Genomic DNA, 124663 nt, shown 5'->3' on the forward strand with positions numbered 1-124663 from the left:
CCCCACACCCCCTCCAGTTCTTCACCCCCTCTCCAGGCCTCTGTCTTCCACAGCCAGACGGATCCTCGCTTCCCAAACCGCCCTCATCCCCTGGGGGGGGGCTGTGCAAGGGCACCCTGGTGCCCCCCAACACACTATCCTGCTGTCCCTGTCCCCCTGGGGAGTGCCAACCCCCCCTCCCCCAGGAAAGGGTCTGGCTGTGCTCCCCCCCTCATTTGGGGGGGGGATGTGATCAAATACAAGTATCACATGTGAACCCAACCCCGGGCACCCCAGCAGCCCCCTGGGACCCGCTCTCAGCCCTTTGCTGCAACACTCGGGGGGCGGGGGGTGTAAAAAAATTAAAATAATAAAAAGACGGGCTGGTGCTGGCGGCAAAGAGCGCTCCCATGGCTGCTCATCCCACGACCCGCTTGGCTTAGGGCTGGATCCGCTTTGTGAAACGCAGCTGGGGGGGCGAGGGGGGCACCGGGGCTGGTTGGGAAGTGGCCGGGCCTGTCCGAGGGGCGGCAGGCGCGGATTAGCCATGGCAGCCGTGCTTCCCGCCGCTCTTCTGGAGGATTCGCCCGGGCCCGGAATGCCGAGGGGCGCCCGTCACCCCCGATCCACCGATGCCGATTTATGACCGAACTGGAACCTACCAGTTTGGCAAACGCTGGGATGTGGAGAAGAGCTGGCGGAGCATCACGGAAAAAAACGCTCTCGCAAGGCAACGGGGAGGGGGGCGGGGGGGGGGGGGGAGTCGCATTATTTAAAAATTGTTGATTTATCATACATCGAGCCTGGCGTTCCTGGTGAAGTTACTGTTGCAAATGGCTCTCGCAGCGCCTGCCTGCTCTCGCAAGCTGCGTTTCCTGTGCTTTAATCTGGGTTTTTTTCGGTAAAAGAGCCGCTCCAGTTTCAGCTCCTGCTCCGTGAGTCACATTTTCAGCACGACCAGCAGCAGGATTTTGTAAAATAAATAAATAAAGAGCGTTTTGTGTGTGTGTTGTGGTTTGTTTTTTTGGGGTTTTTTTGTGTTGTTTTTTTTTTTTTAAATAATAAAAAGGAAAAAAAATCTAGAGTAAATATTCCATCAGCTGGTAAACTAATCATAGCCATTTAGGGGAGCGCTAATTAGTACCATTTGCAGTTAACATTGTTCAGGGAGGTATAAATTTCATTTGTGTGTTTGTTTGATTTTGGGTGGAGGGAGGAGAGGATCTGGAGCCGTTACACCCAACGAAGGGACCGACTTCCCGTACCCTTCGGCTCTGCCGGACCCCCGCCACTGCCCCTCGGGATGCCGCCGACTGGAAGGGGAGCAGTTCCCCCTCTCAGAGCGCTGGCCAGGGGTTGGGCACCAGTAACACCACACCTACGGCAAACCAGGCACCAGTAACACCTATGGTGCTGCCCCCCACCTTTGTGTTTTCGGGGTGATGGGGGTTGCTTTGATCTAATTTTTCCCGTGCTTTTTGGAGCGACCCTGGCGAGGCTCTTCCTGCTCTCCCCCGCACTGCTGGGCATGGCATTGCCGGGGATCGCGTCAGCAGGGATCGCATCGCCATCAATCTTCTCGTGTAGGCTACCAGACAAGCCCGCGGGGCTACCATTTCCCAATGGTGGTTTGCTCGCTATCGTTTCCACCGAAGTCGGACAGATCCGCCACCCTGCCCTCCTTCCCTCTGGCAGCACCGGGAGCCAGTGGCCTCCTGGAGGACTTACCGCAGACAGGAATGTCGCCCAACAGACATCCCGCGACACACTGGCAAGCCATGGGCTTGACGGAGGACCCGCGGTTGCGGCCCTGGGTCAGGCTGGAGCAGGGTGGTGACTTCCAACAAGGCAGCCAATGCCCTGAGGTGGCACCATCCTCTCCTTGTGCCGTGCCCCTCTCCCTGCCCCATGTTCCCTGCCTTCCGCAAAACAGCTGGGCTTTCTCTTCTCAGGGTGGTTTCGGGGATGGAGCACGTCCCCTGCGGGCATGCACCCCGCAGCGCATTTTGGGGCAGCTCTGGTGGCTTGCTGCCTGAGGGCCCCACGGGCTCAGCTCTGCTCCCGGATTATCAGCAAGCTGCAAGTGCTCCCAAACCCCTTCCTCCTAGCCTTGGCGAGTCGCATCCGTCCCTACCACTCTGCTGCAGACCCAGCGGCCGTCCCTTCTGCCTTCATCCTCCAAAGAGCGGCTCAGAGCAATGCTTTCAGCTGCAGTTTCCTTCCCAAGATGCCAAAATAGCAGCTCAGACAGGACACGGCAGCTCATCTTTCTGCGGCACGGGGTGGGGGAAGGAATCAACAAGTTGCAGCTGTATTTCTGGCCATAAGCAGAAATTTTGGAGTAGCCTTTAAGGGTAGCACATGCTGTCAGCGGAGTGCCAGATAGCTACAAAGGGATTTTAGACAAGTTTGTCAGGGAGCCCGGGTAGGAAGCAAGTTACTGGACCGATTTCCCAGCTCAGATGAGCCTGTAAGTCAGCGACCTCAGAGTTTTTTCCTCCTACACTCCACCAGGACGCTGCTTTGAGCAGGGATGCGCCATCCATCCCAGCCTGGTACAGTGCTTCTTACTGTGCTGTGCCAGTGCACCCGAGACCAGGCTCCCGAACAGCCGTGGTGTCTAAGGTAAAAATCTATTTATCCGTGATCAGACATAGTACACTTGGACGTTTTTTCATGGCATTGTCTCCCGTGGGAGCTGATCCCACAGGTTGGGCTCAGCAGAGAAGTGGTGGACTGTTGTTTGTTTTGTTTTTCTTAAAAAAAAAATTCTGTTTTCTAAATAAGAAAAGTCCACTTACTGGAATGTGCTTCTGGCAAGAAAAGGTGAGTTTGTGTTTCTGTTTTTGCAGGGAAAGGTTTCCTAATTCAAAGTGGCTGGAATATGTAAATATTTAATCATTTTGTATCGGAAAATTCTGGATTCAATTAAAAATTCTAATGTCAACTTTTCAGATACTACCTCTCTCTAAGCCTGTAAAGCATCAAAACCTAAACCATGCTTAAGGTTAGGAAACCAAAATTCTGTTGATCTCAACTTGATTTTCCCCATAGTATTTCAGTTTGTGAACGGTTCCAGCATGTTCGACTTTCTGGCCCAGCAAGAGAAGCGAGTGTTTGGATCTCCAGGAATCCTGGTGCAGGTAAACTTCTCCTTCCAACCCACACTTGAGTGCGGACACAGGAAAACTGTCCTGCTTTCCTCCTTTTGCATTAACTTCCTAAGAGTTCCCGAGCTCTCGTGCTTTTGGAGGAGCTGGTTTGAGAGCTGGCGACGAGGTGGCTATGAGCAATGCGCTACGTACATGGCTGACCAAAAATTATCTCATTCATGGGGGTAAGCCAACCCTCCTACACCATCGTCGTGCCAGGTTCCTCCCGTACAGCATCCTGCTCTCCAGGTCTGCCATCAGCCAGTGTTAATGCTTCCTATTACATCCCCCGTGGCAGCTCTCATCTCCTTGCATCGGTCTCCTTGGATGTCAGCAGTATCCTTGGCATGCTGCGCTTCTATCATGTTTTGAAGAACTACTCGGCTGCTGCAGCCATTTTCTTTGTCACAAATTCGATTTGAGCAGCTCCGGCAGCTCCCCTCCAGCTAGCACGGCGTGAGTAGCAAAAGAAGGGCAAACCCCTGCCTTCGCATCACGGCTTCACTGCTAACACATGTCCGATTTGACTAAAATTTGCTAAGATCTTATAGATATTTTAACATAGCGTGTAACAAGTTCCTTCTGTCTTGAATTCTGAGAAGATAAAATACCAGAAGACAAGCTCCTGATCTTTTTGATGTGATTTTGGTGACTTTCCTTTGCCTCTGCTTTCCAGGCTTGTGAAATACTCTAACCATTTTTTTCCTGGAGTTTCTGTGCTGCCATGAGGTCTAGAAATGCACTGACATAACGTAACACATACACTAAAGAGAGCAGAGATTCCTCTGTCGTGGCAGGATACTGGGGGCTTGGGACTGGACTAAAGCACCAAAGTAAGAGCTGGCATCAGTGATCTCAAACCCAAACATTTTACAGCCACCGTGGGGGAAAAAAAAACCCAACAACAAAAACAAACCCAAAAAACCCTCCAGAGCAAGAGTTCAGCACTCAACAGGTTTCTTAAGGTTTTAGCACTGAGGGGTGACCTCATCTCTCGCCATCACATCCAGAAGAGGCAGCCCCTGTCTGCAGAGCAGCTTCTGTCACACCTAAGTCATGAGTTGCAAGATCTTTCTAGACTTGGGGCATTCAAAACATTTGCCCTTGTGTGGATTCCCCAGCATCTGGTAAGGGCAGGGCTCCAGGCACAGCCCTTCCCTCACCAGGAACATTAAAAGGGTCTCTCCTTATTTTCATTAGACGGGGAGAAAGCTGGTATCTCAGCTACCCAAAGACAACATGCCATCACCTGATTCCTTCCCGAGGCCATTCCGAGAGCCTCCACCCTCCCACACAATGGAGTTTATCTCCGAGGTTGTTCCTGCCCCTCCCTCTGTCTACACCTTCAGGTATCCCATTAGGGAGGCTTTGATACCCAAACCCAGTAGGAAAGCATCCAGGTCCCTCAGCCTCCAGGAGGCCAGCGCAGCCTCAGCACAGTGCCCTGCTCCCCGCAGCACGTGTCCTGCCTGCCACCACACGGGTACCTGCACCCCTGCGGCCACCACTGCCCCGCCGAGGGGAACCAAACCTCGCAGGCAGGAAAGGAACACCTCTGCCATCGCGCCCGCTCTGCCCAAAGCACATGGTACCAGCAAGACCCACTGGTTTTCCTTCTGCATGCACCTCAAAGATGCGATTCTCCTTTATGTGCCAGCAAGTCCTTCCCTGTCCTCACTACCAGCTTCCCAGAATACCAGAAGGTATAATTCTCGGCAGGATTTGCCCCCTGCTTCTCTTCCTCCTGCATGAAACGGGCATAATAACATCCCACCTTACAGGGCTTTTGAAAGCCTCAATTAAATAAACTGCTCTGAGATTTGTGTAAGAGGAAAATTAAATCAGCATCCCATTGTAAAGCTAGAGTTACTGCATGCCTCTCTGTGCAAGTATGTTCAACCCCTGTGTGAACGTCTGTAAATACATACCAACCTTCACAACAAGGCTCGCCTCAGTAGGGAAGAAGTCACCTGAAGTGGAGGAAAAGCCAGCTTTAGTTTTCCACACGACCTTGATCGACCTCTTTACATCCACCCTTGGCAGTCAATGTGGAAAAAACAATGTGCAGCTGTGCAATTACAAGCAGTAGCACAGTGTATCTGCCTAGGTGGTGCTCCCCAGAGGAGGGGGACCACAGAGGAGGGAGCAGAGAGGGATATCTGCCCCTTTTCTTTCTAAACGCGGAAAGCCACATCCCGTGCCCCTGGAGCAGGGGGGCAGGGTACCTCTCCCCTTACGGCCATAGAGCAGATCCCGCAGCGTTCCCCACGTGCACTACAGCGGTGTGAGCCTGGCCTCTGCCACCTGGGACTGGAAACAGCAGCATCCCACTTCACAGGAGCTGAAAGAAAGTTTCAGAGGTCAAAGGACTGGCTGTGAGCCCCCAGAACTCCCCACTCCCCAAATAACACAAGAAGGCAAGAGCTGCAAGGGTCCTTTGGACTACAGAACATTAAACCAACCTGAATACAGCAGTCGTGCTCACACTCCAAATTCAAGCTGCTGTTCACACACTGTGCTGGTGCTTACAGTGAAGACTCTTCGGGGTTCTGTGGTACCAGGGAGCACGGTTTAGAGCAGCAGGGTCCCAGCCCCATCAGGATGTTCCTCCTTCCTGGAAACAGCCATGGACCAACAGCCTGGGAGCTCCAGGCAGGTGCTGACACAACAGACTTGCTAGTGGTCTTTGCATCGATGCTTTCTGGCCCCAGCCAGCTCCTGTTCATCCAGTTGTGGGTCAAAGACCATATTTTCAAGAGTAAAACCCTTCACTGGCACAACATCTCCTGTTGCACCGTACAGCCTGTGGGCAGGAGGTGAAAGCAGAGGCACACGTGGCTCAGCTGCTCTTGCTTCTCCCTGTACGCATTCCAGCCGAGGCACCAGGTCTGGCTTGTGCTCTCCCTGACAAAAGCAGCCGCATCCCACCTACTGCATCCCACCTAGCGCAGCCCACCTACTGCATCTCACCTACTGCATCTCACCTACTGCATCCCACCTACTGCATCTCACCTACTGCATCCCACCTACTGCATCCCACCTACTGCATCCCATCTAGCGCATCCCATCTAGTGCATCCCATCTAGCGCATCCCACCTATCGCAGCCCACCTACTGCATCTCACCTACTGCATCCCACCTAGCACATCCCACCTGCTGCATCCCGCCAAGCACATCCCACCTGCTGCATCCCACCAAGCACATCCCACCTGCTGCATCCCACCAAGCGCATCCCACCTGCTGCATCCCACCAAGCGCATCCCACCTAGCACATCCCACTGAGCTCCGATCAGCACCCACTGCTGCCCACACAGGGCATCTCCTCCCCGTGTCCCACCTTCTTGGCAGTACAAGCTCCCGTTAAGCGAGGCACTCGTGCACAGGAATGTAAAGCACAGAGCTGCCAATTCCTTTCCGTCTAAACCCCCTTGCTTCACAGGAGAGTCCTCCAAAAACCTCCTCCCTCCTCCTCGCTTTTCTAGTGATTTCTGTCTTGCCCTGAAAACATAGATGACAACACTGTCACCATCAGAATCCCACAGACGCTGTACAAACAGACGTTTGCCTGGGACAGGCCCATGTCAAGGCAGATGAACAGCTACAACAGCAAACATCATCCTGATCATCCATCTTCTCTTCTGGACTGATTCTCCCCAACATGGCACCAAACCAGAAGCGGCGGCGCTGCTCCGATTGAGAAATCTGATCCAGTTGACTGATCAGAAGAGCAAAGAAGATTGCATGACTCGGTTTCCCTCCATCTGTCTTTACAGAAGTGGAAGGATAAACCCCAAATCCCTTAAGAACTTGATCCCTGCAGCCTCATCCTCACTCCATGGTGCTGAAACCTGCGCATCTTCCATTGCTCCAAGGGGAAATCACATCCGACCAACCTAATATTCACCAAGGGGAACCCATGCCTGACTCAGCTGCTACTCACTGAGGGGAAATCACGCCTGCTCAACCCTCAGCCTTCTCCGATGGAGTGCCTAGCCGGGTAGGTGAGGGTGGTGGATGTTGTCTGCCTTGACCTCAGCAAGGCTTTTGACACCGTTTCCCGTAACATCCTCGCAGGCGAGCTCAGGAACCGTGGGTTAGAGGAGCGGACAGCGAGGTGGGTCGGGAACCAGCTGAACGGCAGCGCTCAGGGCGCTGGGATCAGTGGCACAAGGTCTGGCTGGAGGGCTATGGCTCACAGTGACCCCCAGGGTCAGTGCTGCGCCCCGTCCCACTCCACCGATCCATCGGTGACCTGACCGAAGGGGCAGAGGCACCCTCAGCACGCCCGCCAACGGTACAGGACTGAGAGGAGCGTTCAGCCAGACCTGGGCAGGCTGGAGAGTGGGGGAGAGGGACCCCATGGAGTTCAGCCAAGGCAAGTGTAGAGGAGGGACGGCCCCACACACTGGTAGGGGCTGGGGCTGACCTGCTGGGAGGCAGCTCTGCGGGGAAGGCACTGGGAGTGCTGGTGGCCAGCAGGTTGCCCATGGGCCAGCAGTGTGGCCAAGGGGCCAGTGGGACCCCGGGGGGTGTGAGGAGCGTGGCCAGCAGGTCCAGGGAGGGGATCGTCCCCCTCTGCTCTGCCCTGGTGAGGCCACGTCTGCAGTGCTGTGTCCAGTGCTGGGCTCCCCAGTTCCAGAGAGACTGGGAGCTACTGGAGAGGGTCCAGCAGGGTCTGTGAGGATGATGAGGGGGCTGGAGCATCTTCCTTAGAGGAAGGGCTGAGAGAGCTGGGGCTGTTCAGCCTGGAGCAGGCGGAGGGGGGATCTTACGATGCCTACAGATATCTGGAGGGTGGGTGTCAGGAGGACGGGGCCAGGCTCTTCTCAGCGGTGCCCGGCGCCAGGACAAGGGGCCACGGGCACCAGCTGCAGCGCGGGAAGTTCCACCTGAACATGAGGGAGACCTTGTCTGCCCTGAGGGTGAGGGGGCGCTGGGACAGGCTGCCCAGAGCGGCTGCGGGGTCCCCGTCTCTGGGGACACCCAGACCCGCCGGGCGGCTCCGTGCAGCCTGCTGGAGGAGAGCCTGCTCTAGCAGGGGCTGGGCCGGGCGACCCCCGGAGCTCCCCTCCCAGCCCCACCAGTCTGCGATGCTGGGACTCATTTGTGCTCAGGAAAAACAGTTCAGTTCAGTCTGGGTCTGTGATTCCTGTGGGGAATCCAACTGGGGACCAGCCAGGGCTCATCCCAACGCAGCGACACAAGGAAGCGCTTCCAGCTTTAGTTACAATGCAATGCCAAAAGCCACTGGCATGCATACATGGAGGTTCCTTCTCCTCATACCTCTGTTTTACTGGAAATAACCAGGTCTCATTTATCCTGGAGCTCTGCAGCTAAGTACAGAATTAGAGCTGGTGGTGACATACCCTGAGAAGGTGAAGCTGAAGTATTTGGGGGAGAAGACAATTGTGTCTGGTCTCACATGCTTCTGGCCAGAAGCATTTGATGGTTACTGTTGTAACAGTAAAAACCACTACGGATGACTTCTGTTTCCCACTTTTCTGTGCTGTCAGAAAGATCCTGTGAAAGCTCCAACTTTAAGGGGAATTTACAATTTATTTATTTTTGAAGTGACGGTATCAGAAATATCCCCCAGCCTTTTGTTCTGTTTACCTCCCGTTCCCTTCCTGCCTCCCAGTTTCTAGCTGATCTGTGGAATCAGAATGCCACCAGAGGAACAAGGTACTGGGGAGGCGAAGGGTTCTTTGCCGTTCACTGGAGACCTCAGCATCACGGCTGGACCAAAAGCTTTTCTGCTGGACTAGTTCTGGCTCAGCCCAAGTCACAGGCTTGACGCATAATCCCTACATAAAAGGGTTATGCAAAGGGTCAGAACAGGTGACAATAAAGTTCCCTTCCTGCCAAAACAATCTACGAACCCCCACAGAAATCCACCATCCTCTGGCAAGAGCCAGGACCAGACTTTCCAAAGCATAAAGATGCCCAGCTCCAGCAGGGCAGGGGCAGCGCTCTGAAGAGCTACGAAACCATCTCTTCTGCTTGGGAGGTTCAACAGGCGACGCTGGCATTGCCTGTAAGGCACAGACCACAAGGCTGGAAATGCTGGGAACAAAACCAGAGCAGATACGTCCAGGATGGCTTTAAAGCTAATTTTACATTGCTAGAAAGGGAGAGGGGAAAAGAAAATAATAAAGGCACTTAACCTGGCTTTTCAATATAGTAAAAGTCAATTTGGAGATCTCCTTTGAACACGCTAGAAAGGCATTGTGCAACCCAGCCTGCTCAGCAGGCCCCAGGTGGGAATGGCAGGAGCTGCTGCAAGTCAGGACCGAGGTACCTGAGCGGAGCCGTGTGGGAGGTGAGACCTGGAGTCGCAGGAGAGCAGCAGTTTCAGAGAGGATGGGAGCTGGCGGAGAGTAATGAAGGAAGTATCTGTCTGTAGGAGGCCTGGCTCGATTCAAGGCCATTAACTTGTGGCTTTCTGAACACCACCAACAGGACTGGAAACAAAAGCATGGCTGCCTAGCATGGTTTGTGTTGAGTGATTGCTTGAATATTCCGGCAGAACGAAGAGCATTAAGAAAGGCAAAGAGCCACTTCAATGGCTGCAGGCTCACAGGGCTGCAAGTTTTTGCATGAAGCCCGAGTCAAAACCAGGCAGGCAAGTGGGATGTAGCCTTGAAAGTAGAAACAAATAAATTACTAGCCTTCATTTTCTCTCATTCAGGAGCTTAAGTTTAAAAGGGAGTCCATCAACTTTAAATAAATCATGTTTATAATTAAAAACATATTTTCCTGCGCTGCATACAAGCCTTTGGATGATTAATAAGGCATTTTTCAAATTACTTTAATTCACACTAATTATGCTGCTTGTTTACCCCAGTCAATAATTTTTGTTCCACGGAGATAAAGCTATCCCAGGAGGAGGTCTCCCTCTGGGGAGCAAGAGGGAAAGGACCCCAGGGAGCTGCCTGCGGCACCAGGAACACATGGGAGGTCTTTCACTGAAAGCTACAGAGCTGGTTACATGAGCCACGTCACATCGAACGCTCACAGGACTCCTTTTGCTATGCCCGGCTCCTTGCCTGGGTAAGACGAGGAGACACGAGCTTGCTCAGCTCCCAGAGGCCTTGAGCTGTGTTTTGCCTAGACCTTGCCCGAGGTACCAACCTTGACAGGGAACCAGACTTTGTAGGTTTAGCACAAAAACACAGCAGCGACTGCACAGCTTCTGGGCTGGGTCAGGCTTGTGCCTGGCAGAAGCCACATGTGCTTAGAAAGAGAGAAGCCTCATCTCTATTTCATCCCTATTTCATTCGCAGACACTGGAAAGTCTCAGCCCTTTTGAAAATACAGCACAACAAACTGGACCAGAATTCTCTTCCCAGTTATTTGATTCCCTTTCAACATTACTTAGAAGAATTAGATATATATATATAAAGCAATGGTGCATTTCCATTCCTGCCCCAGCACCGCAGCTTGCGCCTTTGTGCTGCGAATGGATTTGCTGGGTCACCTTTCCACAGGAAGGGCAGAAATGTCCTGAGCCAGAAGCCTTTGGCTAGCAGACACACTAGTACCTGCAGGGTGACACAGTGACGTGCAAGTTACGAACGGCTCGTGCTGCCACATGCCCAGCAGAAAGTACTGCTACAGCCCCTGCCGGTGCTTCACAAGTCAGGGTGCTCTTGGTGTGGCTGTCCAGGACTCCTGCAGCCTCTCCAAAGACAGCAATGCCATTTCCTCATCTTACCCTTTCTCCTGTTCCAAGGCAGCAGTTATTTCATAACCTAAGTGGCCCTACAGCTGACAGTTATTCTTAGGCAACTGTAAGCTACAAATAAGAGCGTGTAGCTAACAAAACAGACATGTTTTGTGTAGCATGAACTGCTCTTCAGCCAGTGGTGCACACACAGTAGACCTTGTTGCATCATGAACTAAAACAAGGTAGGAGGTATCATCCAAGGTTTTCCCTTCTTGAGAGAAGAGAGCAGGCACTAGCGAGACTCACAACAGAAGAGGAAAAAACCCCTGTAGTTACCTAACGGTGGCCCAAATCCTTCAGCTCAGGCATGCAGAAACATGTGAGTTTCTGTGGCAGCCCAATTTATATTAATCAAACCAGCACTGAAAAGCATTACCACAAAATTTATTCTAATACCTGTTGTACCACACCCTAAAAATAACAAAAGAAAACAAGCTGAGATAAAAGGTATTTGCTGTCAAAGGTGGGGAAATACCTTCAGAAAGCCACAAGGTTGGCTTCCTCTAAGAAATTAAACAAGAGTGGTAGACATGCTTCAGATTTCTTACCGAAGACAGGTGTCTTGTCTACTTGAGTTTAGCACGCCACCGTGACAGGGCAGCGCAGTTCGTGACCCGCGGGCTGCAGCCAGCAAGCACAGTTTCTCACTGTTCAAGCAGAAAAAGCAGGTAATTCTGTGTAAACCCTGGTCCCAGGAGCTGCTTTTGGTACTCCGCAGTCTGGAGGTGCCCCAAAACTGGCATCAGCCCCAAATCTTTGAAAACCTGAACTCTGCCTAATATGAATGTATAGCACCCGAGCTATAGTGTGCTAGCTCCCTAGATGAACTTCCTTGTGGACAGTGAGGGCAAGGCAGCATGATCCGCTTTCTCCACCGAACATCTGCTCACCATGAGGCATCCATAGGGATGCTGGCAGAGAGAAACTAGCGTGCTCTCAGCTCCTGCCCTTGATCGATGTATTTGAACTTGTGGATTTGCACAAACCTGAACGACTAGAAAAGAGCTGCATGAGATAAGCTGGCTAAAGGACTCATGTTAGACCTAGTGACCAGTTGCAGAGAAGATGTATGATTTTTGTTCCCAAACAAGAGTACACAACACAGAGGTAAGGTCAAAGCTCTCCTTCAGTTTCATGTGGAAGTCCAGAGTAAAAGTGACTCGCTACTCAACTTGCTCAGCTGCTGTACGACAGCTTAACCATTTCTTAAGTTGTTAAAACCACAAATAATTTAAAAAACTCAGACCAGTAGCAAGACATCTAAAATACTGCTTAGTCTCCTCTTAGAGCATTCATCCTTAGCAAAACTCCCTTGAAGTGATGCTAGGCACTGTAAAAGGCACTGACATCCTGCGTGCGCTGAACTCCATAAAACCACATCTCACCAGGAGGAGACACTCATGGCCATGGAGAGGCTCCAACCTAAAAGCATGCCATTTCCTCAGAGCTGAGGGGTGGCAGGCTTGCGGTATTTGCACTGGATCCATACTCGATACATCGTCATTTGTTTCCCACGGTTCACTTGCAATCGCCGATCAACCAGATTCTGGATTTTCTCCAGCCCAGCTGCCGTGAAGAGATCGTCTAATTCACCTGGAAGCAGAGAGAAGGAGATGAGGATGCCGTAGCTTTCATTTAGACGGTACCTGCTCACGCTGAGGAGTAAACTGTGTTGCAAGATGGGCCAGAGGAAACTCACAGTCTCACTCTGGCAGGGAAACTTAAAGATCAGACAGGACTTAACTACTGTACTACGGGGTGTTAAGATCACCGTTCTAGTTTCCCTTGAGTTTAACTTCTACCAAGGAAGGAAAGAATTACTTGGAGGGCAACTAGAATTACAGAGACTTGACAAAGAGAAAGCACCAGTAGTTTCAGACACGGGCATTGCCTCTAGTGACTGATTAAAGGAGCATCTTCTGGCGAGTAGGGACAGATCCGTTCCTTCCCCCTCCCCCCTTTCTGCAGAGGAATTTCAGAGTCTGCAAGAGCAAAGAATGGGCTCAGCCTTACGCGTTTAAATGGTGGCAATAAGATCTGTGCTGTATAGGCTGGAGGGAAAAAAAGACTCATCAAGGTTAAGTTTGGGGGAAAAAAATCCTTCAAAAACCACACCCTGCTGGGGCCCAATCAAAGCACCAAGAGCCCCGGAGGCTGCAACACTGGCAGGTATTCCTGACCGAGCAGTGAGTATCGCGGTGCCCCAGCACACTGGCCGTGGGCAAAGCCAGACCGAGTCCTGCTGAGCAGCAGGGAGCTTGTTCAGCTGCAGCCGGGGAGCACGTGATTCGTGCAGTTTCTGTAGAAAAGGGCTAACAGGTCCCAGCTTGCGCTCTTTTATCAGATGCTTGCCATCATGGAGCGTTTGCCAAACACGCATTAAACATTAATTTTGTTGTGACAAACAAGACGTGCAGTGGGGAAGGGAATAGTTCGTTGCAGTTGTGCCACTGCTCTAAAACTGACCATGCAGAGGGGCCCGTGGTGGAAGCGACTGAAGGTGCAGCTGGTGATCAGCGGGGAGAATGCGAACCCTGCTGAACACCAAGCAGCAGCAGAACTGGAGGGGCTGCCTCAGCTCGGTGCTGAACCGCACCCTTCTTACTTCCTCACAGAACAATAAAGTTAAGAGAAGTTCCTTCAAGTGGTGTCCATCTCACTCTGTCCTCCGCAGGTGACGAGACTCAAGGAGAGCTCCTCCAGTCCCACCCCTCCCAGTGTAGCAAACACACTAGTTTTCCTCTAAAGGGATTTTCCATTAAGGAATTTGCTACACTATATTCACACCAGCAAGTGACAAGCCCAGGTCCCTGTGAAATTTGGAGACATTTAGAATTTCACGCTGCTCCAAGAAAGACAGGCTGGGAAGAGCTGGTGGCAAAACCCGAGGGCACAGGGACAAAAAGGGGTGAGGAGAGTCACAGGGACGTTTTCTAGCCTCCTACCTTGTGTGAAGAAGTAGACTCTGGTGCCATCACCTCGCACATAGAAGTTATCAGACAGACATTGACCTAAGGGCAAGAGGGATTTAGACGTTTACCAGTTGTCATTTAAAAATCAGCAACTGCCATCCAACAAGAGGCACTTCTCCCAGCACACGCTATGCTTAAGGGGAATTAATGAGCTGCCTCCTGAACAGGGCAGACACTACTCCAGAGAAGCATCATGTATTAGTGATCTGGCAAGACTCCCCACAGGGAAAAGAGAATACCTTTCTTAAACCGAAGCTGGGCCAGATCATAACGGCCATAATCTCGTAACAAAATCATTCCTCCTGGTTTCAGAAGGCGACTCAGTCTGTTAACGATGCACTGCATCCTGAGGAAAGAACAAAACAGAAGTATTCAACGTTCTACAGAATGACACTTGTTTCCTCCTCCTACTTTCCAAAACAAAGTTATAAACTTTTACATATGTTTCAACTTCATATAAAGAGCTACCAAAAGCTAGAAGTTTTTGGAGCTCTCTCAGGCTTAGGTGGGCTGATTTTATTTGGCCACCTTATTTCTGACACTCCCTGATTCTGCTTTTTTTTCTATAATGATAACTTAGCCTGGCACAGGAAGGATTAACTGCTGTCTCTCATTAATTACAAAAGGATCGCCACTGGTTGCTGTAAAACAAGTAGTAAGCGAACATGAAGAAAAATGCTGTGAAATAAAACCAAAGAGAACAAAAATGAGAGACTAGTGCAGGCTGTAACACACTGTCACTTTTCTTAATGATTTTCTGAACCTGTCCTCTCCCTTCTTGCCACCTCCCATACAGGAAATTCCTCTAGCCTTTGAGCCTTACAATCTAGCAGCACACTTTCCACAAATAGGTGCTGAGTGCTCAGCGTGGCTGGGGTTCAGAACAGGTGAGCAACTATGACTGCAGCAAGATGCCACTTATAACCACTTAGCACTTCAAAACCACACCTACCCTGTGCCAAAATTTATTACAACAGAAAATCCTGCAAATTTCATTTTCAGAAGCTTAATGGTAAACTGGACCAGAGAAAGAACAAACTTTAACTTTCCTTGAGAGGAGGGGACCTATATTTTAAAGAACTCTAGTTCTACATGCATTATCTTCTGCAGCCAGAAGGAATTATTAAAACTTACTTCTCTGGGAGAATTGCTGAGAGGACAAAGATAAGAATAACAACGTCAAGACTCTCATTTGGCATTGGGAAAGGACTTTGGTCATTGCACAGGTCATGGACGAACGCAAAGCAGCGAGAAGAATCGTATTCTGCATTGTTCTGTATTTAAGGGGAGAGAAATTAGAGCATTAGCAACAAACTCTGAACTCGGTATTATCTGGACATGTGAGCATTTTAACTTTCACATAAAAAGGTGGTGTCTGCAGAAATCTGTTCCGGCCTCACTGGACCAAGGCAGCTGGGGTCAGACAGGTTCCTTGGTCAGACAAGGATCAGGGGTGAAATGTGAAAAATAAGTACGCATGGGAGATTTACAAAGAGCTTGGGACTTGTTACATTCAGACAATCAGCGCTGCCGAACCCCTAAAACTGGATTGAGGCATTATTGCAATTTTAAGGTCAGATTTTCCACTAATAGTGGTAAGGAGTGAGGGATTTTCACTGTTAAGCTGGAGATCCTTACAAAAGTGAGAGTGTCAGGGCCCCTCTCTGCATCACTGAAAGCAATATTCATTTCAACTACAAGCAGACTACTCCCTATACCCCAAAAATCAAATCTGGCTGCCTAAAGTTGCAATCTTAAAAATCACATTTAAACTTCTAAAAGAAGTGGTATATTTTTCTAAAGCTGCTGCTACTGATTGCAGTAGCCTCTATAAACAGTGCTTGTGTCACCTTAAGAGGATGAAATGGCATGCTGCCTCTGCTGCTGTGCTCCTCATCTTATCTCCTGAAGTGACTGATAACATTTGAGACTTTATATATTTTCAGTTCTGTTCTGACCTGAAATTTGTTAGCTGTATTTGTCCTTTGACTAAATTCCAGCCTCCTGCTCCACAGACAACAGTATCCCTCCTCAGCTGCCTGTGCAGAAGCAATCAGACCATGTTCCCAGAACTGCAGTGGCAGTAACGCACAGACAAACCAAAACCAGCTTCAGTTCCTGTTAAAAAATAGCCGGAATGTTTCCAAGGTTCAGCAGTTACTCAGCTAAAAGAGCACTGGGTTTCAACAAGTACTGCCAACCACAGGGGAAAGAAAATCTGGCTGACTTGTCTGCTGCTAATGTGACACTTTGAGAGTCCCAACTTCCCTCATTTCTGCACTTTGATGGCTTATTTTCCTGATTTACCAGTACAAGGGTCAACATCAGGGCTAGCTCAAACAAGAAAGCTGCCAACACAGCCAGACAGCCGGAGGCAGCTGTGATACACTTGTGTTAACGCGCAGTTGGCGCCATGTAATTCCCACCTTGGTAAGTCACCACTGTGTTTACCTGGACAAGATCCACAGCTGTTGTAGAAAAATCACAGCAATAAACAAAAAGGCCTGGGTCACTGAAATAAATAAAAGAAACTATCACCACTTATATAAAGGTGGTCCAGAGGAATTAAGAAGTGTCTCAAATGCACAGAGCACAGAATTGGGAGCTAGAAATCCTGGGCTTTACTCTCTCTCTGTCAAAGATGCCTGGTGCAAAATCTGGTGGATCACATTGCTCCTTTATGCCCCAGTTATTCTCAGGTAGAACTGACTGCTTACTTTTCCCTCTGGAACAGGAGAGGCACTAAGGCCTGTATGAAAATGCTTTCACAATGAGATGTGTAAACTTGCATCACATTTTGATGGTTGCCTTCCAAGACCAAACACTTCCAAGCTCAAAACACAACTGTTTGAAGTTGCAGATGGCAAAGGTAGCAAAGGTACCGTTTGCATCTGGCCTTTCTCAGAGATTATCTCAACTAAGAACACATGCAACATTTTTCCAAGCATTTTTCAGAGGCTGGTATATCATGCAGGTAAAAGCCTACTGAGGACTACTTACTTGTTGGTTTGTAAAATTGGGAAGACTGTATTTCCAGCACCACAGCCAACCTGCACAAACAAAGCAGATGTACACATAGTGAAAATAATTTCTTCAGCCTGTCCCATGCAGCTGATTTCAAATCATCTCTCTACAGCCATGGAACAAAGAGCAACTCATGAGTAACAGCTGAGCATAGCAGTGACTATCTGCAAATCTCACTGCAAGATCTGAGTACGTTCAGCTCTGAGGAGCAGACTTACTTATACGCGTTTGTGGGAAACCACTAAGCCGGTTCTCGTAGAAATCTTACTAACAAGCTATATAGTGTTACTCTTCTGAAAACTGTTATTGCTGGAATCGCAAGCATAACAACCAGTATGAGTCACTGAAGCACTGGCAAAGGCCATGGATTAGTTGCATTCACATCCACAGACAATCAGAGCAACAGAGAAAGAAGTTTTCTTTACTATAATTACATCCTGCTGTTTCAGAGCTTCCTTCACTAGACGGCTTGTCCTCAAGTTACAACTAGGTCTACAATGATTGCGCCTTTTTACTCTTTCTGCTTGTTCCCACTTGAAGAGAAGATGGCTCACCAAGTGAGTTTGGGGAATTTTCCTCTGAATGTTTAAGGAATCAGTAAAATTGAATTAGACTGAGGAGAAAACACCACTGATGGCTTGCCGTGACAGATATTACCAAGAGTACTCGGGTGAGACAGGAAGGCCACAATGGCCCAAGAACATCAGAGTATAAGGAAGTCTCAAAGCCTCAGATTAAATAAAAAAATTTAAAGGAGAGTTCATATTATTGACTTTCCCTGGAAGGGCAGAACTTCCACAGGACATGAAGCACTCAACAAAACTAGCGATATCTACAGTGAACAAACTAGAGATGGCAGAGCAAAAGGTCATTCCCAGCTGTGAGGAGTCTAATATTTACAAATCCAACTGACTTTTCTGGGACAAACCCTCTGCCAGTCTGAGATCCCCTGTTACTGCACGGGCCATAAGGAACAAACCAAATAGCATCTTTACATACTTGGTTTCACTGTTTTGTTTCACACCTCCCAAAGCAAACAAGAGTCAGCACAAAAATGCAAAACATAAACAACATGGGAAAGCTTTATACAGACGAGAACCAGCTTCTTCAAAAGATGACTTTCAAATGCTTGTTTCAACATCTGACAGGAATAGTTTGTCTTTTAAACTCAGAAACTTCTTATGGTCCTTGTGCTCTGCCAATTCACAGTCTGAACCAATGGATTTAATTCCGTTCTAAACTTTTTTGCATTTTACTGACTTAAGACAATCATCCCATTCACTTGCTGTTTGCCAATGATGCATAGTTTTATGTCTCAGTCACACTAACGCTGACACAAGGGACTGTGTGATGTGTGACACTGTTTCACGGCTATTACCTCTAATATACGGTAAGATGCAGATGATCCTGGGTAATCTCCATCACTTTGATTCAGCTCACTATACTTCTGTGTAGCCAACTCTTCTGTGCAGATCTTAGGTGTGCTTTTTATCAGGTTTAACTGATTCTCTGCCCTGGTTTCCAATGAACAATGTCCCTTTTCACAGCTTCCCAGCCCTTCGTTGTCGGATTCTTCTTTGTTACTAAATTCATGCACAGAATCCCCATTTTGATTTGGGTTCCTGCTAGGTGCCAGCTCAGGAAATTCAGTGAAGAGCCAGTGCCTGTCCTTGAAGAAGCCATTTTCATGGATTTTATAAAAGTCATCCCAGTACCTCTTAGCATTCACCTCATATTCCTCTGTGAATACAAACAAAAACGTCACCAGCAGCCAAATCAGAAGGTCTCAGAGTTTAATCAGTTTAGACAGCGAGGGATCACTGCAGACATCTATTCAGCAATCTGCTTTAATACGTAAGGTTACCGACTGAAAATCCCCTTTATTTCAACTGTGCCATCCCCCATAAACACTCAGCCTGCCTCCTCACAGTCACTTTTTTAGGACTGAAAAAGGGAGAAGATATAGAAGAGGCAACTGTCTCCTGGTAGGATTTAAGGGAAGCTAGCAACCGAAAAGGTGTCTTTGAAGGAGACTGGAATGAAAAAAATCCAGGTTTTACTTCCATCTCTAACATTAACTTCTTCAGTTCACTGGAACAATTCATTTGGAGCCTCATGACAGTAAGTCTCAAGCACTTGCAACTTCTAAGGAATTCTACAACAGCTGCCTGGACTGAAGAGCTCCTGTCTAACACGCTACCCCCTTTTTTCAGATGGAGAAACAGAAAAGTTAGTCAACATACAGCGCTGGCAGAAAGCTCAATTAGCATTTGCACAATACTCCAAGATTACGAGACAGAACGTTTTACACAAGTATCGCTAGAATCCAGTCTACAGCACTTTGTGCATGTTGGAGCATCACACATTTGTGGAATAAAAACAAGAGGGGAATCAACAGAAGTGAACACTGTCATTATACTGGAGAGCCAAGGAGGATAAAGATCGTAAGAATGAACTTTAGCAGCAAGCATTGCCATTTTCACACCAAGTGGATACACTCCAGTAGCAAAATGAACATTACAGAATGCTGGAAGAACACTTGCAAAGCCATGATCTAGTGAAATTTGAGTCACCCACAGAATTATTTCCACACATCTTCACAGATTTCAGATCAAGTACAGTTCGAGGGGAACTATTTTTGCCATGGGAAGTACGAATCCAACTGGCTTCCCAAATTCTCATCCGTGCGATGAGTTCTCTGTCCTGGGAAATAAGAGCTAATTATAGCATCCTATGCCTGTCATCACCCAGAGGCATTAACATCCACAGCCAGAGATCCCAGCTGCATTTCAATAACATGCAATTCCTTAGCCGTCTTTGCACAGCAACAAGTGCATTATTGAATGCAAATGATTCTCCCACAATTAAAGACAACGACTGCATGTGAGAATGGATAACCTCTCTCCAACATCTACTACTAAGAGTAGGGTTAAGAGAAAGAGCAGGCATCTTAAAATTGGAGATTAGCATTATTATCTGAGCTGCAGTTTATTTACTAGTCTTTCTGGAAAGTATACAAGTGTTTAGAAGATATCTGAAGGGAGACAGTAAAACGAACCAATAACACCTGGAAACATATGTAGCCTCAGCCAAATATAGACAAAAATTGCTTTAAGAATCAGAAGGCAGTCGTATGTGTATTTTTAGCAGGATCTATCCCTGAAGCACTAAGAGCTATACATAAAAAATAATCTCTTTACCTCAACTACCAGGATTTTTACCTTTTAAGAAGTTTTGTCCTTAAACCCCAAGCCAAAAGAAATGATATTGTCTGATATTAGACTAGAGCAGTAAGTTTGTGCCATGATCTCACTGCAGCTCGAAGGAAGCAGGGTCAAGTCAGTTTGCTGTTTGCATAGGAGACCTCAGTGGCTGCTAATGCCAGAGGAAGAACTGCTACTGAGTCGTGCCCCAGTGCACTCCTTCCTGAATTGTCACTTCTTCCAAGTACTACTAGGGATATGCACGGCTGCTGGGGCTGGAAATGCTCTTTCACCTAATAAAAGTATAAAGTTCTGATTCCTGCTGGTCCCAAACAATCCCATGACAGCCTGACGGTAATGGGATGCTTACCTGAGGTGCTGGGGTGAAATTCCAGCCTAGCCATTTTGGATTCCCTGTATTTTTGCCACAGTATACGCTGAACAAGACATTGCGCTCTTCCTGTGTTAAAATATTGTGAAATTCTCTTGGATGTACTCCAATCCATGTGTGCGGAAGCTTTGTTTAAAGCTCATTTACCTTATAGCCTAGTGTTTTCAAAGGACTGGAATAAAGGATCAGTAACAATATAAAAGCAAGAAATCAAGGGGCAGCCGACAAAGATCATGCAAGAAACAGATTTAAAGTAAAAAAATGACCGTATTAACTTTTCAGTCTGACTTCCTGCACAATTTATACCAGAAAAGTTCACATAAACCTTGCTTCAAGATCTTTTTTGTGGTGTTAGCTCATGGGGACATAGGTGTGCGAGCCAGATTCCTCCAGAGGCTTTCTTGATAAGGACTCCTGACTTTTCTGCTCGTTTTTGTAAGGACACCCCCAAAGCCAAGCCCATACTCACCCCTTCACACTGCAGAAGAAGGGCAAACAAAAGTAACTGTTCACAAAAGACAGGAAGAGAACCAGGGACCCCCTGAATTGCATGGGGGCTAATTATAGAGCCTCAAAAGGAAACCGAGAAACTCTTCCACTTCTTTCTTTGTTCCCGGCCAGGAGACACATCTTCAACATACCCCATAGAACTTCTCTGCTTCTTCAGAACAAATTCTGACAGCCCCAAAAAGTCCACAGAGTAATACAGCCATGATGACCAATAGTCTGCCTTTGTTCTCCTGCTTGGACATTACTGATTCTCAAAATACTAGACCCTTCAGGCACATTTGGCTGGGCTGGCTTCCCTACATTTCAGCCATCCCATTGTCTCCACACGCTTCCCACTGAATAGCAACCATCAACATTTGACTGGCCTCCATTGTTCAGTCTGGGAAATACATCATGAAGACCTGACAAACTGCTCTAACAGCAAATTGCTCCACAATTTCATAGTTGTATATAGGTTCTTAAAGCATGACAGACAGTATCCTTTAATGTTAACCAGATTTTAAGATGAAGTCAACACAATGGGCATCACAATAGAAACTGCTGGATACTTCTGGGAATCCAAGAAATTAGGAGGGTTGCTCTTTGGTGTAATTAAATTTGCTATTGTGAACACAACTGGAAGCTATATGGGAAGTGTCTCAATAGCTCCAGTAGTGTTCAGCATAGCCTTACAGATGACACAGTCAATTTAATTTGAACAAAAGAAGTAGATCTGTCCTAGCGCTCGGCAGGGTAGAACAAGATCATCATCAAACAAGACTCTTATCGTACCAAAGAACAGGAAGCCATTTCCCCATCAGTTAAGGGACTGGATGATACCTCTAACAGGCGTGGAGGAACATTATTACCAACTCGGAACAGCTTCAACTATATTAATTGACTATAGAACTCTGCACCTTTAGCTTGATTCAGATTCAGGTAAGCTTTACATTTTGGCTGTATAAATATCCTTTAAGCCAAGTTTGAGGAAATAAAAATTTTAGAATCCCTCTTCTGCCTCTTTGATGATAAGCACTTCAATCAGGATAAAATATTTTTTTAATTCGCTTCTGATTTAATCACTATCATGCTGTTTGTTAATTTGGTAGAGACAGATACGGACACTACTTTATTAGGCACTTAGGAGAAAAACTGAGCTTGAATTAGGGATAGCTCTGCAGCATGCAAAGAAAACATTGGCTGATAGAAGTTAAGTTTTAGAGAACAAAAGCAAGCAGAGGCAATAACGCTACAATGAAAGAAGTTTGTTGATAAGGAACACTAACAAGTATTTAAACATACACAACATGAACAAAGCAGCTCAACCAAAGATGACTCCTCCCAGCCAAGACCATTTCTGTTCAGGTAAGATGAGTCTCTGGAGAAGGTGGAAAAGTCACTGAAAGGTAAATTAGGACCAGAAAGGTTCCTCCTCCTCCTCCATTTTTTATCACCAACAACTAGGAATGATTCAGGAGAGAGGGGAAGGGAGGAATAAATGACGATGCATACGCAGCTCTGGCCAGACTGTTCCGCTCTTGTAGTGTAAGGCAAGATTTTACATTAGAAGATTATCCAAAAGTACCTTGTTTATCTTGTGGCAATAGCTGTGAGCTGTTCTCTTGAACTTTACTCCTGGCATTTGCTTCCTGCTCTTCCGACCATTCCACATTATCCCTGTTGTGAAAAAGAAGATGAACTACTCAGCTAAGAATAGTAGGGGAAAGACAGAAAGAAAAGAGAAAGGTCTAGACAGCCCTCCAAAGTGACAGCTGTGGAGCTCTTCCACGATCTCCAATTCTAGCTCAGCAGCCACACAAGAGCTATCAGCACATACCGTTCCCAGTTCTGAATGAACTGTGCTTGTAGCATTACAAAAGACGTAACTGGAAGGGATCCCAAGAGACACCAAGTCTGTCCCCTAAGATACTCAGCCAAGCTTGGAGGAAATAAATCCTTACTACAAAACCACGAGGGCACTCAGCACGAACTGGCCTCCTTGGAGAGGAACTGCCATTCTCACACAGTGAAAAACACTTGTTCCTACACAGACAATAAACAGGTAGACGCTTGTGTGCTTTCAGTCAAGCAGGTCATCAACACAGGCCACCTGATTTAGCTTAGAAAACTACAATTTCTTTCTCAAGTTTAAACAAAAAAGGCAGTAGGGTTATTTGGAAGGTAAAGTGCTATATTAACATTAAATCCAATTATGAGAAAAACACGCAGGAAGCTTTAAAGCATTAAGAAGTATTAATAACTTAAATGTGCATACGCTATTGTGTAGTCATTAAAGCGATTCACTTGACCTTTTCTCATTAAAAGAAGTGAACGAGAAGCAGAATACAAGGATCAAGAAGGACTATTCTGGCCTCAGGAGAAATTAGTCTTTTGATATTACTTCACAAAACAAAGACTTAAACGTCAAGTCTGTGAAAAACTAGATTACTAGCAGTTTCTGCAGGAAAGTAGCATTGAGGATATGCTTTTGTAATATACCTTTGGTATACTATAGTCCCAAAATGAGTGACAAGCTGATACATGTGCATATTACTTTATTACAAATTAAGCATACTCAATTCTTAACAGGGTATAGCAGCCAGAGACCAAAAGTGGACATGCAAAATACCTCCAGATTCCAGCAAATCTGAGAATTTGGGTGCTTAACATATCTTAACAGAACAGCTTTCTCCAGCCAAAGACCTCCTGTTCCAAGCTGACACCTGGCACTATCTCCCACTGCTACAGCATCGCATGGCAGCAGATGGGTGAAATGATCTTCGCTCCGTTCCTACATTAGTCACTAATGTCCGCGGATGGAGAAGTGTTATAGATTTCTGCGAGTGGCTAATTCAACTTTATTAACTATAGCAATGAAACAATTGCTACAAAGCAAAGCAGCACATTTTCCAGACAAATCAAGGGAGCCTGAAGAATCCCAACTGTTTCGGGAGGAGCTAAGGAAGGCTCAGGACCCCCCCGGGAATAGCACTCCCAAGTACCTGCCGAACCGGGCAGGGCCCTCCTGCTCCTCCAAATCCTCATGGCACTGCCTGCCATGCCAGCAGCGGCCCGGCCCAGGGATGCCAGGCCCCCGCCATAGGCTCCCCTCGCTGCCTGGCCGCCAGCCCCGCACCCACAGCCCCCCCACCTGCTCCGTGCCCCGGCGGGCGCTTCAGAGCCGAGCCCGGGTGCCGGGAGCAGGGTGCAAACAGCTCTGCGGCGGGGCCCCTGCGAGGCGGAGCGGGGCAGCTCGGGGCTCACCCACCCCGGCCACCGAGAGCCCCATTACACAGCGCCTCGCCCCAGACCACCAGCAGGCCCCCCACAACCGCCGCGGAGGCGCCACAGGCCTGCAGCGCCCCGGCCGGCTCCCCGGGCCTCTCCGGAGCGACCAGCAAAGCGCTGGGCACCCGGAGCAGGCACCGACAGGGCGAGAAGGCGGCGGCCGCCCTCACCAGGCGTTGTGCTGGAAGAGGCGGGCAGGATCGGTGAGGAAGCGCCTGCCGAAGGGCCGCCGCTCCGGCGCCTCCCTGGGCGCCGCCATGACGGCGCGAGCGGAACCGGAAGCGGAAGTACCGGCCTCCGCGTCCGACGCGAAAGGGGACTCGGCGGGCGGCGGTCACGTGAAGGGGGTGGGTCACGTGGGGGCGGCGGCCGCTGCCTGAGGGAAGCGGCGGGGCGGCCGCGGGGGGTGGCCGGGGAACGGCGGTTCCCGGCTGTCGCTTCACGTCTCGTACAGTGGGGTGGGGTGGGGTGAGGGAGGGCCCCGGGCCCAGCCCCTGCCGCCGCCCGGCGCTCAGCGGCCTTCGGTGGCGGCCAGGCCCGGCCTTGGGCTGCCGCCCGTGGCGGAGCGCGGCCTACGGGGCTCGGCGGCTGGGAGCAGCGCCTGCGGGGGGCCGGGGGGAGGCAGGGGGCTGTGACATGTCATCCTGGCTGGTTTAGCTTTGCGACTATATTCCTTACCTGCTCTGTTTGAGCTTGGCAACCGCATTGTTTGTTTCAGAGGAAGCGCCATCGATAGACCGCTGAGTGACCCCTGGTTGTAATTTTATCCTAAGAGGGAAACGGTCGTATAAAACTTACAATCACTGAGGAGACTCTGGTAGCTGGGGAGACCTTTGCATTGGTCACTGATGAAACAAACGGGCTCTGCTGCGGCTCTCCATATAAAGGAAATAAATTAAGGTTCAATGATCGGTCAGCTGTAACTATAGGGTCAACTATTTGAGACCCAGAGATACCCGTAAGGAGCATGTTCAACACTTAATTACCATAGTACCTCCTGTTGAACGAATATGCATGATTTTTCTGAGAAATGTAATGCATAATTGTAAGTGTGGACTATATAATTTTGTTTGAATGAAACGTACGGCATGCACGTTGGGTGGAATGATCCCATTGCATCTAGTGCTGCAATAAAGAAGGCCTGCTTCTTCATGCTGCACTGGCGTTAACGAGTTTTCTTATTCCTCCTTTCAGTGACAGGACCGCAGTGGGGAAATCCCACAGCTTTTCCCAGCTCAGAGCATGTGCATATGTACAAGACAAAAAGCACCTCGGTGGCACGTTAGGATGTGGTGCTGGCAGGCTATAACCAATTCATGCTGACAATTAATAAGTAAGTTATTATTATACCTCTGGTTTCGTTTTTCCTTGCACTCAGGACAAATTTGCTTATTAATACCTGCGTCTGGTTAAAGCATTCACCAGACGGTTAATGTATAGGTTACATGCGTGACCAGTCACACTTAGTTCTGCTCTAATTGCAGTGCCCGTAGGACAAAGTGTAACAGCTACCTTCTACATTTCACACTCTTGAATGTTTGACGCTGGTTTGTTTTGCTCGTGTCTTGCCCAGGCTGTCTGTTGTCAGGCAATGTGGTGTGTTCGGGTGCTCGGTGGTGATGCCAGGGGCATCTCTGAGAGCAGCCCCCTGGTTAAACCAAGCACGGGTTTGCAGGCTCGTCCCTGCACCTCAGCTCCGTCGGTAGTTACACAGCTGAAGCTCCACATGTCTCCCACCTCCTGCATCTGGTTTCTGTTGCGGAAGAAGCGGCGCTCACACCAAGTGGTTGACTCATTCCCCTGTGCCACCACCTCCTGCAAGCACTTTTTGGGCTTTGCCAGTGTTGTCGCATCTTGTTCAGAAATGAGTGGGAAGGTGGGTGCTTGGGCGTACGAGCTGCCTGAACAGGGCAAAAGGAAACAGCACCCAGAGTCGCTGACGGTGCAGCCAACAGCTAGCTGCCTCCTGCCTCTGCGTTTGCCTCCTCTCTCCGGGGAATGACTCTGTGAGTCCCAGATCCCTCACTCCTCTGACCCGTGGGCCACAGCAGCTGCCATCCGGCACGCCTGGCGCTGGCAGGCACAGATCCCAAAGGCACCAGTCCCCGGGCTGCAGCATTGAGTGCTCGATCTGCGGTGATCCATGGTGCAGGGGTGCGGGTAGGTCAGGGTAACCCAGAGATCACCTGTTAGATGCTTTGCAGCGGGTGGTTTGCAGCAGACACCTCTGGAGGGCGATTCCTTTGACTGTATGAGCCCCCGGAGCACAACCCACCACAACTGTTTGTTTGCTTCTTGCCCTGGGAAGGTTTTGAGCTGGGGGGACTCCCAAGGTCTGCTCGAGCTGCCTTTTTGGTGGTTTTGGGAAAGGTTTGCTAAGGCAGGGCTGACCCTGAGCCTTGCTGAACTCAATACCCGAAGCAGCAGCCCTGCACCTTGGGAGAAGGCCATGTGCCAGGAAGGGACAAAAGAAGCTGTGGCAAACTCGAGCTGTCACCCTCGTGGCTTCAGTGACTCCCCTTCTGGACACTGGGAGTGACAGTGTCCAAGCCTTACTTTTGACGTGCTTCACGGAAGCTGCTGCCTCCCTTTTGCTCATGGCTGAGACGCGGGCAGCACCGACAAAGGCGGGCATAAAGTAATCTCTCTTTTTCCCAATTTTGTGGGAATTCTTTCTGCGACACTTGAGGAAGTTACCATCCATCCAGACTTCTTGGCCGGTGCAGTCCCTAAGCTTCGGCTGGTAGTGACTATAAGACAAAAGAGGGCGTCATTGTCCTGTGAAAGAGCCCGAGGCCCCGCTCGGAGCTGGCTGCCTGCACCCACATATCTGGGAAGACCGAGTCCATGAGGATATTTAAACTGCAAAGGTGTGTGATGGACACATGGTGGCATTTACAACAGTGTCTTTGCAGAGCAGATGGCTGAGCTATGCCAGTGCTTTTGGATTCCAACTGGATATAAAACAGTTCTGGAAATCTAGTCTCGGCACCCCTGCATTCTGTATATTTTATTCCATGAGGCACAAATATCCCAGTAAAATGGGGACCTCCCTCCTCTAGCTCACGGAGCTAAGGCAGCTCACCCAATAATCCGAAACAGAGTTCTCTGGGGCAGAGCTGCCAACTCCACCAGCTTCAAGATGACTTTGAAGAGGAGGATTCCTCTGGTATCCACAGATTCAAAGCTGCCCGAGTCATTTTTCCCAGGGGCTGGCAAGGAGGAGAGCGGTCAGAGCAGAGCCGTGACTGGGCCTTGTCTTCCCTTCACAGAGCTCAAAGGGAGCAGAGATCCCAGCAGCCCCCAGGAAGATCTGGACAAGTTGTGCCATGGGGATCCATCCCCATTTTCTGCTGAGTGCAGGTTAGGTATCTAGCAGGGAGGACAATTCTTTGCAGCTTATCGTTTGCCAAAAGGAAGTAAGGTCTTCCACTCCTTCCATGTCCCATTTTGTAAGAGAAGAGTTTGGCCTTTGCTCTTGCAGCCAGGAAAACGTGGATCGAATGCTGGATTCCTGCTCCTGCCCCTGGGACTGGGAAGCACAGAGATGGCTGGCCATGGGGGCAGAGCTGACCCGAGCTGGCCTGCCGTGGCCCAGTGGGCTATTGCTGCCTTGTCTGAGTAGGGCAGCCCTCGTTTCTTTGGGTCTCAGATGCTGATTTCATGCTGGGTACCAATTAGTCTGAGAATCAGGTAAATTCAGGTACCTCTGGACAAGTGAGGCTTTTGCTGGAGTAGAATACCTCTTACTTGCATATTGTCTGGGTGAAACCCATGTTGTCATTAATGATATCCAGAAAGTCAGAGAAATCCACCATCCTGTCTCCTGCAGGCACGTGGCAGCAAGGCAGTTTTTTCCTGTAATGAAATGCTGGAGCAAGCGGCTCGGAGCTGGCAGTGCAGAAAGTACTAAAACCTAAGGGTAGGGAAAAAGCTGTTAAAGCTGTCACGTGTCGCTGGGCTGTGGATCCCGGCACTTCAGCATGCATAAAGAGGTCCAAAAAGTGCAACATGTATTCATGAAGGACAGTCCCTGATAAGTGCTAAAATGCTGCAGCCCGAGTACAGCCCCTGGCTCAAGAAACATTCCGGCCCAGTAATGCTTGGAAGGCGCATGGAGAGAGGATCACTCTGCACGCCCAGAAATCAGCTCCCGACAACCCCCAGGGGAGCAGTAACGTGTGGTCTGGTGCTCTCACTGTCAGTGTCTGCACGCACCAGCTCATCGTGCACCTCTTGACTGCTTAAGCTAATCCCCAGCTGCTTAGCGGTCACCTGCAGGCTGGGAAGTTTAATGTTTGGGAAGTTTAATGTTACTATGCAGGTCTTTGGGGAATAAGTTGAAAGCATCAGCAAATGCTGGAGGCAGGGAGGAGATGGTGGATGGAGCGGGTGGGAGGGAGGCACGACCTGTATTATGTTCGTTTGGAAACGATGAACTATAACCACCGGGGATGTGGGACTGGGATTGGGGTGGGTGGTTCCTTACTTCCAGCGGCAAAGCAGCTAACGGGAATGCAGGGGAGCTGGGGAATCTGGGCAGAGGAAGGGTGAGCCTGTCTTTAACATGAGGTGCTGGGTGAGGTGGCTGGTGTCATCCTAGCTCTGCTCATGAGCTTTGGTTATCACGCTGTCAAAAAGGGTATTGACCCTTCCTTCAATCACCGGGTCCCCAGATCCTTGGGATGGGGGGTTTGTCCCTTCCTTTGTGTACTCCCGGTTATTGTCTCAGGAGGATCATGCAATGCTGCAGGTCAAACTGCTCCTGGCCGTGCTGGCAACGTGCCTTCCAGGGAGGAAGCCCTTGGCAAGGTGACAGTAACTTTCTCTTGTTTCCTTGCCGCGCTCTTTGCTGCTTTGCCCTCAGTTCTCTGCTGAGGGATGCGCGCGAGGTCCCCGCCACACACACAGGTGTAAAGTGAGGTGGACAGACCGACAGCTCAGAGGCATGCACTGACAAGGGACCAACCGATAGGCAGCTGCTGCTGCTGGAGCCGGAGCAAGCAATGCAGGTGCCAGCCCTTCTCCCAGCCCTACGGGCCAGGCAGCGCTGGAGGGGCTGCCGGGGAGAGCTCACCACCCAGCTCCGTGCTGCCAGCGGTGGGAGCGAAACGGTGCGGCAGCTCCTGTTAACTGCTCAAGGCTGCGCAGAGCTGAGAACAGGATCTCTGCTGTCTTCCCCAGTTCAGGCCAGCTTTTGGTGTGTGCGGGGAAGCAGGAACATCAGCCAGGAGGTGACAGCCCTGGAAACCTCCCTCGGCCACACTGCGACATGGGATGGAGCGAGCTCTGTGACCCACAGCCCTTGTTGGGGCTGGTGCTCAGAGGGCCAGCCTGATCCACCAGCCGTGCCTCAGAGTGTCTCCTCTAGATCGATGATGCCAACACACAGAACACTGCAGGGATGAGTGTGAAGGCAGGTCCCCTGCATGTGATCACCTGACAGACCAGGGACAGCAGCATTTCCACACACCCGCTTTCCACCTCCATGCTCACCTGGTTGTCTCCCTTGGCAGGGGTTTTCTCACCCTCTTCTTTGGCAAAGGCTCTGGTGTCACGCTGGTTTTGGAAGCACAGCCAGGAGAAGGAGCAACTTTTTCTGCATGTGGAAAGACAAATAAGGGAAAGAGAAACTGAGGGATGTCAAGTAAATCTTTGCCAGTCTCAAGCAGGCCATCGTACACTGTGATTTCCCACCCTCGTGGCTCAGGAGTTACGACATGGAGCAAGGAGCATGCTGAGAGCAGCCTCGTGCTTTGATTTTTCCAGCAGCTCCAGCTTTGCTGTGTTTACCTCTGATGGCCCTGAGCAATATTAGGGTTGCTGGTGGGAAATGTGTTCAGTTGGAAAGTCGGGCTGGGGACAGCGTGTTTGAATCCTCGATGAGAAGTCGGGGTTTAACACGGTTTCTCTTGGCATGCCGTACTTGGGAGCTCAGCTGCACAACCCAGGTGCTGTGGCTAAGCTAGGAAGGCTGGTAAATATGGGAATCTGTTTTGCTGGTCTGGCTTCGGTGAGTCTGCACGTGGCTGTCCTGAGCCCTGCAGTGAAGTTTTGGAAACCTGCTGCAGCTGGCGTGCCTCTGGCTCTGCCTGCACAGCTTCGCTACCAGCATGTTCATTAAGGTCAGTGGCCGGGGAGTTTTCTTCTGAAGGACTAGTCGCATTTGCTGTCATCTGGCAGCAACGTGGGTTACAGAGATCTTGCTCACCTTCCCCCAGGGGTGGCTGCTGGACTGTCCTCACCACCTTCATGGATTCACGTGGATTCACCTTCCCGTCAGCTGTGGAGGGAGAGCAGAGCTCAGCGTCGGTGGAAATAACGGGCACCAGCGCGCAGAGGGGACAAGGTGCTGATGCTGGACCCAGTGGCAGCTACTGCATAAGCTTGGGGCTTTCCCAAAATGATGGTCAGAACTTCCTTCCTTCCAAGTCAAGGCAGGACGGAGCCCTTGGGCAGGGTCAGGCATTGGGAAAAGGGAAAGTTGAAAGCAAAAGTGCCGTGGCTTGCTCCTCGTTACACTGGTGGGAATCCAGACTGACTCCATTGGGCACAACATCCCCTCAGAGCATGTGGCAGGTGGGGGTACGAAAATAAAGTACGAGACCCCGCTGAGACAGGGGAGGTGGATTTTCCTGCCAGAGGAGCAATCCAGTCCCGCAGCACCAGACTTCCCTCGCTCACCCCACCTGAGCGGGAGCCACTGCATGACTTTAAGGGAACCCGTTGCCTTGTGTAGCTGCCGTGTTAACCTTGCACCCGCGTCCTCTGACAAGCACCAGTACAGGCATGCAGAAGGCTTTTAACTAATCTGGTGGTTTCCAGAGACTTCTAGGCTTCCCCCAAAAGAAAAAGACCGTAGATCCCTAGTCTTACCTTCCATGTGTCCTGAAGCTTCCAGCTTTTCCTTGCTGGTCAGGCGGACCGCGCTGGCCACGGCACCCAGGGTGAAGCTGAGGTCCTGGGTGTCACCTCGGTCCCTGGGGTATGGCCCGGGCAGTGTTCGGATGGAGCAGGGCGTCCCGCCAGCAACAGGAACCAACTCTCCAGGGAGATCTCAGACCTCGGCCATGGCAGCGAAAGGGCAGCCAGAGCGACACCGCCCGCAGCAGCCAGGCTGGGCACCTCCTGCGGCTCTGGGGTCAAGTGCATCTCCACCGTGGCCAGGTCGGAGCCCAGGTTATCCACAGCGGCTGCGTCCTCTGTAACAAGAAAGTGTTGGAAACCGCCTCTGCGTGCTGGCAGTCAGCGCAGAGAGACTTGGCAAAAAAAGGTTATTAATAATAATAATAGAGACTCCTTTGCCTTTCACCTACCCTTTCCATTTCAGGATCTAAAGGACTGTAGCCACAATAATGCAATGAAACTCCCTCCCCCCAGGCAGGGGGGGATGCTGAGGCCAAGAAGGATTAAATTCATTTTCCACGGCCATTCATCACCCATCACCTCCCTCCATGCTGCACCATATGTAACACACTCCAGACACAGCCCCCTTCTTCTTTGATATGCTGAGGGATGGCGTTTACGTCTTGCTGAGGCACACAGAGTTCACACTGTGCCCCCTGTGCCAAATTAATGCAAAGCAAAAATTCAACACAAGATTAAAAGGAAGGGAGAAACGGAGAGAATTTAACCTCTGCTGAGTGCACGGTGCCTCCCACGCCAGCCATGGGCCAAGCATGAGCTGCAGAGACCCAGCAGCCTCCCCACGCTCCTGCCGCTGGGTTGTTGGCTGGAGGGGCCATGTAGGAGCAGAGAGCAAGGAGGGAGATATCGGTCCCCCCTGTGGTGTGTCCTAGGGCTTCTTGCAGCTCCTTGCTGGTTCAGGGGACATCCGTGGTGCCCGTGATGGAATCTGCATCGTGGATGTCAACTGTGTCCCCTGGGGTATGGGGGAAGATGGAGCTTAGTCAATGGGAAAAGACGTTTGAGGAAGGGGAGCCCAAAATACAACTGCAGCTCTAAGTGTCCCACCGAAAGGGCAGTTACAACACTGAGAACTCATATCAATAAAAGATAGGGTGATTTTAAGGAATCTTACCCCAAAACTGCTTCCCAAACCGGGGCCTTTTTGGCCAGATGTAGTCTGGAGGTCCAAGCTCTCCCCAGAGCATGGCACTCTCATCCCAGGTTAGCTCCGGCTCCTTTACAGCCCTGGAGATCCTATAACAGATAAATCCCAGAGCAGCCCAGTCTGGTCTCACAGCTGACCTCGCTTTGAGTAAGAAGTTGGACTACAGACCTGCTGAGATCCCTTCCAACCTGAATTGTTCTGTGATTTAGGGCCCTGGGAAATGCCATCATTCTGGCTTTTTTTTATTTATTTCCGTTTTCCTCCTCTTCTTCCCTAAGTCTTAAGCTTTCTGCCCAGCAGATGCTCCAGATCATGGACAATCCTGAAGTGCCAGGGTACTCACCATCCACAGGCACGTCCCGGTGCCTCCTGGTGATTCCAGTCTGGTGAGCAGATTTCCACAGGGGGTAGGTGAGACTTCACCTCTCCAACATTGGCCTGCTCTCCTAGAATAATTGGAGAGATGTTTTTCATTTCAGAAAATTTCCTAGAGACCTGGAAATGACGGTCCTGGCTCGTGAATGGGAACTGAGAGCACCTTAAATCAGCTGCTAGCTGCATCAGGAAGCACTTTGCTCCTTCTTGGATTTATTAACTGACAACTGTTTACAAGAGGAGTTGGTGTATTAATGGCTTCCAAGAAGAGGGAGCACTTCAGCACTGCCAGAAATAAGAGCAGCATTACAGAGAAGCCCACCCCGAGGTGCTGCTGCAGGAGCTGTGTCTGTGGGATGGGTTGCAGGGTGTCCCCACTCTCCGAAACCTCCATGGGGGATCTCTACCTGCAGTGGGAGATGATCAGAAAGCAGTAAAGGAAGGTGGAAAGCAACTGACCGAGCACGTACAGACATCACCATCTAGTGGTCCCCAACACCAACAGCCTCAACGCAGCCCAAAATTTGCAGGTAGAGCAGGGCTGGGGCTATTGCTGCCTGCAGATGGCTTCTCCCAGGGAGCTGAGAGCAGCCACCACCTCCACCACCTGCCCCAGGAGGTCAGTCTGCTGCTCACACTCTACACCAGCCAGCACAGTGGCACAGTCCTGATTTTTGAGGGAAAACCAGTCCAGACTCCCAGCAGTTGGTCCTCATGGTCATGGGCCTGATCCTGCAAGCAGCCGTGCCCACTGGCGTCAAGGAGCAGTGAACTAAACGGGGGTCTTGTCACCACGGCTCAGTGGGAAAGGGACATCTTCTGCCTGAGTCGCCCACGTGGCATCTCTCCGGTTCCTCCAGACAGAGGATTTCAGAGGAGCACAATGGAGCAAACGCAGCGGAACTGGATGAGGGGCAGGGTTACCATCCAGCTCCAGCCCAGCCTCATCCTGCCCTTCGCCCTCCTTGTGCTACGGACTCGTGCACAGGCTGGACATGCTCTTCCTACCAAGGGAGCGGGCGGACATGTGCGAGGTGACCCTGCCCAGCACCCCTCCCTCGGCACTGGGGGCCCAGATCACCCCGGGGAGAGACCTGGGGGGGACTGGCTCAGCCCAGAGGGTCCCTGTGTTACCTGCCTGGGGTGTGACAGCCGCCTCGGTGGGGCTGGGGGCTCCGCGCTGCCGTGCCTGGGCGCAGCTCTCCGTGGCACTGCTGATCCGTGAGGCTCGCTGCTGCGGCTGATCTGGGCCATCACTCACATACTTATTTTTCTTCTTCATCTCACCCCGTGGCTGCCATTCCTTCTGTGACACCTCGAAGGAAGAGGGGGTCTGGGGCCAGAAGCAGCCAGACCACCAAACACTGTCTGAGCATGGTGGGAGCACAGGGAGGGGAATGGGAGGGACCTGGTAACCCCCATCTGGGCGGTTCTGGGGGCTCCAGTCCTCTGTCTCTGGAGGGTCCCCAGCCCCTGGGCAGGAGTCTAGCCCAAGCTGGGCCACAGCAGGGTGCTCAGCAGCAGCCAGAACCATCTCCAGGCCAAATCCTTGCCTGTGTTTCCCAGGTGGACACGCAGCCCCTGGGGATGAGGGTTGTGTGCATGGCTGATGGGCACGTAGTTTTGGGGTGTGGACATGCTTCCAAAAGAATTCGTGAGAATGTGTGTGGGGGCCAGTGCTGCCCACCCTCACCTGCGTTGCTTTATCTGCCTTGGGCACGTCCCTCCTGCACGCTGCCTGCCTGGGTGGGTACGACCTGGCCAACAGCACCACGCACCATGGGGCAGCCCCCCTGCACTGTTGGCACCATCCTCCATCACCCTCCCTGTCCTGTCCTGCAGCTTTTCCGCCTTAAGGACAAGTAGGGAACATGAGGAGGCCGAAATAATGGGCAAATGCGGGCTCCCTCCGCCCGAGGAGGCACCCCCTCACCCACTTGGAGGTCCTGCTGGGTGTGGGTTTCTTGCTGGACTTGGCATTCCTGCTAGGCGTCAAGGTCCTGCTGGCTGCGGCAGTCCTGCGGGATGAGACCACCCTCCTGGGCGCTGGTGGGGCTCCGGACCAGGCAGCTGTGTCCTGAATTTCTGCTGAGCCACACCGTGGTGGCTGCTGCTGAGCCCCGGTGGCTGCGGGGCCGCAGCGGCTCGCTGGGGTCCATCCTCTCCTTGTCCTGGCTCTGCTGCCAACAGGGGCACCCATGGGGCCCCACGGACACCTGGGGGTCTCACACCCAGCGGGGCCACGGCTGGGAAGGATGTGACCCAGAGCTCTGGGCCCATGGCAGGGCAGGAGGTGGCTTTGGTGCGGGGGGCTGCCTAGGAAGAGGGTGCTGCAGCCCCCTGCCCCGCTCCAGGGACCCTGTGGCTGATTCACCTCTGGGTGACTGCCCTGGTGGCCTTGGGCGCACCCCAGGCTCGCTGCCCGATGTCACCTCTCTGCCCCTGTTCTAACTGATGTCACAGAGCACTTGGTGGCATTCCCAGGCTCAGCTCCCTGCCACCAGAAAGCTGGGACAGGGTCCGAGGGGGTCCCATGGGGTGTCTAAGGCACAGAGATGGGGACAACATCCAGAGCCTGAGGACAGCTGCGCCTCCATCCCTCCAGCTGCTGCGTGCTGGCCCTGCGCCATGCCCGCAGCCCTGAGCAGGATCAGTCCCTGCACAGGCTGGGTGCATCCCGTGGGAAGGACCCTCGCTGGCCGGGCGCAGCAGCGGTGCAGGTTCCCAGGCTGGATGCCCCAGGGTGGGCGACTGCCCTGACCCCCGGGCTGGCACCGCACGCCCACAGCACCACGGGCTCTGCAGCATCACCGAGCGCTGCTTCAGGGTTAGATTTTTGTTCTTGCTCTGTGCTGGCAGGCGGGCAGCTTGCAGGCTCCAAGCGCGTGTTATATCGCCCTGCTCCTTACAACCGTGTCAGGGCTCTGGGGCTCCGCACTGAGACCTCACCACGGATCGGGCAGAGGCGTGTGCGAGTGTGTGTGTGTTTGCTGGCCGTATGGCTTTCTGCTTTCTCTAGCTGTGAGCCACCATCTTGTTCGAAAGCATAGAATCGTGGAATCGTAGAATCATTTAGATTAGAAAAGACCTTTAAGATCATCAAGTCCAACCGTTAACCTAGCACTGCCGAGTCCTCCATCAGTACCAACTTTTTTCCCTACAAAACTGATTTCTTTACCTCCACTTTTGTTATTATTTGTATTCCTGTAGCCTAGGGGCAGAGCCTTGGGGCAGAACACCGTGCAGGAAAGGATTATGCAAGTCTAAGACATAAAAATGTCCCAAAAGTATTTACAAACTAAATGTCAGACAGGTGGAAGCAAATGGTTTCATACAGGTGGAAGCAAAGGAAGCAACGACGGGCTGTTAGCCAGCGTGAGTAGCAGTGGTCTTGGCACAAAGTCAGTGCAAACGTCATTAATTCTTGTGAACATCATGGAAAAGAAGAGAGATCTGAAAGTGGACAACGAGGTAATAAGCGTAAATACTGACGCATAGTGATGGGCAGCTCCGAGGGAGGCAGGAAGATGCTACATTTTCAAGTGATGTTGTGGGCGGTGCGCTTTGGCCCTGTGGGAATGGTCACCGTCCCCGCGCACGGCCTTTTTGCAGAACACCAGCCTGTCCCTTCCGTGCTCTACTTGCTTACTTATCAAAATTGAGAATGTTTTCTTGTGTCAACTACAAGAGGGGGGTGTCTAATTTGACAGAACCTTGCTTTCATAAGCATAAGGGGTCAGCCGAACCCCCTGCACCCCAAACTTGCCCTTGGGCTCACTGCGCTGGGGCAGCCCCAGCCAGCTCGGGGGTCTCATCCTACTCCTTCATGCTGCAGCCAAGCTCTGCCTTGGGCACCCTTTTGCCTTCCCCTCAGCCCACCCTGATGCTGAAATGCTCCCCCCGAGGCCAAACCCAGCTGAGCCCAATTCAAACCAAGCCCAGAGCCCACTCGGGTTCTGGGAACCCCCGCCTCAAGCTCCTGCCTGGTGCAGCTGGGAGCACTGACTGCTGCTCCAGGTGCCTGAACACAGCGCTCAGCTGCAGCACCCTGTGGCCCAGGGGGTGCAGGGGGGTACGGGACAGTTGTTTTTCTGGCACCTTCTGTGGTCCCAAGGTGCTGCTTCGAAGGGTGTCCCTGCAGCCCTGTGCGACATGGTGCCAAGTGGGTGCGCGGGCTGGGTGCTGTGGGCACAGGCAGGACCCTGCTCCCAGGTTTAGCACCTTCGCCCTGAGCCCAAGCCCCAGCTGTCCCTGGGACAGTCCTGCGGTGGCCCCAGCCCAGGTCCCCTCTCCTGGGGGCTTCTCCCACAGCCCGGAGGGCTGCAGGGCCCCGTGGGGCAGGGCGGGGGGCTGCTGGGGTTCACCCCACTTGCAGTGAAGCAAGGTGGCTGCCCAAGTAGCAGTCTGCGGTGGGCTCTGGCTCGCCCTGTGCCCCTAGGTGTGTAATCCACCCCCAACAGGGCACAAGTAACAGAGCAGAGACAGCCCTGGGGTGGCCCCAGCCCTGCTTGCGCTGGCTCCGCTGTCCCTCAGCTCCCCCCGGCCCAGAGCAGCCCCCCGAGCCCTGCTGGGGAGCCAGGGGCTGCCCCCGGGGTGCGAAGCCTGGGCACAGATTGCTCGTGTGGACACTGACACCGTTACTAGTTTGAGGTTTTTTCATTTTATTTTTATTTTCGTGGTGTGAACCGCTGCTGTGCTGGTGCTGCCCACCCAACGCCCCCGCGCTGGGGCTCAGCCCCAGCTCCCCCCCAGCACCAGCCGCTGCTGCCTGCAGCCAGCCCCTGCCCCTACTGCTGGGGACAGGCCAGCCAGGGAATGGGGACACACGGCCACCGCCAGCTCAGCCAACACGCTGCTGGGGCCAGCCCCGTGCCGGGCACAAGGTCTCTGTTGCTTTTTGGTGGGATTGAGGGGAATAAAGCCACCACGATCTGGCCTGGGCAGGGATCAGGCAAGCAGCACCGTCACAGCCACATTCTGCTACCGGGACATTTCTTTGTTTCTCCCCCCAGGACAAACCATGGGTGATGCACAGCCCCAGGCAGCAGGACAGGGCTCGAACCCTGCCTGCTCTTCTGGAACCCTGAGCCACACAGAAAACCAAGCGTGGTGCAGTTACGCAGCCCAAAAAGCACAGAAAAGGGAGAGAGGTGGCCAGGCTCAAGGGATCACAGGCATCATGGCCCTCCCGAGGCTGCTGCCTGCACATCCACGTGCTCTGTGGTGTGGGGACAGCAGAGCGGGACACGGGGTGCTCAGCACCATCCCAGGGGCTGAGCCAGGCTGCAGCTGGGACCAGCACAGCTGACGCTACATAGAGTTGGCCGGTGGTGCAGAGTGCAGGTGGAGGGAACAAGGAAGGGCGCCGTGATGCTGGGGCACTGCTTTTCACCGTCCCGGGCCGCAGCAGCACCAGAAGCATTTGGCTGTAAGAAGCAAGAGGCTGCCGTGTCACTTGAGCGGTGTCCTCAACCCACCAAGCCATGCGATGGCTCCTGCCTGCTGGCAGCCAGCGTAGCTGCCCTGTCCCCGGGGAGATGGCTCCTGGGGGACCACAGCTGTCCAGGGCACGAGGGGACACGGGCCACGCACGGTTCGAGCAGCCGCTCCTGAAATCCACTTGGCCCAATGAGCACCTAACCCTTCACAGACTCGCCAGGCAGAGAAAGTCCCATTTCTCCGTGTTCAGTGTATGGAGGGGCCGCCAGCTCCTGCGGGGCGACCCGCTGAGGTAAGGAGAGGTTTGCTGCAGAAAGCACGTCCCTGCAGTTACAGTGGGGTGACGGACAACAGGGCTTCGGAGGCGGTCGAGGGATTGTTAAATTACACGCAGACACACTCACACATGCAGACGCACGCAAGCTCTTCTGTAAACTGGACTCCAGAAGGTCCTGTGGATCCTTGGCTGATCCCACAGCCAGCGCTGGATGTGGCATCCTTACATGTTCCCGCGGTACGTGATGTTGGTGAAGGTAGACGTAGCCTCCTTGTATAGAGGGTTGTGGCCCTGGAAGAAGAAGGAACAAGAACATCATCACTTTGCGCTTGGCATCAGCATTCGTTCTCCCTTACAGCTGGGGAAACTGAGGCACCATTTCAGCATCGAGTGGTGGATCCACGTCTCCACTCGAGGCTCTGGCCGTGCAGTTTAATGGCTCTCCATTAGGTTTCATGGGGGAGAGCAAGGAAAAGCTGCTGCGGAGGAGAGGCGAGGCAGCAGGAGCTCAGGAGGCTAGAGGCCTCCCGGTGGGGTGGGATGGAGTGGCTCTTTCCCTTCCCTCTGGAGAGGGGGGAGGGGGGGCGCAGGCACCGGTGCTGCCCCAGCCCCTTCCCTTGTGCTCGGGGTGCCTCAGCCCTTCCAGCACCCCGTGGCAGGAGGGACCTTCCGCCTCGCCCACGGGATGGAAAGGCTGGTGTGGGCAGTGAGTAAGAGGGTCACGCTGGTGACAAACGTTTGGGATGTGCTGGAGGTGAGAAAATCATCTGGAACATCTGCTGTCACCTATGCACAGCCCCTGGGACCGCAGCGGGCTCGGGGAAGGGGTGTCCAGGCTGGCAGTGTCACCCCGTGTCCTGCCTGTGACACTGTGCCATGCTCCAGGGAGGGATGGGGCAAGCAGGTCCCTGAGGACTACGCCCTGGGACCACAGACAGCAGCTGGGCTCTCCTGCTGGGAGCACCGGGATCTGGATCCACTCAGCCCACGGGATTCAGGGGCTCCTGCCCAGCACACCCAACCCGCTGCCCCTCACCGTGTCCCACTTGGCCCTGGCCTTCTCCTCCTCGAAACGGGCGAATTCCCGGCGGTCGTGGATGGTGATGAGGAGCTTCCAGATGAGCAGGGCGGTGAGGCCGATGAGCAGGATGGCACCCATCACGGAGAGCAGGACCACCAGGACGTCTGGCCCCTTTGGGCAGTCTGGAGGAGGGAGGAGGGCAGGGTTGGGAGGGCTCAGCACCCCTTGGACAATTAAAAGCAGCTCTGGGGCTGCCTGGCCGTGGGTACATGGAGCTCCTCTGGTCTCAGGAGGGCTTCATCCTGCCCTGTCAAGGAGCAGGAGCCTCCAGCCCTGAACACAGCAGGCTCTGTAACGGAGGGTCCCATCCGTGGGGTGCACGTGCAGGACTCCTGTCTGTAGGGTGAGGTCTGCACCCACGCCTGGAGCAGCCCAAGGGGTTGCTGGGGTGCCAAGCTGGGGCATCACCGCTCTCACCCATGGCAGAGGATGACATCAGTGACCAAGTCATCCCCAAGCCACCAGCCTGGCTGACACCCCGCATCGCCCCCGCTTCCTGGATGTGTGTCAACACCGCGCTGCCAAACCGGGGTGGCGAGATCTGGTGCAAACCCCAGCAGCTGCCCCGGCCCCTGCCTGCCTCCCCTCTGCCGGCACAGGGGCTGCGGAGGGTGAGCTGCAGCCCTGCCGAGGGCAGGCAGTTGTAAGGAGAGCTGGCAGCTGCCCTCCTGGCTCTGCTTTCCAAGGATCTGTAGCCACACAGCCCCTGGCTCAGCTGGAAATCAGACCTGGAGGTCGCCGGAGACCCCGGGGGCTGCTCTGCGTGGCAGGGGGCTGCTGTATCCCAGCCCTGGGATGCAGCCGCGGTGTGGCTAGCAGGAGCCAGCTCTTCCCTGCTTCTCGAGAAAAATCACACCCATGGAGTCAAAAATGGGATCAGGGTGGTGGGAAGGTTGAGCCCCCGTCCTTGGCCTCACTGTGGGGGTGAAATAAGTGAGCAAGGTGGTGGGGAAATGTGAGACAGAGGCAGGAAATCACAGCCCCGGTGGCACGGAGCAGGGAACAAAGCGGCTCTGTAACCCCTCTCAGCCCCCCACCGCAGCACCCCGTGAGCCTGGCTGGGGTGGGAGCTATGAAGGGCACTCAGAACCCTCCCATTCAGCGCAGAAAGGCAGCACGGCACGCTCTGCATCCCCCAGCCCGACCACAGCAGCTGGGTCTTACCAGGCTCCTCGATAACGTAGAGGATGGACTTGCCGCTGGCGTCCTCGTAGTACTGGAACCGCACCACGCAGTCGTCCTCGTCCTTGTAGGTGCAGTTCACGGCATCCTTGCCCCTGTCACCTGCCAGAGCGAGAGGCTCAGAGCCCCCCGTGCCAGGGGGATGCACATGCGGAGGGAAAGCTGAGGGCATACGCAGCCCCCTGGATTTCCACGCTTTCGGGCAGGGCGTTGGGTCTCCTCTCTTACCCAGCTGCTGCACCGTCTCGATCTCGTCGCGGCACATGCGGCTGCAGGACTGCTGCTGCGCCAGCGTTCCCCGCTCAAACTTCTTGCACTCCACGCAATCCCTGAGGAAGAGGAGGGAGGTACCGTGAGCTCCCCCGTGCTCTCCCCAGGGAAGCATCATACCTTTCGGTCTGAGGCTGCGTAAATCGCTGCAATCCCAACCAAGCTGGGCTGCAGCTGGTGAGAGCTCCTGCTGCCGGCTCCCTGGTGGTGTATGACCCATCCCAGCTCTCTGCCGGCTGCCCCATGGGGTATGACCTGTCCCAGCTCTCTGCTCGCTCTCACTTTTTGATGGTGCAGGCGTCCGGGCACGTGGGACACTTCTCGCAGGTGTCGCCATAGGATCCAGGCTGGGTGCAGTCACACTTGCCGCAGACGCAGGAGCCGTGGCCACTGCACACCAGCCCGTTGCTGGACATGCACGTGTCGGTGCGGGTGGTGCAGTTGCAGTAGTCACCGGTCCAGTCCGAGTCACACAGACAGTCACCGCAGCTGCACTGCCCGTGGCCTGGGGACAATGCAGAAGGCATCAGAACCCTCGTGTGTCCCCACAGATCCCGTTAGCAGTCACCCATCTGGGATACCTGTGCACCCAGAGTGGCAGCTCCACCTCCGTCAGCACGGCAAAGCGGACCGGCCGCCCAGGACAGCCCCTTTCCACCGCCCTGGGGTGGCGCGCACAAAACTCACATCAAACCTCAACCTTCACTGTGTCCCCAGCACTCCTCGTATTCCACCCAAACAAGAAAAAAACTGTCAGATTTCAGGCTGAGCTGCCCCAGCTCTGGCAGGTTGGCTGCAACAGCTGGAGATGCTCCATCAGATGCATCTCTGAGCAAACTTCGGCTTTTAACTTTAGATTGAGTCAGAACATCTGGTCAAACCCCCCAAATCCCACTCGTTTCCCAGTCCCAGACCAGGCAGGGGAAGCTGATTGCTGGGAAAAGCCCGACAAGCTCTGCACACTCGCCGAGACTGGTTTAATCAGACAGACAGACAGACAGACGTGCTCAAATCCTGCCAAAGCCTGGAGCTATTTGGGCTGATTCCTGCTCAAAGACAAGACACGGTAAACGGAGGCAACACCACGGAGCTGGCACGTGCCAACCCATCCCCATCCCCGACCGCACCGGGGTGCATCGGGAATGCTGCTCCTGGCGAGGCATCAGCTGGGCACCAACCCACCACGGCCTTGGAGGCACCAGCGTGAGAAATTAATGTGTAACCCCGTTAACGAGGAACTAGGGCTGAGTCACAGGAAAACGGTGCCGCACCGGGTGACGGGGCATGGAAACAGACGGGGAGGCTGGGGAGAAGTGGCTCAGTGGGACGGGATGGATGCCAACGGGGTCAGACAGGTCAGGTTAATTAACAGCTCGCCCAGGCTGGAGGCAGTGCTTCATCATCGCCCTTCATCCCTCCTGCCCAGGCCTTGTGCAAACAGGCAGCGGGAGCAGGGGGAGGTCCCGGCTCCCCAGGGGCATCGAGGACACGGACTGTTCGGAGCTGGGAAAAACCCCAGTTCCCGGCGCCGTTCTCAGCAGGCTGTTAAGACAAGGGATCAATCCCAGCGGCGCAGAGCAGCCCTGAGCCAGGAACTGGGCTGAGGGGCAGGTGGGGTCCCAAAAAACTCGATTTGGAGATGTTGGGAAGCAGGAACCTGGTCATCTGGCCAGCAGGTTTCATATCCCCAGCCCTGGGCTCCAGCAGAGTGGGATCAGCTTTGGGTACTGATGTTTTCTTGAGGATCTGGGGGCTTGCAGCAGGAAAGGGGTGGCTTTTCTGGCACTGTGTTAGCAGCTGCCTCACCTGGGCTCACGGAGGGAGGCTGGGGATAGGAAAGGGAGGGGGTACCCCTCTGTCATTCCCCCCTTGAATCACACTTGGGATGCTCTGCTCCTGGACGGGACATGCCACCGCTTCATGTCTCAGTCTCAGGCGCTGCCACCCCTCCCACATCCTCTCCCACATCCTCTAAAAAAGCCAGGAGATGGGGCAGAGCCCTGGGGTTCACTCAGGCCTTCGGTGCTTACTGGTGGGAGAAACCCTGGGTGGGGATTTCCTGATGGGGAAGAGACCCTGGCACATCAGGACGCAAGAAAATGCTTTGGGATGGGTGTTTTGCAGAGAGGGGCTCCTTCCCCAGCCCCTGGCATGGGAGAAATACTCAGGGACCCGCTCCTCTCCCCGGTGCTGAGAGCAGCAGCAGCCAGGGCGCCTGGCAGCAGGTGGAAGAGATGAATATTCAGGAGCGGACAGGCTTCAAGCCAGCGATGGGGGAGGATTTACTTCCCCAATGCTTTTTCCAACAGGGAGCCTTCAAGAACTGGGTGGAGGAGAAAAGTTGCCTCTCCCCAGCCTTCTCCCTCCATCCTGGGGTTTCCTCCTGCAGAGCAGTGCCTCTGACGTGCGGGGGGCTGCAATGTGAGCAGGGTCCCTGCCCTGTGCACCCCGGGGCTGCTTCCTTGGGTGCCCCCCAGCCCACTCAGGGACTCCCGAGCCCAAGTAGGGACAGAGGTCTGCTTTTTAACCCTCTGGCCCATCACCCCCCCAACAGCTATCGGGCACGGGAGGTGACACCAGCTGCCAAAAAGGGAGTCATTCCCCTGGCATCGCTCCAGACCCAGGGCTGCTCCAGCGAGGGAGCTGGAGGTGGGGACAACGCATGGGACAAGCCCCAGAGGAGCCGGTGTCGGTGTCGTCCTCCTCCGTGAGCTCGGGCAGCGCAAGCGCCCGGATCCCAGCACTCACCTGAGCACATTTGGCCCTTGAAGCGGACGCAGGAGAAGTCGTCGCATTCGCAGTACTTGCCCGTCACCTTCCCGAAATCGCTGCTGTGGCACACGCACTGCCCGCAGATGCACTCGCCGCGCTGGCTGCAGAGGGGCTGGCCTGGCCGGGGGCTGCAGTTGTCCTGCTGCGAGGGGTTGTACTCCTCCTCCGAGCACTCGCAGTGCGAGCCCAGGCGCCCGGGGTTGCAGCGGCACACGCCGCACTCCAGCGTGCCGTTGCCTCGGCTGCAGGACGAGCTGTTGGCTTCGGCTTGGCCCTCGCAGTAGCAGTTGCAGCTGAAGTTCACCATCACCGTCAGGCTGTCCTTGAAGCCCACGGGTTTGATGGTGAAGGATTTCTGCCGCTCCCGTGGGCAGCCCCGCACTTTGGCCTCGATACTGAAGCTCACCTGGAAGGCAAGAGGGTGCATCGGGGTGTCAGTACCACCAGCATGGTATTGGGGTACCTGCTCCACTCCGTCCCCCAGCTTTAGGAGCCCAGAAATGGGACCCACCATTTGGCTACAAAGGCAAATAGCCCTCTTGGGGCTTTTCGAAGCTGTCCCGGCATGGTCTGGACCAGGCACCTGCCTGCCACAGCTAAATCCCATGCACTGTGGCCAGCGGTGAGACTGAGCTAGAGGACCACAGAGTCTGCATCCATCAGGCTCAAAAAAGCATTTTCCCCCTTGCACCCACCCAGCTGGGCCCCTCTCTGCACTGCAGAGGTTACAGGGCTCGTGTCACCCAGTGGGTGCTGGAGGAAAGTGTCAGATGAGCTGGCAGCACTGCTACGTGGAGGGGGAGAAAAACCAATCCCACGAGCTGGATCCTCACCGTGTCCCCGATCTTGAGCCCCACGCAGGACTTGAGCCCAGGGATGACCTCGTCGTTGAGGCAGGTTGCGTTGAAGGCCAGGGACAGCTCTTCGGGGAGGTCACGCACCTCCAGCTCCACCTTGGAGCGGATTTTCTAGGGGAGGAGAGAGGAACAATGAAGATGACAGCACAGGCTGGGCAGGGCTCGGTCCTGGGAGGGGTCCCCCCGAGCACCCCAGCGATGTTCCCACGCAGAGGGGAAAGCAGCCAAGTGCCCCGAGTCTTTCTCAGGACTCAGCTACGTCATCCCCCACAGAGAAATGCCTTCGAGGATAGAAGGGGCAGCGAGCACAGTGATCGCCCTTCCCCAGGGTCCCCGCACGCGGGGGTGGAGGCAGATGCTCACAGCTGGTGCAGGGAGGATGCTCGGGGTTGGGGGAGCTGCCAGATCTGTCTGGGCTGTTTGCAGTGTGAAGCAGTGGTTATTTTGGGAGGGAGAAAGTGGCTGCGGGGCCATCACACTGCACACTCACCCCATAGGAGTCCACTATGAGCTGCAGGACATTGCTGGAGTCTCTGGACAAGGTGCCCACGGTTGTGCCTGGGATCAGCTCGCTGTAGTTCTGGAGAAATATCATAAGCGTGGGCTGCTCGTGATGGGTGAATGTGCCACTGCTGGGCCAAACCCTGTCCGGGCACACGGGAACTTCCCAGGGAGCTTTGATAGGGCAGGAGACCACCCAAGGCCAGCCGCAAAGGGTGCTCCTCAGGACCCACCAGCCCGCCAAGAAGGTGGCTTTGCATAGCAGCTCTTACCTGGTAGAGGCCAACAACTGTGTCTGTCACAGCAAAGATCAAGTTGATGTTCTTCTGTGAGAGTTTCTCAGTCATCAGACCCAGAGAGGGATAGTCCTGGGGAAGAGGAGAAGCTATACCCTAGGAACATGCACCCCCAACCACCCTGGTCCCCATCACGCTCTCCAACCGCAGCTGGACCACCTTTCCCATCCCACGGGGATCCTCAACAGGAGCTCTGGGCTCCACAACCCCACACAGGGGTCAGCATTTACCAGTGTGGTGGAGGCAGAGTAGAAATTATCCTTGTTGATGTGGCACTGGGCATCATTGGGCTGCACGATGCCGGCCAGCCTGCCATCCAGCGCGATGTGGGTCTTGGCATCCGTGGTGAAGACCAGTAGGTGGGAAGCATCGTTCCTCCAGCCGATTTTCTCCTGCAGCGAAAGGCAGCTCCCAGTTGTGCGGCAGCACGCACCGAGGGCAGCCCTACGTGCCAGCGCCCCACGACCATCTTTGCTGCCACCTCGGGTCACGGCTTGGCCGCAGGGACCAGCCTGACACTGCAGAGGGAAGCGAGGGCAGTCGCCCTCCCAGGGAAGTGCTGGGGTGGTGGGGTGGGCTGTGGAGCCTGGCAGGTGGGCATGGGCTGCTGGTACAGGTGAAAGACAGGTTTTAATTTGCTAGAGTGTTAATCAAGGTGGCTAATGACTGGGGGACGCGACCCCTCCCATTTCCAGCAAAACCAAGGTGCAGGCACAGGAGATGATGTCCCTTCTGGGCTGGTTACTGCAGGGCTGACGTGGGATCACCTGCTCCTTTCTCCCCCCAGGACCACCTATGGGCCCTGCTCTTCCCTTGCCTTGGCTATTGGTCTGGAAATGTCCTAGTTGAGATGTTCACGCTCTCCAGATCTGAGCCCCAGAGCAGCTCCACAGGGCTTATTATGGTCCTGGTGGGGTTGGGTGGTCTCTGCCAACCCATCAGGCCCAGCCTGATGACCCTCTCCTGGCCCCAGTCAGATCTTCTTGCCCCTTACGTCGCACACGGTGGCCTGGATGATGGCATCGAAGCCGCCCTCGGGTGCGTCACGGTTCCGTGAGACACTCTGCTTCTGCACCTCCTCATTGAAACGGGTCACCTCGTCCGTGAGCGACAGGACGTGTTTGTAGCCAAACATGGGCAGGCAGGTTTCCCCAATCCTGCAGGAGAAAAGCAGTCAGGGTGTGATGCTCACAGGGCTCTTCCAGCTCCCATCCCTGCCCTGCACCCATCTCGCATCCCGTGGTCCCATCCAGGATGCGTTGGAGGCACCCAACCACCCCAGGAGCCTGAGGACACAGCCAGAGGCTGGTGAAGGACCTTTTAAAAACCAGCCACATGTTCTAGAGATGCTGGGCCCAGGTCAGCTCCCAGCCTCTGTCCTGCTGGGGTTTTTAGGAGTCCCTTTTTTTGACCCTCTACATCTCTCCTGAAAAAATGGTGTCAACCCAATTGTTCCCTTAAAAGCTTTTCAGTGACAACGATACTTTTAGTTTAGACCTGCTGTTGCTCCCTGTGCCAGCAGAATGTGCATCACAACCAGGTTTAATTCTGCCCAAAAGAAGGCGCCCAGCTCCCTGCTGAAATCCATTGGTATGGATCTCCAGCCACGTTCCAGTGATGTCCCATTAACTTCTGGCCCTTAGAGGACTTCCTCAGCCTGGAACTTACTCATAGCAAGGGTTTGTGATGGCTTGTGGAGGAGAGATATACATGTAGGGGGAAATAGGCTTGTCCACAAAGGCCCCAAAGCCGATGCGGAGGTTGCTGGTAAGCTTGCGCATCTCGCTGGCCAGGTTTGTGCCCAGATTCTGGATGTTCCTCAGATCGTCCTTCATGGAGTTGGACAGGTCCATCAGGTAGTAGATGTCCACGGGGTAGTCTTCCACTTGACGCACTTGGACGCGAAAGGTCTGGGAGTCATCTGTAATGTGACAAGGCAGCGGGGTGAGAGATCCGCTCCCGGGAGGAGCCACGGGGGCTCACCACAGGGCTAGGGAGAAAGCCTGTGGGGTCAGCAGGAGCCAAGGAGGTGGCTTAAAGCTGCTGGAAGGAGAACACCACAGTTAAATAGACCCAGGGGTAAAGCCCTCAGGGCAGGGTGCTGGTGGGAGGTGTGCCATGCACCCCTTGGAGATGTGAATGTGGCGTTTGGGTCCTGTTCTCCAGACCTGTGGTGGCCAGGCTGTGAGCAGATCCTCCCTCTCCGAGCTGACCCCCAGGGTGCCCTGCACGAACAGTGTGACCAACACGGTTGGATAGAGAGGGTGAAACACCCGGCAGGTGGGCAGCAGGTCTGCAGGGATTGCCAGGGGCTGCCTGGCTGCTTCAGACTTCTCCGAGCTCCCAAGGGACTCCAGGCACCTCCCAGGGCCTCCCCCATCCCTGTTCCTTCCCTTTCCTCTTGGCTCCTCCCAGCTTCTTCTGGGAAATTGTTAGTGAAACATTTTCCAATGAAACAAAAACCTCCTTAGACAAAACCTTCTGGGGAACAGGCCAGTTTTGATGACTTTTGCACTTAAAAAACCCAAAAAAGCTAAAAATGCTTTGGGTTGATGTTTTCATTCTGCCTTTTAAAAAACACAAAGGTTCTTTCTTGCTGCTCTTTGAAACAGCTTCTTTGAAATGTAAACTGGGGCACAGCTGCAGCTTTCTCAGAACACCTCAAATGTTGAGGAAAAAAGCTTTAATTGGGCTTAAATTGTTAATGTTTTCATATTCCCTTCTAAACTGGTGTGTCGCCTTCTGACTTTCAGGATGGAGAAAGTCGAGAGCCTCCGTCCCCTTCCAGGAGCACCACCACACAGGCAGGGGTCCCAGCTTTGTGCTCACACAGCAGCTTTCCTCCTTGTTGAGCTAAAACCACAAGGACTCCAAGTTTGTGGAACGTGGGCTGTGACTTGTCCTGCTTATATCCTCCAGCGTTTGGTCTTGATTCATGAGTCAAGGCAGATGACTTATGCTAAGCCTTGGCTGGGCAGAGATGGTATCAGGCTGGGGGTGGGTGGGGTGTCTTCTTCTGCATCCAAGGAACAGAGACTCAGGGCATTGCACCCTGCCTCTGTTCCTCTCCAGAGCAGCACACCTCCTGCCTCCTGCCACAGCTTTAGACCTGAACAGAGCAAGGGCCACTGAGCAGCCACACGTCCCCATGGCATCGGATGTCCCCATTGCATTGGGACACTTCAGACTGCCGTCAGTCAGGTGGGACAGGACTCTTGGCCAGGCCCAGGGACGAACACAGCATGCCACGTGCTATCGGCCACCAGTACCTGGCCCCAGGGCTTGACTGAGCACAAGGAACCAAAATTGTTCCTGCTGAGCCTGGAGGAGCCATCGGTGAGTGGAAGGCTGGGGGTGGGCTACTCGCAGGGCAGAGCAGGGCGATGGTATCACTCACTCCGTGTTCCCCAAACCAGTTTTGTAACCTTGGGCAAGTGGCGTTTGTTAGTTTTGCCTCCTGCCTGGCACGGTTTGAAACTCCTCAGCGCTGGCAAACAACCATAACAGTCAGTTGGCTCCAGTTTGCCTGGCTGAAATGAGCCTGGGAAATTACAGCGACCTGTTGGTATTCCAACCCTGCCAGCTGCTCCACGGCTTATAAGAGACGAGCTGACCTCCACCGAGGCGTTCAGAGCGCAGCAGCAGCAGCTGACATCTAAAGGGCTTTATAAAAGAAGCTTCTTGTTGAAGTTGCATCCTGCCCTGCCCCTCAGGATACACAGGATTGATCCAAGAGACTGAACAGCAGAGAACAGCTTGCAGCCAGCCTAGCTGCCCACCAGGGATGCGCCTGGAGGGTCGGTGCAGCCCCCAGCTTGGCCTTGCCCTTGATGGACACAAGACAGCTATAGCCATGGCCATAGCGATGGCTCATCCGTTGCTTGAGCCTTTGGGTTATTTCCCACTACATCTCCTGCTCCCACAGCAGCTGGGGGGTCTTACCCGGCCGCAGGTTCAGCTGTATTTTCTGGGGGCTCATCTGGGTGGTGGTGGAGCCCCCCGAGCCCTTGTTGCTGAGGGGTCGGTCCTCCAGGATGGTTACGCTGCTGGTGGGGAACTCGATGTAGCCCTGCCCGCAGCCGTTTCGCAGGAGGTTGGCACGCAGGTCACAGCGAGGGGACGACTGCAACATGACCTGCAGGAGAGGGACACGGTCAGGACCCAGGTCCCCCCAGGGTTAAGGAGAGACCCCCAGCTTTATCACACCTAACGCAAGAGCAGGATAAGAGGCTTTTGGGGGCCCATGGTCTCTCCTCAAAGGAGGTTGCAGGCAGAGGGGATCCAGGACCAACAAGTCCTGCTGGGGTTCAGAGAAGGTTCTGGTCTGTTGTGCTCTGCGGCAGAGCTCAGCACCTCCGCCAAGGAGCGATGGATAACATATTCCTGCCAAACCCCATCCTGACTCCCGGCAGCTGGAACCTCAGCTTTGGGTTTTGGCAAAGCTAAAAGGAAAGCGCCTCTATGTGGGATGGTTGAATTGGGTGAGGCGGGATGTGAAGATGGCAGGCTGGGGGTGAGGGGCAGAGCCCGGGACTTTTTTTTGTTGTTTTCTAAACTTTGGCAAAAGGCAAGGCACCTTTCCCCTCCATTTTCTCATCACGTTCCCTTAGAAGTCCTGCTGCGAGCAGGGAAAAGCCCGCTGCGGGTGAGCCCATCGCAGGGAATGGCGCTCAGTTCCTGCCCGAGAACGGGTCAGGCTTATCTGCAGCTCTCCAGCTTCCTGCCGGGTGAGCTGGCTGGGGGAGAGGAGAACCAAAAAAGGAGCAAAAAGGCAACGGGGCTGCAGGAGCAGCCGTCAAGTGCCCATCAGGGGCAGGAAGCCCAAAGCGTGGAGTCACGGTGGGGCTCCGGCCCCGTCCTTCCTTTCCTAGAAAGCTCCCGGCTTCTCGCCCTTATCACGGCACGTCAGAAGGGCTCCCGTCCTTTTGGTTTCTCATGAAGACAAATATGGGAAGAATTTCTTTCCCAGCCCAACACTGCCAGGATCTGCTGCTGTACATTCCCGGCCAGGCAGCAGCCACCCTCCCCTCCAAAAGGTTTCTCCATTTCCCTCCCACAGCCTAAAACTTTCTACATTCACAGCCCCGCAGCAGATGACCAGCACAGCCTTTCCCTGCAGCAAAGGGGGGTGGCACAGGTCCTGCTGGGGCTGGTTCAGCTCCCTCCAGGCTCCTGGGAAGCTGGATCCCGATGCCGCAGCCCCCCAGCACCGGAGCGGCTCCCCATCCAGGCCATCATCTCCCCCAGCTCCCGGCTGGCTGAACCCCGGAGCAAATGCGTGTGTTTGACAGAAACAAGTAGAAAAATGCAAACAGTGTCAGAGGCCCTGGTTGGCCTACAGCCCTCTGGAAGTGGTGGCCAAGTGATAGCCAGAAAATACATCAGCAGGCGTGTTCTCCCCCGCGGCCCCCTGCTCCCACCCTCTCCGCCTGGACAGCATGCCGTGGGCGAAGAGGACAAGTCATCCCTCCAAATTAGCTCCATTGCATGCGCCCACCCCGCGGGGCTCCCTGCTGCGGGAAGAGGTGCCTGATTTACTCCAGATCCCATCAATCATCACCTACATTCCTGTCCCAGGCAGGGAAATCACTGGGAAAACATGCGGGTGAAAAAGAGGGCTGGGCAGACACGTTTTTAACTGTGGTGCTGGGCTCTTGGGCAATACCTGGAGATCCTGGGGAACTTCCAGGACCCAAAAGGGCACGCAGCACCTTCTGGGATCAGCATCATCATTCCTGCTGTGGGATTCCCATGGGGAAGCTATTTAACCCCAGGGCTGCATCCTTCTCCTTTCCCTGGAGCCCTAAATATTACAATTGACTCGGGAGTCACAGGAGCAGCCCCAGCCACAAAACTACTGCAAAAGACAAAGGAAAAAGTTATTGTGGCATCAAAGGGGCATTTGGCCACGAGGCCCTCGCAGCCCCCAGCCTGTATTTTACCCCAGTCTCCGCAGCCGTGCTGACTCAGCAACTGGGACACAGCCCCAGGTAGGACAACCCAGAGGCAGCCCAGGCTTGCTGGTGACAAACTCTGAGCGCAGGGACTTCGTCCACTGCCACACATGCAACAAACCCCACTTCCCTGCCAGCACAGCCCCGCCAGCACCAGCTCCCCACCGCAGAGATGCTGCGGGGGGGTGGATATCCCCACCCCGCTGTCAAAAGCCACCCCACAGCCCTTTGCAGGGATACTCCCCAGCTCCAGGATGGGAAAGCTGATGATTTTATCCCCTGGTGGCTGCCTCCAGACCCCGTGAGCGAGGGCAGGGTCAGGCAGGGGGCTGGCAGAGCCAGCTCCATCCCCCAGCTCCCTTGCTGCTGGGCAGGGAGGCTGCGGGAACTCATGCATCCCCACGGCTTCTCTGTTTTCAACCACACGCAGCATCAGCTTCTCTGCAGGAGAGCTCCTGGGAGCACCCAAAGAGAGACGTCTCTGCAGATGAAGCTAAAACCTTCCAGCAGCTTCTCTAAAATCAAAGCCTGGTCCAGCCTTGCCTCCACCTTTCCTCCAAGGGAACCACAGCGGGTGACATTTCAGTTGGGTGAGACCCTAGAAGACGTCATGATAGTCTCCAAAGGGATTTTAGAGCCACGTCTCAGTGTTAAGGTTCAGCTGACTTTTTCCAAAAGGAAAAGCGAGTGGATGGGCACATCTATTTGTGGGTAAGAGTGGTCAAAGTTTCTGAGAAATAAGTAAAATGCAATTCTCCTCTGCATCAGCACTCGGTGGGGTCAGTGATCGCAAGAAGCCACAACGAAATCCGTCCATCCAAACCCAGGACGGAGCAGGAGTGGCTGATAACCCCCGGTCCTCGGGAAGGCCGCGCTGCTCAGCAAGGGCTGCAGTGGGAGCAGAAGCACAAATAAAGGCACTGTCCCTTTAAAAAAAAAGGGGGGGGGGGGGCACAGTATCAGAGACCTCCCCCACTCCAGGGAAATTAAACAAGCCCACAGAAAAAGCCCTCATTTGCTAAATTAAGACAATGTGGTCCAGATGTTGGAGGCAGAGTTGCTGAGCAGAGCTTGCACAGCCTGGCTCTCTGGGGGCCGCTTGCTGGCAGCGGGACGGCTCCCTCGCTGCTTGTCACGTCTGCCCATGAGCACAGCTCTGAGCAGCACTGGAAATATTTCCTTTTTTGGAAACCTTTGCTGATCTGAAGGAAAAAAAAAAAGCTCATCACAGCCCCCACTGCAGTGTCAAGACACCAGCCCAGCCCAGGAGCAGAGGCTGGGAAGGACGAGCCCAGCCCAGCCAGCCATTCCCCTCCGGAGAGGGGAGCAGGGTCCTTATCACCCTTCAGCCACTCCCCGCCGGAGATAAGATGGGGCACACAAGCATCTTTATCCACACCGAGATCCCGGCTATCCGCTGGGCACAGCAAGCGGAGGCACCCCCCCCAGATACACGCTGACCCCAAAGCATCAGGCCACGGGGGCATGATCCAGCAGCATTTTCCAGCTTGGATCGCTTTCCCCCATTCTTTCCCTAGTCCAAGTGGGCACCACGGGCACAGCTGGAGGAAGCAGAGCTTCAGGGATGGAGAAGCAGAAAACAAGGAAAGCCTTGCCAGAGGGGGAACGGGCTCTGGCCGCAAAGCCCAGGAGGAGGTTTCATCACCTCTCCCCATCCCAGCCTCACCTCCCCAGTCGCTGCCCTGGGGCTGCTCTCCCACTGCTGGGAAACTCCCTCCTTTTACCTCCCTGACGGACTAACCCCCAGGGCTGCATTTTTGGAGGGGAGCGTGGCAGATGTCCCCAGGCTCCCACCTACCCAGACAGGGTGATTTCAGAACCACAACTCAGTTCTCACATCCTCTTTAGCTCAGTAACTAAGACTAGACACCTTGTCTTCCGTTCCCTCTCTTTACAATGAAAAAAAAAAAAAAAAAAAAGGGTTTTGAACCCAAACCCTAACTTCTAATCAGTATTTTTCTTCCTCCCTCTAGGCTTCCTTCCCTTTCCGGTCCTTCTAACATTTAAGCTCCTTTAGCCAGAGCTTCATGATGGGTTTTCAAAAAGGAAACCAAAAATAAAGTAAGTTTTCAAATGTACATTTTTTGAAAGACAAAGTGAATTCCCAGTTGAAACATCAGCATTTCCCAGCCACCTTGACGTGGCTCCCACCACCTCCCAGGTGAGGGGCAGATTTTCAGAGCAAGGCAGGAGCAGGCAGCACGAGCCCTGTGATGTATGCACGTCTCGAGCTGTGGTCTGAGCCACATGCCACCGAGGAATGTTTTAGACACAGCGGGAACAGATGGAGACCGAGGTTGTGGCTGTAACGCAGGGATCAGCGCCCATCACACAACCCAGAGGCTCATCCCTTCCTACACACCCCCAGTCCGGCTCGGGGACCCGCTTCAGCCCTTTCTCAGCCGCCCCCCAGCTCTTACCTCTGCAGAGCACCAGGCGCAGAGGGGGCTCACGGCCAGGCACTGCTTGCAGGAGTTCACCCCGCGGGTGGTGCAGATGTTACCCCCTGAAACAGCAAAACAGAGAGCGGTTACAGCCTGCAGAACCCGGGGCTCACATGCCCTGAAGTCCCACTGCTCAGCCGACACCTTCAGGAGCAGACACAGCCCCTCTACTCTGACCCCTTTCCCAGCCCCAGGTGCTGCCTCTTGGCCCCTTTTATAAACACCTCCCCAGCCTGCTACCAGCTGGGCTTCATCCTGCTCAGGACTGAGCACCAGTTCCTATCTGCCAGCTCCTTACTGGTCCCTCCATCCCTGCAATGGTGCGTGTGTTGGAGTGAAGCCCCCACCGCTGGCAGGGAGGGCGCAGGCGTCTCCCCTTGTGCCTCCCAGCAAACAGCCTGGGGCAGCAGGGAGGGGGCCGTTCCCAGGGGTGCAGCGTGTACCCGCAGCCCCCCAAGCGGGTGGGGTACCGCCACGGCTTCCCACCGCCCCTGACCCGGGGGGGTCAGTGCCACCTGGTGCAGATGGTAAACTCAGTGGGTGATCTCGGCTCGGGTTCAAACCCAGGGAAGGGAGGGGAGGGAGAGGGCATGAGTCCGGAGACGCGCTGGTGGCATTTTGTGCCGATGCGCTGGGCAAAGGCTGGGCTCTGTCCGGGGCAGCGGCCAAGGGGACTTTGGAAGACACGTGTTGGCACCAGTCGTGAAGGCCAGCGGCTCCGTGGTGGGGATTAAAGGGCCCCAAAATGCCCACAGGGGCCCTGGGGCAGCACCAGCGTTGGCCCGAGCAGAAGGAGCTCCTCCGGCAGAGCCAGGGCTGTGCCGCTCTGCGGTTCCTGCTGCGGCGAGCGGCGGGGGGCACGGCCGCAGTGGTGTCACCCTCAGCTCTTCCTCCCTCCTGGGGCACAAGCGTCTTGGCAGAGGTTTAGGATTCCCTGGGTAGAGCAGACCGCAGCCATGTGCCTGCTTGGCTGGGGGAACGCTGCAGCCTGGGGACCCTGGGGGATGCTGGCGTGGAGCAGCGGGTGCTGGGGACTCCCCTTTGTCCCGTGTCCCCCCGTCCCCGCCCAGGGCTCTCCTGGGCAGCTGCAAGCAGAAAGCGCAGTGTTTTCTGCGGCGCAGGAAATGCAACACAAAGCAGAAAGGAAACAGTGGGACAATGTCGTCAGGTTTCTGGTCTGGGCAGAACCACAGCGATGGCATCACGTGCTCATGCCCACCAGTATGCAGCCTGGGAGTGTGAGCGTGCATGCGTGTCTGCGCGTGCGTGTGTGCATGGCAGCTGTGTGTGCAGCGTGTCACAGGTGTGTGTGTCTGTACAAGGCTGGTGTCACAGGCTGAGCTGGACACGCTGTGGCTGCCCTGAAGGGACGTGCTTGGGGACATGCCCCTGGGGCCAGTGGCCCCATCAGACCTCTGCCACCCACGCTCCTTGCTTGTCTCATGCAGGGGGACTAAATTAAATGCCCAGCTGCTGGCTCAGCACCACCTTTGGGGTGGATCTGCTCCCATATCTCTCTTTCTACACCAAAATACCCGGCTGTAGCATGCGAGGATGGGAAAGATTTGAAATTTAGCATTGTCCAAAAGAGCAACAGGTTGATCTCTGGTGCTTTCTGCACCAGGACACTGAGCGACGTGTTAGCAGCAGCAGCGCATCCTTGGGTGGACAGGTCTGGATGGCCAGGGCTTGGCAGTGGGAAGGCAAAGGGCTCAGACAGCAGCAGCGGCACCAACAGCACCAGCTCCTGCTTCCCACGCCTGCTCCCGCTGCGTCCGTGTGAAATCCCTCCTGCCTTGCCAAGTGCCGGTGGCTGCAGCCCAGCACCGGGGCGCGTGCCTTGGATTTGCACCGTGCCGTGCAGCTGGGAGCCAGTTCCGCATGGCTGGCAGCAGCTCAGCCCTCCAGGGACAGCAGGGGAGGCATTACCCTGCCAGCCCTTGGGGACGGGGAAGGCCCTGGCAGCTCCAGATGCTTAGGATTAAACTCTTAGAGCTGCCAACCCTGGGGCCACATGCCCGAGCATGGGAACAGCCCCCAAAGCTGCAGGTCGCTGGGGAGCCCTGATGCTTGGATACCTGGACCAGCACCGTGTGCCACTGGTCAGGGATGGGGGGAGAGGTGCCAGGTAGCCACCAGCCCTGTTCCAGGATTTTCATTGCTTTCCACTCTCACGTCCCTCCCAGCAGCAGCCGTGTCCAGCTGCTGACTCACGGCCGCCGTGGCTAGGGGCAGGGTTATAGCACCTGGTACCACCAGCAATGCTCCTGGCCCAGTTTAATGCCAGGTTTGCTGAGGTTTGTTCCCTCTGCAGTGGGTTTAACTTGCCGTAGGAGGGTTTGGTCACCTGGCTCTGCCCCAGCACCCAGCTTGCTGGCAAAGTGCGGCGCTGACAAGGGTCCCTGGCACCCATGGGTGCTCCAGCCATGCTCCCAGAAAAGGGACAGGACCCAGGGCTCACACCAGCATCCGGGATGTGAGACGCACTGTGACTTCAGCCAAGTCACTCAGCCGCTGTCTGCCTCAGTTTCCCTTGTGCAGTACTAACCCTGCTGTCAGCAAGATCTGGCTGCACTGAAACATGATGTGGAGGATTTCCAAGCTCATATCTGCCAGCCAAACCCTTGGCTGCCTCCTTTTTGCCTCTTCGTGCCGCGAAACCTGAGCTCTGGGGCTAATGAGCCCCAGGACTGTCCCTTTGGGCTGGAGAGCTCATCTGCTCTCCAGCATCTGGTACAAATTACCTCCTGCCTGTGCACAGCCTCTGGACCCCGGTGGTTTCCTTTCCTGCCCTCCTACTACGACCCCACAGCTCATGGGTCCTCGATCTGATGTCCCCCCTCCATGCTGGAGATGTAAATCCAATTTTCTGGTTGATTTTGGAACGAGGGCCACAAGCTGGGCTGTCCTGCCTGGGCAGAGCAGCGGCCGCATGGCTGGGGAGAAGCACATGGGGTTAACAGGGCTGCAGCATGGGGGTCCACAAGAGGGATGCTGCCATGTCCAAGGCCGCCCTGGGGTCTGCCCTTACCTCTGGCTTTGCCTGGGGGGTCCCTACAGGTCGGCACCTGCCCCAGACTCACGCAGCCCTGTGGTCCCCTTGGTCTCCATCTCTCCATAACCAAGACACATGCCTGGGGGTAGAGGACCCTTCCCCAACCTCCAGCACCATCCAGAGCCATTCTTGGCTGCGCTACACTGGGGGTCGGGTGGAGCATGGCCATCCCTTCCCCCTGGGAAGGGGCCGAAATCCCCCGGGCGCCAGTGGTAATTAACACAGGGCAGTTATCACCATCCAAACATGTGGCTGGTCCTGCCTCGAGCAGGCAGCTTCACCCCCTCCCTCACTGCGGGGAAATCTCTCTGTTCTGGCATTTCCAGCACTTGCTTGCCTGGCCCGGGGCAGGGCTGTGGTGTCGCGAGGGAGGTGGGCAGCGGGACCCCGGGGTGATGCAGGGCAAAAGCACAGGTGGAGGATGGGCAGCTTAAGTCCCCTCAGGTTTTGGCCCTGAGAGTGCCCAGCACCACTTCCCAGACTCAGGGCACTGCCTGGCTGTGAGCACGTTAACAAGATCCCAGCACAGCCTAAACTAATAAATTCTGTGTTTTTTCTTTACTTTCCCCCCCCTCATTTTCTGGGGCTTGTTTTTCCAGCCGTAAAAACTAATAAACCCCAGTACAAAAGCTGCATTTTTTTTACCATGAAAGCAGCTGGTCTCATATAATGATCTGATCCTAAAAACTCAGGCTTTTAAAAAAAAATTCAATAACCCTAGCACACGAAATACAGGGAAACGGGAGGTAAACTGGGCAGCATGGGACCCACCCGCCTGGGGCTGGGCGGCATTGTGGCCCCAAGTGAGGTGAAATGATGCACTTAAATTACCCCAGACGCCTGTGGCTGAGCATTACCCTTCCCTGGCTGGAGAAAATTACTCAGTCCCCAATCTGCACTCTAAGTAACCCCTCTGCATACTGGAGGAGCCACCCATACACTTTGTTTTTTCCCCCTCTGCCAACTTGAGCAAGAATGTGCACGCAGAAAACTTGAGAAAGAGATTTCAGAAAACTCGATGAACACACAAACCATACTTACATCCTCTCTGGCCTTTCTGCTTGGCTCAGGGGTAAGGATTTGGGCTTTTCTGGCTGGTCTGCCCACACCATCCTGGGGCTCTTTTCTCTGAACCTCTCCCTGTCTGCCAACATCTTCCCGGAGATGGGATGCCCCAAGCTGAGCTCAGCTGATGACAGGCACCAGAGAAATCACTTGCACAGCCCCAAACTGCCGCTTTATAAACTCAGGCTCTTCCAGGGGTTATCCTATGTCCTGTACTGATGACAGCTCGCTCTGGCAGCAGATTGGAGCCTCAGGCTGTTCCTGGGAATTCACCGAAGTCTGGAATTCTTTAGACAGAACAACGTTGCCCCAACCCCCTTCGAGTCTGGCCTTGAAAACAATGGGACTGATTTATAAATCAGGACCTGAAAACCCCACACCAGTTTGCAGTTGCAGGATTTACTTTAAGCCCCACACCTGGGGAGGAGGCAGCACTCTTCTAGCCTGCTTCTCCACACTACAGATACTGGAAAATCTTTTTTTAAATAAAAACTATATTTGTCCTGAAGTCACCTGATGTCAGAAACCAGAGTTTTTAACGAAAAGCACTGGAACAGCATGAGAAAAAAATAACACAAGACAGCAACGCTGACATAAATACACCCCCTGCCCTTAAAATGACACGGACACAGTGGCTACTGCCCTGCAAACTCTCCCAGCCTATTTTCTGTTGATGAAGGACGGAGCACAAGTCACACCCCAGTCGTTCCATTACAAACCGGTACCCGGAGCCAAACACAACGTAGGTAGAGAAGAGAATATGAACTTGCCACACCCAGCGTGCAAATAACGCACCAAACCGTGTCTTGACCCTGTAACATCTTGGAGAAATGCTCCCAGCCCCGTCCCGGCCAAAACCCAACGGCTCGAGCGGTGCTTTGGGTTTGGGAGCCGTGCTGCAGTTTCAGGCTGCCAGCTCCCCCTCCGAGTGATTTTCCTGGGAAATCACGGACCCTGGGAATGCAGAAAGTCCTGGGATTTTGTGAAATAACAGGCAAGGTAATCACTAAATGACCTGGCTTTCAGCAAGCAACAATGCTACGGGCTATAAACCTACCCCAGCTGCCAGCAGCGCAGAGCATGAGGACCCCCAGAGTCATGTAGAGTTTTTCCATCTTCTCCTCCGAGCCCCGGACGTGGGGGACTTCGTGGACCAGCCCCGCCGTGAGCGATGGAGAGCAGCTCTGGGCCAGCTGGAGGTTTTGAGTAGTCCGAGAGATGAATCATGAGTCTGGGTGTATGACACACATGACGAGCGCGGCCGGCCGGAGGAAACTGCGCTGGCTCATCACTCAGTTTTGAGTGAGGCAGTGCCCCCGCCCGCTCTGCCTGCAGCTCCTCTTGGCTTTTTTTACTCGCTCAGCTCAGACAAGGACCTAATAAACGCTGGCAGCAAGTACACAGCGCTGGTGACCTACAGCCCTGGGGCTGGTAACAGGCTCTTTCCCATAGGCTCTTTCACGGGGGTTTAATTCATTGCAAAACCTTGCTCACTCCTTCCTCCTATTAACTCTTGCATGAAAGGCAGATGGGGTTTTAAACCCAGCCTGAGCTGCCACTGAGTTCAAGGATTTAAGGAGAAACAGAGCAAAGAGGTACTGATATGAAAGTGTGGGTCCTCAGCTCCGCTCCCCAGAGCATGGGTGCAGATGGGAACATCTCTGCTGAGACAGCGCTGGGAGCTGAATGGGACCCAGCCAAGAACTGGACCCAGTGAAACCTGCAGTTTGGGTATAAACCTGGACATCGCAAGGGGAGGGAAGTTTGGCTTTTGGTCGGATCATTGGGACTGGATTGTCTTCTTACTTGTTTTGTTTTTTCCCCTCTGGGTCCTCAGAAATTGCTCCTTTACTGAGCAAGTACAAGAGCCGGGTCCACAGGGGAACCGTCCCCACTTGTGGGGAGCTCCTGAAGGTCCCTTGACCTGTTTGTGGGCGCCTCCTGAAAGGGGTTTCATAAACCTCTTGTTTCCCTGCAATACCGAGGTCCTCCTCAGAGATGGGGAAACTGAGGCACCCAAAATACAGGCTGGGGGGCAAAAAAGAGAGAAGGGCTGTTTCCCTGGCACCGTGGGATGCTGTCATCCCACCAGCTGACAGGTGTTGGGGACAGTAATGACACAACCCTGGGTCAAGATGATCCAACACACAGACGCACCAAGCAGCAGAAAACAAGCTCGTGGGCGACGTGCAAGGTGCTGTACGAGAACCACAGCCCCACATCGGGAAAGATGGGGAGAACGGCACCTGCCCCAGAGCTGTGCGGCTCTCACCAAGAGGTGATGGTGTTTGTGAGGACGAGATGGAGGTAGGGACACTGCCTCAGGAGCTGGGGACTTTTCTTGGCTTTAAAAGAAGTTGTGAAGCCTCTTTGCTCCCCGGCTCAGCCCCACTGTCCCTGCGCGGAGCTGCTGCCCTCCTGCGGCTGCGTGGGCTCCGCTCAGCGGGGGATCATTTTCCACCTGGGATCCAACTCCCTCCCGGAGGCTTGGATTTGGTAAAGGGGGCTAGGAGAAGCCCACGGACCCTCATGCAGCATCAAAAAAGGGCTGCATCTTGGCTGGGACATCAATGCAAACCCCAAGCCTGCTTTCTGGGAGGCTCTGAGTCTTACCCTCTCCAGATCCCAGAGCTATCTCTCATTGCTGACCCCGTTAGATGGTTTTAGGGTATCCAAATTCCTGCTTTTCCTTCATTGTCCTGCCTGGAAATGCTGCCTGTGTGGCCTTTCCCCATCAGGCGGGGCTTTCTGGCTACACAGCAGCCCGTCCCCATGTGCTGCGCTGTATCACCCTGCCAGCGTGTCTGGATGCTTCATGGAAAGGATGATGAATTCTTCTAAGTTTCTAGAGAGAAACGTGGGAGCCCTGCTCCGCTCTGCACATCCCACAGACCCAACCTGCCATCGCTCTCCCAGGCCCTTTTAGCTGGGGGACCCGTCCTGCCCAGCAGCCGGTTGCCCAGACTGGTAAGTGCTGCTGGCTCCGAAGGGACACAGCCTGGGATGTCCTGAAACTCCCTGCCCAGTGGGAACTGCGATCCAGCCCTTGCTTCCAGCATGCTGCAAAAACTCTGAAGAAGGAAAAAGCCGCACAATGAAGTGTTTGATTTGCCTGCACCCGTCCGGGCTCTGGTCCTGTCTGAGGACAAGGATGGCATCAACTTAATTCATCACATTTGGACTGAATTTCCCTGGCTACTGCAAGAAGGTACTGCTTGTCCTGGAAACATCGCCGTGCTGTTAACTCCAGGCGCTCGTAACAGGCAGTGGGATGCTCTGGGCTATTTAAGTCCCTGCTTGGATGAAGGCACGGAGCAGGCAGGAGGGTGTTGGGGAGCCCAGAGCCCCCCCCCCCCCCATCACTGCTGTGGGTGCAGCAGCTCGAAGCCATGCTCAGGCGTGCGGGGGAGAGGAGAGGCTGGAGCTGGAGCCACAAGAGGGAGCAGAAACTCCTTCAGTCTGGGAGCGAGCAGGGGAGAGGAGCTCCCACCCGCCCTGGGGCAGGGGGGATGCTCTGCTTTCCCGTGGGGATTATTCCAGGCCCTCAGGTTAAACAGGAGCAGATGCTCTTGTTCGATCAGGGCTTTTGGCCTCCCTCCTGCAAGCGCTTCTGCTGCAAACTGCTCTCGCAGGTCGGGCAGCCCTTTAGGGAGAGAGATGCCAAGTGCAAAACAAGGAGGAAAAAGCAACAAGTAAAACACAGAGCAACTGTTTTTTGAGCCCCTGAAGTCACAGCAGCAGAACAGGGGCACAGGTCCCAGCTGCCGAAAATGAAAATCGATTGACACTCTCTGTCCCAAGCCACTGGCCACCTGCGGCCAGCCAGCCTCACGTGCCCGCCTTTAGCTGCAATTTATCACTTCTCATCTTAGGCTTAGGAATATCCCCTTCTGGGGGCTGGGCAAAGAAGGCAAGCCAAGAGGTACACAGATAAATGAGGACAAGGTCCTCACATGGTGGCTGGGGGGTGAGCTGCAGTTCTGTGCCCTCCCTGCGCCTTTCCAGGCGAAAGCTGATGGGTGAAGCCGAGAAGCTGTGACACGGCTGTAACACGGGCACAGCCCTGGGACCTACAGGGTCGGGACTGAGCCAGGCATGGCTGGACACCCCGACTTGTGGTGTCACTTCAGGGGCTTACGCAGACACAGGGAGGGAAGCGCGATGAAACTCCCCCTGGGATTGCCTCGCTGGGGCTGAGGGGCCTGGGCGAGGGGGTCTGTGGTGCTCCAGCCCTGGGTGCAGCCGTGATGCTGCTGTAGGACCCAGGGCTGGGGACAGGGCAGGGCAGGGGTACTGGGCAGAGATCGGGGTGCAGCGGTGCAGCGCTCCCCTTCAAAGGGGCTAAAGGAGCAGGAGAGGGAGAAGAGGGAGGCAAAGGTGCCTGGGGTGGAAACCCCCAGCCAGAGAAGATAAGGATGCAGGAAGAGGGAAGGATTCAGCTTTCATCTGGAGGCACAGGGTAGGCATCGCTGAGCAGAGCCGGGGGTGGCCAGGGCTGGCTTCGGCCGGCGCTGCTCTAAGGAGTGGGTGGCACGCAGCAGCAAGCGGGGATCAGCGAGAGCAGCACTGACCCGAGGCTCACGGGAGCCTTCGTGGGGGGGGCAGGCACCTGCCAGCAGCCCAGGACAAACATCGACCGTGGGGGCTGCTTTTGGGAGCAAGCGGGGGAGCCGGGAGGAAGGATGAGTGAGGTGACGCTGCGCAGGGCCTCAGGGGTCAGCCCCCACCTGGGGGTGGCACAGGGGTGGGTGCTGGCACCCGTGGCAGGGCAGAGAGGGGGTGCACAGGCGTGGGGAAGGGGTGGGCAGCCTGGGTGAGCGTGGAGGGGGAGGAAGGCGGTCCTGGGGGGAGGCTGGAAGGGGGTGGAGTTGCTGTTTTTTCTTTGAACACGGTGAAGACTTTAGCGTGGAACTTGCATTTGTGGAGCTCCCAGCCGGCAGGAATCAGCTCTCCCTCCTGCGCGAGAGCCGGCGGGGAACGGGCTGTGCCTTGGGGTGGCAGCTTCGGGGCAGCGGCGAGGGCAGGAGGCATGGGGTGATCTTCAGCTGCCGTCTTCTCCCCCGCGCCCCCTTCGCCTTTTCTCTCGCTCTCTCTTTCTCCTTGTTTGGGGGCTTGTGCTAACGCTGCTTGTGCCAGGAGGGATCCGGGAGCGAGCCATCCCTCGGCTGCACAAATTGGCTTCCCACCTGCTCGCAGCCTCGAGGAAGTTTCCTCCCGTCCGAGGCACTGCGAGAGCAAGGCAGGAGGTGGCTCGGAGCCCGCCGGCCCACGGCACCCAGCCCTGGCGTGTGAGGGGTGGGCAGGGGGACAGCAAGCTTTCCACTTGCCTTCCCCAGAGGTTTGGGATCGCGCATAGACCATGAATGGATCCTTTTTCAACCAGACTCTCCTAGAGCAGGGAGCTTACCCCAACAGGACCCAGGGCTTGGGGATGCTCATGGCCTGCTGCAACGGGACCAGCTCAGTGCTGGCGACCGATGGCAGCTCCTCGGTCCTGGCACCCGATGAGAGGAGCCTTTACATCACACGGGTGGTGCAGATCGCTGTCCTCTGTGTCCTCTCCTTGACTGTGATGTTTGGCATCTTCTTTCTGGGCTGCAACTTGCTCATCAAGTCGGAGAGCATGATTAACTTTCTGGTGAAGGACCGAAGACCTTCCAAGGACGTGGGAGCTGCAATCATAGGACTTTACTGAAGGCACCGGGCTTTTGTAGGCAAGTGAACTGTCTGGACCTGGTGCTGAGATGCACATTCCCATGTGTTTGGGGCAGCTGGGGGGGACTGGAGAGGGTGGGAGGGGTCTTTTAATATGTCTGTGTCCATGGGAAAGCAAACCTGCAGTCACCAATCAACAAACTGTTGTGGTGAATGGGGAAGTCTCCCCTCAGTTGTATGAAGCACAATAAATGACCAGCATCGTGTTGCATGCAGAAATGGCTTAAGTTTTGCATGAAACTTACAGAAACAGTGATAATGTGCAGATCTGGACTTTTTTCTGCTGTTACCTTGGATACCACTACCTGGGATTTAGGGCTAAAAAAAAAAAAAAAAAAAAAAAAAAGACAGAAAAAAAAAGCGAATAACTCACTACAAAAAAAAACCAAAAAAACCAAACTAAAGGGAAAGCAAAACACATGTCATGGACCACATCTTTGACCATGGGGAAGGGGAAGGGAAGTTATGTGTGGGTTGTACAACAAAGTCTGCATGCTTCAAAATGTGTCAGTCTGTTTGTATTTCGGACCTCAAGCATGAATCTTCTGGTAAAATTTTGTAATGGGGAAAGCATGTTTTTCCTTATTTTTCTGAGCTAACCTGTTAAATAAGCTGGTACTTTCTCTCTTCACACTATGCTAAAGGAAGAAAAGAACCCAGATAAATACAAAAACCCACTCCAACCCCAAAACTAAAGCATGCTTGTTTTTGTACAAAACAGCCTTTTTATCAAGTGCTATATTGTTACAGTCTTTGAGGTTTTTGTAGTTTTTTGAAAACTGGTGAACATTCAGGAAAAAAAGAAACTGTTTCAAAAGAATTTTGTGTTGTCTTCATTTTCTTTCTCTGTGTGTGCAGAGTTCAGGTATTCCAATCCCAGTTCCAGATATAATCATCTCACCTTCCAACCGAACTCTAACTGGACATGTTTCTTTAAAGCAGAAACTACCATACATTTCTCACAGGCAAGTATCAGTTACCAGCAGCAAATCAATTCATCAGGAATTATGTATTTCAGGTTTGTGTTAAATACCTGCACAGTGCTGTAGCAGAGATTCATGAAGATGCACTGAGCACCTCTTGCAAAGCAAGATTTCAGCCTCCAAGCTAAAATCTCCAGCTCCTCTGATCCTGACGAGCTGTCAAAACTAAATTATGTGAGAGGAGGAGGACTCCTGACCTTTGTTCTGTGATGGAATTACAGCTCTGTCTGTGGGTGTGAGATGGAAATAATTTGACTTTTGTTTTACCAACAGTATTCCTGCTGGGTCCACTTCTGTAGTGGGAAAGCAATCCTGGATGCTGGAGGAGCTGATGATCTGATGTACTTGGATGTAAATCCAGAAGAACAGCTCTCTGCCTTTCCCAAAAGGAGGAACAAGATTAGAGTACATTTTGTAACTAATCAGTATTTGCTGGGCACCTTCTGCAAGGTTCCCACAGGGTACTGGTGGACTAAACCCGATGCAGAGCAGGACTACTGCAGCACTGTCACTGCTTGCTCCCACTAACCTGTGGTCTGTGATGCCTTAAGGGCACAAAGACAACATGGCAGCAGGACCAGAACCTGGGATTCAAAGCTCTGAAACGTCCTGCTGGTGCCAGTAAAATGGCTGAACAGGCAGGGCTCTGATTTTCATGAGCAGCTTGTAGGTCTGCACACCTGAGCAGCCTTCTCGGCACCGAGGGTTTGCTGTCATGCGGACAGATGTAAAAGTGGCTTCACACAGCAGGGTGGAAGGGGATTTTGGTCCCTGCTGTGGGAGGGGGTGTTATGGCCATTGACTCCTTTGCATATGAGTGCAAACCGCTGGTGGGAGCACAGCCTGGTCACGTTTTCAGGTTGAGATGCAAATAATCCCCAATGCATATGATGACCCAGCTCTGCACACACTTAGGACTGTACTTGCATGTATAACCTAACTGTGTAATTGCATCTTCATGTTGCTGTGCTGTCAGAGGACAGCCCAGATGTAGTCACTAAACTCTCACCCAGCTTCTGCTTTAGGCTGGCATTTGGTCTCTCTTGGCGATCCATCCACCAGCCATGGCCCAAAGATGAGTTCAGGGAGAATTCAGGGAAGATGGAAGAAACCTTCCAGTGTTAGCAATGCAAGCAAGGCACGGGAAGAGCTGCTAATACAAAGAACCTATCAAAATCACCTTAACTGGTCTGCAACAATGCCCTGAGTGAAGATGCTGGTCAAATTGTCTCAGCTGTCCCTACCTGCCTTGCTCTGCCAGAGGCCGTCAGAGCTGATGTGTTTTCCCAGTGGGGAAACATGGCTCTGCAATCCCACGTAGCCACCAACTTGCCAAGTGTCCTCAGATGCCACATCCAGGAGTGGGGCGTGGGGGTGAGAAACGTCAGCCACAGGAAGGTCATGGATACATGAGGTGGAGGAGCAGTAATGCCCCAGCAAGCAGAGCTGGGAACCTACTGAGACAGGGGGAGCTTGCACAGGTGTTTGCCCATGGCCCCTTGGGACAAGAGCCCAACTTTACATTGGCTTATTCATCCTCTAGTTGTGCTGTGTCTCTTTCCTGACCATAAGGGCTACGTCTGCGTTATGTACATACATGTCTGTGTGTCCATGTGGACCAACAGAGGAGGGTCAGCAGAGCAAAGCAGTTGGTGGGCACCATACTACATGGCACGTGTCCACATGGGGTTACTGGGCTGCTGTCTTGCAGTGGGTTTAAGAGATTTGCACAGAAGTCCCATCCTGTTAGATTCCCAATAAAAGGCTGATTACCCCACTGAGAGGAGGAATTACTTGGGGAAAATAAGATCTCTGGAGGATTGATGCCAGCACTGGTATGGCAAGGGGAGACCAGAAGGAAGGCAACAGAGGGCTGGCATGGTGAGGGAACCCCCGGGTTAGAGATCTGGGGTCTAAAGACCCTCTTGAGGTGAGGTCATGGTTGCTGTTTTAGCTGCCCCGATTCCTTCCCCATCCTGCTCGCACAAAGCAGATGCCAGTGCAGGTCATGCCCGGTGGAAAGAAGGTGCTGAGGGCACCATGATGCTCCCCAGATCTCAGGGGAAGAGCTGCTATCTCAGACCCTGGAAATCCAGCTGTCCTGCCCTAGAGGCACGAGTCCTCCAGCCAGAGGATGAGGTGGTTACTCCAGGGCCTGTGTAAGGAAAGCAGACCATAGGGCTCTTTCTGCCCTTCCCCACAGATAGCTGCATTTTTTCCATCTCACACCTACTTATTCAGCTTAAGCTCACAAGCGGATACTGGCTCCCAAGAAAATTTAAGCGGGGTTTTTTTTTTGGAATGAGGCTGAATATAATGAATATTATTTTGATTTTTTTTTTTTTAATTGTTACTTGTAGCATCTTAGCTTCTAGAACGTCACTGGGGTGCCAGGAGCTGTACAAGTATGATTGAGAGACACTGCTGGCTATAAAGTACAGCAGAGAGACAGGGAGAGAAGGGACATGTTTACGTGGATCATCACATCAGTGACCGAGTGAGGACCAGCCATTGAGTCTCATTTAGAATCATCTCCTAGCAGTGGAATACAAGATACCGGGTCAGTTCTGTGGGACAGGCCACATTGGTCTGAGCCACTGGTTCATCTACTCTGCATCTCTTTGCTGAAAGCAATCATCATTTTAGGTAGTACATGGTCAGTATAAGTTGTCCTACTAATGGAGAACTGCTTCTTGACCCCCACCAAGAGCAACCCGCACTGGATCTTCACCATCCTGCTTCAGGAACAGTTCCCTGTCTCTGGGCTGGTCCCCACTTGCCGCAATTCTGTTCCAGCTGGAATTTCTTATTTCTAGACAGGCAGCAGAGAAAGGCAATTGTGAGATCATTTTTCCCTGCTGAGCAGCCTGCCTGCAAAGATAAATCCTCTACCTCTGTAATCACCAATTTTACAATTGGAGAAACAAAGAGGTGGCTTGACCCACCTGAGCAAATGCAGAAACTCTGGTCATACAGTCCTCCCTGCAGTGGGGAAAAACCCAAACCAAGTCCCAAACCATACCCACCTCCTTCTCCCTGCCCTGGCAGTCTTGGTTGAGGGCAGTGAAAGAGTTAAACAAGAAGAGACAGACAAACAGATTAGGGGGGAGGGAGGATCCCAACCTGAGCCTGGCACCAGATGTACTGGAGCAGGTGCACCAAACATACACAGTATTTAATAATTCCTGAGAATTGCCATGGTAATGAAGCGCAGAGTCAGGTTGTTATGGTTACAGCCTTTTTTTTAGGCAGGGAGGCATTACCCGGGTTGTAACCTCAATCCAGACTGAACACATTTCTGAAAGCCCAAAAAATAAAAAAGAAGTAAAATAAAATCAAATTAAGTAAGTAGCAGTTTCCTGTCTCTCGTCTGGCAGTTCTGGGCTTGTTCTGTAGGTAGGTGGGGGGAACCAGGTTGCTCCAGACACACGTTGCCCTGGAAAGCCTGGGGAATGGCTGGAGTGGATCTCCGCGGGTCTGAAGCTGAGTGCTGTGAGGGGTGAGGGGCTGGACCCCTCTCATGGATGGGTCTGGGATGCTCCTCCACCACCTGGTTTCCCTTCCAGACCTCTGGGCTGGCTTCAGGTGTGTCCCCAGCTGGCTAACGGGAAGGACACTTGTCTCTCAAAGTGTATATGCACAAGAGAGCAGTCACGGACAAGCCCTCATCCCAGCCAAGCCCACAGAAGGATGCTGTGATCCCAGTTTGCAGCCTGCCTACAGTTACCTGCTTCCCAAGTGATGAAGGTCCCAAAGCTGGTCTCCAAGATGAGGCAGGCAGTTCAGAGGCTGGGAAGGAGGTAACAAAGCACTTTTCTTAAAGCCACATGACAGACCTAAGAAGAAAACACAGGTTTCCTGAGCTCTGGGGAGGTCTCCAAGCAAAGGGGCACTCATCAAGCAAGAATGGAAATCTCCTGTGTCTCCCTCCTGCCCTTCCATCAGTGGGCAAAAACCTACTTCCACCTCCCCTCCCAAGCCATCCCCTCTGGCAAGTGGGTCAGGTTTGTCCATTTGATCCTCATATTGAATTTTAATTTAGTGCTGGTTAAATCAACAGCTTTGTGAGCCCGTTCTCTATTAAGGAAGCTGTGGCAGTGCATGTAGGGGTTCACTTAGCAAAGAGATGGCTTGAAATACACAGTGCAATTACTCAGGAACATTGGTCCGTTAATGCCCGATGCAGCTCAGCATGGTTCTCTTGTCCCCACTTTGTGAGAGCTATTAGCCTCCAGATAAAGCCTCTGTAGTCCATTAGCTCTGCCAGAGAGGGACAAGTTGATGCTATCAGAGTCAAGTACTCAGGGAGAACTGAGGCCAAAAGATGACAGAATTCAAGAGCCAGCATTGCCTCACAGCTTCCAAGACTTTGCCTACCAGTTTCTCCATCTCAGAGGGAAACATTTCCCAGTTTCTGTGTCTTTCCAGCTGCTTTGCCGCTGTGGCTGCTGATGGTATTTTGGCATGGAATTCCTCAGATCCCCTGTCCTGCCCTGGCCCTGTGCTCTACCTTGCCTGGAGCTGCTAGCCTGACACAGGGCTTGCTCCCTACTGAGGTGTGCAGAGCACCGGGCGCACACGACAAAATCTGGGGCACAGAAAGCTCCTCACTTCCAAATAAATGTGGGTTGTCCCTCTTCCTGTTTCCAAATCAGAGCTGTTACAGAATTGTGTGAGCATTTCAAGTCCTCTGTATAAAATATGGATCTCACAGCTCCATCTGTACTAGGAAACTGAACAGGGCCAGGGATGTTCCTGGGCACTGGAACTTGCCTGATGGTACTGTTAACCTGTGAGAACGGTTGTTGGTATGGTCCAGACCTGTGCCGACAGCCTGACCTGAACAGTCCCTGGGCAGTGGCAAAATGACATAGTTAAAAGACCACAGTGCATTCAAGGACATTGCTTTGGACCATGCTGTCTGTGCAGGGTGATATCTCAGATTTAATGGATTCACATGTAAATGTAGATGTCCTCAAAGCAGTTGTTTGGCTTTCTGAATCCAACTTGGTTTTCTCAAGTATGAATGAGGGATTGGAAACCCCTGGTTTTAGTCCTGGAGAATATGTCTTTGGAAAAACAGTGAACACAGGGAAGCACACGACATCCTCAGCAGCCTTAACAACTGCCTGTTCCATGGTGTTGAATACATCTTTGGGTTCACACTAGTTCCCCCATGAAGATGACTTAGCCAAGCAATTCCCCAGCAGTCTGGTCAAGTTTGCGCTGCTCTGATTTTAGAGACAGGCAATTTCTTGGACTTGTTTGTTCCATGAACACATGGTTATGGAAAATGCAGTTAAGAGAAAATCAGAATGCTGCCAGTAATCAGTATGGTTTGGCACATCCCTGAAGACATCACTGTCAACATGCTGGAAAGCGGTGGGGGCACTGGCAACGCTCAAAGACGTGAACACATATCTAAAGTGACTGTCTCTGATCTGAAAAACGCTGCTCATCTACATGTATTTCAGGTTGTAAGAACAACAGAAGTCTAGCTTCAGAGATGCCTTTGCAGCTCTCATCCTTCCCAGAAGCTCATTAGAGTGGATGACATTTTCATGTCATTAATTTAAGGCAGGTTAATCAACAACAAAGCAAAAATGACTTTTTAATAACAGAGGTTTTAGCACAGTAGTGCAAGAAGCTGAGAGATGAGTCTGCATGGCAATCTTGGCTGCAGGTCACAGATGACTCCAAGGTGAAGGCAGCTGTTTTGGCACTCTGTCTACCATGTTCAACTGGTCAGGATCTTGAGTCCTGGACATGGCAAAGCGCTCTCTGTTGGGGTGTAGTCAGGGAGCAGCTATTAAATCAAACAAGTTTCCTCTTTTTGAGTTAATCAAATCTATCTCAATATCACTTATCAGATGAATGGGGTTCTTCTGCCCCAGCAACAATCTTTGAAGATACCAACTCTGCAGGTCTATTTACTCTCCTAGCAAGGAGCTGTGAGAGTAGAGGACACAGCACCTGAATCCCTTGTCAGATCTGCCTTTTCTTTCCACGTGGGCTCAGGGGCTGTTTATGATTTATGCAGCACCAGCTGTGCCTTGCTGATATGTGCCTTCAGTGAACACCACTTTTGGTTTTGTTCTGAATGACTGTAGGGGAAAAGGAGACAAGATCCATCCTTCCTGTGATGCTCCAGTTCTTCTGAAAGGGTTCAATACTGTGAGGACATGAGTTATCACCTCATTCTAACTGTGGACATGACACTGGAAGTGGAGATGATCAAGGCAATAATCAACAAGAGGCAGGAGAAACATCTACCCTGTGACAGCAGGCAACTAGAGTGATCTTTCTGGAAAAGGGGCTGGAACTGCAGAGCTACACAACTCTTGCTTCTTCATTAAAGAGCTGATTTTGTTACCTTAGTGTGTTTGTTGGTATTGTTCAAGGCTGGTACACAAGCGTGGGTGTGAGGATGAATGCAGGTGCTTGTGCAGAACACTTCACCTTCCAGGAAAACAAGGTGTGCATGAAAGCAAGCTCAGGGCACTGTTCCCTTTCTGTGACAGCTGCCTGGCTGGTGCTGGATGCTGGCTCTCTGTCCTGGCATGGCTCAAGCTTTCATGCATGTGGGGTTAAATCCAGAGTCATCCTTTCTGGCAGGCCCCACAAGTGTTCACAACTTACAGGTTTCTGTGCAGCTCTAAGTACTCCCCTCTTGCCTTGCAGAGTCCCAAAATGCAGGTTTAATAGGACAAGACAGCTGAAGAAGCAGGCAAAATGTAATTAGGCTTTAATTAGCTAAGTTCATTCTCTCAGATAATTGAAAATCGGACTAATTGGATGCAATGAATTCCCAGTACAGCCAGCCATCCAGCTTGGCATGCGCTAGGCCAGCTGCCACAGCATTGTGCAAGGACCAGCCTGGAAACTGAACCCATTGACCTGCAATACTCTGCAGGGCCCAGCTCATCTCCAGCAAGATGCTAAAACCCCTAAACCCCCAGGCTGCAGTGAGGATGGATTAGTGACCCATGTACGCAGCAAGGCTCATTGTTCTTCATCCCACACTTCAGAAACCGGGGAGCCAGAGGGCCACTAAACCTCACACAACCAGATGGGAGCATGCCAAAAATCCATGTGACAGGACCTACCCTGGGCCATCTGCAGCATGCCAGACAGTTACAGCTGGAAAGGACAACAGCTTTAATCTCCACTTGCCTCCATCATGCTTACAGCATGCAAGCAGCTGGCTGGCCTCAAAGACTGATTGCGTTCGGTTAGTGCTGAGTCAACTCTGCTGGTTGCCCCTTCTCCTGTCTCTGCTGCCCAGCCTGTCTCAGCTGGTGAGTTTCCAGAAGCTCTGTTTCATGATCAGGGCTGTCCTGGGCTGATGGAAACCTCTAGGGTGTATGTTGGAGTTGGCAGTGACACTTCTAGATCTGCCTTGGCAATGCTTTCTGGTAAAAATCCATAGATTTGGTAGCTTCTGGTTGTACTGGAGCTGCCTTCTACCTGAATGAAACTGAGTATCTCCACCATGAATGTGACATGGCGAAGGGATGCACTGATTCTGGATAAGGAGCTTCAGGAAATAGGTTGCCTTGCCCAGGTGCACACAACTTTTCTAGCAAGTCCCTTGTGAGACTCCACATACTTGTTTCATGGTATTTGGTACAGATGGCAGTTTCCCAGTGGCCAGGGATGCTTCAGAGAGACTTGTACAGGTAGGAACAAACAAACACAAGGTTGTTCTTTTCATTGCAGTGCTTGAAGGACCATGCCTAGAAAAATGCTGGACTTATTCTGTATCCTTGGCTCAAGTTTCCCTTCTTCTCACTGCTAGGCAGCGTGCTGTGTGCCAGGTGGCTGCATTTCATTATGGAGTTTATAAAGTGCCTGGGGAAACAAGGCATGGGGGGGATGAAAAATTATGCACACATTTCACTCAGAGCTGACTGTTTGTCATCTCATTGTACAGAAATGTAATAATCACTGGGGCTGGCAGGAGGTGCAGAAGGGAGATACTAACCACAGTTGCACCATTCCTGTAGTTTGTGGCTTTTTTTCACACTTCCATCTACCTGGGATGTATCACTAGGGGTATTTCTTTTGCTTTGGTGTTAAAACCTTCCAGCTTTATGTGCTTCCCGAGTGGATGGAAAGAAAAAAGAAAGAAGGCAGCTCTGAGGTGACAGGCAGCTCTGGATGTTGCTACAGTTTCAAGTCAAGACCTGACACCTTACTTTTCCCTTCTCTGCACTGACCACATTTCACAGTGGTAAGAACGGCTGTGCCCAGTCCATCCTCTTGTGTTTAAGGTGCTTTTTTCAAAGCACTTTACACTAGAGATGAAGTCTCCAGCATGGCTGGATGAGCCACAACAAACCCAGTTCCTTCTCCTTGGCTCTACGTGGAGCAGCAAAGGCTGACGGAAGAGAGAAGTTAGTAAGAACCTTGGCTTCTTAGGAATTTGCCACATGCGCAGTTACTTGAAATGGCTCAGACCTGCTGCCTGCAGGTGTCTTATTTCAGGGCTTTAGGATGACTAATAGTTCCATTATTCTCTGCAAGGTATATACCAGGTTACCCTTTAACAGTCAGGAGGGAACAATACCTGGCAACAAAACACAAAGAAACACAGCTGGCCATTTAGACGCACTGGGCCGAAGTCCCTTTTTATAGCTCCCTCCTCATGTGCAGGGGGTTGTGGGATGAAGAAATCGAAGAACAGCAAAGACAAAGCTCAGCATCAGCTTTCTCCTCTTTGTGATGGTGGAAATGCCCGGCTGAGCCTCGCAGTTATGGCCATTTCTGGAGGAGGGGATTGTTTAGGACTGTGCTTTCATGTGCTAAAGCTCATGGCAGCTACAGCTTAGAGCATCCCCAGCTCCTTGCATCTTTGCTGTCTCTTCATGCCTCCCCAGTTCACACATAGGGGAGTCATGCTGCGAACCAGATCAGGGAACATGAAAAAAAACACCACAGCAAACTAACATTAAACAGAGGTTTTCACGTTGGTCAGTTCATTCTCTGGTTCGCCAGCGACCCTCAGGCAACACCGCTAGCACAACTAACAGGAACTGTGTCCTGCTACAGAGAAGAGGAGGGAAAGGCTGTCACATTGTGAAAGGTATTTTTCAAGCTCCCCAAAAAACAGGTTTAGAAGAGCTCTTGGCTTTGGATCCACTAAAATGCCAGGACCATTCCTGTATAAGCTGCTCCCTAGCTCATTGTCCCCCACCCACAATTTGCATAGCTGATGACCAATGCAGGTTTGTGGAACTCCGCGTTTATTCCTAGTGAACCTCATCACAGGGGCTATTTCAGCACCATTTCTCCATTTTACCGGGCTCCTTTCAAACTCTTATCTTGTCTTACATTACTCATACCTCTCCTCCCTGTGTGGGGTGTCTGCAAATGTGTTACATATCCTCGTTTCCTTTGTTCAAGCCACCTAACAGTCCTTGTGCAGAAACCCCTTGATTTTCTGGTAGCTTCTCCCTTGCTTTTCTTTTCTGGGTGCAAGGAGGCATTTTTGGGAAACACAGGCAGCATGCCACTGACTCTGTCAGCTGCAACAGTAAAAAATGCCCTGGTCAAAGCAACTTATGTGGGACCTGTTGCTACCTTATTCAACATAAAGTCTTCAGTTTAGATCAATTCACTACAGTGGAGCTGGGAAGCTTTACTCCTGCTTTGGATCACAATGCAGAGATGGTGGGAGTATGTGGCATTGGTTCCCTGCCGATGGGTAATTTTGGAGCTTGGGAAATAAACAGAAAGAGACAAAACATTAAAATCTTGTGATAAAACTTGGCTTGCTTTGCCTTAGTCCAGCTGCCACGCGTCATTTCCATTTCTCAGGCTTTTTCTCCCTTGTTTTAATCTCCATTTTTTGCAATGTGACAAGACAATAACTTCTTGTTACAAAACTGGCCCTTGTCATTTTGCCTATGCCAAAATGTCTAACCTCCTTTTCTTGCCCCTCCCCAACTTTCTTCACCCCATTTCCCTTCAGATTTGCTCCCTTTGCCCTCTTGGGGGAATCTCTCTGTGAATCCAGGCTACTTCAAGGAAATTATTCCACTTAAAAATATCCTAGGGTAATAAATTCTAAGCCATTCTTATCATGGTTTGCTTTGTGTGGGTCTCCGGCAAGTTATTTCCTCCTGAAATCCCAAGCTCAATGTAAAAGAATTACCTGTCTTTTTAACCAAGGAATAATTTCAGCTGGGTAATGAATTGCCTGAGAAAGGAATATGGAAGGAGCCGACGTCCTCCAACAGCACAGCCTCCAGTTTTGCGCTATTAATGCTCCTTATGAAATGTGTCAAAACTCTGCCAGCCTTCGCTGTGTCTGCTCGCGGGACTCTGCCTCATGACTAGGAAAATGAGAAGACAGCTGGGGAAGTGCACCCAGAGCAGGACTTGAGGAAAACATCTCCTGAAGGCCCGAGAGCTCTGGCATGGCTGCTGTATTCACGCTGAACACAGGGAGCCCATTGTGCTGTGCTGGGATTGAAACTGGTGCCAAGCACTTCACTGCTTTGTCTGCAGGCTGCCAGAGACCTGCGGAGCTGCTGAGAACACGCGCCAAGTGTGCACAGTCCCCCGTGCAAAGCCCTGCTTAGCTAAATCGGGTCCTGCGCTGACTGCACACTTACACCGGCTGAAACTGCAACTGCATGACCGCAGACCAGTGCACGCGCCACGGGAGAAGGGGGTTCCCTCCTCCCTTCCCCTCTCCTGTGCCCACCAGTGGGGCAGCTCAGGGAGCTGATCTGGCTGAATATTGGAGATTTTTAGTCCTCAGTTCTCTGGATCAGCTCCCTGGCCTGACTCACAGCAAGGAGCCATTTGCTGCTAGTGCCATCACAGGGGAGACAAGTGCGAGCATGGGATCCTCCAGCTGGCAGTAGCCTGCATCTCCCTGACCTTAAGCCTGACCTTAAGCCTTAAGCCTGCAGCTGAATCTTCAGACAAATCAAGTCTCCATCGTGAAGGTCAGTGAGGCAGAGGGAGGAGCCCTGCAGCTGGAGACAACATGGAGCAGCAAAGATGCTGGTGGACACTCCTGCAGTGACTAAGCCCCATCGGTGGCTCGGGGTGCACAGGGTGCTGTGTGCTATCCCTGCAAGGAAGCCAGCAGTCCCAACACGAACGCTGCCTGCCTGCTTGCTACGTGGGATCCATCATCCCGCTAGATGCTGATGAACCAAAATAACTCCCTGTTTTTCCCAGCCAGTACTGAGCTGGGATGTGTTTGGGAAGGCAAATGCGACACTGTGACAGATGGCCAAGAAAGCAAATGCTGTTTTTTATGTCACCTCCGTGTTTCCTCCTCTGCTGTCTCCTGCGCTGGAGGTGGTGTTTGGAGATGGTGTGTGCTGCCAGCACGCGGCTGGCGCCAGAGCTGAGGAGACAGCAGAAGGCTGGAGCATGGTGCTGGCCACCTTGCACACATCTCTCCCCTGGCTTTCTCATGGCTTTTGACCTACATCAAGGCATTCTCCTACAGGAATCTGTGCCAAAGATGGGGCTTGGAAGTGGACTGGTGCTTGAGGTAGAGTGTTTGCTTTTGCAGAGCCACTGATGAGCCCCCCACAACCTGCCCGCAATGACTGCTGGCCCAGTCTGTTTCCTTTTGCCCTGATGAGTCAGATAGGACAGGAAAACTAGGCCAGAGTCTCCTTCTGCCAGCTGGTGTCTGATACTGGGTTAGAGGCATGGTTTAGTGGTGGACTCAGCAGTCCTGGGTTAACAGTTGGACCTGATGACCTTAGGGTCTTTTCCAACCAAAATGATTCTACGATTCTTCTTACAGACCCAACGCTAACAGCACATAGAAGACCCGGGCAAGACAAAGCTTTGATAAAAGCCAGTTTCTGAAGCTCCTTGATGTGTCACTGCCTCTCCTCTGTGCATATCACTCAGTATCTTTGGGCAAGGGACCACTTCCCTCCCCTCCTGGGGCACAAACATCATGGCAGTGTTCAAGGAGGGTGGGCTAGTGACAGATGGAGCCCTAGATTGCTGACGCACAGCGGAAGTTCAGCAGGGAGAGAAGCACACTTCAGCAAGAGAAGGGGAGCACAATAAAGCTGGCGACTGTAAACTGCTTGGGTTATACCTTAGAGGAAGCAGAAATGGCCCTGTGCAGGGACACAGGTATGAACCACACCAGCCCATGCAGGTGGCTCCTGCTCCACGCTGTGAGCTCTGTTTCCATGGCAGGAGAGAGCTGCTTCTGCCGCACCACTCAGCTGCCAGGACACCATCTCCTTTTGCAGTCTGCCTGGTGCGGAAGGAGTGCCTGACATCTCTGTTTGGCACAGCATCTATCTGCCTCCTGCTTCTGCCTTGTTGCACTTGGCAATTCTCCCCCTTCTCCCTCTGTTTTTCCACTAGGAGATCTCACACTCCTCTGCTTTGGCAGCGAGTAGACAGATGAGAAGGGATGGACAGAGATATGGGCTCAGAACAGCTCAGCAATGGCTCTCCTGCCTTTCCCTGCCTGTGATGGAGGAAGAGTCTCCCTGAATTCAAGGATCTGGCATTGAGTAGTAGGGATCACAGGATCACAGGCAGTCAGAGCCTCTTTTCCCAAGATAGGGAAACTGAACTCAGAGAGGCTGGTGAAAAATTAGTCACACTAGGTGACAGAACTATGAACTGGACTAATTTCCACTGTGAGCTGGGGGCATTCCCTTGTGGGCCTGGGGATCTCAAAGGGCTCTGCTCAGCAGCTTCCAGCTTCATGGCCCTGAGGACCACAAGTGAAGGATGAGCAGCTGGCTGCAACTCTGCTTTGGGGTAGTGTTGCACTGGGCTCTCTGGCTTGCTGCCACCTCAGAGCCCTGGGAGGGGTAACTGAAGCCCCATCTACAGAGCGTTCAGGAGAATAAAGCAAAAGAGATAGTGGTGGGCAGATATGAAGGTGAGGGAGCAGGGCAGATATGATAACAGGAAAATTCTGCAGAGAAAAAGCACAAGGTAGGGAGAAGCGAAGAGGAGCTGCTCTGCGCCCACACACCCAGGCCCAGCCCTTCCCTGCAGCAGGAGCACTGAAATGGAAATGACTTGCTATTTGCAGTGCCAGCATCCTTCCTGCCTTGGGCGGGCAGGGAGGGCCCCAGTCTGGCTCTGTGGGGGGAGCAGGAAGGATGCTGGCACTGTGTGTGTGTGTGCGTGCGTGTGCGTGTGCGCATGTGTGTGTGCGTGTGCGTGTGTGCATGTGTGCGTGTGTGTGTGCACGTGTGCGTGCGTGTGTGTGTGCACGTGGAAACAGGGATGCTGTGAGGCTTAAGAATGCTGCAGGGAGCAGGCTAGGCTCCCTTATCCTCTCTGGACAGCACAGAACGTGTCACAGCGAAGAGGAGCAGCATGCTCATGATTAAATACATTCTGCCCTTGCCATCTCCCTGTGCCTCTCCATAGCCACCCAGGGGCTTAGGAACAAGGCAACGTGGGAGACGTAGGGGCTGGGCAGAGCCACAGTTTCCTCCAAGTGACAGAATAGGCCAGGAGGTATTTCAGACTGCCCTATAAGGCCTGGTCATTATTCCGCAGCAGTATTCTGCTATGCAGGGAGACACGTGTGGGAGCGCGGAAAAGCAATGCCAGCCCATGACCTGGCTTCATTTACCCATAGAAGTAGCATTGGCAGCAGAAAAGAAATTTGATCCCAGGCTGCTCACTGCTGTGGCTGCACCCGCCTGGCCCCGGGGGAATTACTCAGTGTTGTAAGAGCCAGGCACTATTCCAGCTCCTTGGGGCCAGCATCTGCTGACAGGTGCCAGTGAGCAAGAGCTGAGGCTGAGCTGTGCCTGGAGCCCAACACCTTCCCTCTGAGCTGCTGAGCAGCAGCTCGTGGCTGTGGAGACCTCCCACGTCTCTGTGGGCCCCTGGAGCTCAGCCTCCCAGACCACGCTTTCCTGGAGCAATGTCAAGGTCAGGCCTGTCACAGGGATGTGCCCCTAGTGCTCACCAGAGAGTGGATGATGGGTCATTTGAGAGCAAGGCTGTGAGGACACAAAGCTTCAGGACAGCACTCAGATTTTCATCTCTCTCCACACTGCCACACACAAAGGACAACTGTCCCAGACTTGGAGAAGGGTCTGTAAAGACACAGAGAAAGTCTGTGAGGGGTGGCCTGTGGTATGGTGGGATTCAGCCAAACTTGCAGAGCTCTGAGCTGCAAAGATTCTTGATATTTCCCTTTCTTTGCCTTCATCAGGTCTACTCTGAGTGTCACTTCCACAGCACAGGTCTTTGATGTGGCACTCTGCATGACGAAAGAGTTAACCATCCCCTGGGATGGGGCTGAGGCTGGCCACAAAGCAACTGTGAAGTCAATTAAGCAGAAAGCTCCTCCAGCTACTCCAGGTCCCTCCCTCTCAGCTCTTTCCCATTGGAAACAGGGCTGGAGGGTGAGGCAGAAGGAAGCTAATGACTACATTGGCATTGCCTCCCTGGGCAAAGCATGAGAGCAGCCTCATACAAGTCCTTTTTCAAAAAACAATAGAAGTGGTAAAGCTACAAATCTGGAAAGTAAAAGGTTTTTCAGGTATTTGGTTCCCTACATGGCACAGCCCAACCATCTCCCTGCTCTTATGCTTCCCTCCCTACATGTTCCCAAGCATTCACTCCAAATGAAATGGCTCCTACCAGCTAGCCCAGTTCCCAGCCTGGAGACCTGCGGGGTTGCTCTCTAACTGGGCTGTCTCAGGCCAGATGGCTGAGGGTCGGGCTGGCTGGTAGGCAGCAGGTGTGCTCAGCACGATAGCTGGTGGGGCTGGCCAGATGGAGCACGTCTGGGCTCAGATGATGGCGGGGCAACAGCCTTTCACACAGCTGTCTCCTGTTTCAGCAGAGCTGGCTGGGAGGGTTCCCAGTGGGTGGCCTCCTGGCTACCTGAGGAGAGCCAGACCTGCTTGATCCTCCCCTTCCCTCCGGCATGGTACCCACATTCATTCAGATGCAACAGGCTGGCAGGAGTGGGGCTCAAATAAGATCAGGCACTTGTCTGTTTTCCAACTGTCCCTGGCCTTTCTGAAAGACCTGCCACCTACACAGCTCCCACGCTGCAGCACGGCTTGCTCTACAGAGCTGACCACGCGAAGGGTGCAAGCCTCCACAGGATGGGACCTGGCCAGTCACTGGCCAAGGTCAGCATCTCAGGGCCTGATCCTGCAGCACCTTGAATGAAACAGAGCTAGTTTGTTACACAAGAACAAAGGCTGTGTAAAAAAGAAGTCATGTTTTGAAGCAATGCAGTTGTCCAACATTGCAAGGATCTTTCCTGTTTTCCTGGGGCAACTGGAGCCCAGTCTTGGTCAACAATGTGACAGCCCAGGGCAGAAAGAGCTCAGGATCATTCTCACCTGGCTCTGGGCTGCTTGATAAGTAAGTTGTTTCAGTCAGGCAGCATGCCTTAGTTTCTTCATTTATAATGTCACTGATGCGCAGCTTCTGTAGAAGTACTGTAGTATGCAGTTTAATGTGCTATGGACCAGGGCCTGACCCTGGCTGTTACTTATCCCTTATCAGTTCCTGGACCTTATCAGACTCCCTTCCTGTTTGTACCATTACAAGAAAACAAAAAGCCAGGATGCTCTGGCTTTGCTGGCGGAGGAATGTTATGGTTTCAGCTCTTCTCTCTCTCTCCCATGGCAGTGCAAGAAGGGACTGGGGACTGATGTGGTGCCGGTGTTGCAGCTTTAACAGAACTCAAAAGAATCAAAGATCAAAGTGTAGAACAGCTCCTCTACAGGGATGGACTAACCTAGATGTCTTCAGCCTGGAAGAGAGTTCAGGGACAGGAAAGAAATGGCTGAGGTTTGTAGGATCTTCAGAGTGACCAGGAAGCAAATACTTCAGAAAGCTCATTCCCCACTCTCCAAGAACTAGAAAGATGGAATTCAAAAGAAATTAAAAAATCAGCAGGTACAAAAGAAATACAGGAGAGTGCTTTTGCGCACTGCAGGATTCAAGTTTGTTTGCAGGAGCCAAAGCCAGCAACATGCTCGGCGTGGGGTGAGACACACTCACTGAAATCTCCTCACCAGGACTTTAAACCGTAAAACAACTCCTAATCTGTTCCTGGTGAAGGAACATGTACAAGCGGAGCCAGACCGTCTATCTCTGCCCTATTACTCACATGCTTCAAGAAACAGCACTGCCTGCAGGCAGCTGCCAAGCCACATGCCCTTTGGTCTGACCCAGCATGCCTGTTCTCACCCCCTGCGTGCTGCTCGGCCCCATGGCTGGGAAGAAGAGACAAATTCTGCACGTGCCTGCCTGCCTGCCTTGGCTGACGCAGGGCAGGCTCAGTGTTATTTCGGGACAAGATTTCCATGAATAACTCCTCATCTGCCAAACCCAAATTAAAATTTGCTGCCAACAGTCATAAGCCCTCCTCCCTATTCCTCCCTCTTTTCTTTTCTGGTTTTTTGGACAATTTCCTGCATTAAGATAAACCAGTGATAAATCCAGATTGTGCATTAAACACTGGCCCACGCGGTCTGGGAGACAAAGAGCATGAAGGAACACTGCGATTCAAACTGTTGCTAGCCAATACGCATTTGGGCATGTCAGCTTTTGAAGGATTTTCTCAGAACAATTATTTCAGATTTCCTAATGAGTCTGTAACATGAAAATTTGTGAAAAAGCACTATAGACTGCAAGCACGTGAGCCCCAGACCCAGAGATGTCCCAGAGGGCCTGGTACTGATGCCTTTCTGTGCAGGGAAGAAGTCTGGTTCAGGACTGGGAAAAGCTATGGTGCGAGGCCTGCAGCTCTGCTCACCAATTTTTGGCGAGCTTTAGGAGGCTCCCAGCCTACTTTTCAGTTCAGAGGACTGGGGAGCCCAGGCAGAAAATTCCTTGCAAAAAAGGTCTGGTGTTTTATCTGACAGAGATTTATCTCTTTTCCTGTTCCCTGGAAATCTACAGGAGTCCTGGGTGCAGTGACACAAAACCTCTTTCTTCTGCCAATGAAAGTGTTCTACAGCCTTGGAAAGGTGAAAGGAGTGGCTCAGTGGGTGGCTTCCACTGAAGAATGAGGATGGACTCATCCAGCAGCGATCCCCATATGTTCACAGAGGCAACAGTTCTCCCTCTTCCTCACAGAAGCAGTCACAGAGCAGAGCAGTACAGCACGAAACTTCCCAGCAGCTAGGTTCAACATAGCTCAGGCAACCCCTTCACTCACTGGAGCACTGGTAGTAGCTTTGCGTGTGAATGCGAGTATCTGCAAACCAAAGGAGTGATGGAGGCACGAAAGTGGGGGAAGAAACCTGTTGGAAGAGATCAGACCCAGGCACTTCTGTGTATCACACGCACCCCAGCCCCTGGCAGCTAAGCCTGAAGGGGAGGGCCAACACATCTCTGTGGCATTCATTTCCCTTCACCTCCACCCGGTCTATTCTAGGAAAGCCTGCCTATAATTCATCCACCCAAGGCGTCACACTTCACAGCTCCCTTCCCACGCAGAGCTCACCCAGCAGCTCGCTTCCTTGCTCTGAATAAACACTGCTTCGCTGCCTGCCTCCCCACACCAAGCTGCACTGCAGATGGACCCTGCCCCAAAGGCAGGCAGGGGTACCTGCCTCCCCCGGCGCCCAGGGGAGGATGTGGCAGGCCGAATCCACACCACACTGGTCTTGGGCAGCTGTGCCCTGCTTCCCACCAAGGGCAGGAAGAAGGGGTAGAGCTAAAAGCTACACCAGAGCCGTTGCTCCTTGGTTTCTGTTTCCAGCCAGGACAAGCAGAGGCAGATGCTCCCAGGTGGTATCATCAAATGGTTCAGTGCTCTGGACCAACCCGGTGACCTGGTCCCAGGCAGCTCCCAACCCACCTTTCAGGACCACTCTGCTGTTAAGCTATGGGCAAATGCCTGTTTTGAGGACAGAAGAGTGTTTGTGGCTTGCTAGAGAAGAGTCCCAACTCCTCTCTGGCTCCTTGATGCAAAGAGCTGGCAGTGCCCAAACACCCTTCGTTGATGTGGATTTTGACCCAGTCTTTCTACACTAGAAACAACTAATTTTCATGAAAGGTCATCATCAGCAGTACACCACGGCACAAGGCGAGAGACTCGGTGAACCACCACTCTCCTGAGACAGAGGCAACCACAGCCATAAACTATGAGCAAGTTCCAGAATCTCACTTGCTTCTGGGACTCAGGCCAGTGCTCATTAAGACCACCACCCTGCTCTGAAAGGACACATTCAGCAAAGACTTGGTAACAGTGTTTCAGCTGTGAAATATGCAGAACAAGTTTTTCAGGAAATCGATCAAGCCCTGCTTCCGTGGGGACTGATAACATGGGATGTGAAAATCCAGAGGAAAGCAAAGAGAGAACTGGCCCCTTGGGGAATGTGCTCATGGAGAACCCAGCAAGCCCTGACACAGGAGGTGACAGACAGCAATCTTACCACCACTTGAACAGACTTGGATGGTGAGATTGTGAATATTTCTGTCCCATTTCACATTCTTGCAGAGGTAGTTGGCAATACAGGGAAACTCCAAGCAGCCCCACAAAGGAATCATCCAACACACTGCCTCCTTTCAAGATTTCATTTATGAAAAACTCCAAGAGAACTAAATTCACCATTTCACCTGCTTGTAGCGATCAGCTCAATGTCAGACTGATGGCAGGGCAGACAATGGCTTGTATCCCTAGAAATCTGTTATGCCATTTAATCCCTCTAATTTCAACCCTCTCCGGCCTGAATAGTCTTTCAGTGGCCGCAGGCAGATACCTGTATAACTAAGAACAACTCTTTCCTCTGACAAGTCTCCCTTCTCCCAACTATTTTCAGACTTCCAGGCCTGGTTGTGGTTTAACTGAGTAATTCTCTGTGGATTTTCCTTCCATGAATTTGTCTAGTTTATTTTTGAATCCATGTAAACTTCTACCACCCTAACAAGACAAAGACTTTCACAGGTCAACTCCCCTCATTTATAAAATTTTCCAAAAGGTAAGGCCTCCTGTGGCCGCTCAGCTTTGGCTCCAAGGACACTCTTCCACTGTTGCAATTTTGTTAAAAAAAACCCCATACCACACTCTGGTAGATGGTCTGGCCCAGAGTTTTTGGCAGATGCTCCTTGAGGCAGCCGTAATCACTCATTTAAATCTCATTTATTTTTATTTTAGAAAGCTCTCTAACAACACAAAAGATTTCTTTGCTGCATGTCACTGGAATTGTGTTCATATTGCCATGGCAACCATGCCAGAGATTTTTGTGGTCCCAGACCCATTTTATTGGTTATTAGAGATCTGTGCAATAAAAATATATATATAGCTTTGTTCTCCCATCTGTCTGTCCCATCTGCTTATTTCCCAGTGAAATACAACCATTTGGCTCAGCCACAGCTTGCTTTCCTTCCTCATGGGATTGGCTGAAGGAAACAGAGATGCATCTGCTGGTGGTCAGGGAAGTGGTGAAGGGGAGGAAGAGGAATGAAAGACATTGCTGTGGGCATGAATGTGACTATCACATACATGGAAAAGCCTGTCAACTGTGATGACAACACCTGCAGGGTTAAACTAATTCTTCCTCACAGTCCTAGTCCCTGGCCACCATAGCTAGCCTGCCCATTATCAATTATCTCCCAGGTGTGAAGGGGAAACAAAGCTCAAGAGGACTTTGGCCAACACAAACCTCATTTGATCCTGGTGGAACTGCTGTGGCCCAGCTGCAGTTCAACCCCAGCTGGTTGGTTTCCTGCAACTGGGTCACTGGGGAAGTAGAGTCAAACGTTATCTCATCAGTCAGCGAACAGGAAACTCATCACAGCTCAGCTGTATCCATTAAGAGTAATTTCTACCTTCCCAAAACAGAAGGAGAAAAGTATCACCTCATCCTAGTACGTGCTGTTCCACAGAGTGGGAAAACACCAGTAACAAGACCTCTGCGCCAAACTGACCATGTTCCTCCCTACAGTCATCTGCCTCAGATCAGAACCCATGCTAAAAGCTATTTGACATGCCCCCACCTGAGGGACTAATTCCTTCTGGCAGTGTTTGCATTGCCTTCCCACCCCCATAGCCTCTGCTGGGAGAGAAGATGCTTTTCCAGCCTCCCAGCTCCCTTACATTATTTAAGCTGTCGGTTGTTAATTATAGTGCTGCATTTCAACTTGATGCTTCCCAGGGGGCCAAACCACACTAACAGACTAAAAGCAGTTCCCAGCTGAATACTTTGGGAGCCTCTGCTAGAACTGAGCCTGTGTCTCCATCAGCCAGGGCGAGACATTCCCTACCACTCTGACTGCTCCTGGGAGACTGGAACTGCACCTTCCGCTGTAAGACCCATATCTGCACTTCCTTACCCCACAGAACGAATATTCCTGCTCATCAGATGGGAGCCACGGCTTTCTTGCCAATGCCAAATTGGCCTTCAGCTTTCTCAATGTAAATGTCTCTTTGCCTGCCTCCTTGTCAGCTCTGAATCTCTCTGTGCAGGTGGAAGGGCCAGGGAGGATGCAGAGCTTTGTCCAGTTGGGGATGCCTCAGAGTTCAGAGCAAAATGTAATCCTCACTACAGCCTCCCCCACTGCTCTGCTTGGCTTCCACCTCATCTGCAGAGCAAGGCCATGATGACTCGGTCCCATCAGTCAAGCTCCCCATTTCTCACAGGCTGGAAAAACTCTGCTGCCCTTCTGTTGAAGCAAATCAAGTCTCTCAATCACACAACCATGACCACTAAGCCTGGGAGACTCCCACATCCCTCTCCACAAGGAAGGTGTTGCTAAGCAGTTGCTAAGCGAGTGGTCAGGTCAAGTGAGAATAAGCAAATGAGAAATTGATGTGATGTTGATGCTTTCTAGCTTGTAGCAATATCCTCCAGCCAGGCTGCCCCTTTGCCTCATGTGACCACGGAAACATCTGCTTTAGTTGCAGAAACAAGCCGAGCAATCAGTTTGCTCAGGGAGAAAAACAAAAAAAAGGTGGAAGCTCCTGATCCAAAAGCATCTGTTTCCCTCAGCTGTGTTAAGGGGGATGTTGCTTTGTGGGGATTTGTTTCCAGGAGAATCAGATCTAATGGCTCCAATATGCCAGGAGAAACTCAAAAGCTGGTTGAAGAGTGCTTCAGAAAGTTCCTGCTGCTGGCATCACCTTCCAGTTGTGGTCACGTGAGTCTGTCCTGCTAGCTGAGCATGGCGAAAAGCAGCGTAGCTCAGCGACTAAAGCCAAAGGAGGCCCAGCTATGTGCCCTCTGCCACCACTCTCGCCTGTTTGGAAGTGTTTTTCTCAACACCCAAAGAGCAATCACCATAAGAGAATTCACAGCATGCTTAGCAAGGCACAACTCTTCCTAAAAACAAGAAAAAGCAGAAAAAAGGCAATAAATGAAAAAGCAGAAAACCAGAAAGGTGAAAATTGTATTGTATTGAACCATAACTATAGTTGAGAACATCCTTTAGACCAGGAGATTCAGGGTGGCAGTTCAGCTCCTACGTGCTTTGTCAAATTTGCATAAACAACCCACAGTAATTATAATTTCATCTTGAATAGGTATTATTTTAATTGTGACTGCTCTTCCTGCTCAGCACTAATTGGAGAAATCACAAAAGAACAGTGAAGCGCTAACACAGTTGATGACTTTGGCCTTTCCTTCCTCCAGCCAGCTCACATGCCCCATCAGACCCCCTTTCTGGTTGAACCCCCACCAAAGCTTTGTGCAATGCAAAACAAACCACAGAGTGCTGAAATAATTACAGCCCCTAAGTGGCTGTGCAAAGACACCAAGGACCTTCCTGCCCAGGATGGTTATAGCTCTCAGCAAAGCTGCCTCAGAACATGCTTCCAACCACAGACCTGCTTTGGCACTTGGTGGTGGGGTCTGTACCTCAAGCTTTGGGTGGCTTCCCCTTAAAAATCAACTGCTCAGACAAACTGCTCTGGTTCTGGAAGAGCTTAGGCCCACAGCAACCTCTCAGAGAAACCTGCTTTGGGCAGCAACCGCCTGCAGATAAACCCCTCAGAGAAACTTGCTTTCGGTAACAAACATCCCTGGCTAAACCCCTCAGGGGGACCCTCTTCGGGTAACAACTGCCCCCAGCTAAACTCCTCAGAGAAATTTGCTTTGGGTAACAACCGCCCCCAGGTAAACCCCTCAGGGGAACCCTCTTCGGGTAACTGCCCGCAGGTAAACCCCTCAGGGGAACCCTCTTCGGGTAACTGCCCGCAGGTAAACCCCTCAGGGGAACCCTCTTCGGGTAACTGCCCGCAGGTAAACCCCTCAGGGGAACTCTCTTTGGGTAACAACCGCCCCCAGGTAAACCCCTCAGGGGAACCCTCTTCGGGTAACTGCCCCCAGGTAAACCCCTCAGGGGAACTCTCTTTGGGTAACAACCGCCCCCAGGTAAACCCCTCAGGGGAACCCTCTTCGGGTAACTGCCCCCAGGTAAACCCCTCAGGGGAACTCTCTTTGGGTAACAACCGCCCCCAGCTAAACCCCGCACAGAAACTCCCGCCCCCGTCTCACACCCTCGCTCACCGCTGCCAGCACGGAGGGTGGCAGTGGTCACCGGAGGAGCCTTATATAGCCTCGGTGCAGCTCGGCTGAAGGCGATTGGCCAGGAGCCCCGGCAGCGGCTCTGGATTGGCCAGCGCGCAGCCCGGGCCCCGCGCGGCCCGAGGGGAGGCTGCGGTGCCGCCATGAGGGGCTGGGCGGGCGCGGGTCCCCGCCTGTGCTGCGCGTTACAGGGAGCGGCTGCCCCTGAGGGGGCTGGGGGCCTCGGGGGAAGTTGGGGACACCAGGACGAGGGTGCCAGCACCTGACGTGGGCTCATGGGGGAGAGGGTGGGGGCCTGGGGCGCCCGGGAGGTGAAGCAGAAGCAGCTGCTGGTGGGTGTTGGTGGCTCCCGTGGCGTGGGTTGGGGCCTGCAGGGCTCAGGGGCGGCACCAGGCTCTGGGGTGTGTGGGGTGGCCTTGGGGGGGCCCGTCTGTGCGTCAGTGGCGGGGGTCAGGGCCCCTCTGTGTGTGGGGGGGGGGGGGTCAGGGCCCCTCTGTGGCGGGGACTGTGGCCTGGTGGCAGGCCGTGTGTGGCCATATCCTGCACAGGGCTAGCTGGCGCTGGCCCCCTCCGCCCCCTGTGCCCCAGCCCCGGCTGTGGGAGAGGGTCTGGGGGCAATACACAGTTCTTGGGTTTCTGGTGAAGGCAACTGCAGCTCTTTCGCTCACTTCTTCTTGCTGACTAGTCTGGCAGCCAGCCTTTGGGCTGAGCGTCCTCCTGTTGGCTCGCTTGCCTCAGCCGACGGCTGTCTCGCAGCATGGTGTCGGGGGCTGGCAGCCTGCTCTTGCCCCCTTAGCCGGAGCCGACCTCCACAGAACACACTTGACCTCTCGGTTCTGTGGAGGGGGTGGTTCAGGCCTCCCAGATGTCATCTGCCCTCTGTAATTTGTCATCTTTTAAGGCATGATGCTCAAAAGTGGACAGTCTCCAGCTGAGAACTCCTCAGCAGTGAGCAAAGTGCACTAATTATCTACTGCATCTTGCATATGATAGTAAGTATGTATCTTTGGAGGAGAAAGAGCAGACCAAGTGGATAGTGGTCTTTTTGGACTTGAAAGAAAAGATACGCAAAATTACATGGAACACTTTTAATTAATTGCTGCCTGCTGAGAGCAGCTAGCAAGACAGCCCTTAGCCCCTCAGCATTCAGGCAATTAGTTAACTCTGTACTCCACCTGAGATGGTGGATCAGCTCTGTATTTATTCAAATTTTGGGTAAGATCAAAGTGAATCACTTCCGTGATTTATTGTCTGCAAGAGAAAAATATCTACATCTCATTTCTTCAAAGAGTGCAGTCTCCAGCTCAGGGATCAAAGCACTGCCAGGGAAATGTTCTCCTCTGGGGAGGGTTCATGACTGAGCTTCTCACTTCCTTAGTACCTTTTGGCAGGTGCTGTGCGTGACACGGAGCCTGTTCTTTGCTTGTGTCACCAAGGTCAGTCAGCCCAGAACCACCTTGCTCACAGTGGTGGGTGCAACCGCAACGCTTTGTCCTTGGCATTGCTGGCTGAGCAGCCCTTTTTCCTGGAAATCACAACTGGTTTGTGGTCAGGCAGGAGGAGTCCTCAGCTGCAGCTGGGCTGGGAACTGTAAGGGAACCAGTAAGAGAGCATGGGCTGCTGCAGATGGACCCGACAGCAGTGTCCTGCTGCCAGCACTGATCCTGGAGCTACTGCTGCCTTTAGAGTTCAATTTCTGAGACAAAAGCATGAGCCAGCCCCTGATGCAGCTCCCTGGGGCCTCCCATGTTCTCCTGCTGCACCTAAACTAATCAATCTGCATCTCCCTGTAGGTACTGGGTGAGACGCAATGGTCTGGGCAGAGCGTGTTTTTCAACAGTCTGGGGTGGAACATGTTGTGTGAGGCGTGGGGCCATGCTCTTTCCTTGGTCCCTGGTGAGTTGTGATGAGGTCCATCGCACATCACATAAGCAGCAGAAACATCTCGATTTTTCCACTAGTTCCCTGTCTGTAGGCTGTTTGCCACATGTGCAGGGGTACTGCTGTGCGGTGGGTAGCTGGGATCCAAGGTACTCCTGGAGTTGCAGTGAATTAATACAAGGCTGTCATCGAGCCATTTATACCTCCATCGGGTTAGGCAATTTTAACAAGAAAGAAACAGTCCCAGATGCTCGAACTCAAAGCAGGTCTTGCTTAAGGCTGAGGTTGTACAAGCAGGCACTGGAACTGCAAATTGTGAACTGAACTTGCAGTTAACCTCGAGGTAGGAAGTGTATTATAAACTGTCACAAACAGTAGCAGTCATGGTATTTGCTCATGATTATTTTGTGGGTTTTTTTCATTAAAAAGCTCCAATTGTGTATCAGGTAGTTAGTGATCAGATATATTTTAGAAGTGGTTTTATTCAGCAATCCCAGAATCCACAGGGAGAAGGTGTGGATTCCTGTCAGACTGGCAGGGCCACGTTCACCTGGCTTACCCTGCTGCTGGGAGGTCCCTGAGTTTCAGGGAGCACCAGGAGCAAAGCAGCAGCAAAGCCCAAGGAAAAGGAGAGAAAACGAGCACTAAAGAGGCAGAGCACTTCTGTAGCAGAGCAAATTCCTCCTCCTGCTCCCACCTCCACTGCATCCATTCTGGCTTGCAAAGGAAGATGGACTTCTGCAGCACAGAAAACCTCGTGGGAGAAGGGGACAGCTTCATGGCACAAACCTCCTGCTCCAGGAGCTCGTCACCTTGAAGATCACGTGAATGTGGCCCTGATCATCCTTCACAGGATGGCAAAATTTGGTGTGGCTTTTGGCACTGAGAAGCCTTTGGCTGGCTCCAGGTTTTTCTCTGGCCTTGTTCTACTGTTCAGTGACAGTCCCTTTGCTCGAGCCTGGCAGCCTGCAAGAAAGGTGGAGAAAAGCTCAGTTTGCAATTGTGCAAAATTCCTCCCCTCTCTTGGGGTCATCTGGGCAACTGGAGAACTGTGAGCTTGTCACTGATGGCTACAGACACACCAAATACACTGCCCTTCACTCCTGCACCTACCCACCCTGCCTCTCCTGTTCCAGGCAGTGCCACATGCTAATCAAAAGCCAAACCTTCATCCTTCAAATTGACCCCATCCTGGGGGAGGAGGGCTGTGAGCCAGATGGGGGGTCCTAAATGCTTCTCAGCAGGCTTGGCCCTACTGGCCTGAGTGGCTGCCTCAAAGAGGTTTGGGTTGCAATTTGCCTCATTATTAGTGCTGACGTGCAGCCCCTCCAGGACACATTCTGTGCCCAGGGGAGCTACCTAATGATACATCACAGGAGCCGAATTGCCCTGCTGGTGTCGGCTGGGGAAGGGACCTGGGCTTCAAAGGAACCCCCTCACTTCCTTTGTGTGGAAGAAATTTCCCCATGTCATTAAAACCAGTGGGCCTGCGAATCTGTAGCCGTTGGTGTTGGAAAACAGGATGGTGTTGGCACGGCAGGGCAGGGTAGCCCTCCCGAGAGGGATTCACTGGGGTCACTGATGCTCTGACACGGGGATGTCTCCTGCTGCGCTGCGAAGCGGTGCCGTGCTTGCAGGGGCAGCTGTGAGCTGATAATTTTACAGTGGATGGGAGACATGGCTGCTTGCTGGGGGCAGGCTTTCTTAGGATCTCACACATCCATGCCTGCTGGCACTCTGCACTTGGGGGTCAGGGGTGCTGGGCATGCCTCTGGAGTCCAGGGCAGATACAAGGACAGAGTGACTCGCCTCTGGAGGGTCTGTCCATCACCACTGATGCCAGAGCGCTGAGGGCAGTGACACTCACAGCCCTGGCACTAGGTGGAAGGTTTCTTGTCCTTGTGAGTGTCACATGTCTGTGCCATCCCTGACTCATCACACTGCAGTCCCTTGGCTCCTTTAGACCCTCAGCAAGAGGGTGCAGTCCCAGCGATGGTGCAGGAGGAGAGTTTCAGCAATTACTGTGAGCAAGCAGGAATGAGAGGTTGTCATGGATACCAATATGCAATTAGGGACCCAATTCTGCACTGCTCTGCTCCTCTTGTCCTCTCTTGCCCTGTTGTGTGGGATCTGTGGAGGCCCCACTTCATATCACAGAGATAAAGGTGATTGAAAAACTAAAGTTGTTGGAAACGTGGCTTTGGTTCCTAACTTGTTCACCCAGCTGTACCTTCCAGCCCCCATTTGCTGGGATGAGTCTGGATTCAAAGAAGTCTGCAGGAGGGGAAAGCTGGGACAACGGTTTTGAGTGAAGACCCCCAAACTCTCAAACCAGCATGGATATTCCAAACTGCACAAAGCCAGCATGTATTTCGGGCTACCCAATTGCTGGTGGTGGAAAGGAAGATGAGGGAAGAGATGTGTACAAGGAGAGGGGTTTGGCAGCCTGGGGAGAAAGCCCTAACTCTGAATGTGCTGGGGAGATTAAACCTCTCCTGGGCTGGATTCAGGCTTCTGCAGAGAGCTGGGCAGCAGTTTTACTCAGCACTTATCCCCTGGGCTGTGTAGGACTGACGTTGTGACCTCCAGAAGCTTTACAAGTGCAGACAAGTTTCGCCATGTTTTAATTTTCAGACGAAAACATCTCCCCAAATATAAAACTGAGAGGTCTCATTATTTCAGGCTGAAATGTTTTGGATTTCCCATTTGCAATTAATTTCTCTATTTATTTATCCAATGCCTTTTTTTTGTTTTTCATTCTGGCTAATAAAAAATTCCCGTTGCTCTTTCCCCACAGAGTTGATCACAGTGTTCTAGTTGGATTTTAGGCATAAAATAAATTCTGGACCAGACCCTTTTTTAAAAATGGCATTACTTAGGGACCTTGGGAAGATGAAATTTTGGTTCACGTGTTACTTCTGAAAAGGTTCTATTACATGCAGACACATGCACAGAATGGCCCTGATTTAACAGAAGACCTTTTCGGATCCAGAAAGACTGAAATCTGACATAAATAAGAATATTTTCAAGATGACTGCTTGCAAACATAAGCATCAAGTATTTATCTCAATCTGGTTAAATAGTGTGGGCAGATGACTACAAATGATTGTGATGCTGCCACTTACTGCCTTATTACCCCACACCAAAAATCCTTTTGATTTTCCAGAATCCTGATGATCTTGGTCTTTCTCTGAGACCCCAGTCCAGGGAAGCACCTAAACATATGCTGACAGACATCCCAGATGCGGAAAATACTGTGGGTGCTTAACAGACTTTTGAATTGAACCCAGGATGGGAGCAGCCTGCCTTTTTTTTTTTTTTTTTCTTGTTCATGTGGAACAGCAGCACTAGGAAGGCAGTGGGGGAGTGGAGTCTGACGTTGTAGGAAAGAATCAGGAACCCGTAAAACATCATGAAATTAAAGAGGCTTTTGACCAACCCCATAACAGAGTGTTTAGAGAAACGTGTGTGCTAGATCCGTGCTTGTTTGCATCCATGCCATCATCAGCTGGACACCTTCTTGCCTCCCTCCAGGCTACCAGCCCTGGTCTGCCCAAACCCCTTCCATGTCCCAGTTCTTTGAGCTCTCCTGGAGGAGGCTGGCTTATGGGGAATTTCACTGCCAGGCCTTTTGCTCGGCCCTTGATTGCAGAGGCCAGACAGCCTGTATTGAGAGCCAGCTCCCCCCAGCCCTTTCCCACCGACTCACGGTACAGCCCACGCAGCTGGGGACTGAGGACAACCATGACTCCCGCCCACAGCCCCCACCATGGACCTGCTAATTACACTTGTCTCAAGATTAGTCAGAAGGAATCTGTTCTCTCCGAGCTGGGCTGCGGAGCTAAGTTGGGCAGCAGCTGCCACTGCCTCCTCACTGCAGCCCATGCCAAGCGAGCAGTCTCCTTACGCATTGCTGGGTCTCTGGCATGTACGCAGCCTCCTCAAGGCAGCGGGTGGGCATTAGCTTTGCCTCATTAGCGTGATTGTGGTTTGGGCTGCAGCCCTGCTGGCAGGCAGGTTCATTCAAAAGGGGGTTTGCAGCGCCCTTTAGGATTTTGCAGGGGGGAGACGCTGAGAGTGACTGAAGGGGTGGAGCAAATCCAGGCTCCACGGCAGGGGGAGACCCCCAGTGCTCCTCAGCCCCTGTGTCTCTGGGAGCTGTACATAGCCTTCCCCCAGGGGCTTCACCTCCAGCCTGGCAGAGCGACTTCAAGGTGATGGTCACAGAACTGACTTGCCCGTTTCCTCCGCCTCCTTTCCTTTGGCTTTACCCCAGGTCTCCGCGCTCCCTGCTTCAGGGACTCTGGAATCCAGCTCTCCCATCTCTGCCTTTCCCCCTACCTTTGGCTCGTTGATGTCAAAGCTGTGTTTAATCACCTGCTGCGGTCCTGCCGAGGAGCTTGGTGAGCTGGAGGAGAGCCAAGAGGAGCAGGAGAACCACAGAGCTTTACAGCTAACCAGGGGCCCTCCTGTAACCCCCTGCCCACCCCTCCTGCCTAGAGACCCCCTGCCCCCTCCCCTCAGACAGCGCATCACTGCTCTGCCTCTTCTCCACTTTTCCCCCTCCTCTCCTCGCCTCTCCCAGGTGGTTTCCAGGATTCCTGCCTGGGGACTGGCCGTTGATGGGCAGATTGGTCTGCAGGCGATGGATGAATGGCACCATCTCACCCTTCACTGGCCCTCAGCAAACACTTGCCAGCCCATGCTTTCTGCTAAGGTTCCTTGGGACAGCTTAGCGCCTCTGGAGCTGCTGTACTGAACACAAGATCTGGGGCTAGACCCATATCCCTGCTCTGAATTTGCTATTTCTACACCCAAGGAGCAGAGCAAGCCCCTTCCCTTGTAAAGAAATGAAGCTGGGTTAATTAACAGTATACAGCTGTGGGCTGGCTTCAGGGGCTGATGTGGATGATGTGCAGCTGTGGCTGGTTCCTGCTAAGTAGTTAAATAGCTCTAAGGAGCCTATGGAAGAGGAGCAGCCAATGAAGAAAGACCTGCAAGAAGCAGAGGGGTGAGAGAGTGTGCTCCGGGTATAGGAGGGACAAGGAAGATACAGCAGGGGGACTTGCCTGAGGAGTATGAAGAAACAGCCCGGCCAGTAGAATCCGACCGACGGTAAAAGCCTTGTTGTAGCCTACTGGTTTGTTTGTGCTGCAACATTCCCTGGCTCGCATTTCCCGGCCCCCTGCAGCCCCCTGCCCGCGCGGCGCGGCTGCCCTCTCCCGGGCTCTCCCGCAGCCGCTGGGCGCCGGGAGGTGCCGCCTACGGATGCTGCTTCTGGGCGGCCGCGAGGGGGGGAATCCGTCGCCCAGCCCTGTGTCCCCCTCTGAAAATGAAGAAGTGTGAGGCTGAGCTTTCTCCTGCCCTGTCCTTTGTCACATTGACCCTAGCAAATGCTCTGGCTGAAGCTCTTCCCAGGGGTTGCTTTTTCAGAGGTGTGTAAAAAAAAAAAAAAAAAAAAAAATATATAGAGTCATTCCTTAGTGCAAGACTGCTTGGGAATGATGCTTTCCACAACTAAGGACAAACACTTGGTTCAACCTGGATGATAGGTCCCCTCCTTGTAACGCTCAAGTCCTGCTGCACCTGGAGCATCCAGTGTGGCAGAGCTGGAGTAAGTAGCAAGGAGTGAGGCTGTGGTGAGCAGGGCTGGTGCAGACCACCGAGTCAGACTGGACCATCTCTACTCATGTTGACTGTGAATGGGAAGCCACATCCTTTGGCAGGGTGGTCAGTGAGGAGAGGGTCCTCCCGCTAATACCTGGACACAGGCTGGATGGGGACCCTGCTTCACCTGGAAAGAGGAACGCATGGGTCAGGGAGGTCCAGGAGGAGAGCTTTGCAGGTCTCACTCCTTGGTGTTCCCAGCTGGAGGTGGCTGGCAGGTCCCAAGGCAGGGCTGCTGGCTGTCCTGGGAGGAAAGCAGAGGAGCAGTGCTTGGGCTCAGCTTGACAGGTGCTCACCTTGCTCTGGTCTCCTCTCCAAGGGTCCTGTTGGCTTTCCAAGGAGTCGGAGCAGAATATATCCACCTCCATGCTGATCTATTACCTGAGCAGCTACAAAGTACCAAAGGCAGGCTCCTCATGGTCCCCAGCACCCTGGGTCCCCCAAGGTATGGCCAGACATGTGGAGCACAGAGCATCCTGCCCTGCTGCGCAGTGTTGAACATCATGTTACCATGGCAAAGAGCAATCTGCTGCTGTTCCCCGTCACCTTAGCGATGGCTAACAGGCTGGGCAGCATCATGTCTCCTGCCCACCTTGGTCACGCTCACCAGGGCTGGGCTTTGTAGGAAACGTGGCCGTTCTTCTGGGGACCATCTGGGCAGGAGGCATGAGAGGAAATGTAGTTGCAAACATACTAGTAGAGGAGATGTGGTCAGAGAGATGATTAAGGGGCAGGAGGAGGAGATAGATAGATGGTGAGAGTGCTATGCAAGGCTTTTTTGGTGGAAATCCTAGCAGCCCAAGAGGCAGGGAAAACCCAGAAAGCCTAAACTGAGCACGAGTTTGCCCTGCAACTCAAGAGGGAGATTCCAGCCTCTCCAGATGTGGAAGGTACCTAGAACTGGCTGTGGAGGATACCTGAAAAAATAAGAACATGTTAAAGAAAATAGGAAATTGTGGTTTTGAAAGGGAAATTACACACATGCAAGAAGTCTCAGAGGGAGAAATGACAGTAGTTGCTGAACAAAGGAGAGCAAGATGTGGCCACATACAAGGGGGGACTTTCTTTCTGCTACCTTGGGCGCATCCTAAGTGAGAGCTCAGCCCACAGCTTCCAGCAGGAAGTTTGGATTCAAGCCTGGGATGCTTCAGGCAATCTCTTGGTTCAGATTGGAATCTCTTAAAAAGGGTGTGTTTTCTTAATGTTCCTGTTTGTCCTGGAAATGAGATTTAGGTTCCTATGATTGTCCACTGAGAACTAAAAGTGAGCAGTTAAAATACATGGACAGCCAGAAACTTGGGAAGAGTAAAGTTAAAAACTCCCTCTCACTTGTACCAGCATTTCTGGAGGCGAGATGTAGGGGGAGGGAGAAGTGCTTTTTGGGTAAATATGTTCAAATCATCCTACTGGCTTATGAAAAAATGTATACATGAGAAAACACCAGAAATTAAAAAAAAAACCAACAAAAAAACCCCCAAGAGAAATCAGAAAACACCCACCACTTAATTTAAGATACAACAGAAATACAGAGCAGGCAACAACTTAGAGACAGTTGAAAGCACCAGCAATTATTCTTGGGGAAAATAGTGACAAGTGAAGGCAGCCCTCCTTCCCTGTCCTCCCAGAATGAGGAAATCATGAGAAGATCTGTGGAAAAACCTTGCACTTCCAGCCCTGTGGCTGGGAGGGGTGGGGGCCAGATCCAGCATCACCCCTCCATCCCGGTGAGAGCCGAAGGGAAGGGCAGGGCTGAGCAAGCATCTCCGGGGGCTGGTTTTTTTCCAGGCTGTACCTATGGAGAAAGTTTCACCCTGGTGAATAACAGGATGAATGAATCCTTAGTGTTTCTTTCAAAAGGGAAAAAAAAACCCCACACCCAAACCCAACAAAAGCCAACCCCCTACACCCTAGATCAAGTTTTTCTGACAGTTTTAGCTTAAATAAACCAAGTCTGGCCTGAAATCGCTTGGGATGAAAACAGAGCAGCAGAATGACTGGAGATTTCCTTTTGATGTATGGTACGGGGCTGTGCATTCCCGTCCTGCCTGGTGCTGGCTGGGTCATGGCACAGCTATGGCTTTTCTTCCTTATCACCTCTTTTTACTAAATTTGCAGAGCTTGATAGTATCTTTGAGATCTCCACTCCGTTAAATTCAAGTGAACTCATGTTCAAAAATTATTGTAAAGAGGGCAGCCAGCCAGGGCAGACTCTGAACGACTCCATGGATCTCATTTCCTGAGGGAACCAGGCTAAGAATGTACAGGATCTGAGGCAGGTGTGACATTTCTGAAATTTCCCAGTTATGCTTTCATTTTAACTTATCAGCTCATTAAGGGATTTGTTTGTGAGTTCTCAGAAAATGTGTTTAGCAGTCACTGAGCATGTGCTGTGGTGTCAGGGGAAGGGATGCCCTTCTTGCATAGTAGAGAGCTCGGATCTCTGCTTGAAATACAAAATTCAGACTCGCGTATGAAGCTGAACTTGGGTCATCCATAGTAAAATGCCAAGAATACAGATTCCCTTTCTTAACTTCTTATAGCATTCGTTGCGCATTTGCCTGTCTTGGCGGGAGCACAAGCACTGCTTCGGTAAGTATTTAGAAAGATCATTCCCGGTATTGTTCTGACTAGGAATTACCTTTCCTCCACCCTCCCTCCAGAGGGGTGATGTGAGTTACACTCACGTGCAAACTCCGTTTATAAATATAAACTGATACGGGAGTGCCTCAGCAGTTTCTGCATCCCCACGTGGCTGGAAAGGGGGGATCTGGGCTTTGTGGACATTTTGCATCAAGGAGGTTTCATTATCCCTTGGCTGGTGTCAACTGCAGCAGTGCCCAGGAGTACAAACACAGACCTACCTCCTGCCCCTGGCACTGTCCCTCGTGGTCCCCTGTGGCAGACCTCATAAGGTGTCACTCCGTATGTCCTCGCAGCGGTCCCCTGAACTTGACTGGGGAGACCTGGATTGGCAGTGATTAAGTTAAATCTGGCGAAGGCGGGGGTACATCCAGATTCACGAGGAGAAAAAGGTGGCCAAGCTTGACCTCTGGTGGAGATTAAACTTGTCAAGCAAAAGAGTCACCAGCTTCAGTGCTGAACAAGAAGGTGCCCAAGTCCCTTGAGGACTCCCCAAGGGCATCCAGGGAACTACTGCTGGGCTCCCAGAGGAACAAGTGCTTTATGAGGGTGGCTGGCTCCGAGCCATGAAATCCCGATCCCCCTGTGCTGTTTAGCACAAAGGGAACGTGCCCCTTTTCTGCAGCCCTTGATGGCCCATGGAAGGCAGAGCTGGATCTCTTGAGATCATGATGCCTCTTAAAAAGATCCTTTGGGCTCCTGCTGCCCCAGAGCACCGCCTGGATCAGGTCCAAGGCGCACTGCCTAGACTGTGTCCAAGGACCCCCACCTAGATTGGGTCCAAGGAGCCCCGCCTAGATCGGGTGCAAGGAGCACCAGATAGACCAGGTCTGAGGAGCACTGCCTAGACCAAGTGCAAGGAGCACCACCTAGATTGGATCCAAGGAGCCCTGCCTAGACCGGGTCTGAGGAGCACCACCTAGATTGGATCCAAGGAGCCCTGCCTAGACTGGGTCCAAGGACCCCTGCCTAGACCAGGTCCAAGGAGTACTGCCTAGACTTTGTCCAAGGAGCCCCACCTAGATCGGGTGCAAGGAGCATCGCATAGACCAGGTCTGAGGAGCACTGCCTAGGTAGACCAAGTGCAAGGAACACCACCTAGATTGGATCCAAGGACCCCCACCTAGACTGGGTCCAAGGAGTACTGCCTAGGCTATGTCCAAGGAGCCCTACCTAGATTGGATCCAAGGAGCCCCACCTAGACCAGGTCCAAGGAGCACCACCTAGATCTGTCACCGCAGCTGCTGGGTCTCTTGGTTTCAGACTGGGATCAATCATCTGGTGACTGTATTCTGCTCCGGAAGCGCTCTCTGCTAAAGACAGCAACCCTGGTTATTGTAGGCAATCAACAAGTCGTGTTAGCAGTGCAGGGTCACGTTGATCTCCCCGTGAGGCCCCCAGCCCCTGGGACAGGCAGTGGTGGGCAGCTTCCCGGGAAGAGCAGCACAGCTTGGGAGCTGCAGGGAACAGCCAGTGTCAGAGAACGGGAATCCATACTTCAGATCCTATCAGGAATCAGTTGAACATGGCTCATTAGGAAGGAATTACGCCCTGATCTCTCTTCCGGTGATAAATAACTTTGGTGATGATAAATATTCAACATGGGCAGCAAAGCAACAAGGGTGGCGTTTATCTCTGGGCTGGTTTTCCCTCTGTGAAGGGTCAAGGGTTGTTGATAAAGGCAGGAGCTGCGCTGGTATCACCTCAGAATTAACCCTGGCGATACCGGGCTGCTCTCTGAGACCTGCAGAAGGGCTGTCAGTGCTCGGCAGTCAGAACCCTCCTGTGAGCCGCTTGGTACTTGTGAGCGATGCAGAGGGAGGAGCGGCACAAGGGTAGGGTTAAAGGGTTAGGGGCAGAAAGGACAGTGCGAAAAAGCAGGCTGTGGGGTGGAGGGAAGCACAGCTGCTCTGCGTAGGGAGGTGATAACTTTTGGGAGATGCTGCCGTTTGGGAAATGGCTCCGAGTGGTCTGGGGGAGCAGATGGTTGAGGGGGGGCAGCAGGCTCAGCCCAAAGGCACCTGGAAGGGCTCAGCATCTTCTGACGTGAGGGGTGATGATGCCGCTGTGGCAGTGACAGGGATGGAGAGGAGAGAGGGAGGTAGCAGTGGCCTCGGCTAGAGGCAGGTGAAATAGCAGGCGCAGGACAGCAGAGGGCAGCAAACGCCTGAATTCCGCTCCTGGCCTGGCAGGGCTGGCGTGAGCCGCCGGCACGGCTGGGCGATGCGGCCTGGTGCAGATTCACAGTGCACATCTGGGCAGATTTAAAAATAAAACAGGGAGCAAGGCGTTTAGATAGGATGGATATGTTCTTGCCACAAAGGCTTATTTTGAAAGACATTTCCTTTAGAAATTTCCTGCTGAGATATCCCCAGTGACCCCATCGCTGCCAGGGAGAAGGCGAGGCAGCATGTGATGCTTTGTGCTTTGATTATAATCAGAGTGGAAGGTTTTGACCAAATGAAAAGAAACTTCTGTGTGTGGGGATTTGATTTCCCAGGAACAGTAGCGACGCTGCATCTTGGTTGCTATTTGGGCAGATTCTTCCTACCTTTTAAGGTCTGAGCTTTGCCCAGCTCTGCTGTGGTGTTGTCCCTGTGGACTGCAAGGATGGAGATGCCCCGTTCCCTTCCCTGGGCATCCTCCGAAGGCTACACCTGGTCTCACTGCTTCAGAGGGGAAGCAAGTTTCCTTCATGCTTACAGACACAGCCAGCCAAGTACAAATTGAAACCGCAGCAGCACTTTGCACTCATGTCAGAGGACCTAAAGCCAAAATCCCACTCACGGTCTTGCCACTGCAAACCAGCACAGCTGGTGGGGCTGAGACTCACCTCTGGCATGTCAAGGTCTCCTGCTGCCCTCCGCATGCGGTGACTTCCCCATTTAATGCAGGGGACTGAGCAGGGGGATGGTTGTAAATGCTTTAAGTGTCATTAGTGCCCCAGGGATAATTTTGAGCCATCTGTCTCCCTCCTTCCCTGCAGATGCAGCCGATCCATACCAGACTTGATGCTTTGCTTTGCCCTTAAAGCGGCCGGGAGATGGCCCCGGCTACTGCCTCCTGTCATCACATCAGAAAGGATCATTCATCTTCATGAATGAGCTGGCCAAGTGGGGCCGTGGGTGCCAGGCCATTCCTAGGCTCTAGCTGGGGAGGGGTTTGGTTTTCAGGTGGTGGAGAAGGGTGCAGAGCCGTGGGTGCTGGGGGGAAAACAGCTGCAGTGGCCAGTCCTGCTGTGGTGGCACCTGGGGTATCCCAGGGTGGCATTAAGGCTGTTCCCTCCTCTTCACAGAAAATCTTTTAAACCCTTGCTTGTTTATGACCCTTATTTTTATGACTGTAGATGACTCTGCCAAGTATGAAGGAGTGGAGCTTTCTCACTGAGGCATATTTAGTTTGGTGAAATCAGTTTTCAGGCTCACGTCACCTGCCGAAGAGGCTCTTGTGGAGGTACAAGAGCAGTATCTTCAGTTTCCATAGGTGGCACTTAATGAGATCCCCATCGTTTATTGCTATGATGAGTCTGTAACAGGTGGTAGAGGAGCATTCGGGAGGAAACCCCTTACATGGCTCCTTGCATGACTGCAAGGCTCTGCTTAAATTTTGGCCCATGGCCATGGGATCTGGCATGTCAGGCACACAGAGCAGGGGAGAAGTCACAAACTGAAGAACAGCTGGGAGATATATTTATGGGCTCACAGCGTCCATATTTCCCGTTTAGGCTCATCCTGCCCTCCTTGCAGAGGCACCCACAAACCAAACACGTCCCCTGGCCATGGGATGCAGTGCTTTCTGCCCGGCTGGGAAAGTGGAAGCTTGAATGGAACATCACTTGTAGGAAAATAACAGTGTGCAGGTGAGTTTCGGAGTTGATTTATGTGGCTTTTTACTGATTTACACACCACGTTTTACACCCCTCTGTTGTAAATAACAGGAAAAGTATTAACAGAGGGAGACAGGTATAAGATTGGGACCAGGTACTCAGAAATATTTTCTCTGCAGTTTTTGCTCTGAATTCAACCTAATATTGCAGAGCTTTCAGTTCTGTTTTAAAGAAGGATACATCTCTTTTCCCCTTGAACAAAGGAAGAGATTTTCCCTTTGGTTTTGTATTTGAGTCACTCCATGTTATAGCAAATTGCTGGCAAAGTTGCAGTTATGGCTAAATGGTCACTTCAAATTTAAGTCTCTTTTCCAGCAGTTTTATACCTTTTTAAAGCAAACAATTGCTCTTCTGGGATGAAAATTTCTCCTCACTTGGTCTCTTTCTGATGTCAAAATATTCTGGAACAGAGGGAGAAAAATGGATCTGAATCCCTGAGATAGCTGATAGCACCTATTCCTTTCCAGCTGGTTTCCCTCATGCTGATGGCTGAAGAAGTCATAGTTCCTCTAATTTTAGTTGTAATTAGGGGTAATTTAGCCTTTCTCTGAAAGCGAAGGCAAACAAAAATACAGTGGTTAGCAAACAGGGTGGGATGTTGGATCTGTGGACTGGTTATTTGCTCAGAGTGGGAAGGTGTGAGTTTCCATCTCTGCTCTGCTTGAGATGACCTGGATGAATACAGCCCAGTCGCTTTTCTGTATCCCAGTTCCTCCTCTGTAAGATGGGGATGAGGATCCTATCTTCTGCCAAAGCCACATACGCAATACTGGCCTCGATGCCGGTACACCATGTAGCAATCCGGAGGGACTGTGGTGAGGAAGACTTTGGCCCCAGGAAACCAGACGGGTGCTGATGGCTGTGACATTGATGCGATCGGCTCTCTTAACAGAAAATGTCGAGGTCCTCCCACGTTACCACCCAAAACACGGGGTCCAGCTGCAGCAGGGAGGTGATGCAGCCATCCCAGCCGCAGGAGAGCACCTGGAAGGTGCAGAGGACATGGTGCAGCCCAGGGACATCGGGTCAGAGGTGGGCAGGAGTCACACCAAAGCGGCAGCAGGCTTTTGTAGCACAGAGATGGCAGGCGGTCTCTGCTTTTCTTAGGAGGGAGCTGCTGGGAAGGTCTGGGAGCAGTCTGACCTCTGTCCATCCCAGCAGCGTTCCAGTGAAGTTTTCCTCCTTCTGTTGCTGTTGCTGGAGGAAAGTTGGCAGTGAAAGCAAAGGGCACCTTCTCCCCTGCTGCTCACTGCAAACACACTAGTTGAGCTGAGGCTCTTTTTTCTGCCTCCACATGGTGAGGCTTTTCCTCTACAAAGATTTGTCACATCTGGCAGTGACCAGCCCTTGCCAGCCTTCACGCTACCTGCCCCAGCACAGATGTTTTAATCCTTGAGCTGTTCAGGGAAAGCCTTTGATTTTATTTTCTGGCTCCTGACAGGCATCTCGCCATGCTCCTCTGAGAATCTCTGGTTCTCCCTTTCCTTTTCTGCTCCTTTTTAATCTCTTCCCCTGATGACACAGGGAGAGGCTGTTGGTGCCAGGGCAGGGGTGCTGCCAAACTGCTTCCCTTGTCCTCAAGCAGTTGGGGCTGGAGCTGGCTGCAGCCAGGGGCTGTGATGTGGGCCAGCCTGCGTGCTGCGAGCCCAGCGAGGGATGCAGAGGCTGTGCATCCAATTTCCCTTCTTGCAGAGGTCAAACAGCCCTGGGGAAACAAATCCCACCTTTCCGGCAGGGCCATCCCACAGGAGTGTTGTACTGGGTCTGGCTGAGCCCCATAGCAGCCCCCCCAGCAGCACCATGCTTGCATTAGTAGCAATCACCAATTATATATATATATATAAAGGTAGTTATCACCACCTTTCTGTCTCTGGCTACTGCTGAGCTGTGCTCACAGCATCAAGGCTGTTCAACATTCCCCTCCTCACCAGTAGGCTGGGGGTGGGCAAGATCTTGGGAGGGGACATAGCCAGGACAGCTGACCCAAACTGACCAAGGGCATATTCCAGGCCATGTGATGCCTGCTCAGATATAACAGCTAAGAGACAGGAGGAGGAAATAGGGGCATTCGTTATTTACGATGTTTGCCTTCTGGAGCAACCACTACACATGCTGAAGCCCTGCTTCCCGGGAAGTGGCTGAGCATCTCCTGCTGGTGGGAAGTACAGGATAACGTCTTTTCTTTTGCTTCCACGTGCACAACCTTTGCTGTTGCTTCATTAAACCTCCTTTATCTTGACCCACAAGGGTTTTTTTCCATCTTATTTTCTCCCCTCCCTGTTCTGCTGAGGAGGGCAGCGATAGAGCGGCTTGGTGGGCACCTGGTATCCAGCCAAGGTCAACCCACCACAAGGGTGTAGGAAATTGTAGCTCCAATTGAGGGGAGGCATTATGGGATGGCTGAGGACATGGACCTAATTTCCTTGCTGACACCTGCAGTTCTATAAGAAAATGTAGTGAACTGCAGAGGTGTGGAGGGAGGAAGGATAGTGCTGCAGCTGGTGCATGATGGCTCCCTGGAGGGAACTCACTCAGATCTTGTTTGATGTGATATTGAGCATCCCAAATGATGGAGTTTCTAACTCTTCCACATTCAGGAGGCTAATGCTTTTCCTTACTGCTCAGCCTGGATCATCCCACCTCTGTTTTGACACAAGCAGCTCAGCCATGCTGCCTTTGAACTCTCTTCCACCATAAATATTTCCTTCCCTGCCTTGGCAGCAACATCTCTTGATATTTGGAGATTGCAATTATCTCCCTGAAGCTGAGTCATCACAAAGCCAGCTGGATCTGCCTCGCTGCAGCTCGGTGTGGCTCCCTCCTAGAGATTTTCCCTGCTCTCAGTTTTAAGCTTTAAGCTCCCTCCACTGTGTCAGTCACTGAGACGAACCCCCCTGCGGTCCTGCAGCAGCACTGTGGCTGGCTGTTCGTTGCCCCCCAGGATGGAGGAGTTAAGTCACCTAACACTTTCCTCCTTTATGTGATGGTTAAGACAGACATGTATAAAATTAATATAGCCGTAGTAGAAACCATGGCACATTACAGCGATGGACTGATTCCCAGGCTGGATGGAAAACAGCCGACCAGTTTGGATGTTCAGAGTGTGTTAATGCTCCAAATTGGGATGAGAAGGCAGAACTTTTCTCAAACTGGGAAGAAAAAACAAAAAAGGAAAATCAAATCAGGCCAAACAGTTCAGTGATTCATGATGTCTCATTTTGCCTTGGACCATTTGCATCTAAATATTTGTTTTATTTTACCATCATTAGCCATTAGTGCCAAACCAGCTTTTGAACCAGCAGACTAGATTTTCACGTCAAAGCAGCGGAAACCAAATACTTGGATGATTTTAAAGCTTTGCCAAATGTCTCCTTGAGGTGAGAAGTACATGGAGGAGCCATTCGCTCCTGCGAAAAGGCTCAATTTAAAGGGACAAACATCACTCACAGGGAGAACAGGAAAGAATAGATTTTCTGTGGAGCCACTGATCTGAAATTAATCACGTCCAGCCTGGCAGGGAAAGCTGGGGACACAAACTGCTGCCACTGGGCCACTTGAGAAGGATTTTGCTGTAGCTCCGGTATTAGAACAGGGACGTCCTTCAGCGTCACAGGAAAAGACTAGTTACAAGTAAAAAGATAAAGCTGGAGAACATGGGGATCAGTCCCAGCAGGTGTCTGGCCCCTATGTGAGTGCCACGACATTCCTCTGGGATTTCCTGCGGCTCAGCTCGTGGCACAAGTGCTGCTAATTTTCCTTGCTATTTCATTATCGACTGAAGGGATTTTATTGCTGATCCCCAGCACGGCATAAAGTGCAAGGTGAATAACACTGCTGCTCAGAAAAGCCAGATGGAATTGTTCAGTGAGTCAAAGCGAAGCAGAGAAGAAAAACAAGCCAAGACACCCAGTCCAGAGTGTTTTTTCTCGCCAGCCTCCCCCTGCTCACCTCAGTGGCTATTGGTGTCCATCTCAAGGGGTGGATCAGCAGGTGATGGTGGCAGTCTGGACCGTGGGGCTTTTCTTACATGCCCCGCTGGGATGTTTGAAGCTAGGTGAGCTCGCAGCAGATGCCAGCCATGCTGCTTCTGTCGCAGCTTCTCTCTGGCAGAAGTTATCTCTTTGGCGAGAGTTTTCCGATGACCACCTCCAAAGCTGTTTAACCCACAGAGGTGCTCCTACATTTACACCATACAAGGGAGCATCGGTTCTTTTAATTGACTTTGTGGTGAACACAGAGCAGGGGATGTCACCCTGGTCCCTGGAACAAGCCCGTGGTGTACTGCGTGACCCATCGCTGCCAGGACCACCGCTGCCTTCTGTCTGACGACAGCAAAAAGGGATGAGTCCGGCACTGCTCCAGTGAACGAGTCCCTGGAGAGAGCAGAGCCTGTTCGGGCCCCTGCAGACCCCAGCCAAACCCCTGGGGCTCTCTGGTGGGCAGCACATCTCTTTACAGGTTGCTGCCAGGCCTGGCAAAGCCCCTGATGGTAACCTCCTTAAACTCACGCCTTGTTTCTAATGTCAGCGCCTCTGCCTACCTTCCAGCTGTTTGATGCCTTGCTATGCCTTTTCTCTATGGGATGAAAAAGCATTTCAGAATCTGGTGGTGTCACCTTTGAAGATGCTCACCCACTGTATGCAAGTCACCCCTTTATCTTCTATGACAACTAAATTGTCTAAATCACAATGCCTGGAACCAAAGCACTTCTGTTCACACCACCACTTACAGACCCATTGCTCCCCTGTACCTGATGAGCTCTCACAGGGACAATTGTGTTACAACAGATTTGTGATGTGCTGGGGTCTCATCTGCGGCTTGTTCCGCAGCCCTGGGTTGATGATCTTCCCTGGCTGCTTCCTCACTGGGGTCTGGGAGTTTTGTGAGCTCAGGCAGAGCTGGCAAGAGTTGGGACAGATGGACCCTCGGGCGCTTTGTAAGACACTTGTCTGCTAATAAAGTAAAAGCCAGGCAAAATACAGTATTTTGTGAACTTTAAGCATCTCTTGTCAGTAGTTGTTACTGGTTTAAGTGGGTGGCTATAGGAGTGGCTGTGACACAGAAACTGGTGCCAGACCATCATTACACAGTGAGCAGCACTGCTTCTGCTGGCTGCTGCAGTCAGTTCCTCCGTCCAGCAGCATGGATCTAAAGGACTCCTCTTTTTTCTTTTTTTCCCCTGGAGAAGGAAAAATCCCAGCGTGTGACTGCTGGTACTCTGGGTGGGATGGGATTAATCTGACCCACGCTGGCAGCTACGTGTCCTCAGAACCCTCTGCTGTCAGCGCAGGTCCAGTTAACGAAGCACTCTCGTTCCCCCGAGATTTTACCTCCAGCCCAACAGCCACCTAAAATAGGTCAGAGGAGCACAGAAGTGCTATGGACTTGTTGTGAAGGGATCCTCAGGGTATGGGGGCCCTGCAGTCGCCCTCGGTGCTGGTAATTTCAAGGATCGGGGACATGATATCTCCCTGAATTACCCTCATTTGGCTACAAGAAGTGTTCTATACTTCTTGTATAGTGTATATTCTTGTATATACTTTCTGTATATATACAGAAAGCTGTGCTCCCCAGGATCATCCATGGGTCCCGTGCACAGAGCAGAGCCAGCCCTCAGCATCCAGCAGCACAAATAAATCCAGGTCCTGCGCTGGAGAAGAGCCCAGCACCAGCCATCTACCAGCGCTCCCCACCCTGTGTGACATTTCTTCTCTTGGCATTAACTTCCCAGGTGCTCTGAAAGCCTGTCCCTGCCTAGCATGGAGGAGTTCCGCAGTGCAGCACAGCGACGTCTGAAATCTCACTCACTTTTTGTTTGTGGAGCTCTCCTTTAAATTGCTGCAGCTCTTGAGCACCTGTCAGTCCCATCACCGGGGGCTAATGGGTGGCAGGTTCCTTGCACACAGGGTATTTTTAGCTTGTAGACACCCAGAGGATGGCAAAACTGGCAGCTGAGCCAGCTTCCAGTGGGATGGGGAGGCAAACTCCCCCCGGGGATATATTCTCCCTGGGAGAACAGCAGCAGAAAAAAAATATCCCCTCCTTGGAGGATTTGTTTGCTAAAAAGGAAGTTTAAATAACCTTCAGCTGAAAGTTTGCACTGAAAATCCTATCCCCAAGCTGCAGTCGCTGCTGGGGAAGCAGCAGGGCTCCTGGGGTACCAGCCAGCCTCCAATGCATGGAAAACCCCTCTAGGACCCTCTTTCTAGGATCACCACCACCCCCCACCCCCCCGAAAGGGCTGCTCCGAGCCGCTGGCCTGGTTTAGCCCGGCCAAGCAGTTGCTGCTGCAGAGGGGGGGTGAGGGCGGTGTAACCCCCCCATCGCTGGGATGCGGAGGGGGTGAGGGTGGTGTAACCCCCCCATTGCTGGGATGCTGGGGTTGAGCAGCTGCTGGAGGGGCAAAGACTTGCCGTGTGGGACCGAGGGGCATCTTTACGCAGCTTTGCCAAGACCCATACTCACACCTCTCAGCCTCCTTCGCTTTTCAAGCTGTGGCTTACATCTCTTGCCTCCCTGGACCTGAAGTTTTCAGAAGCTTGAGAGGAAAAAAAACCCAACCAGCTGAAAACTTTCTGTAAACTCTGTGTTTATTTTTTTAGTGCAGAATCAATAGAGGCAGAGAAAGAGAGCCCCTGTCATTGAAGAAAGCCTCACCTAATCTCAAGTCTTTCTCAGTACGACCTCTTCCTGTAAATAATTGAATCACCTTTAGTTCAGGAGGCAGGGAAAGGCTATCCTCAGGCTACCTGCTTGTACTGGTGGAAACCTGGCTGCACCCTGGGTGATATTAGCAGTGGTGGGGAGGAGAGATGTGCCTTCACACCCTGCTGTTATATAAAGCACCGAAACCACGAGAACGTCAATTTTGTAACATCATAACAGGAGCAAGGTCTGCCTTAAAACCTCTTTTGGAGGCGGGTGAAGCACGAGGATATGGGGGGTTATAGGGATGGATGGCTGGGACCAGTATCTGCTCATTGCAAGCCCCTGAGCCACCTCAAACGGGGACATGGGGTCTTTGGCTGCCTTACTGGTGGCAATTTCTGTCTTCAGGTCCAAGCTGTGACATGAGGAATGGGGTGGGAGTCCAGATGCAACCCCATCTAGGCCAACAGTGACAGAAAGTCTTTGCCACCTGCAAATGCCTTCTAACCTGCATGAAATGAGTTTGCTGGAGCTCAGTCCCCCTTTAAATAAGCCCCTGGGCAGCACACAGGGAGCCACTGCAGCCCTCAGCCTCGCACAGCGCAGGGTGATGGCCAGTGGGGACTGTCTGGGGGTGCCAGGGGGTGCCCCATGTGTCGGATGCTGTATGCTCAGACCAGCTCCACAGCAGCTGGAAATGGCTCACCAAGCCATCAGTGAGAGAAAAATATACCCACAAACACCGAAGGGGAGAAACTGAGGACTGGAGGACACCAAGAGCCAATAAATCATCATCACACGTATGAGTGATCCATCCTTGCACCTACACATATGTGGAGATTTCCCAGGCCTGGTGGGTTTTGTGGTTTTGATCCCTCCTTGGGGAGCAGAGCTGGTGCTTGGGGGGCAGTTCTCCATCTCTGTCTCCCTTTACCCCTCTCCAGGCTGTATGGGGTCATGTCAGACGTTTTGCTGCAGCATCTCCAATGCGTACTGGTTTGCAGATGCTGTGCGTTAAAGTCAGATGCTTAAGAGCATCAAGCTGCAAACAGTGGTTCTTTGTGCTCTTTGCGCTGGTGGGTGTTTGGCCACTCATCCTAATTGCTGTCTGGTGGCCAGGAGCAGTGAAACCTAGATGAAGGTTTATGATCACAACATTACTTAGGAGGACTTGATTGCATCAGCGGATTTGTTACTGAAGAGGTTCTTAACTCCGTGTGTGTGGTTTTTCTTAATGGAAAGTGATGAACTGCAATGTTCCTGTTAGAGAAGTACGCTCCCCTGCTGCATACGGCTGCAGAGACCTCTGCCACCAAAGGCAAAGAGGAGAGGTCCCTGCGGCGCCCTTGGCAGTGTCCTTGCACTGAGAACATTAGAGAGGTCATTCTTCACGTGCATCACAAAAATCCCTGCATTTCATAACAAATTCTGCTCTCATTCGAAAACTGCTTCCTGCAGAAGTTATAAATCTCCTTTTGTGCCAGGAAGCCAAATGCACAGGGCAGGACAGATCCACAGCTGATATGAATCAGCCTTGCACCATTGGCATCACCTGGGAAACACTGATTTATTGCATCCAAGCCAGTGGCCTTACAGGAGTGCAGGGAGGAAAGCATGCACACACACAAAAAAAATCCAAAATTAAAGGTGAGCGTGGCAGCTTTAGCAAGAAACTGCTGCTGAACCGTTGCTGCTGAGCAACCTCCAGACTTTATTGCCAAGGCAGGTAAATCAAACACAGCCTCGTGCCATAAAGAGCCCAATCCCCATCAGCTGCTGGCTGTAAGCAGTGCTGGATCCACAGGAGGGTGTTTACAGCTAAATGACTGTTTAATGAAGATGATGGAAGATTTTGCAACCGTAAGATTTCAGTGAAACCTCTGCAGCTTTTTCTCTTGCTAATCAGAAGGAAAGCGTTCATTCTGAGTCCCAGCAGCAGGACTGCAGATGAACTGGAGCAGAGTCAGCGCCAGGCCATGGGTGCCAGTTTTGCTGGGGAGCAGCCTGCTGGAGGTACTAAGAATCGCTTTCCACCAACAGAAGATCTTACTGTGAATCCCAGTCAACCCACTTGGCTTATTAAGGTGTTGCCACCAGCGCATGCTCTCATGGAGACTTCTCCACCTCTGCAGCTGCACATGGGAGCAGGCAGAGAGCAGATAGCACATGGACACGCAGCGATGCCACAACCCACGTGCAAAATGCTGGCAGAGCTGGAGGGAGATGCTGTGGTGTGAAAGTGATGTGAGAGAAGCCTGGGAGAGCATGGAGGTTAGGCATGGCTGGAGGTGGATAGGGCCAGAGCCGGAGAGGCTGCAGGGAGACTTGTCCCTGCTGGCCTGGGTTGGTTGACCTGCTGTTCTTCTTTCTCAGCTCCTGGTATCACGCTGGGGCAGCTCCTGAGGTCACCCGTGCAGAGTGGCCCTGCAGAGCCTGAGGATGAGGATGGTGCTGCCAAGCTCTCCTCCTTCAGAGCCTGCCCAGAGACTTTCAGCATTAAATGAGGTGCACTTGCTCACTTCATCCACAGAGTCTGCTCCCTCCCTTGGGGTGTCCATCCAGCGTGGTTCCCTTTTAGCTCAGGCCCATCCCGTTAGGCACTGGAAGAGGGTGCTTGTTACTGCCCATTAGCACGTTGTCTGTCTTCTGACCCTGCTTGCACAGCACTCGGGGCATGGCCAGGACGTACGGACACTGCGGGCAGCAGCCCAGCCCCGTGCACGGCTCCAGGGCTGAGCAGGGGGTGGGTTTCAGGCTGCTGCTTTCAGCCGCACAGCCAATTCCCCCCACCCCCACCTCTCTCTGCTTGGCTTGTGATTCATGAGCACCTTCCCGCTCTCCTCGCTGCTGCTTTGTTACTGCCACCAAACTATTTCCATGCATATTTGATTGATGTCAAATGCAGGCTCAGGATCTTTCTGTTCTTGCTCCTCACCATTTCCAGCAAGAGAAGAAAGATTGATCCTGTCTGTCTGAGTTATTATCCTGATGCCTGAAGGCCTATTAACACCGGGAGGGGGATGCTGCTGTCATCTGTGAGTCTCTACATTGCCGTCAGAGATGCTCCTGCATCGCCTTCCTCCAGCAAACACAGGCTATGGCGATTCCGGCAGCCACGCAGGCAGCTCGAGCTTGGCCCTGGGATGGAGCAGATGGCTGAGCTGTGAGCTCAGGGCCACACGTCGCAGTTGGGCTCCTGCCCAGCACAAGAGCAGCCTCACGGGTCGCGGTGAGGTCCTTCTCACCACATAGTGCATTGTCGGTGGCCAAATGCAAGCGCTAGGGAAAGAGCAGGAGAGGCACACACAGGTCTGTTCCCAGCCTCCAGCTCTTTGTGGCTTGGAGGGGTTGTGTGAGAGAGGTAGTTTCTCTGTGTAATAACTTTATGGATTTCCCTTCTGCATAGTTATCTGCTCCCCTTTATACTGCTGCAGGTGTAGCTGGATCTCCTTGCCACAAGCTCCTGGGGACACCAAGTGCCCGCCTGACCCCACATCAGCAGTCTGCATGAGCTGTGACACAGCTGTCACTCGGTAGGACTGGGCTTAACCTCCAAGCAAGGCTTGGCTTTGATCCCAGGGGCACAAGTGTTCCTATTTGGGAAAACTCCAGTTTTCCATCAGAGGCAACAAGCCAACCCTGGGTTGCTCCTAGCCGCTCTCTGCACCCACCCCTTGGCAGCAGCTGAGCAGGATGCCTTGGCTAGAGCAGACAGCAACAGGCTCAGTTAGCCTGTAAGGCAACAAGATCAGGTAGGAGCCGAGCTAGGCAGGGATTTAGCCAAGATTAGCTGTGTTAACAACATACTTAACTCAGACCCGCAGCAACTCGCTGGGAGGCAGCCAGCACGGAGCGGGAGCACCGGCCAGGGCTGACCCTGGTGTTGGGAGCCGACTGGCAGCTTGGAGAGGCTTTTGAGCAAAGACAGCTTTCCCTTCGGTACTGCTTCCCCCTGTTAATATTGTTTTGGGTAGAGGAGAGTCAAGCCCACAGATTAAGGCTTAAGCAGGGTGGACTAACTGTTCCCTGAGCAGAGGAACAGGGGACTGGAAAGCCACAGGGAGACAGATAAGAAGGTGACTGCCAGGGCTGGCAGGTGATCCAACCTCAAACCAGACAATACTTACCAAACAGGGAAAGGCAGGAGGTTTTCAGAAGCATTTGGTTGATTTTGGAGCTGAGTTCTGGGAACTGGAGCCCTTCTCAGATGCAAATCCCATGGCTTTGAAATCAGTTCCCACTGAAATTCCCAGAATATTGGGAGATAAGCCAAGGCAGCTGTTTGGAGTCAAACACCTGCACATGTGACTCTTCCAGCGTAGCTTGTCTGTAGGAAGGTATTTTGGAGCAGTTGTTTCAGCACAGCCCCTGCAAGCTCAGCCTGCATCCGTTCAGGTGCTGGGCTCCGATGCCTCACCCCATGGACCAGGGCATGGCTCTGTGCCATCACACAGGGGTTCAACACCCCGAGTGCTGTCTTGGTGGCAAAGGCATCCCCATCTCCTTCCACCACAGCTCCTGTATGGAGTTTTTCTGAAGTTACACCTGTCCCAAGTACGGGCACAGAAGAGCAGCAGCCCCGTTGGGTAGCACGGCTGGAACACCATCTTCAAGCAGCATCTTCCTCTAGCCATGGAAAAATGGTGATTGAAGTGTGACAGTACCGGACACAACCTGAGAAGCACCACGGGTCCTAGAGAGCGTCAGCATGGATGTGTGCCCACATCCTATGAATTCCTGGGTATTTACTGCTGCGGGATTCCTTCATGGACCTTTGGGAGTTTCTCATATTTCTGATTACAGTTATGGAATCAGTTCCAGTTTAATTCAGTTTGGTAGCAGCTGGTGTGCTCTTTGCAGCTCCATTAAAATTAGATAACAGGGCAAAATTTAGGTAGGAACGGTTATCGTAATTAACACATAAAGTATACCCGGTGAAGCACACTCCTAGGAGAGGTAGGTAAAGGTAAATGAAACCTCTGCAACCCGCTGCAGCTGATCCCCTGCTGCAAAAGGCACTGCGCTCAGCACATTTTTAGGGCTTGCAGCAGGTGAAGGCTTTTTCTGGGTTTGTAACTGTGCACAAAGAACCAAAGGGCAAAAAAATTCCCATGGAAGAGTGTAAACCAGGGAAACGCTTGTGCTTGGGTCTAAATCATTTGCAAAGGGGGAGCAGCCTCAGGAAGAGCGTTCCTGCTCCTCCTCCTTTCTGCATTAACACCTGCCTGAATGGCCCGGTTTAGGATGTTTTAAAGATAAACTTCATCTGTAAGAAATGCAGAATGAGGAATTGAAAATGAGCAGGGGTAATAAGTTAATACATTCAGTAGTTACTGGAGGAAGCTAAAGGTAGCAGTAAAATGTCCTTGGGATCACACTACACGTGCTAAGTCTGGCTTTCTGCTCCAGCTCCTATTTATCACCCATCTAAGAGGTGTTTTAATGCTCTGTCACACTCACTCGTATCTCTGTACGGGCCAAGAAATTCTTCACCCATATAACATGAATTCCCAGGTGGCTTTTCACAGGTTTTGGTTTCGAGTGATGGCGTGGCTTGATTTGAAGATCCCTGCCATTTATTATATATAACCTGCCGTTAAAGGGCCTGCAGCACCTTGGCATCACTGGCATTTTCCTGCCTGAAGGGAGAAGCCAACAAAAACCAGCCCGACAATAAACACTGTGTTGTGTCAGTGCAAACAACAGGGCGACTGACTGCAGCAGCAGTTTTTCTCAGCTGTCAGAAAAGCGGTCACGGATTCCCCTGCCGAACCCTTACTGGCAGAGCAACGAGGTAATTTCTCACTCCTTGCTGCTCACAGCCTTGCATCCCAGAGCATCCCCAGCATCCTGGGAAGGCAGGGGGGATAAAGATGGCTCTGCGTGTGCCTGCATGGTGGACATGGCAGTGTTCAGCAGCCACCTGGTTTGGCAGAGGGGTGCAAGCTCACCCTCAGAGGTCTGAACACAGCACCCGTGGCCGGTGTGAGCCAGGAGCAAGCACTGCAGGGCTCTTCCTGCAGTGTGGAGACTTATTGCAGCAGCTTCAGTTCAGGAGTACCAAGAAACCCACCTGCCAAAGCCCTGCTTTCCGTGCGGGCAGAAGCGCTCTGAAATAACCTTGACACCTTTGCTGGTGAGAACCATGCTACGTGGCTGGTGTGGCAAGGCTCCCGCTGCACCCCCCATCCCACCCGGGAACACCCTGGGCTTCCTAGGAGGCACCATCCTCACAGGGCCACCAGTAAAAAAAACCCGAGTTGCCTGAACTGGTGCTGCTGTGTGATGCAGAGGCTCTTACGCTGTGTTAGGCTGGACGCAGATGTGAGCATCCGCATGCTCTCCCCAGCACTTGGGATGCTGAATTAATGTGATGCCTTTAATTTTGCAGGTGTGCAAGCACAGCTCCCCCAGGAGCTTGCTGCAGAGCAAGAGTGAGTTCATGGAGACTGTTTTTGCATGTTAATGAAATGAGAAAACCTGATTATTCCACACAGAGTTAATGGGTTACCCAGGGAGGCAGCAGGAGCTGGATAAAATCATGGCTGGTTGCAATTTCCACCTGATGCCACCTCCAGCTTGCCACGAGTCTCCTTTTTGCTCCTTTTCCTGTGCATCTTCTGTCATCTGTGCCTCTCGCCTTCGCTGCCGCCCCTTCTAAGTTTAGATCCCATCTCCAGGCCTCTCCCTCCTCGCTTGGCTCTTTCCTCTGTCAATCAGCCAGGCGTTTCTGAGCCCTGCATCACAAGGAGAGATGCTCTGTGCAGAGTACATCTGGCTCAGACAGCAATAAATACGCCAGGCGTTCACCTCTGACCAATTAACGCTCGTCCTGTCTGCGTGGTGAAATTTCAGCGCAGGGAAAGCCTCCGGGGCCAGGACTCTGCTTTACCTTATCTCCTCTCTCCCCAGAACATGGAGAGAGGAACTGTCTGAGCCACCTGAGCTCGCTGAGACGTGTTGATCTCTCCAGTGCTTTAGAAAATGATCAGGTCTCCGTCTCCTTCGTCAGGAGCCCAGCTGCTTGTGTTAGCTGCTGTGGGTCAGCAGCCTGCTCGGCCTCTCGTTTTTCATTTTGAGCCAGCCACCACGTTTGCGGCTCTCAGAGGCAGCCCTGGGAACAAAAGGGTCATGGTGCTATTGTTTTTCTGTGTACTCATCTCCCCAGAGCTGTCATGGCCAGGAGAGCCTGGCAGGATGGGAGCTTTGACCCAGGTTGTGCACCTTGCACCAGGAAGGTGTTATCTCCTATTTTTTCCTGCCCTGGATCCTCAAGCCATTGCCTGTACTGGTACACATCATCCGTGTGTTATCCTGGCTGCTGCTGGTTCAGTGGGAGCTTTGACTCCAGATGACACGCAAGGAGCAGCCCAGAGCTGCAGGACCCTTTCCACCAGGCACCAGGAGCTGCTGTGGAGCAGCCTGGGTCGCAGCCTGGGAGAGCTGCTGCTGCCAGCTCGGGAATCCCTCCTTGCAAGGGAGATGCAGGTGCGTGGCATGGAAATACCCTCGGGATGACCACGGGGTGCCTTGGGTCTGCCTCCAGCTTTTCCCCCATGGAGAAGAGGCTTTGCCAGCAATTCCTCTTCAAGTGAGAGGAGCAAAAGGGGGTTTTCCAGGTGAATTAGAAAATGTTAATTTTGTAAGGATTGCAGTGAAAGCAATTTAATAGAAAAAACAGGTAATGGGGTCACACCCACACCACCTTTCCAGCATTTGATATTGGCTAGAGCAATCCCTTTAATGGAGAGCAACACGGTGAAAAGCAGCCCCTTCCACTCTGGTTCATCGAGGACCCATGCGAGTGGAGCTCACCTCGCCTCTCCTTTTTGTTTTTGAGTAAATGAGGAGAAAATCTCTCCAGCATCATGACACCGATGTTTGGTCATTAGTTTTCAATTTGAAAGCAATCAAGCTTCCCAGCACTGCCTCGACCCGTCTTTCCTGCCGTGCCGTGCATGCCAAGGCTGGTGCCACCAGTGCCGCACACGTGATTCCCAGGCATTGCTTTATTTTTGCAGGAGGAGGATTGGAGGGATGGGGAGGATCGAGGGACGAGGGAGCTTAAATCAAATAATTCTTCAAAGGGAAACCAGTAGCTCTGCAGGTTAAATCCACTCCCAGGCAGTGAATGGGGTGAAGAATGAGAGAAAGAGGATCCAGATGTGGGAGGGAGGGTCTGGGACTTCAAAGCATCCTCGGGAGCCACGGGGGGAAAGGCAGGTCCAGCTCAGCTGCAGGCAGAAGGCACTCGAGTCTCTGGATTTCTCTCTTCCCATTTATTTTTTTTGGATTATTTTCCACTGTTGCTGTGGAGCAATGCCAAATTAGAAAGCTGCCTCTGCTAATGCATTGCCGCTACTCAGAATGGATGCCTTGCTAGTATGTCCCATCTTGGGATCCCTGCTTGGGCTTAGGGGAGATGGAACCAGCCCAGAGCTCCAAATTAACCCAGAAGTGGCTGGGCAGGAGGCACCGGGATGGGGAGGAACGTGCCCGGGCATCCTCGACTCTCCTCCTGCCATAGCCATGAGCCCGGTGGAAGATGTGACCTGGTGACAGAGGTGGTGAATGCACAACCCCCTCCCAGACTACATCTGTTCCAGGACTTGTTAAAAATAAATCTTAACTGAAAACCTACAAAACTAAGAAGAGTTTCAAGGTTTTAAAATGTTCCTTGGAAAGACTTTAATGATTTTGGTTCCAGGCCAAAACAGCTTGGGTTTTCAGCCACTGAAAGCTTTGCCAGTAAAATAACACTTGGGGGTTTTGATACACCAGTGGGAAAGAAAAACAAGAAAGAAGTAGGTACTCTATTAAAGAAGAAAACAGTAATCAATCCCCAAATGCTGCTCAAGAAAAAAAAAAAAAATTTTGACTAAGAGCATTTGATGAGCCCTGACTGATTTTTTCCCTTTACTGTAGGAAAGAGGTGATGGAGAAGGGAGAGAAACACCATCAACCTGGCCAGGCCATCAAAGGATATTGTATTCATTTATATTATAGAATGATGAAAAAATCCCACTCCCTTGAGTAAAGTAAGCGGCACAGATGCTTTTTAGAGTGCATCCCTTTGGAAACAGGAATGGCTATTGACTGGAGCAGGGAGAGCACAGGGACAGACACAGAGAACATCAGCCAAACTCCAAAGTCCACATTAATAAAAGCTCATACATAAATACAGATGGCAGATACTGATTTTCCTTTGCAAGCTGCATGCTTTCCCTGGGCTAATGAAATGCAGCCCCTCCTTTAGAGACAGGTCAATAGCACGGCATAGCCGCAAAGGTTTAACTAGGTGGGAAAATAAATAATGTTCCTCCAAGAGGAAAATGCAGCTGGTCTGCCCAGGTCTGTGCCCACTGGAAAATGTCTGTTTGAGGCTGGAAATATGAATTCAGACAAAACTGTTCTGTATTATGAGCCGTGCTGGCACACACCAGGATGTGTAAGGCTTCTGGTGGAATTTGTCAGATGCCCCTAAAATCCAGAATGACTTTTTTTTCTCCTTCAAGCTTGACATATTTTGCTGTGATATTTTAAAATTACATGATGTGGAACCCTCCCAGGATACTGATATGGGGGGGAATTTGCTTTGAAAGCCTTTTTTAGTTCTTTTTTTTTTTTTTCACCCCTTATCCACTGAGCAACTCCTAACCCCCAAAAAAGTCAGTGCTGGGAAAGGGGAGAAAGAAAAGCTTTATTTGACTTCCACCCCTCTCCTAAATCGCAGGTGTGTTCTTGGCTTGTGCAAGTGTGCAGCTCCAGAGCGCGGCTGGGGTGGCCAGTCAGTGCGGAGCAGCACCGGACCATCCCGTTGCAGCAAACCCCAGGCACCCAGCATCTTCCCTGCTCGTTCTAAGGAGCTGATGACACTTCACACACTGACCATGGCACTGGAAACAACCCGCTGCCTGTGCCATCCCTGCCCCGAGAGCGCTGCCCGTGCCCCTTCCCGCAGTGCCCCGACTGCCACCCTTGCCAGCGCAGTCCTGTGCTGCCCGGAGGGACCGCTGAGGTGACAAACGCTGCCGCAGCCACCCACTGTCCCATTAGGATTCTTCTCACGCCGTGCAGTCGCCCTCTCTGAAGGTGCTGGGACCCCAGCCGGGGTTTTCGCTGCAATTGCTTTGCAGCACGGGCGCGCTTGCGGCTCTGCTCACAGCGGTGCAAAGCTGCTCGCTCAGGCTCGGCTGAGGGAAAATTGCAAGGAGCAATCTATGTCTGGTGGAGAAACCGCCTCTCCTGTCTGGAACGGCACAGGGGATTGTGCTGCTCATGGTTTGCTAGAGTGCATCCCAGCCTTCATCGTGCCATGTGCCCTGGGAAGAGCCTTGTTCAGCCTCTTCCTCAATGCATCTTTGCCTTGGCCCGACAGCTCCAGTAGGTTTTAGCCCACCTGCTAAACACTGGCGTCAGCTATCTGAAAATGTTACTTCTAAATGTGTTTTTTCCCCTCCTTCCCAAACACATTTTACTTTCTTAAACACTTTGGCTCCTGCGCAGACGCACAGGGGCAGAGTTAAGGGTGTCTGGAGGGCTGCAGTGCTCTGGCGGGCTGATGACAGTGTCTAAACAAGCAACAGACACCCCCCGAGTGACCTGCCCCTTGTCAGCCCAGTGCGATGGGTGGGTCAACGCACCCAAAGCCCGGAGAGGGTGACTCCGTCACTTGAGGGTGGATTTGGAAGCCAGGTATCCTGACATCTGGCTGCTTCCCCCTCCATGCCCTTGCTGTGCCACTGCAAAGAGCTGCTACTGCTGCTAGTTTATCACACCATCAAGCCAAGAGGCACTAATTACGCTCCAGCGAGGTGGAGAAGGGCACAAAGGCCACAGGGAAGGAGCCTGCATGACCCAGTGCTTGCTGCCTGCTTAGCACCAGGCTGCGATGCTCCCCGGGTACAGGGGCTGTGCGAACTTTCCGGATCAGTTTTCATGTGCTGGAGGCAGGGAGCTGGAGGAGACGGAGGGATGGGTATTAGTGAGTGGCTGCGAAGCACAGGGAGCACAGGGCCAGACATCAGGAGCAGGAACATGGTACCAAACCTGTCCTCACAGCACCTGAGCACGGTCAGCATCTTCCCCAGCTCCTGCTTGCTTCTTCCAGGCAGGAATAACCCATCTCCTACCCTCTTGCCAGGCATACTGGGTGCTCCTAGGGTGTCCCCACTGCCTTTGGTCATACCCAGGGTGCTGGTAGCCCAGGGCAAGGGCAAGAGCCTGTTGAACACTGGCAGCACCCTTCATCATGGACAATCTGAATACAAAACCAGAGACCTCCACCTATAGGTGCTCTCCACCTAAATACACCTCCTAGCCAGTGCAACAGCCTTAATTTGCCCCAGGATGAATCAGATGAGGCATGAGGGAGCTACAGCTGCTGGGTGTTAGGAGCAGGTACAGCCCAATGCGGTGATTTACTGCCCCTCGCCCAGGGGTGCAGCTCAGGCACCCGGAGAGCCCCAGCGTTGCCGAAGGGATGCTCCCGGGAACGACCACGACCAGGCTTCGCCACAATGGATGGCTCTGTGCAGTGTGGTGGTGTCGCTGTTGGGTAATTAGCTCCCGTTTACATCCGTTAGGTGTGCGATTAGTCTTCTATTAATGCAATTAGTGCTGTGGCATTAGCGTAAGTATGTAATTGGCACAGAAGGCAGCTGCAGCTCAGCTGCTGAGCATCAAGCAGCACCTATTTTGGGGTTTGTCTGAGCATGGTGAGGATGAATGGCTGGTGGTCACCTCCCCAAGTGCAGGATGGGCTGCTTTTTGTGGGTGTCCCTGGCTGTGCGTGCACACATGCTCCCTGCTTGCTTCCGCCACAATTTTCCAACCTCTGTCCTTGCTTTGACCCCCTAGAGCTGTTTAGGGGGGCTGGGGAGAGGTGTCCCAGCCATTTCCCAGAGCTGTGGGGCTGGGGGAGCTCGGCTTTATCGTTCTAGGGTGTCAGAGGACCAGATCTGACCTTGGCTGGACGCAGGTCCTCTCCCAAAGCCTTTGATTCCCCAGGGCCATGCAGATGCGAGAGGTGACCATCCATCTGGTCACTGTGCCAGGGGCACGAGGGTGGACAGGGGGAAGAATCAGACATGTGCCCACCCTCAGCCATCCCCCGGCCCCCTGCCTGGCTTGGCAGGCTATCAGCCCATGTCAAGGCTCGGCTTTTGGTGAGACAGCCTGACAAAACACCCTGTTCCTGCTGCACCGCAGCCCTGAGGGCAGATGCTGTTGGCCTTTCAGGATGTCAGGGAAGGAGAAGGGCTGCATGGCATGGGGATGGGCTGCAGAGGATCCATTTCCATCCCACCCCACCAGAGGTGTCACCTTCCTGGCCACCAGTGTGAAATCCCCAGCCCTTCTCTGGGCAAAGCAAGCCGCCTGCCTTCCCTGGCCAGCACTTCTGTGGTTAACAGCTGAGCAGACAACGCTGCAGCAAAGTGAAGGTCCCTGCCGAGCCCTTGCTCCAGAGAGGATGTTTGGCTTTGGGAAAGCTTCTGACAATCTTGATTAACAGCCTCTTCATCTATCCACACCAGTGATAAGCCATGGGAGCTCTGGGCCATTTCAGCTCTATAATCAAGAGGGTTTGAAAGAAACAATTTTCTCCTCTTGCAACCCGGTTAATTCTCATTTAATTGCTACCCATTTTGCATAGATTTTCCTCGATTGCCATGGCATTGGCTCTGCACTTCCTCGTCTCCAGCAGTGCTTGACTTGTGTCCTGTTTTGCTGGGGGGGGATTTGTGATGCCTTGGGCTGTGTTGGGCCCTTCAAATCTCTCCTTGCAAATTAGGTGTAAGATGTCTGAGATGCAGCTTTTATAGGAGAAAATCTCTGGGGACTGGGCTAGGCTTTGTTCTTTGCTGTCACCCAGCGTATTGGGGCACTGCTTTCAGGAAAAGAAATAGGAAAACATGGGAATTACACACAGAGGGGAAATTTTAGGAGCAGGAAACACACTTTGTTTAAAAATAAACTGAAACAACTAACCAGAATTTAGTATTTAAGCAAAAAAAACCTTTCTCCTGGGGGTCAAAAGAGGTGGATGAAGCATTTGTAGGTTGATCTGAATTAAAATATGTGGGTTTGGCCCATCTTCAGGGTGGGTTGATGTGCAAGGGCTAGCACCAAGGAGGGAAGGCATTAAATGCCTCCTGGCCACTGAAACACAGCAACTAATGAGAGTTTCCATAACGAGCTGAGGACAAGCACCCAGGTGGACCCAACCGTGTTGGGAGCACCTGATGCTGTGTGGAAGCAGTTGGGTTGCTCTGGGAGGTGCTAAGATGCACTTAGGTCCAGTTTATAAGGTATGTGTCGGGTCTCAGCTGGCCTGGGGAGGTGGACCAGAAACACGGAAATTCTGGAATCTGCCTGGTGATCGCGGCCATCCCCAAGGATGCTGAAAGTGAATTGGAAGAAGCACATGGTGGCATCTCCCAGCTGCCCCAGTGAGGGACCGGCAGTCCCAGCAGCACCTGTGTAGCGATGGGGGGAGGCAGCAGCTAATTCCAAGCTGCACCTGTACAGGACACATTAATGCAGGTCAGAGCCTGCCCAAAAATCAAAGTCGTGGGCAGCTCTTGACCAGGCTGGGCAGTTTCCAGGGCATGTGGGTGACAAGCTACAGTGACACAGCTCATCTCCGTGTCACTGTGTGTGAGCTTGCTTGGTTTCAGCTTGCAATGTTTTTAATTGCTGGTTAATCGGATGAATTTCCCTGAGCACTGTCTGGCGCAAGGGCAGCAGCCAGGAAGATTCCTGTGTGGAAAGGTCTATGGAACGAGCTGTTTGCTGTTGAGCAAAAAAAGGGTTATTTTATCTGCTTAGTCAATCTGCAGTCTGTAAGCATGCCTTAACCATAATAACACTTTAAAATATAGCTCCCATTAGCCACCCAAATAATTTGCATCAGAACCATAAGCATTTTTACTACTGTGGCTTTGGGTTAGTGATGCAACGCTGGTCAAAAATAAGGATGTAAACGTGCTAGGCTGTAATCCAAGGCTTTTCCTGAATATCTCATTTTCCTTTCCAACAAGCAGGCACAGTCGCGCTGCTTTTTCCTGGCTTGTACTAAGACCCTGCTTCTGTGTTTGCAGTGTATTTCATTTACACATGCTTCTCGGGCTGCGGTTTTCCTTGTTTGTGTTCCTCCAGGTCTCTGGCTCCTGCTGTGCTGACAACCCCTCTGCAGTTGTGGTCGCTGCCAGTACTTCAGCCCGGGCTCCCTTGTTTGTCCCATATTTCACATACCCACAGGCTTCTCTGTGGCCACCAGCTCCTTGGGACTCTCCAGCCACCCAACTGAAGTCACGCTCCTGCAAGAGGAACCTCATTCAGCTGCCAGACCTGACCCAGCACCCCCAGAGATGCAAGCACAGGGCAGGGGACCCCTCCCCTAATTGCAACATGGCTGGATCATCTGCATTCCCAAAGGCTGGTTTCATCCCAAGCAAGGCTTCAGCTTTCTGGAAGCAGAGATGCTAATAGTCTCTGGCAGTCGGAGATGACCCTGTGGGACCAAGCCACGAGCCCTGGCAGTTTGTGATAAGAGCTCAGCCACACTCAGCCAACGAAGCCCAAAGACTTTGTGCTGCCTGAGCTGTGACAGCCATGTCACCGACACCGTGTGCTGGAGAGGACAGATGAGGACCAGTCATTTGTGTTCTGCCCCCGTGCAGAACTGGGGAGGCAGCCAGGGACTGTGGGAGGAGCTGGACCTCTGGGTCTCAAGCACTTGCCACTGGTGTTACTGGGGGACTCTGCTGGGCACTGGTCCCCGTGGGCACAGCACAGAACGAGGGAAGTTGTGACCCTTCTCCTGCTGCACCCAAATTTCGGGTCCCCTGCTGCGAGAGCCAGGAAGGGCAGCTCGGAACGTCAGCAAGCTGGCTGGAAATGGGTGCTGCCGTCGGAGCAGAAGGCGATCATGTTTGAGGGATCGTTGGCTGGCTCAGGATGGGGAGCCTCCCGCTGGGGCTGTTTCCTCCAGGACAGAAGGAGGCTGTGGGCTGCTGAGGAGGGTCCTGAGCCCCCCATCACACTGATGTCTCCTGAAGCAGGTCTCAGGCCTGGACTGGGGCTGGCAGGATGTTCTGCAGCAGAGGTGTCTGGCAGGATGGTGCTCAGTAGGTGGAGCCCCACATCTCCCTGTGTAACACAGTGCAAATCCGTGCCTCAGTTTCCCCTACTAGCTCAGCAGCAGATCAGCACAGCCTAAAAGCAATAGTTTCCCACGGACACTTTTGCCTGACAGGGAGGAAGGCAGGGCAGCTCGGCCATGGTGCTGGCAGGGGCTCTGCTGGTGCTATGCTGGGAGCAGGCTGTTGGGGACTGCAAGGGGCCAAACTGTTTCCAAACAAACCTGGAAAACCCGGACAACCCTTGGTGCACATCCCCCTGGGAGCATCGCTGAGGGGTCCAGCTGGGAGGATGGCCTTAGGTGTGGGTGACCCCTGCAGACAGACCCAGAGCCACGAGCATGAGTGGTGGGACTTGGTGGTGGGACTGACCCATCCCTGCTCCTTGCAGAAGCCCATCTCCAGCATGCTGTGTGATGGATGCACACACCTCTGTGGCCTTCGGCATGGCTCTGGGGCTCCTCGAGGAGCGGCCAGAAAAGCGTTTTCTCAGGGATGAGCAGACAGGCTCTCCGATGGGACCCGTGGGAGCCACACTGGCATCTCAGACCTTTAGATTTTTCTCCAAACTGGAAAAATACAGCCCTTTGAAAATTTCATGAGGGTGGCAGAGAGCTGCCTCTCTCTCGCTGCCATGCACTTTTGAAAGCCATTTAACTGTGACTGCAGTGACAAATGTCAGCGGGAGGCTTGTGCTGGGGGGAGAGCAGGAAGAGAGAGGGCATTGGAATTAAAAGATGAAATATTTATTTGGGAGTTAGGCAGCACTGGAAGGACAACACATCACAGGTGAGAACATCTTGGGGCGGACAGCACTGAAAGCCACAGAGGAGCCCATCAGGCTATTAAACTGCCACAAGATTTCCTCTCCTTCCCCACTTCCCCCCCTTCCAGGATTGTTGCCAGCCTTGGAAGGTACAGAAAGGGTTAAACATCCAGAAGTGTGGCCAGCTGGACAGCAATGCCGTGTCTGAGCCAGGATGGAGGAAGAGGAATGATAGCCCAGCTTGGCTTTAAACATAAGCTGTACCCCCCTCCCCCATCCGATGGGTGTGATGCCCAGGGCAGTGGGGCTCTTGGTTTGCTGGGGCTGTATGTAGCACAGGGCACTTGGGACCCCGGTGGTAGGGCTGAGGCTGGGGAGTGACTCCAGGGCCAGACACAACCCCCATGGTGCATTTCATGTGTTCTTCAAATAAAGAAGCTAAATTAAATTCCATCCCTGTGTGGTGGAGAGGTTCCTGCGAGCCTGCCTCACTCCCAGCCTGGGATGTCCCATAGCACCACGAGGTCCCATCCTCGGGGTCCCGCTTGGCCTCTCCCACCCCCGAGAGCTGCCACGATAACCTCAAGGGTTAATGCAGGATTATCTCAAGAGGCTATAACCTCATCAAGAGTACAGGATTGGCAGGTCATTAATCTCAGAATTACTTGATAACTTTAAATACAATCATGTAATCAGCAGGAGCCTGTAATTATTATTTATGTGCATGGTACTTACCAAATTACAGCACTCTCCAAGGCTCGGTGTGATGAACAAATTAATTCTGCAACAGAAGAGCTTGACCAGAAAGATGTTTGTGTCTGAATTTCACTCGTAAACATTGATGTATGAAATGAAATTCGAGTTTAATTGGCCCTCCCTCCTACTGCGAAGCACATTACATTTTTATTCTGTGTTAGCTCAGCTGGCAAGAGGAGAACATCATGGAGAACCTGGAGTTTCTCTAGCCCTG

The 124663-nt window shown here is 52.6% G+C and overlaps 3 protein-coding genes and 1 long non-coding RNA gene across 5 annotated transcripts; 1 reads left to right on the forward strand and 3 right to left on the reverse strand.

Annotated features, from left to right (window-relative positions):
* Positions 1 to 11219: 11219 nt before the first annotated feature.
* Positions 11220 to 24521, reverse strand: METTL2A (methyltransferase 2A, methylcytidine). Its single transcript, XM_055697555.1, has 9 exons — positions 24394 to 24521; positions 22521 to 22612; positions 18231 to 18592; positions 16829 to 16878; positions 16280 to 16340; positions 14963 to 15102; positions 14068 to 14174; positions 13802 to 13867; positions 11220 to 12449 (listed from the first exon to the last, which is right to left on the reverse strand). Exons 1-9 carry the CDS (start codon positions 24480 to 24482, stop codon positions 12298 to 12300), a joined length of 1119 nt encoding a protein of 372 aa, XP_055553530.1. The 5' UTR covers positions 24483 to 24521; the 3' UTR covers positions 11220 to 12297.
* Positions 24522 to 38514: 13993 nt separating this feature from the next.
* ITGB3 (integrin subunit beta 3) lies at positions 38515 to 59272 on the reverse strand. 2 transcript variants are annotated; one of them, XM_005439421.4, is made up of 15 exons: positions 58944 to 59272; positions 53743 to 53828; positions 49290 to 49482; positions 47016 to 47268; positions 46342 to 46504; positions 45578 to 45739; positions 45324 to 45419; positions 45041 to 45130; positions 44527 to 44661; positions 43670 to 44099; positions 41204 to 41426; positions 40880 to 40980; positions 40634 to 40753; positions 39425 to 39591; positions 38515 to 38679 (listed from the first exon to the last, which is right to left on the reverse strand). In XM_005439421.4, the coding sequence occupies exons 1-15, from the start codon at positions 58999 to 59001 to the stop codon at positions 38611 to 38613; spliced, it is 2346 nt and encodes a 781-aa protein (XP_005439478.1). In that variant the 5' UTR covers positions 59002 to 59272; the 3' UTR covers positions 38515 to 38610. The 2 variants fall into 2 exon arrangements, with proteins under 2 accessions (XP_005439478.1, XP_027661613.1); XM_027805812.2 differs by lacking the exon at positions 58944 to 59272 and adding an exon at positions 57863 to 58150.
* A 3493-nt stretch (positions 59273 to 62765) lies between these two features.
* On the forward strand, positions 62766 to 63927 carry RPRML (reprimo like). The gene has a single exon (XM_005439422.3). It carries the CDS (start codon positions 63246 to 63248, stop codon positions 63579 to 63581), a length of 336 nt encoding a protein of 111 aa, XP_005439479.1. The 5' UTR covers positions 62766 to 63245; the 3' UTR covers positions 63582 to 63927.
* Positions 63928 to 63998: 71 nt separating this feature from the next.
* Positions 63999 to 85854, reverse strand: LOC114015932 (uncharacterized). Its single transcript, XR_003560121.2, has 3 exons — positions 84874 to 85854; positions 68312 to 68420; positions 63999 to 67396 (listed from the first exon to the last, which is right to left on the reverse strand). It is a non-coding gene; the product is annotated as an uncharacterized LOC114015932 (long non-coding RNA).
* Between the last annotated feature and the right edge of the window lie 38809 nt (positions 85855 to 124663).

This window comes from Falco cherrug, chromosome 20 (genome assembly GCF_023634085.1).
Source record: "Falco cherrug isolate bFalChe1 chromosome 20, bFalChe1.pri, whole genome shotgun sequence".
Classification (NCBI taxonomy): Eukaryota; Metazoa; Chordata; class Aves; order Falconiformes; family Falconidae; genus Falco; species Falco cherrug.

Excerpts from the sequence above, each read along its gene's own strand:
- METTL2A (XM_055697555.1), bottom strand. The coding sequence starts at position 24,482 with ATGGCGGCGCCCAGGGAGGCGCCGGAGCGGCGGCCCTTCGGCAGGCGC. Across the intron at positions 16,341-16,828 it reads CCAATTTTACAAACCAACAA|TGACCCAGGCCTTTTTGTTT; the intron begins GTAAGTAGTCCT and ends TATTTATTTCAG. Across the intron at positions 14,175-14,962 it reads TCAGCAATTCTCCCAGAGAA|GATGCAGTGCATCGTTAACA; the intron begins GTAAGTTTTAAT and ends TTCTTTCCTCAG.
- ITGB3 (XM_005439421.4), bottom strand. The coding sequence starts at position 59,001 with ATGGAAAAACTCTACATGACTCTGGGGGTCCTCATGCTCTGCGCTGCT. Across the intron at positions 40,754-40,879 it reads CGAGACGGTGCAGCAGCTGG|GTGACAGGGGCAAGGATGCC; the intron begins GTAAGAGAGGAG and ends TCGCTCTGGCAG. Across the intron at positions 38,680-39,424 it reads CCAGGGCCAAGTGGGACACG|GGCCACAACCCTCTATACAA; the intron begins GTGAGGGGCAGC and ends TTCTTCTTCCAG.
- RPRML (XM_005439422.3), top strand. The coding sequence starts at position 63,246 with ATGAATGGATCCTTTTTCAACCAGACTCTCCTAGAGCAGGGAGCTTAC.